The 103,041-nt window shown below is 42.6% G+C and overlaps 2 protein-coding genes across 5 annotated transcripts in view; both read left to right on the top strand.

The window, feature by feature from the left end:
- The window catches only part of LOC308093693 (B-cell receptor CD22-like), a gene marked incomplete at its 3' end in the record, with an annotated part of 8,147 nt that extends 7,545 nt beyond the window's left edge, over positions 1-602 (top strand). The window contains exons 4-6 of the mRNA XM_080440021.1: positions 1-75; positions 201-458; positions 553-602. The exon at positions 1-75 is cut by the window's left edge and continues 27 nt beyond it. Coding sequence (XP_080296147.1) covers positions 66-75; positions 201-458; positions 553-602 — 318 coding nt within the window. The 5' untranslated portion in view covers positions 1-65. The remainder of the gene's footprint in view (positions 76-200; positions 459-552) is intronic.
- Positions 603-6,728: 6,126 nt separating this feature from the next.
- smg7 (SMG7 nonsense mediated mRNA decay factor) lies at positions 6,729-64,175 on the top strand. Of its 4 annotated transcripts, XR_013933872.1 has the most exons (26): positions 6,729-6,857; positions 12,576-12,607; positions 15,170-15,287; positions 15,955-16,087; positions 17,211-17,382; positions 20,845-20,916; positions 21,339-21,489; positions 27,301-27,436; positions 29,385-29,547; positions 30,303-30,462; positions 31,516-31,580; positions 33,533-33,593; positions 34,636-34,755; positions 35,782-36,035; positions 37,005-37,222; positions 38,272-38,413; positions 38,870-39,273; positions 42,290-42,477; positions 43,364-43,520; positions 47,455-47,586; positions 53,314-53,400; positions 54,678-54,831; positions 56,576-56,746; positions 58,049-58,203; positions 61,449-62,983; positions 63,021-64,173. XR_013933872.1 is itself a non-coding variant. In XM_080439594.1 (25 exons), exons 1-25 carry the CDS (start codon positions 6,832-6,834, stop codon positions 61,560-61,562), a joined length of 3,579 nt encoding a protein of 1,192 aa, XP_080295720.1. In that variant the 5' UTR covers positions 6,729-6,831; the 3' UTR covers positions 61,563-64,175. The 4 variants fall into 4 exon arrangements, 3 of the variants coding, with proteins under 3 accessions (XP_080295720.1, XP_080295719.1, XP_080295721.1); XM_080439594.1 differs by having other exon boundaries at positions 58,055-58,203; positions 61,449-64,175; XM_080439593.1 differs by having other exon boundaries at positions 61,449-64,173.
- Positions 64,176-103,041: the final 38,866 nt, after the last annotated feature.

Below are 103,041 nucleotides of genomic sequence, written 5' to 3'. Positions count from 1 at the left end.
CTTGGGACAGTGGAGTTTACTGGTGTCAGTCCGAGTCGTAAGAACTCAGCAACATCATCAACTTTATGATCTCTGGTACAGTCAATATACGTAACAATACATTTCATCTAGTTTGTGGAGCCACCAACCACAACATGTTCATAACTCTATATGCTGGTGGTTCTGTAGATGTTCATAACTCATCCTGCTGTTGGTTCTAGATGGAGATGTGTTCCCGGAGAGCCCTGTTCTTCCTGTGATGGAGGGAAGTGATGTCACACTCCGCTGCTTTTACAAAGACAAGACAACTAATCCAACCTCCTACCTCCCAGCTGTTTTCTATAAAGACGGATCCCTCATCAGGACTGAGTCTACAGGACAGATGACCATCCACAATGTCAACAAATCTGATGAAGGATTCTACAAGTGTCACATCTCTGACCTTGGAGAATCAGCAGAGAGCTGGATGGAAGTGACAGGTGAGTCTTGAGCCTTTGTAGGATTATTTGACTGTTTTCACCATGAGAAGATAAACCAGTGTGTGGATACTGAAAACCGTTGTTCTCTTTGCAGATTCATCTTCCACCCCCCCTGCACCCCCCTCATGTCTCTGTCCAGACTGATCATTCATCTACTGGTGCTCAGTCCTTACGTGGTGTCAACCATCCTCTACATCTCCATACTGAGACACAGAGCTAGAGGTGAGACAAACATCTTATATAAACACTCACCTTAACCTGTGGCTTTCATACTGCTACTCGAGACAGGATTAGAGGTAAAGGCCACACTGATAAACCGTCCCTCTGTGTCCTAGGATCTAGATCCTCGATCCTAGGATTTAGCCTAGATCTAGAGAAAAGGTTGGGAACTGCTGTCCTAGATCCTAGGACCACCATCATTTATTGTGTATCTGCTGTACAACAGCCGTCCTCATGGCACTCTCTCCTTACTACTGCTGCTTCCTGTTGCACCAGAAGCTTGTTGTGTGCATGTAGGCTACTTAAGAAAACCATAGAGGCTACAGATATGCATACAGTATATCTCTGCCTATCTTTGTTTAGTTTTTTCATGTCAATTGTGAAGACCATTTCTGACTTGGTCAACTCTTCAGTATACAGTAGCTGTAAAAGAAACAGTGAAGTACTGCATTCTTGACTCTCACTTGTCAGTTTGAAAACGTACTGTACTACATCATTACATATTTTGATGGGTTTACTATTATTTAATTAACTGAATGCCAGATATATGTTGTTAGGTAGTAGCATGTTGTAAATAGTACCACTGTATTCCTCATCCTTGAAAATGTAGGATTAGTCACCAGAATCAAGATCCTAGGTGGTCTAGCACCTGAGTTATTGGTAAAATGACAGCAGGTGGTGGCCATTTTGGAAAATGGCTGCCATGGTTACCACAGGACAAATCTAAATAGTACCACTGTATTCCTCATCCTTGAAAATGTAGGATTAGTCACCAGAATCAAGATCCTAGGTGGTCTAGAACCTGAGTTATTGGTAAAATAACAGCAGATGGAGGCCATTTTGGAAAATGGCTGCCATGGTTACCACAGGACAAATCTGCGATGGCCCTATAGCCAAAAATGTTCCTTATGGCATGCCCTAACTGTGTGCCAAATTTCATGCTTTTATCGTAAAGTGCACGATTCCATCAAAATATGTCCCGAAACGCCTGGACTAATTGACTGAACATTATGTTGTAATGTAAACATTGCAGCCTACAAGCAGTAGAAGTGTAAAAGTTAACCAAATGAACCCAACTGTCTCTATTCTGGTGGTGAACATTCGGCAAAGGGATTTGGTTTAGACTAGAGGGAGAAAAGGAGTGGACCAAGTATAGAGTCCTTGGGAACCCTGGCAACGAAGTATACAGAATTTAAATGGTTAATTGAACTTATCGGTTCAATCTATTTTACATACATTTTATGTAAGTAAGTATGTATATATATATATATATATATATATATAAACACACAATGTCCTTTTTAGAAGCGGCTGGCACCGCTTAAAAATGTTGTTGACCAAGTTTGACTTAACATTCCCTAATAATATTCATTTATCAGTCTATATTATATTCACTTTCGTTTTTTGTTTCAAATGTTTAATTATTTTGAGAGTTACCTTTCATGGCCTTCATGCAGTTGTTTGCACACAGCATGTGTGAAATCGGACCCATACACTTCATGTCATGATATGAACAATGACCCTCCTTGTTTGCTATGGCGACCAGAAAATGGTCTTCCATGGAATGTTCTTGTCAGATTCCTTTTGACAAGATTCCTCTTCACTCTGTCCCTCCAGGCCAGCATCAAATAAGAACAGTTTGGGTTTGTTCTCCAGGACGGGACAGTTCTCTACATTAAAAGGTGTAGTTATGTCTTTAATGAAGAGGATCTCCTCATCAGTCCCCACAACACCACCCTCGTATCCGTAACTATAACAAAGGCATCTGTGTGCTGTAGAGGTTCCTCTACACGCAGGGCAGTGAAGTCTTTGTCTTTAACAGGCCATTCCTTTACATTTAACTTCTGTAGTTCACTGATGTTCTTCAAAGAAGAGATGCATTCCAGTGTCTTCTTCATTTGTATCTTGGTTTGGTCTTTACACATCAACACCCTGAACCCTAGCATGTCAAATAAACATCCCACTTGATCTGCAGGAGGAAAACAAACACCCTTCACATATTAATCATTTTCAACCTGGTGTCCCTGTTTTTTGTCATAGGATAAATAAAACTCACAAATTCAAAATATTCAAAACAATTAAAAAATTCAACGATTGTCAAATATACTGAAAATAGCAGATCTATAAGCACAACGTGCCGTGGTGCAAAGCTTTGTGAGCATAGCTATTTTCCCCATGCAACACTGAAGTACTAGGTACAAAATAGGGCTTTTAAGCTTGTGGTTAAGCTTCAAACAGCAAACAATCACTTACAGCATAGTGTTTAGTTTTCATGTCAAGTTGACACGCTTGTAGAGAGCAATTTGTGACAGAGATAGAGAGTGATCTTCAATTTATAGATTACACCTTTACAAACAAACAACAGTAAAGAGTATGAGGGTATTTGTAATTGTACCCACACAACATTCATACCAGCATCCTTGATCGCTCCAGCTCGTTTCTTTTCAGAATCCTTAAACTTCTCATTGACAATGATAAGACAGAGACCTCTAGGTTTGCTGTTCAGCTGGTACTGCTCCTTCTAAAAACATCAGAAACCCATTTTAGAGTTTGAAACAAATACACAATGATACACAACAATGTCTGCTGCACAACGAATCACAACACACTGAATGTTGCTTTACAAAATTATGTGAATAATACACTACTTATACTTACATGTACCTTCTTCAGTAGTTCTATATCGGGTGAAAAAAAGGCAAGAACAAAATTACATTCCAAAAGGTTTATTTGTAAAAAAAACAACATTAGTTTTATAGAATGGTTTGGAATAGTCTTTTTGTAGGCTGAAGGGCCGTTCACACCCAGCACTATAAGTATAATAATAACTACAGTATATGAGCATCCACACTGAATAAAGTCTGACATTTTTAGATCATTTGTTTGTCAGATGTAGGTTTATAGAGAGCTTTGAACACAAATTGGCTGAGCAGTCTTAATCAATGACCAGAACTATCCATTTATTAAAAAAAGTAATGAATAAAAGATGACTGAATACAGTCTTACAGTGTGCCAGAGGTCTTTACAGAGGTTCTTCAAGGTATTAAAGAGCGATGGAAACATTCATTACCTGGGATGTCATAGCGTGTACTCTCAACCGTGTGGTTGAAGAGTGGCAGGTGAATTGTGCAGGTCACCTGTCCTGTTCCTCTCACTGTCACATTGCTCTGGACAATGTAACAGTGTTGAGAAGGTCGGTCTGTCAGTGAGGATTCAGCAGAGAGGTTGTTTCCTTCACTGTCCAGCCAAGACACCTCAGGTTGTGGAAACCAGCACCCAGAATCACATGTCAAAGACAAAGATAAGCCTTCGTCTATTGATCCAATTACTGAGATCACTGGCTGAGACACAGCCCCTGCGAAAATAAATAAACATCATCATTATCTATCTATCTGTCTGTCTGTCTGTCTGTCTGTCTGTCTGTCTGTCTGTCTGTCTGTCTGTCTGTCTGTCTGTCTGTCTGTCTGTCTGTCTGTCTGTCTGTCTGTCTGTCTGTCTGTCTATCTGTCTGTCTGTCTGTCTGTCTGTCTGTCTGTCTGTTTGTCTGTACAATTTGAACCCTGGCTACTGTAGCAGTTCAACAGTTCAGGATTGGAATTTGAAAAATCTTGCTCAACAATCATTTTTTATTAATTCAAGTTATACTGTCCTGTTCTTTCCTTTGTTGTTGTTTTCCCATCCATGTATTGACCATAATCTTACCAACAAGTAGCTGGATCACTCTGCTGCTGCGCAGGTTCGTAACAAAACACTTGAACTTCCCCTCGTCTGAGAGCTGCACCCTGGACAGCTTCAGTGAGATGTTTCCATGAGGAAGCTCCTCGTGGAACAGAGACGTCCTCTTTTTGTACAGCAGGTTCAGAACATCAGAAATCACTTCTCCACGTTGGTGCATGTGCACATATTCTGGCTTCAGGTCAGGTCTGGTCTACTCCACTGTCCACTTGGCTGCGCTGACAAATGGCTCAATGTGACATGGAAGGATCACATCATTATTTCACTAGTTTGTTCATCTGTCATTGTGTGTGTGTGTGAGTGTGAGTGTGTGTGAGTGAGTGAGTGAGTGAGGTTGCAACCGCATGACATGCACTTTTCATTTATTGTAAATGTTTCATAGTATAAATTCTATACACTGCAGTCTATTATCATCTTCACAAGTATCGTATTTTTGTTTTTCATGGCAACATTTCATTTTATTATTTTATGTAATATCACTGAACAGTATGGGTGGGAGGGATTGCGGGTTCTCTTTTTTGTCTTTTATTTTCTCCTTTCCTTTTTCCCCCCTTTGGATTTTGTTGTATAGAAAAAAGAAAGTACATTGTGCAACTTACGTTACTTTTTGTAATCTACTCTAGTTCTTATTAAAACATATTTGACAAAAAAGAAATATGCATAATGTCTCATGTCTTTTCAAAATGTTTTGAAAATAGCCGATCTAAAAGCTCACAACGTCTCACAGTGTGAGTTTGTCGCCCCCCTAATACGCGAGGGGGCCGTGTTTTTTCAATTACTTTTTCATTTATTTTTTATATTTTTTTAGGAAAATGAAAAAAATTAAATGCAATAAAAAAATAAAATAAAATAAATGAAAACAAATATCTGAAAACCACGGCCCCCTCACGCATTAGGAGGGCAGGGTGAGTCACCAGGACGGGTGTTTTCGATGAATCTAACATGGTTAAAATGTAGTTTGAAGTTACAATGGGTTTGTATAGGAAGGGGGCGTGTCTGATAAAATGAATATCAAATATCTAAATACTGAATCAAGCAACTTCAAAACTGTCTGGGGGGCTCACAAAGGCCTGAGTACATGATAAAATGACCAAACGTTTTTTTGAAAGTGAAATTTCCCTTTAAGTAAAAGTATCAAGCAATGTAGAAATACTCTGTTAAAGTAAAAGTCCGGAATTCAAAATGTACTTGAGTAAAAGTACAAAAGTATTGGTATCAAAATGTAGGACTTAAAGTACCAAAAGTAGAAAGTACTCATTATGCAGAATGTCCCAAACCGGTTTTTAAGTTTTCAAATGAATAAAATGTATAAAAACTTTTGAAAATAGCAGATCTAAGATCACAATGCGTCACATTGCGATGCATTGTTGTAGATCTGCTATTTTCAAATGGCCGAAATGGCTGAAGTGGGTAACGTATGTTTGTAATAATAATCAAAATCTACAAAGTAACAAGTAACTACAGTTTTCAAATCATTGTAGTGGAGTAAAAGTACAATATTTGCCTCTGAGATGTAGTGGACTGTGGAATAGAAGTAAAAGTACTGAAAATTGGAAAATAAGAATAAGTTGTACAGTACTTGAGTAAATGTACTAAGTGACTTTCCACAACTGCTGCACAGTCAGTAGCCTAATACTACCTGTATATCATCAAACAACGCAGAAATGGTAGCAGACACTAGTCAAAGAGCGTCACTCGGCGTCACTTGGTGTCACTCGGCATCACTCGTTGACACTCGGCGTCACTCGGCATTTCTCGGCTTCCCTCTGGTTCAGGACTGGAGGCCCTGGCATAGAGTGCTTTTTTTGCCCCTGTTTATTATTACAAGGCAGCTCTTCCTGACACACTTTTATTAGAAAACATTTTCCACCAGATTCAGAATTAGTCGTTTTTGCCAGGTATGTTTGCACAGCTGTCCATGTTATAACCTCAATTATTTTTGCAACACACTTACATACTGCCTTGTAATATTTATTATTTATATTTTCTGTTTAGAAAATAAAACAAAATAAATAAAAAGGTATGTTTGCAGGAAGACAGAAACAACAACAATAATAATAATAATAATAATAATAATAATAATACTAACAATAATAATAATAATAATGATAATAACAATATCAATATCAATATCAATAACAATAACAATACTAATACTACTAATAATAATAATACAAAATAATAATATTAATAATAATAACAACAACAACAACAACAACAACAACAACATCAACATCAACATCAACAACAACAACAACAACAACAACAACAACAACAACAATATGTGTTCAAGGCATTAAAGTCCCCGCAGAGTGACAGACAGACAGAGAGAGGAAACAACATGGCGGCGGGGCTAGCATTAGCATTAGCATTAGCTGGCGGGTCGCTCGCCGTGTGAAACGCAACACCATCCGCCAGGATGAACCTCTGCGCCTCCTACTTACGGTACGTTACCTTTAAACACGCCAACCTCACCATGCGGCCCGTTTGAAGCCTTTCAGGGTCCGCATGTGTGTTAATTAACGGGTCGTGTTGTTGTGTTGGTCGTGGCCAGCTAGCAGAATGCTAGCCAGCTAGCTTAGCATCACGTAAACAACAAAGTCCCAGCGCTCGTATTCAGTGGTGGTAAAAGTACTCACGTGTTTATTACTTTAAGTATAAGTATCAATACTTGGAATGCAAGAGCTACTCTGTTATCAGTTAAAAGTCCCAGAATTCAAAATGTACTCGAGTAAACCAGTACAAAAGTATTGGTATCAAAATGTACTTAAAGTATCAAAAGTAGAAAGTACTCATTATGCAGAATGTACCATTGTACAAGTTTTCGAATGTGTAAAAATCTTTGGAAAATAGCAGATCTACAAGCTTACAATGCGGTGCCATGCGATGCATTGTGAGCTTGTAGATCTGCTAATTTTAAATGGCCGAAATGTCTATATATAAGCTGAAGTGATTAATGTATGTTTTGTAATAAAAATCAAAATCTACAAAGTAACTAGTAACTACATTTTTCAAATAATTGTAGTCGAATAAAATTATTTTCCTCTGAGATGTATTGGAGTAGAAGTAAAAGTACTGCCATTTGGAAATACTCCAGTCAAGTAAAACATACCTCAAAATTGTACTTATGTACAGTACTTGAGTAAATGTACTCAGTTACTTTACACCACTGCTCGTAATAATGATGAAAACATCATTAAATCATATCATTCAAATCATTTCTGATGGCAACGACGGGTGTGAGGTTCATTGTGTGTGTTTTTAATGTTGGATTCGGTGTTTATTTCATGTGTGTTTGTTGGATGTGTTGTTAGCTAACGTTAGCATGCTAATCATCTAGCTATCAGCATCTCTACGCAGATATAAAGTGTTTATCTACTGTTTATCATCAAGCAGTAGATTATTAATCTGACATTAATATGATCAACCCATTATTAATCTGATATAACATCAATCTGTTAAAAGTGGCTGTGTTTATTGATCTGAACCCGTGGATGATCTGATAAACAATGAATGTGATCATTAATGATCTGATAAACAATGAATGTGATCATTAATGATCTGATAAACAAAGAATGTGATCATTAATGATCTGATAAACAATGGATCTGTTTTTATTTAAATCTGATAAACAGTGGGTGTATTTATTAATCTGTTAAACAGTGGATTATTATTAATCTGATGTGTAGTGGCTAAATTATTCACCACCTCAATTAACCCTGTATTCTTATGGGTTTACACTGCACATCCCCGGCATTCCTCTCCAACAAAAGCTGATCTACAAAGCTTATAGATCTGCTTTTGATGTGTGTGTGTGTGTGTGTGTGTGTGTGTGTGTGTGTGTGTGTGGGGGGGGGGGTGTTCGTGGTACTGATGGTGATGATGATGGGGGCATCCTTGCAATTTCCTAAACAGTGCTTGTGTTAATCTGATAAGCAAGCAAGCAGTGACAGTCTATGGTGTGTTTATTAACGACAGTGGTTCTCAAACCTATCGTCATGTCAAGGACCCCCACATTAATATTTATTTGGCTGCGGACCCTCATCTTAAAAGATTTGGTGCCAGTTGGGGGTCCCTGGCACCAAATCCTTTTTGGATTTTTGAAAAGCTCACTTGTAGATCAGCCATTTTCAAATAACCCTATATACATCATATACGTAGGGATATATTGGTTAAACTGATTTGGATGCCATAGGGCCTAGGCTATTAATTAATTTTCCTGGACCCCCCCCCCCAATATACAACCACGGTTACACAACATTTGGGATGCTGCGTAAAAATGTAAATTAAAACAATGCAGTGATTTTCAAATGATTTTATACAGTACAAAACCAATATCTTTAACGTTGAAACTGATTTCTTATTGTTTTGTAAATACACTAATTACGAATTTGATGCCTGCAACAGAAAGTTTGTGAAGGACTGTAATGTTTTGTTTACCAGTGTGTTCATCACTGTGTCTTTGAACAACACTCAGTAAGCGTGTGGGAACTGAGGACATTAGTTGTTGTACTTTTTGAAGTGACATTCTTTCTCATTCTTATTTGATAATTGATCTATGACTTCAGTTGCTCTGAACAGTCCGTGGTCTGTCATATTTGTGTTTTCATAATGGGGCTGCTGTAACCATCAAGTATTATTGATTAGTATATCAGTATGATTCTGTCTATACTCTATTCTATTCTGTCGATTACTTTCGTTCGTACATCCGCAGGGGTTGACACTAACGGTTGCCCGACTGCCCGAAGTAAATAAAATGTTCGGGCAAATGGAGTTTGCCTTCAGGTTGACCGATGGGCAAGTGCATTCCGTCTTCATTAAATAATATTGGCTATTTATGAAGAACAATGCTACTTACTACTAAATGCTTTTATAATTAGCAGTTGCACTCATGCTGTTTTTCAAAGGGACTGTCGCCACTCAGCGTCGGGCAAGTGCCTCTGAGACCTTAGTGTCAACCCCTGATCCACTATTTTCACTATCCTAATATACAATAGAAAGTGGCGCGGCTGTGTGTGTGTTTGTGGGTCTGCGTGGATCATACGTGTCCTCATGCTCTCTCTCTCTCAATACAAACTGATGGTCACTCGCCCATGCTCTCTCCGTTCTCTTTCTCAATACAAACTGATGGTCACTCGACCATGCTTTCTCCGTCAAGAGTCAAGACAACGTTACGTTTCGCTTTCGCCTCCGCGCACCGCTGTTGCAATGAACGTCTACAGCCTACTAGACGAGAGCCCCGCGCCAGCGGCTAGACGGAAGGGTCGTGCAGCGACCCGCAACTCTAGTTTTATTACATTCTTTGAAACTTTTCGCCTATGACGTGCCCAAAATAGGAATAGACTATTAATCGATTACTTAATTGAATGACCGATTATGTCAATTATTTGTCATAATCATTTAAATCGATGAGTTTGATTAGTTAGTAGACTAATTGTTGCTCTCCTACTTCATAACACGCTGCACGTTATCAATGGTAGACGGGTGTGGATTGACTGCAGGCAGACCAGTCCAGCTGGTACTCACACTGTTCTACAGCTAATCCACACAGTTGTAACACATGCTGCTCAATGTGGCTTGACATCTGGCTGAAATAAGCACAGACTGTCTGGATGGCAGCATGCTGCTCCAAACACTGTGTGTAGCTTATTGTTACCGTGGCGTACATCTTACAGGTAGATTTGAGTCATACGTATTTTTTCGTTCTGGTTGCTCATGACATAGTTGCCGCATCAATACAAAATTAATAAATAAAATAATGCATATGATTATGCAACAACAAGGAAAATAAACAAAAAATGATTAATCAAGAAGGAGAATAGTTTGACTGTTCTTTTTCCTAGGTTATAAATATCTATTCTAAACATCTGTGCTCAAGGATCTCATTCCTACGTTATAAACAATTATTCTAAACATCTGGGTGAAATGTAAATGCCAGTGTCTTTGCCATTAGTTCAACACACAGACACTTTGTGCAAGATAGCCGTGATGCCATGCATGGGCCTGAATCTACCCCCTCAACCCCCCCACACCCCTCATACCCCGTCACAGATGCTGCCGTTTGAACTGCATTGACAATCTGGATGGTCCTTTTTTATGTAATTTGTTCAGGCTTTCTTCCCTGTATACATAGTATAGAGAGACAGGAAACGGGAGAGAGAGTAGGGGAGTGACATGCAGCAACTTCACCACCAGGCTCGGGAATTGAACCCGGCACTCTCTGTCTGGCATCAGAGCCTATGTGGTACGCACCTTAACCACTCTGCCTTCGGCGCCGGCCCCAAATCTGGATTGTCCTTCTAAAAACTATTATAAATGTTGACTGGTCAGTGGTCATGCAGCTGAATACTTGTCCTCTTTGTGTCAGTTTGAGTTTGCTCAGGCACAGACTCAGAGAAGTATACTGTGTTAGTGGATGTTGTTGATGTATTGATTTCACTTCGTAGCTTGATAGTCTGAAGTGGCATTTTAGATTCAGTGACAAACGGTGTTCCTTGTCCTGAGCCCATGTATTAATACCCATAATAGACAGAATGATGTGGGTTTTATCCACTACAGCTTCATTGTATGTGGAATAAAGAAAATGGCTGATCTACAAGCTCAACAATGTGCCACAGTGTGATGCGTTGTGAGCTTGTAGATCGGCTATTTTCGCTATCTTTGAACTTTTCTGAAAACCTTTGCCTTTTTAAGCACCAGGTTTTGAAAGTGTTGGTTATCACCCTTCTTGCCCCTTACAATTATGTGCAGAGATTTCTTCAGATTCTCTGAATCTTTTAATTATATTATGGACTGTAATCAAAATTTTGAAACCCCCAAATTCTTTGAAGTTGTGCGTTAAGAAACCTTCTCAAACCGTTGGAATACTTGCCCACACAGTTATTATCACACAGTGAATCTCACCGCATCCTTGCTTGTGAAGAATGACTGATCCTCCTTTTTAAAACACTCCTTTTACACTGAATCGTGATACTATAACCTGTTTCAATAGTTTACCTGTGGGATTTTACAAGCACCTGTTTTTGAGCATTCCACAGCTTTCACAGTCTTGTCTTGCCCCAGAATGTGGAACAGCATCAAATTCATTATAAGTGTATATTTACAAAAGATAGTTTATAAGGTAAAAAATATATTGTCTTTGTGATGTTTTCAGTTGAATATAGATAAAAAAAAAAAAAGCAAATAATTGTATTCTCATCAAAACTCATCTTTCTGGAGGCCAAAAGAGGAGCTAGTACCAGTTTCCCTGTAGACAGAAGACCCCCCCCCCCTTTTTTTGTTTATATCTTTTTATTTTTCATGCTTTTTTTGTACATAGTGGTATTTTTTCTCTGTATTTTTATGTTGATTTTTGAACTGTTTGGTTGCTACTATATATGTCTATGAAATTAATTCAAGGACCCCAACGGAAACAAGTCCGCAAGGACTTTTTTGGTCGGACCTTTTAGACAAAAGTATTATAAATGTGACTGTTGTTTTACATTCTTTTGCCTAATAAAAATGTCAATCAATCAATAAATTCTGTTTTATTTAGGTCTACATTTTACACTGTGAGTTCCAAGTCTTTCAAATGGGGGTTGTACATGATATTTTCCAAACTGTTAATGGTTACTCGGTTGTTGTTGTTGATGGTTAGAGCTGGTGTCATTGCATGATGCTCAGTGGCCTTGTGGTTAGAGTGCCTGAGACTAAGAGGTCAGGGCAGGGGCTCAGTTGGTTGAGTCATATAGAGCCAGACCGGTATTTCTGCTATTATGTGTAACAATTTTTAACCACTTTCAACCTGCTGTCCCAATTCTGGCCTTGTCATTATAGGTGAACATTTTCAAAATTTAATTTCAAACATAGCCGATCTACAAACTCACAAGCGTTCTGAAATGTCTTTCACCTATAAAGAGAAATGACATGCCAAAAACATGGATGCCGGGTTGAAAGTGGTTAAAAGGACACATCGGTCTGGTTTTAGTTACATCACTAGAAACCATATTAGTGAATCACACTTGTTGACAGTGAGAGCTGTGTGTGTCAGCTGGTTCTGATGGATTCTTCATAAAGAGAATACAGCTGATGACATTACCTCTTTTACACAGATTGATAAACCTGCAGTAGTTTGTTTCTGTGTGTACTAATCAGTCTCTCTCTTTCTATCTCTTGTGTTTACAGGCAGGCAGAGGCCCTGAAGGCAGACATGACAGGTATGTGTTCTATGACTATAATATCACTTTTGTATTGATTTCATTAGCATTTTGTTCCCTCTGTGAATGTGGTGACCCAGTACAAGTATGAACATTTCAAACCCGATGCTATGTTTATTCTAGCGGTATAGTTATTTGTATCCAACTCTTTATGAGTATTCTATTGGTACAGTGAGCTGTACCCAATTCTTTATTCTGTGGTGGTCTTTCTTTGTTGAAACTTCTGCTCAACATTTGCGTGTAGAACATCAAGGTCAGTGTCAGGTGTGGGTGTGAGGTCATTCCACAGCTTGGGAGAGAGGAGAGTCTAGGACCAGGTCAAGGTTGTCAAACTCATACTAGGTCGGGGGGCCAGACTGGGCAAATCGCAACTTTATACACGTTTGAACACATGTAGGCCTGTCACAATTATTGCATAATCGTCTAATTGAAATTATTTGAGATAACCGTTATTATTTTTGCATAATCGTTTCCATGTTGGAAAATGTTCACACATTTTCAAATATTAAAAAAAGCAGAAATAGCAGATCTACAAGCTTACAACACGTCACAAACTATTTCTGCTATTTTACATGACAAGATTATTAAATATATCAATACTTTCTTTGGATATTTAAGTTATTTGTCATATCTGCATAATTTGATTACGAAGCCTAAAAGGCAAACATAAATTGTATTTGTATTCATGTCCCAATGTTCAATGGCAAACACACAATTAAATCGTTAATCGCAATTATTTGAGTGACAATTAATCGTCAACTTAAATTAATGTAATCGTGACAGCCCTAAACATATGCTCACATGCATTTTTCTTTCCTATAGCTATAAAATGTTTCGCTTAACACTTTTTATTTTAATGAGATTACATGGCAAGCATTTTGGCCTACTCGCTCCCACTCGCTCTGTCTTGCTCTCTCTTTCACGTGCACGTGTCTGTCAGGGTTTTGTTCCATGAGAAAGTGGGTGAGACTCGAGTGGCAGCAACGGATTTAAAACAACACATACAGTACATCTTTTGAGTCAGTGTTTTGTGAAATAACAGCATAGGCTATCATTGTAAATGTCAGCTGTCAGCTCATTGTGCGCTAAGCTTTCACACTTAGCGAAGGAAAGACACACTGAATTATAGCTTGGAATCCCCATCAATGATGTCACTGGTAGGCAGGTCTCTGAACTGTCCACAACCCTCCGCTGAGACACAGTGGCCCCTTTTCCACTAAAATAACTGGTTTTAGAACGGGTTATGTTCTAGATTCTTGGAACCTTGGTACTTTCCACCCGTTTTAAGCAGAATCATTGTAAATGGGGGCGGCATAGCTGAATGGTTAGAGAGACAGCCTGTGGAGCAAGAGTCCGTAGTTGCCCCTGGTTCGATTCCAGGCTTGGCCAGCAATGTGTCGAACATGACCGGTCCTTTCACGGGGGAAATTTAATTGTCAATGACAGTTACAGTTTTTCTTTTCTTTTTGTTAATGATGATGATTTTTCACTTGCTTCTGCCATCACATCTGCATCTTCCAACCTGTAGAATAAGATACACACCCACTTAGGTTCACAGTTCAGGGCAGGAAAAAACTAGTATTTTTTGGTGCCAGTTCCGAATCAACTTTTAGGCTTCTGAACCAATTCATTGTCAGTGGAAACACTCTGAATTTCAACATTAGGCGGGAAAAAAGAAAGTAAACGTTTCAATCCTGGTGGAAAAGGCCTTTAGTGAAGGGGTGTTGTGCGCGTTAACTTGTATGTGTCCTGTTTGTTGCCCCGGCGGTGTTCCTGTCTTCTACAACCTTTCAGGAGTAGTGTTGTAGGGCTGAGGTGGGGCTGTGGTTTTGACCAGAGATGGTCTGATTGATTGGCCATGGATCGGATCGGCCCGATATGAGTGTAAGAATGTGATAGGGACATTACGATCACGGGTAAATTCACAAAAACACTGTCGTATGGAGAAGTATTATCTCTCGGTAAAACACTGTTGTATGGAGAAGTATACTCTATATGTAACACTGTGTCTGTCAGGCTGCAGCTCCTCCTTGGAGACCCTCTATGTCCCTCTCCCTCATGCTAAATTTAAATGACAACTTTATTTTCCATCCTGAATGATACGTCTAATATTATTATTGCATTGTGGCTATGTGCAATAACTGCAAGCCAATGTTCAGAGGCATTGTCAGTATTTGTCTTAATTTCTTTTTTTGGCAATAATTCAACTGTCAGCCAGTGTTTTGAGACATATTGTATTTTAATGCTACACAATAAATTATAAAAATAAATTCTACATGCATGAAATGCCCTCCCACATGATCGGGTCAGTGATCGGACTTAAGGTGATCGGTGATCGGCCCCAAAAAACCTGATCGGACCATCTCTAGTTTTGACCCGGCCTACTTACTCCACAATCTACAAAAAACTACAGTCAAACTGCCCTTGTGCAAGGCACATTGAGGCTGATCAGTGGCCAACTGTAGCTGACTGTTGTAAAGGGCAGCTCCTAACTGTTTGAATATGAAACTGCATCAATACAGACCTCCACACCTGGTGTGTGTGTGTGTGTGTGTGTGTTAGATTCTAAATTAGGGGCAGCAGAGGTGTGGACATCTCGACAGGCTCTGCAGGATCTCTACCAGAAGATGCTGGTCACTGATCTGGAGTATGCCCTGGACAAGAAAGTAGAACAAGACCTGTAAGTATCATACTACTTGTAATCAGTTACTGTAACGCAACTACTTTTGGCGGTAACTAGTAACATAACTAGTTAATTTTTACAAATCGGCAATGCCGATAGTTACTGCCATTAATTGATATTTGACGTTACTTGTAACTTTATGTGAAAATAGCAGACAACACCGGAGGATTAAAGGTTTATTTCGATCCAACTTCTACTCTCACACTAGACAGTCTGTAACCTCTCCCTCTGCTCGCTGAGGGGACGATCTCATTCCTACTTTTCTGTATCGTATCAAAAAAGGAAAGGTATTCCTGGTATGCTAGATGTCTGTAGTTCTGCAAAGGTTAATCAATGGCTTCAAACAACCTTTTAAACCAGGGTTTTAACCAGCCTGCCTGCAACATGGAGGCGTGCCCTCAGCAACATGCCCAAACCTCCCCTGGCTGTCTTATATATCAATTAAATAATACTTATTCAGCCGCCTGAACTCCTTCTGGGATTTAGTTCTCTCCCCTTCATTCTGCCGTCTCTGAAGTGATGCGGTTATCTCACTGTAGGTCTCACCATTCATGTGTGGATGTTTAATCCCAGGTGTAACCATGATAACGGTTATGTCTGTGGTTCTTTAACCCAGGTGGTACCATGCAGGATAACTGTAATAATTGTGGTTCTTTAATCCCAGGTGGAACCACGCCTTCAAGAACCAGATCACGACTCTACAGAGCCAAGCGAAGAACCGAGCCAACCCCAACCGCAGTGAGGTCCAAGCCAACCTGTCACTGTTCCTGGAGGCCGCCAGTGGATTCTACACACAGGTAGGACATACGATACCCAACCCTACTTATGTTATATTCTTTCTTTTCTTTCTTTTTCCTTTATTTATTCAGGGAAACCCATTGAGAGCAAGCTCTCTTTTTCAAGGACGCCCTGATAACAAACATTTGAATCACATTACAATGTCACAACTAATTTAACAATAAAGCAAAAAAGCAGAAGCATAAAACAACATTAAAATAATCGCAAAAGGCGGTGAATCAGACAATACAGTGAGGACATGGATAACAACAGAGATTTAAAAATCAGATGCAAATAAACAGTGTTACATGAAACAGGTACAGTCACTATGTAGTGTGTCCTCAAGAAGCACCCTGAATGTCTCTATTGAGAGTGAGACCAATCGCACCAGTTTCAGAGAGTCCTGAAGTTTGTTCCATTTGTGTGGAGCATAATACATGAATGCAGTTTTTCCATGTTCACTGCTCTTACGTGGACTGGTATATCTAATGTGTGTTTGTGAACGTGTTGAGTGACCAGTAACCTTTGGTTCCAAAAGTGAGGATAGGTATAAAGGAAGTTTACCACACAAGGCCTTATAGATAAATAAAATACAATGTTGCTCTCTACGAACTGCGAGAGATGGCCAACCCACTTTATCATATACGGTACAATACAGTGATGGGTGAGATAATCTTCACCAGTAATAAAACGTAAAGCACTGTGGTAGACTGCATCCAGTGGCTTCAGTGTGGAGAGTGAAGCATGCATATACAGTGTATCCCCATAATCGAATACAGACATTATTACAGATTGAACAATAGTCTTTCTGCTGGTAAAAGAAATATGGTATTATTTTACTTGGTCTTATGTATTCCTAGTTACTACAAGAGTTGTGTTTAGAGATTATGATATGTTGTGTGTTCCCAGTTATTACAGGAGTTATGCATGGTGTTACTGTATAATGTTATGTTATATAATGTTATGTTTTATAGTTATCACAGGAGTTATGCATGGTGTTATGTTAATAATAATAACAAGTTTTTCTAGTTTTACAGAACAAATAAAAACTACTTTATTTAGAAAGTAACTGGTTAAAAGGGTACAAAACTAAGCAAAACAAAATTGTTACGATGTTATGTAATGTAATGTTATGTATTTTAGTTATTACAGGAGTTATGCATGGTGTTCAACGTGGATCTACCGTGTCGAGTCAAGTCCTCTCAACTGGGGATCATCAGCAACAAACAGAACAACGGCTCTGCCATCGTTACCCCTCAACCCAGCTCCTGTTCCTACATCTGCCAGCACTGTCTGGTGCATCTAGGAGACATAGGTAAGATCTACTAGTACTGTCTGGTTCTTTTTTTTTTTAGTAGCCAATAATCTTTTACCCCTTTTTTCTCCCCAATTTAGTCGTTATGCAAATTGATTCCTCCCCACACACATTTCTGTGTTGTCACTGCTGTCATATCCTACTGACTCACCTCACTGCCAGTGAGGAGCCCCCACCTGGAGGATGTAGAGCCTTCGTGCTACTCCTCCCGCCCAACACTCCCCGCTGACAGGTGCCGCCCCAGGCTGGAGGAGTACGTGCAATGACATTTATCACCCTCCCCGCCCGGCTTCCCTCCCCCGAACACGGGCCAATTGTGTTTGTGTAGACGCTCGACAAAGCCGGATGCACCTCGGTGGATTCAAACCCACAACCTCCATGGTGGTGGGTAGGGACTTTACCACTGCGCCAGGAGTCATATTTAAGATCTATCATGAATCTGGTACATTTAGGACACTTTCAATTTCAAGGACCCCCAGTTTGATATGCATTAGGCTGCAGACCCCCATTTGATACAGATCTCTGTTAATTTAACTCTTGAGAGTGTCCGAATGGTCCATTTGGGTCCATTTGTACACTCTCAGAGTTACAGACCTGTATGGGTCTATTTGGACCGCTGGTGCTCCCCAGACCCCATCTTGAGAACCAGTGACCAAGGAGACATGCGTAGATAAGGACAACATAGGTTTGAACCCTGCTGCCAACCTCTTTTAATCACATAAACCCTATTCTTGGGGGGAAAATAGCTGATCTACAAGTAGTGCTGCACAATTATGGAGATCACGATTATTTATCACCAGAGCACGTGAGCAGAGCTGAGCGGGTGGAAATGCCGCTCGGCGCTCCAGGGGGCTGGTTTCACGCTCGCTATTCGCTCACGTTGACTCCCCCCGCGCTCTGCTCCCCGTCGCTCACGTTGATTTGCGCACCTCTCGCTCCATGCTCCGCTCAAACCGGGTCGCTCAACAGTAAAAAAAAGAAAATAAAGTAGAAATTCTAATGAAATCTCGGTGCGCTGTGCACTGCTGGATGTCTGTGTGTCTCTGAGTCCGTGCGACCGGGCATGCTCAAACATTCTGTGCGCGGCCCCCGTCGTGGCGGCTTGGAGCGGCAGGCGGTCCTCGCTCTGAGTAGCGCTCCAACCTTTTTATAAACCAGTTCCGCACTCACGTCAAAATCGCGTCGCTCCTCGCTCCGCTCCGCTCACATGCTCTGTTTATCACTATTATTCATTGAGTTGAACATATTCATTGAACATAATTTTGACTGCACCGTCACTTAACTCTCTCAGTGCCACGCCCCGAGATATCCCGAGTTTTTCCCGAGTACCCTCAGTGCCAGCACGAGAAATCCCGAGTTTTTACTTTTGACTGTAGTCGCGCTATTCTGTTTATTTTTCATGATCACTTTCGCTTCCTGACTCCTTCAGACTCACCCGGAGCCGGATGTAAAAAAAAAAAATTCATTTCCGGGTCACGTTGTTTTTCTCCGGTGATTTTCGGCCAGAATAGGGAAAGTCACGGTTTTTCACACGGTATAAAAAGCGAACGGAGAGGTCCACGTCTACTCTCTTTGGTCTGGGTGAAGATCAGTCATCGTAGTCGTGTATCGCATCGTAATTTAGACAATCAACGATTGTCGAAAATGTCAACATCCGGTTATGACCGGATATGACGTGAGCCTGTTTGGGAGGGGGTGAGTGAGCCAGCGAGGTCATCAATGTGTCGATTTGTTGCTCTCTACTGGTAGAACTGTATTATGGGTTTAAAAACCCAATCAGATCATTTATTTGAATGAAAAATTACAAAATTAAAAAAAAAAAAAAAACGCAAATTGCTGGCACTGGGGGAGTACTTTATGAAAATACTCTTGGCACTGAAAGAGTTAAACATAACATTGCTTTCACTTTCATTTTGTGCGACTGTACATTACTGCTAATTCATCCATGTAAATTATGTGCATTGCAGCAGTGTTAATTTTGTCTTAAAGACTAAGATTTTGATATTTAGTCGACTAAGGCTAGACTAAGACTAAACAATTTCAGAAGACTACAATAGGACTAAAACTAAATGGTATGTTATTCAAAAGACTAAGACTACATCAGAATTTGCTGTCAAAATTAACACTGCATCACAGATCAGAAAGAATACCAAGCCTTGACAATAAATGATATCAACAGAGCACTGATTTCAGTTTGTCATTGTGCTCCATTCCTGCTAATTGACACATCAATAAATGTCAATAATCAGACGATCATGTTCATTTAATTGTGGGAAGCCAAAATCATGATCATGATCAAAATTTGATTCATTCTGCAGCCCTATCTACAAGCTCTCATTGTTGTGAGCTTGTAGACCAGCTATTTCTGGTAAATGATAATTGGTGTTGAGGGGAAAAAAGGAGCAGACCTAGTACAGGACCCTGGGGGAGTCCGGTCAACTAAGTATGTAGGCTGTTAACAGCCTGTTAACTCTCATTTCAATTACATAAATAAAGGTGGGAGGCCATTAAACATGCAATGAAAACTTTTTTCTGTGAAGTGACATTATTTTTATCAGCTCAGTATGTTAATACAATACAATACTTCTCATACATAGACAGCTCCGCCTCCAACGTGGATGAGTGAGGCACATTTTTAGCTATTGATAAACGATTTCAGGACTTATGTTCAATATGATCGGGTGGTACGAATACATGGACCACAGGTCCATTTGGTTCTATCTCTGCCCTCGCGGAATTAAATTTAGATCGTGGGGGGTAGGGAGGGGGGTCGCCAAACAAAATCATAATATGGGGTCGTGGTATAAAATGGTTTGAGAACCCCTGAACTACAGTGATTTGTATTTGGTTTCCCAGCTCTTCTATTGAAATATTTACATCATGTGGTCTGGTAGGACACCTACTGGCTGAAAAGTAGTACTGCATGAACATCACAACACTGCACATCGAGCGTTCTGTCTCAACAGTATACATTTAGGTGCTTGTGTGGGTGGGACATTAAAGTTACAGATTGTATATTTAAATGCAGATTAGATTGTAACTTTAAAGCCAAATTGACTTTTTTTCTGTCGATTACTCACCCCATGGAGACTTGAATTCATGGATATGTTTTTGTTTTTGTTGCATTCCTAAGCCAATAATTTGATGACCAGCAGTGGTTCCAGTGGGAGACTCAAAGAGTCTCCTTGTGTCTCTTACCGCTATTGAGAAAAGTTATTTTTTGGGTGAACTACTCCTTTAAATGCTTCCAGCCTATTATGTATGTGTTTTGGTCTTTTGAGAGCCATTTTCTCACTGTATGTCAGTGGAACAATGATTTCAGTTCATGTTTGAAGTTTAGCTTGTCTTATTTTCTGTAAAGCTCAGCTTATAAAACATTACAAACTAATTATTGAATAATAGATACATTTTCTTAGAAATGGACTAGATAAATAATTGTAATGTTTTTGTGTGTCTTTGCAGCTCGGTATCGTAACCAGACCAGCCAGGCAGAGTCCTACTACAGACATGCTGCTCAGCTGGTTCCATCAAATGGTGAGTCTGTCATCATCTATTCTTATAGATTCCTCATCAATAATCTCTTACGGTCAATGCTTCTATATTCCTCATCAATCATCTTCATATTGTCATTATCTGAGTATCAAAGTTATTCATGTTGAAAGGGGTAGCTGGATAAAGATGGATATAATACTGGAGTAACTAGTGATAATCTTATCTAAATCTTATGAAGTAAAAGACAAATTGTTAGCATTATGTGGGGATGTCTGGCAGACCACATTTGAGGTTCTACACAATATAGTCATTTATCAGACACTCTTATCCAGAGTAATGATCATATAAATAGAGTGCAAATAAAAACTACTCGGAGACAATACACAAAATACACAATACCAGGTAATCTCAAGCCTTGAGTTTTCTGTGTGTGTGTGTGTGTGTGTGTGTGTGTGTGTTAACAGGACAACCATACAACCAGCTGGCCATCCTGGCGTCATCTAAAGGAGATCACCTGACCACTATCTTCTATTACTGTCGCAGCATCGCTGTCAAGTTCCCCTTCCCTGCTGCATCCACCAACCTGCAGAAAGCTCTATCTAAAGCTCTGGAGAGGTGCACACACACACACACACACACACACACACACACACAGGTCTAAAGGTGATAGGTTCTTGATCGTTATCTTAAACCCCCTTGCTGTTGATCACACACAGATAAAGAAGACACGTGACACACGAGATCTCTTTTACTCGTACGAGGATTGTAAACGACCATGTACCTCACTGGACACGATCCCAACTTACAATGGCGCATCCTCCCCTCTACCAAGCACTTTATTATCACAAGACAGGGGAGAGGAGGAGACAGTGGAGTGGAATTCTACTAGCTGATAAGGACTGTCAGACATATTACACATTGGTTTAATACATTGCAGGAATTCCATTAAATGAATACAAATCAAAGAAAGAACTTATATACACACATTATAATATATATCTCTGTACACAGATATTATAAACTGGTCCTAACATTCCCTCCTGTTGTTCATTTAATTAATACTTCTGAACATCACATTTCAAAATGAACATCATAACAGGATTTTTATTAATCAACCCAACAACTCAAACATTTGCCTCTTCGCTTCCAGTGGCCTTGGGACTAACTTTCTATGTCACTCTCAAATAGGGCTTGAAAGGAATACACACTCTCGTGTGGAGTGGAGCACTTGGGACAAATATCGTCATCAGTCTAAGACAACGCCGCATGTCTGCACGACCTTCTCATTGACCATACACTAATGGTCTTGCTTTGCGTCACTAACATTCTTGGAATTAATGTCATCTGAAATAAAAAAACACCACATGTCCTTTTTATCAGAAACGCAGACCCCTCCACTCGCAGCAGTCAAAAGGTCAAGAGTCCATCTATTCTGGACGGCCATTAACGACGCTGACTCAAACTCACGGTTTTGGGCCTCTGGTCATTGTAGCATTGAGGAACAGGCTACGTCTATAGTTAATTGTCTCTACACGTAACATAAGCTTTCCCACTCCAAGATGGGGAAAGAGAGACAAACCAACCTTATTGGCACGGGATTACCAGTGAGATTGTATTTTTCTTACAACCTCCAATTCTTAGTTGATCTAAACAAACACGGGGGAGTCAGCATTAATGTCTGTTGACAATTTTGTTCGTTGATCTGACCCTTCTTCACAGAGCCAGCGTGGACATAACAAAGGTTAGGCTTCCGAGTGACATACAGGCTTAACAGTGCTATTTAGGGCGTATTTCAACTGATGGTACGGTTTCATGGCAAATAGCTGCTGTTAGTTCAAAGTCATTTTCTCCCAAGGCTCACCAGCGATATTGGATTTCGAGGCATGTCACTTCTCATGACCAGTTGTGTGAAACAGATATATTTATATGTGTGCAACCATAAACATTCACATTTTAGTCTTAGCGATTTGATTAGCGTAAAAATATACCCAGCATTTAGATTTAGACGGTGAGAAACATTTTCGTCAACACTCCTCGATTTACGAGTAACTTTAATAATACAAATATATAATACACTCATAGAAATTATAAAACTCACAAAAATACCAGGGGTGCTATTCTAGGTGTAATAGGAATGGGGACGGGGATTATTTTAATGGGAGTCTTCTCCAGGTTTGGGTCTGACCGTAGCGCTATCAGCTCGGCCCCACCCGCTGCTGGCTTTAGCACTCCTATTACTTAAATGTCTGATAATGTTCGAACCAATTTACAGTGGCCTTTTGTGGATCCAAATAACACGTTTCACAGCAATTGTGTTGGTGACCAGGACTCGGAACGGACCCTCTCAGCGCAGAGTTGGTCCTGGTCCTTTGGCTTGATGATCTTTATCACGGCATGCAGATCACCAGTGCTTCAGTCCCTGTAGGGAGAGAGAAAAGACTAGACAGATAATTTGCACTTTGGACTTTATTCGCTTTTAAATAAAGTAAACCTCCAGTTTCCAGTCACTATTTTCATGTATGGCTCCACTAATGTGATGCATTATGGCTATGGCCGTTTTCACACATCTGTACTTCAATCTAGTTTTACAGTAACATCACTTTTCAAGAAGTGGAAATAATAGTCTTACATATGGCCTTTCGTTACCTTTTCATTGTCTAAAAACATGTACAAAACTGTTTAGCATAATTTTGAAAATTATAAGTGTGAAAATGCTGCTTAATTATATATTATATGTGTACCATCCCTCCTGTTTGAGATATGACCTATGGTCATGACTCAACTTCAGATCCTAAGTGTGAAATGGTCTGTGTCACTGGTGGCAGACATAACAAATAAAAACTCCCAATGTGAAGCGCGACTAGGTTCCTTTTTATCTTATCTACATAAGCGTTTCCCAGGCGTAAAAGTGCCTCTGCTAGTCTACTGTGCAGCAAAAAATAAACAAAGTAGAAAATGCATCTTGGCTATTATTGTAGAGTCAGACATTTAACATCGATGCCCTTAGCGGCCTTGGGGTTCAAAAATACCACAACGAACTTTAGTGAGATGAGGTTGAGTACATATCAAAAATTTACACAGGTTCCAGGTCTTAATGGGTTAAGAGACATTTGGAGTAAAAACCTAGAGGCCTTAATATCTTTCAGTTTGGACAAAGGACTTAGTATAATCAGGAAGGGCCAACACAGAGACCAAAATGTGTATCATCTGTCTTAACTTAACAAAAACGTCTTCTACCAACGCAATTCAAACTATATGGGGCATACTGCAGGGAGCTCTCTCTTATTCTTGGGTTTTGGTGCTTGTATCTAAGCTGCTCTTCTATCTGAATGTAAACAGTGGCCTGCTACTCTTCCCCCATACTTTCACATGTGGGAGATTCTACTACTAAATCAACACACGAGATAACGTGAGACGAAACCTGACAACGTGGCCTTAACATTTAGCTATTTCCCTTGAGAAACTGGCTGGACTATTCACAAACTCTTGCTGATACTTAAATGACTAGAAATACTTAAACAATGAGTACAGATACTTTAAAGTTCCCAAACTGAGTAAAAATACTTTAAATTTTCGTTTGGGTCAGTCCCTCCTTTTCTCTTTCTTGGCTGGACTTCACACGCACACTCACACACACACACACACGCACACGCACACAGAGCCAGGCTCACTGAATTGCTCTCACTCTCTTATTCTCTCTCTCTCTCTCTCACTCATGCATGCGAGCACACACACATACTCACACGCGCGCACACACTCACTCTCCAGTACTCAGTCTCTGTCTCTCTGTCTCTCTCTCTCTCACGCACACATGTGAACACACACACACATGCAGACAGTCAGACAGACACACCCACTCCTCTCACACACACAGTACCTGACACTCTCCAACGTAAGTGACGTCATTCCACATGCTTCAAACACACACAGTCTTTTCGGTACATGAACCTACACACATGCACGTATACAAGCACACACGCACGTCATAACCCATTTTTTCACACTACTGTTGCTACCCTACACACTTTACATATAGTACATATGTATTACACCCAAACACCACATTCACTCACATTCATGTGCACTAACGCCTGAACACACACGCACACTCTCTCTCCTTTCATGCAGGACATAATTTAATCATGTAGGTGGACTGTACTTCCATGTACTGTATTCTCATGTTCTTACTAAATAAAAGTACATTCCTCCACACACACCCATACACATACAAATTCACTCTTTCTTCCTCTTCTCTCTCACCCATTTAAACATCACTCCTTTACATGTCGTTGTGCACCACGACATGGAAATTTGAAATGTTTAAATGATTACTGCATCTATTTGGGGCATTCATACAGATCACAAAAAATGCACATTCCACTCTCTCATTTACACATCTTTTAGACAAAACAAAACATGTTCTTCTTACTACAATACTCTCTAGCTTTCGCTCTAATGCGCACAGCCTCCTAGCTTCTTCTCTTTCTCTCTTCTCTAATCATCCCAGCCTGACATATTGCATGACTCGCAAAGAGCCAGTCCGAAGAGAAGATGGCCCTTACGACCACATATACAACATGAGTTGGGGGCCCTTGTTTGGCCTTTCTCTTTCCTCGTATCATCCCATCCATGTACTGTTGTGCTTGATATACAATCAGCCACAAAATGGCCTAAACGACCACACCTAAAACATGAGTTGGGGGCCCTTGGCTGGCCTCTCTTCTTGCCCTGCTTTGGCTTATTTCCTTCGTTGGTAACATCGACTACAATCACTTGTTTCACAGGAGCACCTGTATCTTCTTTTTCCTTCTCCATATTAGCAGTCAATTACTATTATGTGGGTGAAAACTTAAATATGTGTGGTTATTATAATGTTCTGTTCAATGTGTAGAAATTATTTTAATCACTGTAAATATCTTGTTCTTATCCTAACTAAGTGTATTTCAACGTTTCTAGGCACTGCTGTATACTGGTCAAAAACTGTATCACACCCAAATATTCACCAGTTCACCACGTGTGGACTAGCCCAGGGGATCAGCTAACTTATCACATTCAAACCACACACCGTACACCCCTGAGAATGATATGGGGGTTATAAGATATATAGACTAAACATAGACAAAAGGATCTGCCCTGGAGGGTCCACTACGTGTCGACTTGCCCCAGAGGATAAATCACTAAATCCTCCGGAGGGAGCTATCAGACTCTTTATCTTTTAACTACCGTGACTCTCTCTTGAACTCACAAAACTCGTTCTCAGTATAACTCTTGCAGCTAATAAAATGCAGTGGCCCCCGCCACTACAACACAACTATAACTGTAGTTGCTTATCTATGCACAACTACAACACACTTGTCAATATTACACCTTAGTAATAACAACAATATGTCCACACAAGGACCACACTTACATGTTTCTTATAGGCGTGTGATCACGTTCAGATTTCGGCAGTCGTTCGTCGAAGAGAAGATTTCGGACTGGTGAACACCGGCCTGGTTTACACCCCAGGGCTTGCAGGACCCTCTTAGATCTCTGGCTATCGATAGACTTGCGATGCGTCCTCTTCTCCTCTTCCAAAAACGACGTAGAAATCCGACACGAAGGACCAGTGAAATGATAGGTTCTTGATCGTTATCTTAAACCCCCTTGCTGTTGATCACACACAGATAAAGAAGACACGTGACACACGAGATCTCTTTTACTCGTACGAGGATTGTAAACGACCATGTACCTCACTGGACACGATCCCAACTTACAATGGCGCATCCTCCCCTCTACCAAGCACTTTATTATCACAAGACAGGGGAGAGGAGGAGACAGTGGAGTGGAATTCTACTAGCTGATAAGGACTGTCAGACATATTACACATTGGTTTAATACATTGCAGGAATTCCATTAAATGAATACAAATCAAAGAAAGAACTTATATACACACATTATAATATATATCTCTGTACACAGATATTATAAACTGGTCCTAACAAAAGGCCTAATTATACTGGCCGCATCCACGTAGCTGCTTTGGTCCGCTAGCGCCATATGATGTGAATTTAGTCAGCAGCTCATGTCTGCTGGGACTTCCATGTGCATCCCATATTTTAACACTGCACGTCCTTTGTGCACAACAAGTACACTGACTGTACATGTGATAGAACAGAAACATGAGCCGAGGCTGTGTATTAATTGTAAGTAGGTGGGAGTGGCTTACTGTTGGTACGAGCCGAGAACGAGGGTGTCTATATCCCCTTTACAAAGCGCACGCACGCACACACACACACTCACACAGAAAACATACAGTACTCAAACATTCACAATGTTACTGTTAATGTTATAACATTTTGTTGTGTACTTACTTTCTATGAATCCATATCTGACTGTTTGTGTATGTGTGTGTGTGTGTGTGTGTGTGTGTGTGTGTGTGTTCAGTCGTGATGAGGTGAAGACTAAATGGAGTGTTTCAGATTTCATCAAGGCTTTCATTAAGTTCCACGGACACGTTTACCTGAGCAAGAGTCTGGACAAACTCAGCTTCCTGAGAGAGAAACTGGAGGAGCAGTTTCAGGTAAAAAAAAATCACACCCAGTGTGAAGTGGGCGGTGTGGTCATCACAGTGATGGAAGCTCACTTAAAAAAATAGTTTTTTTTTAAAGTGCATAGTCCTATTTATAGGTTATTAATTTCATCATGTGTCTCGCTAGCCAATCACAGTGCTGAATAGAGTCAACCAATAGAGTCAGCCAATCACAGTACAGCTAGGGGTGTACTAATGCTAGGGGTGTACTAATTATGAGCCAATCACAGTACAGCGAAGGGTGTACTAATGAGGTGTCCCAACCCCACTTATAGGGGCGGCTACACCGCCCAAAAACACTGTTTATATCCTACCAGGACCTCTTGTACTGCTGGTTTAATATCCTACTAGGACCTCTAGTACTGCTGGTTTTACATCCTACCAGGACCTCTAGTACTAAAATGCAATTTTGTCCAATCTGTATGGTTGGGCAATATGCCAAAATATTCCTATCGGCCATCGCCGGCCCAAAAATCGCCGATTGACGATATATTCGCTAGAAAAGCAATAATGCACAGCGGGTCGCGTATCAAAAATAGCAGATCTACAAGCTCACAACGCGTTGCGGACATGACGCATTGTGAGCTTGTAGATGTGCTATTTTCGGCGCAGGACCCCGTCGTACGACGGAGTATACATTCGGCTGTAACACGTGTCGGGTCAATGAAAAAACGAGATGAGATGGCATGACTGTATTTCTGCTGCCATGCCGTGCACCAATCTCACTCTCTCATTGACCAAACTTGTTTAGACAAACAAAGAATTGTAAATCACTTCCATAGGATATTCTTTTAGGACTAAGCTAAGATCACAGGCTAGGAGATGAAGTGAAGTTGAAGCAGAGAAGCCTACCTCAGTTTGCAGCAACGATGTGGCGAAACACACCCATCCAGGTTAACTTTTTTATATTCGGACAAATAATAAATCATGGATAAATCGCCGGTCTGGGCCGCCCTCCCCTGTAACTAAAGGGACTTGCAGTGCGCGTCGCGTCGCGAGTGAATTCACATTTCAAATCGCATTGATTGACTGGTGATATTAACGTAAGCTGACACAAGTTTTAATATCCAGACTTGATAGCAAAAGTTAAGAATTAAGTGCTTGATCTTGTGAGACCGGGGGAGTTACTGCGTCATCAAGCTTGCAAATGCACTGCGAGGATTTGCAGAAACTGGAGCTTTAGTTTCAACTTCATATAAAAATATATAGACAGCTATCATCAAACGTGCAGTAGCTGATAAACAGACAACTAGGAAAGCTAAACTATTCCCTCTTTCCTCTGCTCTCCACTCCGTTCAGTAGCCTACCTACTGGGGAGGGGACTGAGTTTTGTAGCCTAGACTCGTCAGAAATAAGCGCAACAAGAGCGTGCCTTCATCATCATCAATCATTATTTGAATGACCCAAATTGATTAACATTTCGTGCCCGCTTTGTATTGTGCTTTACATTTAATTTGGCTATATTTGAATAGTTTAATTCTCAAGGAGGCAGACCATTAGGATACATTTATTTTGCAAAATAAAATGTCAAATATCGTACGAAATTGCCTAATAAAAACATTCGACGATTGGACTCATCCAATCGCCGACTGCCGATATATTCGAATCCAATCGCCCAACCTTATAATACAATATAACTTTTGTCTCCCTGCTCTTCTGTGGAGACATTTAGACATTTAGAAGGTCATGTCTCACCTAGACACATGATCTGACAATTTTTTTTATCTTCAGGTCAAGATTAAATTTATCCTCTGAGCAAGCAGGCAGGCTCTATTGGCTCAATGGTAAAAATTTCAGCACTTGAGGAAAACGGGTTAATATCCAGGGTAGAAGAGGACAGTTACAGCTTTAAGGATGTATTGTGTGTTCTGTATTTCAGAGATTGGTGGTGCGTTCAGGAGCAGGTTAGTTAACTGCGGTGTTGCGTTTTGTATTTCAGAGGCTTGTGGTGCGCTCAGCATTCAGCTCGCAGCAGTTGGTTCACATCACCGTCATCAACCTGTTTGAACTGCATCACCTCAGAGACCTGAACACTGACGTAGAACACAACAACTACACTGTAGACCAGCAGACCTGCTGGAGCCAGCTACTGGGACTGTTCAGTAAGACATGCACGCATGCACACACATCTATACATTACCTCATTGGCCGCAGCGTTGTTTTTGAACGATGCTTCATCTAGGCTGCCATATTTTATAGGGAAAGGCGTGCCTCCTAATACATGTATGCATGTCTATTGAAGGAGGAAGTCTCTCAATTATTAAAATCATGATAACTCTGAATTTTCAACCGATTTTCACATGGCTTGGTTTGTTAAAAATGTCAGACATGCTGTGATAAGGGATAGGTGGTTAAATAAAAAGCGCAGGTTTTTATACCAAAACACCTCGTATTACATAGTAGCAGTAGTTCTAACACAGAAAACCTTTTAGTCTCCAGTAATTATACAACTCGGGCATATTTCTTGCAGAGCAATTATGGCAAGCCGCCCTACATAATACGAGGGTGGTGTTGAGTAACGTCTGACAAACATGGACATCTGACAGGAAGTGATGAAATGAAAGGCCGATTGAAGCCCCTCCCCCAGCAGACTGTTCACAGAGGGGAGGGGCGGTGACAAAAACTCGGTGAAGCGTTATTCTGATCCTGTTCACTAAAGATCCAATTAACACCCTGTGCTTGTTCTGACCCTAGAACATGACGTGTGTGACCTCTCCTTCAATAGCCCTTGGTTGGTTATTCTGACTGATCAGAGTTGGGGTACATGGAACCCCAATCCCAATGCAGGAAAACCACGCACGCACACACAGGCAATAAATGTGATTATTCACTGCTCGGTCTGTCTCTGTCTCTGCAGTGTCTTTCATGGGTGTGATGTGCAGTCGTGTCCTGCTCAACAAGCAGAGAGGAGAGGAGGTGATGGTAGAATGTCCTCTTCCAGCCATCAAGGTGTCTCTGGACTGGATCCGACTCAGACCCAGTGTCTTTCATGAGAGCGTGGTGGACAAACGCCAGTAGTGAGTGTCCCTCTCTGTCCCTTACCTGCTAAAGAACAATGCCTCTTTGTTAGAGGTTTGGGTTGTGTGGTCTGTCATGTAACTCATGGCTTGTCATGATGTAACTCCAAATATTGGTGAGATGTCTTTCGATAGTTGCTCTGTTGTTTAGAACATTGATATTCCAAAATATTCTCCGTAGTGACTTACACAGTGAAACAGCTCTCAAAGTTACTCTTTCAGCGCAAATGAAGCAGATTCTGCTTATGTATAACATTACAAACTTATGTAATAAAATCAAACCGAAGTTGACGTAAAAATAACAACCAAAACAAAGAACTGTTTCACTCAATCAATGAGTCAATGAGGAGAATATTCATGAATATCAATGTTCTAATAGGGTAACTACACAACCCAAACCTCTACCAAAATTTCATTTTGATTTAAACTGTTTTGTCCACTTGTAATGCATCCAGATTACATTAACCTGGTATTAAAGCTCCATTCCATAACTTTTTATGTGAATACATTTTTATTTTGACCAATCTGTATGGTAGATTATGTTACAATATCGCTAACGACTAGTAGTGGTTATAGTTGGTCTACCTGCTCCTCTATGGAGACATTTGTATCGTGTGGTCTGGTAGGACACCTACTGGTTGACAAGAGGTATTACATGAAATTGAAACACACAGTTTACCCTATCCAAACAGGCCTTATGTCTTAGCTCAACAGCAGAAATGTTGGCGCTCATGTGGAGGACCTGGGTTAAAATCCTGGTTAGGACATAAAAGTTACAGATTGCAGGTTTAACAGATGTTATGTTACATTTAATCCAGATGACATTTATACCTGCTATTAACTAAGCAATGTATCCCTCCCTGGTATAAACACTGAACTCCATTGAATGATAGTGGCCCATATCACCTCCAGCTTATATTGACATGGTCTCAGTTTAAATATGGTTAATATGTTTTTTTGCTGTTGGACTGTTGAGCTGTGTTTTATTACAACTGGATAAGCCATCAGGTCCACCGTGAATATTCTGATGTGTGTGTGTGTGTTTCTCTCCAGTATCTGGCCCTGGTTGGTGTCTGTATTGAACAGTTTCCAGCCTAAACACGATGGAAGCTCTTCAGGTAAGCATCTGCCAGTTCTCCTGAGGAGTTCTCATGCTGGTCCTCAACACCACATCTCATCTTATGTGTACGCACAGGGCTCAACTGTGACCTTGTGGAAAGAATTGAATGAAAGGTTTTCATCTGATTTGAAATAGAGGTGCTGCGATCAAGGTTTTTGCGTTCCGATTCCGATCAGGCAGCATCAAAACGGATCCGATTCCGATTAATTCCGATACGGCACATAACAGTCTCTATAATACTGTCTATCTCATGTTGACCCCCTCCGTACACCGCTCAGAAAAAAAGGGGAAAAAAGCATTTTGCTGCGTGTTTGAATCACTCTCTTTTATCCCAAATGCGTCCCCAATCAGTGTAAAGAGCCTCGATGGACAGCTAGGCCTACTATGTTGCAAAAGACACCATCTAAGTTTCCCTTTTATGTAGGCATTGTCTTTTTTAATAAGACGGACAATAATAAATCCTGTGGGTTAATGATTATCACCAGGTTCGAGAGAGCAGTGGTGGAAAGAATCGAATGGATTTTCGAATGGACGAAATGTATAGTGAAGGGGTTACTGTATGTACTTGGTTACTTTACACCACTGCGAGAGAGAGGCTCGCGTCGCAAAAGCGAGTGTTGATATTCAGCCAAAATCTGTCACTTTCAAAATCTGTCACGTTTCAAATCGTATTGTTTGATCGGCTGGTGATATAACTTAACAGTCACAAGGTATTTATAAACATACTTGTGTGGATGACGTTGACGGAGAATTTTAATGAAGTCTTTCAGGACGCGCTGCGCACTTCTGTGTTTTTTTCACTTTTGTCTTTTTATTACTGATGTTATGTTAAAACTAAATGTTAAAAAAGCATTGATCAAGTGATATTACTCAAACAGAGAACATAACCTCTCCAGAATCATAGTCAACAAAGTTTCACAGCATGCTGGGTAGAAATGCTGGAGGTGGAGTACTGGAATGGAGTGCTTTGATCGGAGAGTCTGATCGGTCATTTTCGCTGCGATCCGATTTTTTTTTTATAGCTGATATCGGGCCATCCTGTTCTGTTAATGGAATTGCGGCATCTCTAATTTGGATCAAATTTAGTAGATTAGTTGGAGGTCCTGATCTCGTGAATTTCTGTTTAAAATCCTGTCAAAACAGTCAAGGTCACAGCTCAAGGTTAACGTTGAGCCTTATGCGTTCATATAGCATGTGTCACTGGAGAAGGAGTCTCCTGTAATCGCTTTGACAGATAACTGTACATTATCATCTTAGTGATTTATTATAATCAAGAAACATGTTTTCTTTAGATATTTCGGTATTATTGGTCGATACATCAGCAAATCAACGCAAAACAATTACCGGTATAATAGTTTTTTTTTAATGTATAATCATCAACTACACCGCTTATTCTGCTTAACACATTGATTGCCAAGATATTAAACATAGTTTTCTATCCCCTTGCCAGCGTATAATTACCTCAATCCGATGATATTTGAAACGCTGTGGAACCGACATTGTGTCCCAAAAACACAAACAAAATAGTCCCGTGGGTTAGCGGAGGGATCTGTGTATCCATAGAAACGACAACGTTCCAACCGCGATCCGCCATTTTGGGGCTTCGGCCCGTTGAAAACTAGTGGTTTTCAATGCAAAAAAAAGAAACTGAGTTACAGCAGTTTTTCTGAAAATCCCAAACAGGAAGCGGATGGCTTCCTGTTTTTTTGGAACGACGTCACATCCACATTCTACTTCTCTGAAAGACGATCGATCATTCCAAAGCTGTGTTAGGTCGCCCCTTGTGGAATTTCCCCCAAAAAATTAAAGAACGCATCAATGCGATCTTGGCTATCAATGTGTTAATAAGCCCTATTTTATACTTTGTTGTTGTACATACCCTTAGTGTTACTGTTTAAACACTGTTTAAACACTGTTTAAACACTTTTCTGTGGTCCGTTTCTTTCCCAGTGACTCCACTGCCTGAAGAGTTTGAACTACAGGGTTTCCTGGCTCTCAGACCAGCTCTACGGTACACGCACACACACACACACACACACACACACACACACACACACACCTTATGTTGTGTCATGTTTTTGTATAACTTGTTGCACACTACATAGTGTTTTACACTATCGATAATCATGTCCAGAGCGCTTCTTACTATGTGCACGCACCGTTTATTGACGCCCGCAACGTTTGAACCGATCGACCGTTGCTGTACTCAAACGTAGTGTCATCTGTGTTGTTAAGACAAACATCCTAGCTGAACCAATGTAAACATGGACTTCTCATAGTTGTGGTAACGATTCAAAGTCAGGTGGTAAAGAACCGTGCTGTCACACACGGCCAGGAGGGTCAATGTCAACGTGACATTGATGAGCGGCGCTCCTCTCCAAAAGTTTAACTATTTTCAGCTTGAGTGCCCAGGGTGCTCTTGCAAAAAAACAACGGTGAACACCGAAAGTGTGAGACGTGGCGCTGGGAAGAGGAGCGCTTCAGTGTGTCTTTACCATAGAAATGCATGACAGGAAGGTGCTGAAAAAAAAGCTTTCTGTGGACACCAAGTTGTTTTCCAGGACTCTGGACTTCACTAAAGCAAGTGTTCCCAAACCTTTCAGGCCGTGACCCCCCCAAAATAATCATATTTGAACTGGGGACCCCCCACCCTGACAAGCACTTGGAATTGTAGGAATTACATTTAGTTTGACTCGGTTCCACAGATAAACAACGCGCTGCGAGGCGTTGTGAGCTTGTAGATCGGCTATTTTCACAAGGTTTGTCTCTTGCTTATGTAATATTTGACAATTTGGTATTAAAAAAGGTCTTAACAAGTCATAAATTTAGAAATTTTGCCACTTTAGAAATGTGCAGATATCCTGTATACACGTATACTGTATTGGTTTGTTTACTGTTGAGTGAGAAAACAATGTTGTACATTAAGCCAATCATTTGGGGACCCCCCTGGGGGTCCCGACCGCAAGTTTGGGAACCACTGCACTAAAGGACATCAGGACATCATGTTGTGTTGTGTTTTACATTGTGTTACATCGTGTTGTGTTGTGTTCTAGGACTCTGGACTTCACTAAAGGACATCAGGACATCATGGTGGACAGAGAGAAGGTTCCGGTTCACACCAGACACCAGAGACTCATCAGTCTGGGACGATGGGTGGCCGACACCCAGCCAGGGTGAGTAGTACTTACATACCTATACATACCTATCAATAATGAACTGACACCCATTCAGGGTGAGTATTGATTGATGCCGATCTATCATGACATTTCATGTATAATATATAGAAATTAATATTGTAATCCATGTGATAGTCTATGTGAACGAATAGCTCCTGTTAACCCATTGAGACCTGGAATGCATCTGTGTCACTTTTTCATTTGAGCTAAAAGGCATTTATTTTACACTTTGGCTATTTTAGATTTTTTTTTGAAAATGTGTGTAAATCTTTGAATATATATTCTTTTAAAGCAAACATTAACTCAAATCTTTGCTTCTGGGGGTCCCGGGAACAAAATACTTTGAGATGGGGGTCCGCGGCCAAATTCATATCATTTTGGGGGTCCTCGACATGAAAAAGTTTGAAACCTACTGATATAGAAACATACGTTTTTCAGGAAAACGTTGGGATTTAGAACACATTTTGCAGAGTCGGAACCTCAGGCCTCAATGGGTTAACGTGTAGCTCCTAGCTATCATCTGAACTCCCTTGAGAGCTATTCTCATGTCTCTTAACATTTCATTTAACTCATTCACTGCAAGGAATTAATTATTTCTACCGTCCCTTTGCCAGTGAAAACGGCGATTTTACTGTACCTTTGAAAAATCATGGAAGGTTCTCTGTGACCGCCGTCCTCACGGAGATCAGCTCATTACACGCACGGGGGTCCGGTAGAATTGGGGGTGGGGGTGGGGGGGGGGGAAGGCCCGCCACGAAAAAAAGAAATCCGAGATAATGTGACGTTTGTGAATCCTTTAACTTGAAAAGGAGGCGATCTTTTTTTGTTGTTGTGATCACATGATTTCTGGGTGTACTCTTGGGTGGTGCTTGGATCATTCACAGCCCCCCCCCCCCCCCCCCCCCCCACCACCACAAAAAAAAAACACGTCAATTGCGTCCTTGGCAGTGAATGAGTTAATTTAGGCAAGTACAGCCCAAATTCACTCACTCTGACTCTCTCTCTCTCTCTCTCTCTCTCCAGGTTGATCCAGTGTAAGTCCAGTGAGGATGGCGTCCTCCTCTTCCTCAGTGACATTCCAGAACAGGCCATCGAGGAGCCTCAGGAGAAAGACTCTCCTGTCCTCCAGGAGTCCAGCAACGGTGAGCAGACGGGCCATAATAACACCCATCACCTTGACAACAACACCAGCACCGCTCTCAAGTCGGTCCTGTCCGCTGGGAAGACCCAGAACACAGGCGTAGAGAGCGGAGAGAGACCTGTCGTCACATTTAAAGGTACAGGACACCAATACCCCTTTTCCCCACTCGTGTAAAACTTGACTTACACTGTACACATTCAAGCCCGATTCTAATCAGATTTTTGAGACTCGTGATTTCCGTTAAAGTCGTGTTGAATTTCAGCTCCATGGGGTTCCGTTTGTCGTGCAGTGTATCAGGGGTTTGCTAGGACCGATGTGATGAATCGCTCAGATGAATTTATGACATGGCGTTTGCCGGCCATCGTCAAGCTCACGCACAGTTGAAGCGGAGATGCGAGTCGATTCCCCGATATCGGTATCTTTTTTTCTCTCACTGCGCCTGCACGGAATGGCAAACAGATGTTTTGAGAACCAAGCCATGTCTAGATTGTCTACACACCCACAGAGAGATACAGTAAGAGCAAGAGGAAGCCAGGCTCATTGAGACAGCTTTCCTCATTGGGCTGAGCATGAGAAGTGACTGATAGTGAACTGAAGGACTGGGATCTTGTTCACTGAACAACCTACCATTACTGAACGATTTATATTTGAGGCAGTCTTTCCCTCAGTACTGTGTTTCTGTGCAAATGAATGAGAACAACTCTGAATGTAATCTGATCCCTGAGCCAGCATACAGGAACACACACAGAACAACTAATAGGCTTCTAATTAAAATAAAAACTGTTTATTCTATTGATTTGAACACTTAAGATTTGAAAATCTTATTATTAATGGAATAATCTGATTTAATTTCTTGTATCAGACGGGCTGACAGTATCGTTAGATGGGGAGGGGGGGATCCTCTCAGTAAACTGTGTAGTTTGGCCCATTCATCAATCAAATAATGATGTTAATGAAGCACATTTCCCTCTAGTCTATTCAAATTAATCTTTGACGATTGTCAACAGCCAAGAAGAACGTTAAAAGAAAACGCAATGAAATACAGAACGCGTGACATGATATTTGATGAATGAATCTGTAATGTTGAAAACATTGTATGTTACAGAGAACATCAAACCTCGTGAGCAGCAACAACAACCACAGCAGCAGCAGAGTCGAGGCAACAACAACGTTCAGCTGAACGAACGGGAACGCAGCAGCAGAGAGTACGAGAGGAAAGGAAACAACACGGCTGCAGTGAAAGGAGACATGAAGAGGGAAGGAAAGAGGAAGAGTGAAGTGAAGAAGACGGGACACGACAAAACCACTGAGGTGGGAAAACAGGTACAAAATTCAGTCAATCAGACTGTATTTATTTTGGCACTGTATAACCACATGAACCCCAGCATCCCTATGTCATAATAGGCGAATATTGGGCAAAAATAGGCGAACATTCGGTGAAAATAGTCAATCTACATGGCTATTTGATGTGCAATGAAGTATATATATGGTTTTTGTGGTTAATATTTTAACCATTGATACATTCATCATAGGGGTGTGCCGATATATCGCGATACGTTTTCGTAACGATATGTATCGTTTTGGAAAAAAAATATATCGTTTTCAATTTCTTTTTTCTTTTTTTTTTTTACAATAATAATAATCAGGCATGCAAACAGCCCCGAGGTGAAAAGGGTGACAACATGTTGTTTTTTTTTCGGGTCAGGTGTCACACTATTGCCCTATTTGGATTCAAAACGGCTATTGTAGCTGAAAAGCTACAAGTTCGCATATCTGAATAATGCAAAAACAGAATTATTTGTTTGCATTTCCTTTTTTTCTCCCCCATATATTTTTCATTATAAAAAAAGTGCGTATCGTATCGAAATCGTATCGAAGTTGTGAGCCAAATATCGTATCGTATCGTTTGGTGAAATTAGTGTATCGGCACAGCCCTAATTCATCATTATCTGTGCACTTAAGCACACATATCAAAATTAGCTAAATGATTAAATAGATAGAATAAGCAATCAGGGGATAAAATACAGAGACTAATTAACATGGTCTGAATATACCGGTAATTCTGTCCTTTTATAAGGTAGACTATAAAATAAATGATAAATTATTATAAAAGTCTGCCTTAATTAAACAAACCTATATTTGTAAAAGTTTACCTTAAACAAACATGAAGTGAACATTTACCACTTAATCCCTCTGTGTGTAATGTTTTGCAAAAATACAAGCTCACAATGTAGATCGGCTATTTTCGCTATTGAAAACCTTTTGACTTATTTTTGATGGGTTAAAAAATAATAGCCACATGGTCTACAGTATACAGTATGATCAATTGTGTGTGTGTGTGTGTGTGTGTGTGTGTGTGTGTGTGTGATCAGGTGAAAGCGCAGGTGGAGATGAGGAAGACTCCGGTGTCAGAGGCGAGGAAGACTCCAGTCAGTCAGAGTCAGACGACCTGCAACTCCCAGTTCATCCCCATACACCATACTGGAGCTTTTCCACCTTTACCCAGCAGACCTGGTACACATAGTTCTCTTCTCTCTCTAGGTTTCCCCCCTCCAGCCAAGGAAGGTAAATTAAGGAAGGGCCGCACTGGACGCCAGGCATGTCCAGTGACGCTCATGGGTGGCAAACGCGCACCGGAAGTTCGATGAAACGCATTTCAGTGAATGAGAGCCGACTGTACCAGCTTGTGAACGAACCCTATTTCTGAATGATTCAATCATTCAGGAATAGTGATTATTTATAAGCTGGTCCACCTGGCTCTCATTGACTGCAATGCATTCCATCGAACTCCCGGCTGCAGTTTGCCATCCAGTGCAACGAATCTGCCAGCTGTGGGATTGCTAGATAGAGAAAATGACGTCGGTGTCCCTTCCTTTATTTACCTTCCTTAACTCCATATGTACTAGAGTTCTCAACGGGCCTGAAAATTATTGCAGCATACCTCATTGTGATTTGTTCTCTTCTCTCTAGGTTTCCCTCCTCCAGCGTATGTGCTTCCTCCTCCCGTGGCGTTCCCCGGCCTGCAGGTAAACCCGGCTTTCACCTTCTCCCCGGGGGGCGTGGCCGGCTCCTTCCTGCAGCCTGGCCCCTCCCACAACCAGACCAGCGGCGCCAAGCAGTCGCACATCCCCTACAGCCAGCAGAGACCCTCGGGGCCGCCGGGCCCCGGGGCCTCGCAGGGGCCCAACGGCCAGGGGCCCCTCAACCAGCAGCAGCAGCAAGGGGGGCCGCAGCCCCCCCAGAGCCAGGCTCCGCCCTCGGCACCATCCCAGCAGGCTATGCAGCTACAGGTGCAAGGGGCGTCGCCCACTAAGCCCATGCAGCAGCAGGGTCCAATGAGGAAGAGCCCTCCTCATCACCCCGCCTTACAACAGGTCAGTTTCACGTGTCATTGGATTCCAAAATATAATATTTTTGGAGCGCGACACGCAAGTATAAATCAGGCCTAACCCTAACCCACTAGTTCTCAACCTGTGCTATGTTATTGCAAGTGGGCCCCCAAATAATTGGCAAAAGATTTAAGATTTTAATGATAATATGACATTAATTAAGAACTTAAAGTATACTACTTTGGTTCCATTGATCCAAGCCAGATCACCATCGATCAATTAATTTCAATAATTAAAATAGACATGTTCCGAAAATGCATGCGGCCCACCCATCTGACCACTTTTTATTTTATTTATTTAACCATTATTTAACCAGTAAAAAACACATTGAGACAAAAGTCTCTTTTATGAGTGTGAACTGGCCAAGAGGCATAAATATTAAACAGCTTTTCCAGTAATAACAAATACAGGATAATAACAATGACAGACATATAACACTGTAAAACACACCAACTACCTAGAAAGCTCTGGGAAATTTAATGAAAAAGATAATCTGCAAAGTGACCAATATAAAACTAAGAGAAAAGCAGAAGCAATGTCTGGGAAGTGTGTCCATGGCGCATATTTATCTCCAGTATAATCGAATCGATCCCCTGATGGGTGCTAATCACTGAGGGTTGCACTGTGCGGTTTCACAAATGTCAGCGAGGTCATCGCGACCTTGTTGACATTAATTGTCTGCCTTTGAAAATAACATGTCTGGGCCAAAAATACAAGCTCGCCCCAAAACACAGTCGCCCCGGGGAAAATCCGGCGGTATTACAGGCAAATCGGCAGTATATAGAATGGGGGGCGAGTGTGTTTTTTTTTATTTCGTCATTTGTTTTCCGAGGCAAACCGCCCAGCCCAATACTTATGGAATACTTTAATTGCCGTAAGCAAGGAAATACTTCGTTTTGTTGTTAGTTTTGGGTAAATGTATTTATGTATTTATTAAGTAGCCGTGTAATAAGAGGGATAATGGTGGTTAATCGCCCTGAAGGGCTTTAAATGTCAATAATGAGTACCTCCCCATGCATTATCCCTTGCATAGTTTTGCGAGCGAAGAGCGCAGATTTCAATGGCCGCCGCTTCGTGTTTCGGCTGTGGCCGTCGGCGTTCGGTTGTGCTGACGGTAAACGGTGCAAAAGTGTTTCCCCGTCCGGTGTGGTCGTAATGTGGTGAGTAGAATTAATTATGTTGCGAGGTGGAAAATGTGTAATGAGCAATGAGAAGTACCCTACGCCACCCGTAAATTCAGTGTGCACGTTGTGGCTGGTGTTGTGGTGAGATGTCAGATGTAGTTGTTGTGTTTAGTCGAAATCAATGCTGTGGGTATGGCGTCAGCAGGCGAGAGGTCCAAATGAATGGAATTGCTGTGGGCGTCAGCGGCGGAAGTAGCAATTCGCCCTTTATATAAGTAGATAAGTTGAACAAGAAGTGAATGGAGCAGCAAATCTTCAAATGATATCTTGGGTTCTGAATTTATTGCATTTTTTTCACGTCATTGGCACGTTGCGCTATTGCGGTAAAACACCTGAAACACGCCAATGGCACTCAATGAGTTAACAAGTGTTTAAGTGGTAAGATGGGTGGGCCGTGAACATTTTCAAGTTGTTCAAGGTGGGCCCTGATCCAGCAAAGGTTGAGAACCACTTCCCTCACCCATGTGGCTGATAAAGTCAAACCCTACAGTGATTATACATACCAAAGTTATTTTGAGTCACGCTGCCATTATGTAAAGGACCTTAATTCTAGTAATAAATGATGCTCCGTCCATCGTAGAGCATTTCACTAACATTTTGTACATGAATATGTAAACATAACTTAAGGTCATGTAATATATTTCTTGCAATATTTGTTATAGCTTTGTCTATTATTCTATACAAACAAATGTGTAGTCCTGGCTCTCTCCAGAAAGTACATGCAGGTGCAGGACCATAATGATAAAACAAATAATAATAATAATACCCTAGCCTTGACAACCTTGCAGGCTTATGCAAAAGTTAAAATGTAATTTTGATAGAATCTTATGTAGACAGATTCCAGGTTCATTTGTTGACCTGGCATCCTATAGTTTGTTTAGTTTCTATGTGCAGACTCTTACAATTTTATATTGTACTGTTTAGACTGAGGATAGTTTCTTGGTTTACTTATGATCCTGCATTACTATTTCTGTGCATTTGACGTATTACCTCGTGTTTACCTTGCTTACTGTAAATCACTCTGCATTAACCCATTGAAACCGAGAAAGTATTTGTAATTTTAGATTTTAGCGTTGGCTATTAGATCAAAATAGCAGATATACAAGCTCACAGCCGGTCACTTCGTGCGGGTCACTTCGAGCTTGTACATCTGCTACTTTTGAACATTTTTGAAAAGTCTTGAAAGGGTTTAAGGTCCATGTCACTAAAAAAATTGAGAACTACTGATTTAGAAGGCATTTGTAGAATCGGCCTCAGGTCTTAACACATTCCACGCCAGAGTTTAATCTCATAATGTACTACTTGCCAGCGTTTTATTGTTGTTTTTTGTTTTTTTCACGTCGCCACACACCTCGTTAAATTCCTTAAGATCGCGCGTTAAACTGTTTGTAAACACACAGGCGATCCGTCTGAGTCGGCCAGGGAAAACTATTTCGATAGGCGATCCGCAATCTTGTAGTTACAACGGTTTATGTTAAACAGCGATCATCGACGAGAAAAACTACAACCGAGAAAATGGCGTTTTAGTGTCCGCTTTAGAATGGAGGCGGATGGCAACGAAAATCTCCGGAGAAGAATAATTCCGCTTCCGGTGGTGCTACAATGAAATGTGTCGTGGCGAACGAGGCCTACAATGAAATGTGAACCTGAGAAAAAAGCGACTGGCACGCTGCGCAATTATTTAGGTTCGCGTAGATCTACGTGATTGGCAGTCAATGTGTTAATGGGTTAAGAGCGTCTGCTAATTGCCTACATTGTAATAGTGATAATAATGATGATGATAATAACACACGTGTTGTCCTGGTTTCCACCACTAGTACATGCAGGTGCAGGACCAGTCGGGTCAGATGTGGAACCAGAACCAGGCCGCTCTGCAGCAGAAGTTGCAGCTGTCCGTCAAGCAGCCCCAGAACCCCGCCTACTACATGGCCCCGCCCCCCCAGGACGCCCTCAAGCTGTACGAGCAGCACGCCCCCCAGTCCGCCCAGTCCAACCAGAACAGCATGTAAGCCTGTCACTAATAGTACATGATCGCCTGGTCGCACTTTTTTGCATAATCGTTTCCATGTTGAACATTTTTCATATATAAAAAAAAGTAAAACATAATGGCGGCAATAGAGCGCCGAAGTCTGACATCACTGCCGCTAGAGACCACTATCTCCCTGGGTCATGGAGTTATTTTTCTTTTGAAATTCTCCATAGAGAAATATTCAATTCAAAAATAAATAAATCAGCTGGGCGATTTTATGGCAACTGATGTTGGAAAAAGTACCAATTTATGTAAAAGAGTACTGATTTTTTTTTTACGGACGTTATCAAATGTAACTCAATATCATAACGACACAGAGTGCCGTGAGCTTGTAGATCTGTTATTCTTTTATGTATTTAAGTTTTTAAACATGTCAGTAATTAATTGTTATTCGTCATATCTACCTTGTGCAACTTTTGTTTTCAAACAGAACTTTCCGATGTTTTAATGCCAAAAACACAATTAACTCTTTACTGCCAGAGTATATACTACTAAACAAGGCCCAGACTGCCAGAGATTTTTCAATTTTCTTACCTTTTCAAGTAGTCACAGAATATTTATCTCCAGTATGATCGATCCCCTGATGGTTGCTAATCACAGAGGGTTTCACTGTGCTTCCGCAAAAAAGAAAAAGTCATCGCGACCTCCCGTTCGCTTGTTATGCGCCGTTAAAAATAGCATTTTTCGGCAAAAAAAACATCACAAAAAGAAAAAAAAAGAAAATAAATCTTGTGTTTCTCGTCGATGGCATAGCAGAATATGACGAGAAATCTCGTCCATGGCAGTCAATGAGTTAAGTCGCTAATCGCAATTATTTGTGTGGCAATGAAATGGTCAACTAAAATGTCCGTGATCATGACAGGTCCTCCAGCCTGGACAAGAAGATGAAGTATCCGGACGTCAACATGCAGGACTTCTACTGGGAGACCTCCTACCGCATGAACAAGAGACCACAGCCTCCTCCTGGAAGCTTCTGCAACGAACAGGACCCCGCCGCACCCAGGGGACCCCCTACTGAGGTGAGAGGGGGCGTGTGGAGACTGGGTGGGGGTTAGTGTAGAGTCCGTGGTTCTCAACCGTTGCAATTTCAAGGACCCCCAGTTTGATATGCATTTTCCCCATTTAATCCGGATCTGCTATTTTTGAAAAAACGTGAAAATGTGTGCAAATATTTGAATATATATATACCGGTGTGTATATATATTCTTTTTTTCAAAGCGACTTTTTTTTACTCAAATCTTTTCTTCTGGAGATTCTACAAATGTCTTTTACATCCTAATGTATTTTTTTTTATTTTTTTAAACTTATGTTATGGTTCTCAAACTTTTTCACGTCAAGGATCCCCCCAAAATAATATGTATTTACCCGTGGACCCCCATCTCAAAATATGTTGTTCCAGGGACCCCCCCCCAGAAGCGAAGATTTTAGTTACAAAGATCGCTTTAAAAATATATATTCAAAGATTTGCACAAACTTTCAAGATTTTTCAAAAAATAGCAGATCTACAAGCTCATAGCGCAGCGCTATATGAGCTTGTAGATCTGCTATTTTTGAATAGCCAAAGTATAGAATAATGGTTAAAATAAAAAAAGACACAGATGCTTTCCCGGTCTTAATGGGTTAATTAGTCCACGGACCCCCATTTGATACATGTTATTGTTTTTATCTCTGGGACCCTTTAGTTATAGACTGGTAAGGATCCATTTGGTTCCATTTGTACACTCTCAGTGTTACAGATTACAGTCCATTGGGAGACCCCTGGTGCTCCCAAGACCCCATGTTGAGAACCAGTGGCGTAGGGTGCTTTGTGGGAAATAAGTAACGTTGCGCCCTTCAGGACGTTGACAATCTAAGACATCCCCGTCAGCCGTGGGATTTCAGTTTCAATGTCTTCGCAGAATAAAACTGTGTTTTGCAATACAATTTGATCTGTATCACTAATTTGCATCGATCACAAATGGTGCCCTTTGATGGCTGAGGCAATTTATGTACTACATATGACAACATGCAGCGTGGCAGATCTAGAATAGTAGGTTTGTGACAGCAAACGTCTCCAGAATGCGTGTTTCCTACCGGCCAGAGTGACGGTAGCTCAGTCGGTAGAGCTCTCGCCTTTGGTCAAGGTCATGCGGTCGATCCCGGGTACCGCCAACTCGCCGTATGAGTAGCGCGGCTTGGATGTGCGGCAAGTCGTGCGGTAAGTACTGGGAGCTGATGGTAGGTGTTGCGCTCATTGAGTCACACTCTCTGACCACAATAGTTTGGGATCTGACTTTCTTCAGTGATACTTGTTTTGGTCAATAAAGTGTGTGTGTGTGTGTGTGTTTGAATCCCCACCCACTGAAAGTATGTCTCTCTAACCAGAAGTGAGCCCATAGAGCACGCTCATTAGTATCCACAAACTACCTCCATGAACGAGCCCATTGGTTGAACCATGAACTTGTTGGCCCAAGCTTGCAGTACCAAAGTTGTCACCTTGTCAACTTTTGCTGAACAAGCCCTCCTGGTCCTTGTGTGTGTCTTTGTCTGTGTGTGTGTGTGTGTGTGTGTGTGTGTGTGTGTGTGTGTGTGTGTGAGCGCACGCGCCTAGATTATGCCCATAGATTGAGATTTGCCGTCAGTGCAAATTGACAATGTTGGGTAACGGTTTCTGCTTTGTATGATGTCACAAGCCCTATTGCCCATAATTGGAGAGCCCCGATGACGGAGATGGAGGAAGAGAGTTTATTTCATAAGAGGCAGTACATCCACTTAAAGGCTGCATACTACACCAGAGCAACCGAAGTCAGTTTGGTTCGGGAACCGAAAAAAACAACCAATTGCATTTCACAATGCCAGCATCTCACAATGCCACAGAACAATTATGTGTTCTGGAAGTCAAACCCCTCCCACCAATGTTCGCAATATTGGTCGCTCTGACTGAAGTAGTGTACACTACAACCAGGCAGCACTGTTGGAATAATATATTATGAATATGTTCCAGCAGTATAAATTTAACCGCAACACTGCAGCAGTATTAAACACTATTTTTGAACCATTGCGACGTTTGTAAAATAATGAGTTATGGAACATAAAAGAAGACATACAACACACTGTTTCCTGCTGTCTTGTTTTAAGTATCTAAAGCGAGTACAGAGTACCGGTATATGTTTCTGACAGTCTGTCAGCCAATTCTCACGATGACAGTTCATGTAGCTCATACGCAGCTCAGAAATGCATAGTGTGCTCTTTAAATACTGCCATGTTCACATAATAAACAAGACGGCAGGTAACAATGTGTGATATATTTAAGAATGTTCCTGAACCGATTATCTAACAACGGTTGCTATCATAAAAAACAAAACTAAAAAACATTGTTTATTAATAAGCTTGTCCAGCTGGCTCTCATTGACATCAATGCAGTAGAACACTTCCTTTCCTTATTAACGACAGGCCCAGTTCCAATGTCCCCCCTAAACCCTCAGGCTCTGAACCCTCACAGACTTATGTGACGTCACCTGGTAAGTGCTTGAGGGTGAGAGAGGCTCCAAATGGTATAAAAGGAATGAAACAGCACTTTGATTCATGATCCTTTACATAACTTTCAAAACTCTTACTGTCCTTATTTTCAGTCAGTGCTTTAAAGGCTGTGATTGTTCGTTTTTATTATTCTATTTAGGTTATTCTGTTCGTTTTAATTTGTGTTTAGATTAGGGTTTGCGTATTCTAAATGTTATGGTATTTACATATCCTGTATATAGATTTGCTTTTCTCATTTCTTATCTCATGTTCCTTATTTTTACTAAATGCATCTCCTCCCATTGCGAGAAAGGTGAGAAAGCATTGCCGTTTGACATTCTAACCGCGATGCATGACTTATTTGCATACTTAACGTTACAACGCTATAAACTGTGGATAACTCGCTGGAAACTTACGGAAAGGGTTCATAAAGGGCTCTGCCGGAGCCCCTCGCTAACTTAACTACCATTTCAAATGGGACAGCCCTCAAGCACTCACAGACTTCACGTGAACGTGCATCTTAAGTCAGTGAATCGGTAGGGGTCCATTACAACTGGGCTAGTCTCGTGTGGTCAGACTGTTGCCTCCCATAATTTTCAAATGCTTCCGTCATTCAGTCTGGAGCACGGATGAAGCTGATGTGAAGCCTCCTCCCCGCTTCCGTTTCGGCCTGAGTCGCGCAAGTTTATCCGAATATAAATCAAAATCATCTAATCTAAGCATATCATTGCTGTCCGGCAGGAACCAGCTAACTCCATTTTCCCGCTTTTGCATTTTTTTCCATAAATCAGTGCTATTGAACACCCTTTACGTCTGTGTGTTGGTAAAAAAAATATTGAACCAATGAAAAGTATTAAAAAGTGCTTCTGACAAAACCAGCTAACTCCATTGGATCCTCAAACTTTCTGCTAAACCAGCGAACTCCAGCAAAGGGGGGTGGAGTTGGCTGGCTTTGCTGACTCCAGGCTCCACCCCCTTTTGACCTCCAACCTCATTGTGAGCTTTAAGGTCCATTCAGCTGTTCTTATCAATGATGAACAAAACCTCCTAACTCCATTTTCCCCCCCCAATTTTTTTTATTTCCTGTTAGCTGGTTCCTGCCGGACAGCAGAGATGTATAGCTTGCTGCTTAGCAGAAATGAAAATTAACAAATTCAATTTAAATATATTTTAAGATATATTTTTGTGAGCAGAAATGACAAGCTTCCTCTCTCGGAGTTCAGGAGGTGTAGTTCCAGACTCTATATAGAATTCGGAGATTGTGGAATAGTTGTCTGGCTACGCGAGACTAGAACTGGGCCATAGTCTTGCTTCTGATCTGTCCTCCCACTTGGCCTCGTCTTCCTGTCTGTGTGTGTGTGTTTTCTCTTCCCGTTTGTTGTTGCTGTTTTTCTTCTTCATGCCTGTGTGTTTCTCTTTCCTCTGTTTTTTTCTTCTTCTTCACGTGTCTCTCAGGACAACAAGAGCTCTCCTCTGCTCCCTCCTGACCTGTTCAAAACTCTAGCAGACTTTGAGGAAGAGGAGCAGCTTCTCTTTAAGCCTCCTGACTCCTTCTACCAGGCTCTGGCTCCTGGACACAACATCTTTGTATGTAGCCTGTATGACCTTTCACCCCATGAACCACACCACCCCCCCCCCCCCCCCAACTCCCCCCTTGTAGGGCTGCCCTGTGTTGACAAACCATCATATTTTTGATAAAAACTAAATTATTTGCAAATCTTTGAACATTTATGTTTTAAAGCAAACAAAACATTTTGAGATGGGGGTCCGCGGCCAAATACATATCATTTTTGGGTGGTCCTTGACATGAGAAAAGTTTGAGAACCACTGATATTATAGCAACATAAGTTTTTTCAAAAAGCTGTTTTAGAAGACATTTGTAGAATCCCCCAGAAGCAAAGATTTGAGTAAAAATGTTCGCTTTAAAAAACATATTCAAAGATTTGCAAAAAAAAAGAAAGAAAAAAAAAATGCAGATCTACAAGCTCGTAGCGCGGCTATGAGCTTGTAGATGTGCTAGTTTTTGAATAGCCAAAGAAATCTAAACATGACACCGATTCTTTCCCGGTCTAAAAGGGTTAAAAGAGCTTTTCTTTCGCCCATTTTTATTGTTAAATCCTCATGCACAAGATTCTAGAACCATTGCCTATTTTGGGCATGTCATTACAGTATATTTTCAAATAGTGAAAATGGCAGATCGACAAGCTCACAGTGTGAGCTTGTAGCTATTTTCACTATTCCTTTTACGGTGAAGTGTATATAAAGCTTACGTGGGTTAAAACGACAGCTCTCCTGTCTTATTATTATGCCTGCATTCGTAGCCTGAGAATCTTACAATGTAGACGTTGGAACAGATCTAAACAGAACAGATCTCTCCACTGTAGTGGTGGGGAAAAAAAGTTCATTTCAGTGATTGATTCGTTCAAATGATTCGTTCTCGTTCAGTAGCGCTATTTTCTAGCGTTCAAAATGTACTCGAGTAAAAGTACAAAAGTGTTGGCATCAAAATATGCTAGTACCAAAAGTAAGAGTGCTAACATATTTGAAAATAGCCGATCTACAAGCTCACAACACGTCGCGATGCGACACGTTGTGAGATTGTAGATCTGCTATTTTCAAATAGCCTAGGTATAAAATAGGGCTAAAGTGGTTAATGTATGTTTTATAATGTGTGTAAAACGCCATCGCAGGAGCGTTTTTTTAAACGTTGCACGTGAACGTAACGGTTTCAGAAAGTGAACGAGCTCGTTCACGTTCGCGGCAAATGAACTAGTTATTTTGAACGAATCGATCATGAACGACACATCACTACTCCACCGCTGTGACTCTTGAGGCCCTAGTATAAGCAAAAAGTGCTGTACACCGGATCTACGCATTGCTAAGCGAATCGTCTCTGTGCACAACTGTAGTCCCAGGCTTTCAGAACCCATACTCATTTCCCGTTCTGGTTCATTTTCCCATAGCTTTGTTTGATTATTTGGCTCTGCAGAAAACTATTAAATCAAATTAAAGGTAGGGTAAGTGAATTAAAGGTAGTGTAAGTGATATTTTTTGGTTAAAACTAAGTAATTTGTTAAAAGGTTAAAGCACTATATTCTGATAGTAATCATTGTTATAGAGTGTTTTTTTCTGTAACAGGAGTCTCCCCGTCACTCCAGCTCTTTAATAAACAAAAAATACATTTTCCGGTAGGTGTCAAAATCTCAGCCAATCAGGAGAAAGTACCCATTTTTAAGCTTCATTTTTATAGTGTTCCAGTTCCAATTTTGCCTGCTAATTTCTTAGTGTCATCACTTCCAATTTCACTTGTTTAATCTATATCCTGATTGAGTTCTCTATCCTGATTGGATCAAATTGGAAATTAAACTGAAACTGAAACGAAAATGCATTTTCTGTTTAATAAAGAGCTGGAGAGACAAGGAGACTCCTTTTACTGAACAAACACTCTATAGGGGTGCCCATTACGTCGATCGCGATCGACCAGTAGACCGCAGAGGCTGCGCAGGTAGACCACCTGCAATGCCCCTGAAAAAAAAAAAAAAAAAAAAACTTTTTTTTTTTTTTTTTTTTTTTTTTTTCAGGCTCTAGGTGGCGCTGTGGCAGAAAATGGTGGCGCGGCACTAAATGGGGGGGGGGTGCCAGGAAAAATATTGAAACAGTCCTAATGCCTTAAGGTCCTTACACACCGGGGCGATTTTTTTCATGCGAATTATACGTTTTTTTTTAAAACCTTATAAAGTCAATGCAAGCTTCCAAACCAGTTTCGCGGAGCGAAAAAAGCGTCTTTTAATTATTCGGAACGAGTCCGAATTTTGCGTAGGCCTATATTCGCATATTCGCCGGTGTGTAACCGCCTTTAATGTTGTTATTTAGCCCCCATAGGTAAATGTTTAAGTATTTTCATTAATGGGATAATAATTATTTGTTGGTTGGTAAATAAAATGAATGAATTACATTTTTTGTTATAATAAATCGGTAAAATCAGGCAAAAATAATAATTATATAACCTAATCCTGACCCTAACCCTAAAACCGAAATAAAGTAACCAAAAAACGGAAAAGAAACTGACAAAAACCAACCAAAAAACAGAAAAAATAAAAAAAAATCCACCCAAAACCACGCAAATTTCGCCCACCATGCCTACCACCATACCACTCATGCACGCGCGAGTGGTAGATCACCTTGAGCTGGCAATTTCAATAGTAGAACTCAAGTTAAAAAAGTGTGGGCACCCCTGCTCTAGCAATGAGTACTATCAGAATATAGAGCTATTTAACACTTATTATAACCAAAGAAAATCACTTACCCTACCTTTAATTTTTACTCCCACTGTGCAACGGTGTTGCTTGCATAAGGAGTGAACCTGCAGGACTTATTTTCTTTACCCCTTGGATTCAGTGAATAATATCCTGAATCCATGATCAGTGTTGCGTAAGTTTAATGTTGTACCGGGTGCTTGTTATGTGTTGCTGATATGATCAGTTAAATGCTACGTTTATAGTTTAGATGCTTTGCCCACCGTGTGTGAATTGACCTAGATATGGAGAGACTAACGGACATACAGAGACAACGAGAGGTCAGAGACGTGAGCCGTCAGACAGACACAAGCAAGCGAGTGATAAAAAGTCATTTAAAGACGTGTTTCAACCAGACTGTCCTGACGTACTGCGAGCGCAAGTGTGAGCTTGCATATCGGCTATTTTTGCCAAAGAGGTATAGGTGTAGAGGGGGAAAAAAGCAGACCAAGTTAAAAAAACAGTTTAATCTGAAACACAATATTATACAATATAGAGGGTCCCTGCTTCATCTCTCTCTCAGCTAGGGGGTCCTTGGCCTGAAAAACGTTGAAGACCCCTGGCATAGTGGATGGACAACACAGTAGCTTCTCTAGCTCACAATTAATTTATAAAAAATGTCTACTCGGGTGCAAAAGAGCACTCCAGACAGTTTTTAAGTTGCTTGATTCCGTATTTAGATATTTGATACTCATTTTATCAGACACGCCCCCTTCCTATACAAACCCATTGTAACTTCAAACTCCATTTTAACAATGTTAGATTCATTGAAAACACACGTCCTTGGTTCTGGTGACTGAAATTGTCCTTGTAAAACGTGAGGAGATGAATATCTAAATACTGAATCAAGCAACTTAAAAACTGTTTGGGAGTGCTCCTTTATGCCCGAGTAGAAGCTAAAATGACCCCAAACATGTTTGAAAGTGAAATATCCCTATTAATGTTTATATTTGAGGGTTGTTGACGGTACAGTGAGTGAGACCCTATTTGCTTCATATTTATATAACAGGATGGTTCAAACCGTAACGATATTGGTTGTTACTGAAGTGTGTGTGTGTGTGTGTGTGTGTGTGTGTGTGTGTGTGTGTGTGTTGCAACGGCATCCCCTCCATATCAGGACAGTATCTGGCCAGATATCATCGTTAGATTGCTCGCTCACTGGCAGTCATTTTTTGATTTGAGCTAAAAAGCATTATTTTACACTTTGGCTATTCAAAAATAGCAGATATACAAGCTTATAGCGCGGCACCGAGTGCCGCGCTATGAGCTTGTAGATCTGCTATTTTTGAAAAATCGTGAAAATGTGTGCAAACCTTTTTTAACTCTTTCATTGCCACACTTATTTCAGACTGTCGTCCCAGTGCCATAAAAAATTTGCATTTTTCCTCCGTTTATTTTTTAACGTTGAAGTGAATGGAGCAGCATTTTTTTGGATAGCGTCTAGTTCCTTTGAGAAACAAAACAAAACAAGACCAAAAAAATATAAATATATATATTTTTTTTAATCCTGTTTTTGGCAATACAAGAGTTAACATTTTTAACTCAAATCTTTGCTTCTGGGACCCCCTGGAACAAAATATTTTTAGATGGGGGGGTCTGCGGCCAAATACATATCATTTTTGGGGGTCCTTGACATGAAAAAGTTTGAGCACCACTGATATAGAAACATACGTTTTTTCAGAATACTGTTGGGATTTAGAAGGCATTTGTAGAATGGGCTTCAGGTCTTAATGGGTTCATAGTGTAAAGACAACCAGTACTGTAGGTAGAAATAGAAATGTAGTAGTATTGTATGCCTTTTAATGGTCATCTGCACTTGGACTGTGTAGAGCAGTACTTCTCAAAGTTGCATCCAGGCCCAGGGACCATCAGGGTTATTTGAGAGAAATTACCCTTACGGGTTCATTTGGTTCCATTTGTACACTTATCAGAGCTATGTGGGTCCTTGAAAAAGAAAGAAAGTTTGTGTAAAAGAAGACACATCTAAGGTCCTGAATCCAAGTGTCCAATACATAGTACAGTAACTTCTGTAATGAAAAGGTTGATCATTGGTTATTTACTAGAATAAGACGAAGAGAGAACTCTGGTGAATTATTTTCCCCTTGTTGACAGATCAGATAAAATGATACCATGATAAAATGTTTTTGATACCAGTATTTTATATTTCATGTTTATTTAATATTTGTCATAGGATAACCCGTTTAGAAAAACCTTCGCACACCTAGAATAAAAACTTTAAGAGCAGGTGCGTAGGAGGTGCGTAGGCAAACAAGAGCACATCAATAATACAAAGAATACGCCCGCACACTGCCAAACTGCACGGTACAGGAGCAGATTTATTTAACCCATTAAGACCTGAGGCGATTCTTAAAAATCCTAAATCTAAAAAAAAAAAAATCCTAACGTTTTTTTGAAAAAAATCCACAAAAAAAAATTCCACGATTTTTAAAAAATAGCAGATATACAAGCTCATAGCGCCGCGCTATGAGCTTGTATATCTGCTATTTTTGAATAGCCAAAGAAATCTAAAGTGACACAGATGCGTTCCAGGTCTTAAAGAAGAAGCAACGTTTCGGTCACTGATGACCTTTTCAGGCCTATTATTACCCAACATAGAGTTTGCGACCACTGGTCTAGCCGTGTCCAATCAGAACATTCACATCCAACTAAGCAGGAAGTTGAAGGAGAACGTGGCGTGTGATTGGGAGGCTGGCAATGAGCTAATCAGTTAGCATATTGATTACGTGCTGTTTCGTGGTTTTATTTGGATGTCTGGAAAAGCTTCTGGAGCATCAGAATGTCCTCCACATCTTTATTTATTTTGAATAAATGATGTGGAATAAGTTCCCTCACATAAGCATGTCTTTCCCAGATAGGATTAAATATCATCTGTTACATCAAAATCAATCTATTATTTTAAAATCACTTTCAATCATCCATCCGTCCGTCTGTTTAACTGTCTCTGTCTGTCTTGTCCATCAATCTGTCTCATAATGTCCTCATGTCTTGTCTCCTACAGCTGTCCAATCAGAGCAGGATGGAGGGCGGTCCTGAGGGCATTGGCCAATCATCATCTCTGCTGCCCTTATCTGGCTTCCCTATACAGGTTGGTACCCAAGACAAACAATAGAAAAGCAAGACAAGACATCTTGCTTATGATTCCTGTATCTGTGTGACTTAGGCCCCGTTAAGACGACAATGGTCTCTACAGAAAACGGCAAAATAAAGTATCAGATGTGCCGTCCGTTTACGCGGGAACAGTGTTTGCGGGGCTTGAATCCGCAACTAAGTGAAACCACCTTCCATGGTGAAAATCTTTGACAGCGCTCCGCGTCCCGTCTCCGTGTAAACAGAGGAACGGCAAAATGTGTGTTGTTGCCAGATGTTGTGAGATAAATAAGCAGCCAGTTCTATGAAAACAAGCCCTAAAGGGACGACTAGGCTACATTAGCACTTTAAACCTATACAGTACATTTGCTATTTGAAAATAGCCGGCTACAAGCTCACAGTGAGTTTGTAGATCTGCTATTTTCAAAAAGATCTTGAACATAAATAGTGAAATAATATTTGATATATATATTTATATTCCAAATATTATTTCACTATTTCTTTTCAAGATCTTTTTGAAAATAGCAGATCTACAAGCTCACTGTGAGCTTGTAGATCGGCTATTCTCACCATATATATTTATTAATTCAGATGGGGGTCTGCGAAGAAATACAATAATTTGACATGCACATGTTTGAGGACTGTTTAAACAATAATAACATCAAAAATAAAAAAAATTGCGACACTTTAAAAACAAGCCCAAAAAAACGCAACACGCAACAACCAGTATTTACAAGCAACTTTACAGGAAAAACAAGGCCAAAGTTGCTTATAATAAGCGTACATGGCAACCCACAGATCAGCTGCGCACACTACAGTGTTTTCAATCATTGGTGCGTCACTGTCTAAAGGCAAAATAAAAAGTGAGAGCGCAACGGCACTTCGATGTTTTCACCAGAGAGCGTTGTCGTCTAAACGTGGCCTTAGGTGGCTGTTCTTTTAGGTGACCAGAAGTAGGTGGTGAGCCTATTAAAGAACGTGAACACAGCTTCTGACCCATTCTTTATTATCATTATTATTAATTCCAATGGGAGAAGTGAACGTGAACACGGCTTCTGAACAATTCTTTAGCTCCATGGTTACTGAACTAAATATTGGACCTATTCGTCACAAGCCACACAATCTTACTTCTGACATTCTGACACTAAAATGGCTTTTTCAGACAGACAAATCAGAGGAAAATCTACTTTGTCGACCTCTCTCTGTCCCTATAGGCAAAGCATCTTTGTTAGTACTGTCCACTGACCACCCAATTAACTCTGCGTGTGTGTGTAGGAGAACTACCAGAACAACAGTATCTTCAGCCAGGCCTACGGCAAGAACCTGCCCCCCCCCTCCAAACCCGATGCTCCCATGATGCACCAGGAGCCCTCGCTCTACTCGCTGTTTGAAGGAACACCCTGGTCTCCTTCACTCCCTGCTTCCTCTGGTAAGTTACATCACGTCCTGTTAGCTCTGGTATGGATCCATGTTATTTTATTCTCAATTTTACATTCCAGCTAGACTTGGATCAGCTGGTTTTAAGTTTCCACGTACTGCCCACTTTGGAGCACCATGGGGCAAATTGACAGCTCAGGCATTAACACATCCACTGCCAAGGGCTAATCTCATAATGTACTCACCAGTGCCAAGGTGTTTTTGTTGTTTTTTTGTTTTTTTCATGTCGCCATAGATCTTGTTAAAATCCTTAAGATTGAGCGCTACACAGTCTGTTTACATCCGCGAGATCTCCCTGTATCTCCCAGTGAAAACCACGTGTCAAACGGGGCATCCATGTTTGAGTTAGAGCGGATTACGTTAAACAGTGAAATGCGAGGAGAAAAAACTACAGGAAGAGAATTGAGTTTCAGTTTCGTCTGTAGAATGGGAGCGGGCGTGATCGTGAAAACCGGATCCCAAATAATTCTATTTCCTGTCATCAAACCGGAAACGGAAGTGGATCAAAAAAATTCCGAAAGTGCACCCGGACCGCGCATGCGCGAAAAGACCGCAGCCCGTAGGGCTACGGTCTCGGCGCTTAACAGTTGGATTTAACGGCCCGTAGGACTACGGTCTTGGCAGTTAATGTGTTAAAGGGATAGTTTACCCCCAAAAAAATATTTTTTGAGTGGTGCCAACCAGTGTCTGTCCATATGTTTGCGGACAGCCTCAACATTTTTGTTTCTGGCCTCAACAGCTGCAGCTGATTGCAACACAAAGATGCAACCAGTTAACACTAATTAAACACAAACAGGAGTGCGCACATGTGCATAATGAACTCATCAAAGGCACCACTCACTTCACACTGGGTGTGATTTTTTTCCTATCGATTAATCACTGACCAGTGGACTGGTAGGCAGCGGTTCCGGTAGGAGACACAAAGGAGACTCTTTGTGTCTCCTACCGGAACCGCTGCCGGTCATCAAATTATTGGCTTAGGAATGCAACAAAAACAAAACAAATCCATGAATTCAAGTCTACATGGGGCGACTAATCGATAGAATTTTGGGGGTGAACTATCCCTTTAAGTTATAAAATGGAGCACCAACATTTTCGTTTCATTCAGTCCGGTCCAGTGTTAATTTCGTTGACTAAAACTATGACGAAAAATGTCCGTCAACTACCTTTTTTCACTGACTAAAAACTAAGCTATGCTGACTGAAACTAAGACTACATATATTGTCAATTTTGTCAACAAATAAAGCTAGACTAAAATGTTAGGGAGGGACTAGTGGAGAAGAGATCCAGTAGAAGTCTTTTTAGGTTTGGTTGTGTTCGGGTGTTGCTCTCTGAAAATAGCAAATCTACAAGCTCACAGCGCGTCGCGGCACATTGTGAGCTTCAGCATGCAACCAAGTGTAAAATCAGTAATTACGACGCCATCAAGGCCTGCCAAAATACATTTTTGTCGACAAAATCAACTGTAGATTTAGTTGGAATAAAATCTTATATTTTGTCGACTAAAACTAGACTAAAACTTTTCAGATGACTGAAATATGACATTTTATTCAAAAGACTGTGGCTAAACTAAATAAAAGAATCTTGCAAAAGTAACACTTGTCCGGTCCCGTCAGTTCTCGGTACCCAACCCTATTTTTAAACACTTCAAATTCTGTGTATGGGGCTGTATTGTTGTCATTTTAACCTAACCTCGTTAATGTGTGTGTGTGTGTGTGTGTGTGTGTGTGTGTCAGACCACTCCACCCCGGCCAGCCAATCACCTCACTCCTCCAACCCCAGCAGCCTGCCCTCGTCCCCGCCCACTCACAGCCACGCCTCCCTGCCCTTCTCCAACTTTGGTCCCATCGGCACGCCGGACAGCAGAGAGCGCCGCCTGCTGGACCGATGGAAGAACGACAAGACGGGTGAGTTACTTGGAGCCTTACTGAAATCCAGCTACGATACAAACACCTCTCATATCACCGTACATCAGGGGTTAAATCCAAGCCTCTGCTTTTGATATCCCCCGCTCTTTGGTCATTCCTTTTCATTGCCGGTGTAACGGCCTAAAACTGTGGTTCTCAACCTGTGGGTTGGGGCCCACTGGTGGGTCTTGAGGATACTGCAAGTGGGCCCCCGACTAGTTGGCAAAACACTACAATTGTAATGACAATATTAAATTAATATATAAAAAAAAAAATAATGTTAAGAAATCTCATGGTATTTTTTCTTTTCAATTTTGAAAAATTGGTTATCATTGTGATACCAGTAAATAGGAACTTAGTAGTGATGCGCGGGTCAGGTGTTTTCATAACCCGCCCCGCACGGGAGCCCAACCCGCCCCAACAATGAATATAAAGCAACGACCCAGCCCGTCCCGCAAGTCCATTCAATTGCTTTCCAGAGAGGGGGAGAGAGAGGGGGACAGAGGGAGGTAGAGAGAGAAGGTGTGTTTTGGTGGGGGGGTTTTCTTCCGCTTCGCCTCCCCCCCCCGCAATGATTGCGTCGTAATCTATAACCCGTCCACCCGTCCCGCGGTTCAACCCGCGGGACCTGCGGGCTACGGGTCGGCCCGCGCATCTCTAGAACTTAGTGTTAGTTCCATTAATGCAAGCCGGAACACAAATAAACATACTCTGTAAAATGCACGTGGCCCACCCATCTGACCACTTGGGCCGCGAAGTTCGAGATTTTCAAGTGAGCCCTGCTCCAGAAAATGTTGGGAACCTCCGGCCTAAAATATACCCACCATATGGGGGTGTACAAAATAGAGCTTTCTCTTTTTTTATAGATTATCATGGGACTATCTCTCCTGTCCAGATTATACCTCCTTGACATCCAAAAATAATAACCCTAACAGTTAACATTAGTTATGAAAAACACAACGGGTATCATTTGGAAATGATAAAACTACGGTGGGCATAATCTGGACTAGAAGGGGTATATTCAGGGCTAGCCTGTTTTATACCCTGGGGTATAAACTGGAGGAGCCCAGAATATACCCTGGGGTATAAAACAGGCTAGCCCACTTTAACCCTGGGTATAGTTTGACAGTGGGTATATTTTTTACGGGATTAGGTTAGGTTAGGATATGTTTTATCCCTGCTTCTAGTCAGTCTGAAACACATGCATTTCCTTTTGTGAAGTAGACTGACTGATATGCTTGATATTTGTGTGTGTGTGTGTGTGTGTGTGTGTGTGTGTGTGTGTGTGTGTGTGTGTGTTAGGAGCAGTGAGTGGTTTTGGGTTGGACTACCTGCCAGCGTCCTCAGCGACCTCTGAACCCAGCTGGCATCAGGCTGGCCCTGCCTCCTCCTCCTGGACCAATCAGGACACGCCGATGGACGACTCATCTTCTACTGTCCTATTGGACAGCCTGAAGGTAAGATACACAACACCACACACAGTGACGACACAACATAATACACACAACACACAATGAAGACACAATTAAGCAATATTACAGCATCACTGAAGTGCCAATAATCACAGTAAAGCCACCCTCGAGTGTAATATCGCGATTATACAAGAGTTACCATCAAAATAAAATTAGAAAAGTCTCAAAATAACAACCTTTCTGTGAGTGTTGTCTGTGTTATCGTGGAAATACATGGGGTCTGACAGAGACAGTCCCTGTTTACTCAGCCACGCTAGACAACTTCCCAAACTGACCACATAGAGAAACAAAACTTAACTGTTAGCTCAATCTCATTGTAATTAAGATATTTTAATTAGGTGTGCTGTCATGCTCGTTTAAAGCACGGGTAGAGAGAGCCTATTTCGGTTGAAATAGGCTTGGTCGGAACTACCTGTTGTATAATGTTTAATCGTTCATGGGTGGTGACTTCAGAGTTCATACACACATGGTTGTAGGTGTACAGTATAGTACATATCCCCTCAGTGTTTCCCCTAGGATGAAGTTGCCGGGCCGCCTCTTAATTTGTTCATTACATTTTTTTTCCCCCTCAAAATATTAAGTCAGGTGTCTGAGATTGACAGTGTCACTGTGGCTATTTGCAACCACGAACAGCAGCTAAAGTCCTTTGTTCCTCTTTATGTCTGTCTATCAGGCACTGTTTCAGTGGTGCGCGCCACTGGTACACACACAACACCACCAACCGCTTTTTTTCCCTCACAAATGAAGTCAGTGTGGGTCGGATTAGTTACTTCCCACTCCCGAATCATTGCTTCTCATTGTAGGCATACAGTAGCAGGTGATTCGGAGATAGTACAGCGTGGAATTCACTGCGCACTTAGCTACATTTTGGAAAGCTCTACCATACCAGCTACAACCAGCATGGATATATTTTATACACAAATGCCTGCTGCTTCGATGCAACAAGTGGGCTAATTAATAAGGCTCATTGAACAGCTGAGAAACCTGCACCACATAGAAAGGTAGCGCAAATGAACTACAAATATTTATGCTGAAGTTTGTGTCATCTGTCCTCTAAGGTTTTCTCTAGCTCAAGAACTCAGCTGTCAGAGCAGCAGGCATTTGTGTTGAAAATAGTGATGTGAATGAGGACTCGAGAGGGGCTTTTGTACTGGAACTAGAACTGGAAAAGCAGGGACGCAGTGTGGATAGCGCGACTGCGTGAGCTCTTGACAAAACGAACACATCTGTTGCAACTTGATTTAATATGCCGAGATGATGTACAGGCAAGCGCAAAGTTATTGATTTGACCCGGAATATGAATTGAAACGCCGTTCTGCAAATGCAAGCTTCAGCTTAAGTTGCTCACCGTCGATCCGTCCATGGCATACATGGGCAACTGGCGGCCCGGGGGCCACATGCCCCACCTTCACTTAATGCGCCCCGCAGGTTAACACATTAACCGCCAAGACCGTAGTCCTACGGGCCGTTAAATCCAACTGTTAAGCGCCGAGACCGTAGCCCTACGGGCTGTGGTGCTTTTTCCTTTTTTTCGATTTTTTTTTTTTTTCAATTTTCCAGGGGGACCATTTTCAGTGTAACACCACCCGAAATCGACCGGAAGTGCGATCACGTTTTTTGTTTCCCGTCTGCCTTCATTCTAAGTCGTACACAAAAAACCCCTGTAAAAGCTGTACAGGACATGTAGTTTTTCATCCTCGCATTTCCCATGTTAACATAAACGATCAGAACTCAAACATGGCGGCTCCGTTTGACACGCGGTCTCGACGAGTAGACACCAGGACATGTGCCCGTTGTTTACAAACATTGGATCGGGCAATCTAAAGGATTTTAACGGGGCCTATGGCGACCTGAAAAAAACAAAAAACAACAATAAAACCTTGGCACTGGTGAGTACATTATGAGATTAGCCCTTGGCGGTGGATGTGTTAATATCGGAATACTGATATATTATTGATTTCAGCTGTTACAATTCCAAACATGCAAACATGACCCACTTCAATTACTTCAGTCTATATTAGTAGCTTAAATGACTAGTATTAAAATTCTATTGTCTTTTTTATGTCCAACGTATTTGTATTTAACTCTTTCACTGCCAAGAGTATTTTCATAAAGTACTCCCCCAGTGCCATCGATTTGCGTGTTTTTTAATTGTTTAATTTTGTAATTTTTCATTCAAATAAATTGTCTGATTGCGGTTTTAAACACATACGACAGTTCTACCAGCAGAGAGCAGCAAATAGAAACATTGATCACCTCGCTGACTCGCTCGCCCCCCCCCCCAAACAGGCCCAAACAGTGCATACGTCATAAACCGGATGTGACGTGGTCGCAGATTCTCCGATCGGCCAAAAATACGATGTGATACACGACGGCGATGACTGTTCGTCACCCAGACTATAGATTATAGAAGTGGAGCTCTCCGTTAGTTTTTTATACCGTGTGAAAAACCCGTGTGTTTCCCTATTCTGGCCGAAAATGACCGCGGGAAAAAAATTAGAACCGGAAACGGAATCTGCGTCATGAAACCGGAACCCAGTGTCTGAAGGAATCAGAAAGTGAAAGTGATCATGAAAAATAAACAGAATGGCGCGACCACAGTAAAAAGTAAAAACTCTGGATTTCTCGTTCTGGCAGGGAGGGTATTCAGAGAAAACTCGGGATAACTCGGGGCTTGGCACTGAGAGAGTTAAGTTGAACATAACTAAATGCATTTGAAATTAAATAAAACATTTACTTTTCAGGATTCCAAATAAAAAATAACAAAAAAGAACTCTGGATTCCAATTCAAAAATGGCAAAAATAGCCGATCTACAAGCTCAAAACGCGTTTTGTTGCTATTTTTGCTACTTTTGTGTGACATAGAATGGCCCGACAGTATAATGCAATGTGGCCCTCTGTAGTGAGTGTGGAAATATAGTGGCCTTCTCCATCATCAAAGTTGCCCACCCCTGGTCCATGGCATGCATCCTACTAATGAACAACATCATCTGCGTTGAAATCATCTTAGAGAAGCTATACAAACATTAAACATAGCTGCAAAACAAAACACATTCCGCTCGAGCCTACGTTACTGAAATGTGACCCATAGAAAGCTGTTTCACAGGAGACCCATAGACTCAGGAGAGCATGAGAACACGGCCCAATTCATACTATTTTGTCGGTCCAGTTCCATGAATGCAGATAGTTGTGTATTTATCGTGTGTGTATTGTGTGTTTTATCTCTCCAGTCCATTTGGTCCAGTTCCATGATGCAGCCCGGTCCGTCCGCGCTGGAGCAGCTGCTGATGCAACAGAAACAGAAGCAGCAGCGAGGTCACGGCAACATGAACCCCCCCCACTGAGGAGGGGGAGGGCAGTCCATCGTCATGACTACCACAAACCCTACCCAACCAAGGTGACGGGCGGGAAGACAAACCAAACGTTTGACGACAGACCGGCTCCAACACGCGAGACAGCCGGGTAATGGAACCGCTGAGCTGAACGAAACGTGCGTACGTATACGTAACGTAACGTACGGTGGAGTTCCGGGTGAAGGCGAAGCAACCTTCTCCTTCCACCGTCTTCTCCAGACTCCTCTTCCTCTGTGGCGACGAGGAGATAACCGCTGACGCTCTGCCAGCTCCACCCCCACTGGGTGTCATTAGACACGCCCACTGGCTCCTATGGCCACGCCTCTTTACACACAGATACTCTATACGCCCTTATAAGTCCTCAATCTCTCTCTCTCTCTACCCCTCTCTCTCTCTCTCTCTCTCTCTCTCTCTCTCTCTCTCCCATATTGGAGGAACTTTTCGGGGGAACAGTTGGAGTCGTGACAAACTGCTCGTCGTGTTTTGAAGTGTTGTGGCGCTTTCGTTCGACCGCGAGGTCGTCCCGAAACGACGCCCGCGCGAACACACGAACACACACTGATCTTATCCGATGTTTGTTTTTATCTGGAGGTGTGTAGGACCACTCTGATTGGCAGATTGAAGGAAGAAAGGACGTAAGTTAAGGAGTTGTGTTTTTTCTTTTTCTTTTTTACGTGTGCCTATCCATTAGCCGTGCATGGGACGCGAGAGAAGAGCTGCTGTTACTTCCTGTTTGGCCGATCAGAGAGGAATCGACTAACTATTTGTCCGATCAGAGGGATATAACGACTTCCTATTGGTCCAAAACGGAGAGATAAATGACGACTTCCTATTGGTCCGATCAGAGGGACATAACAACTTCCTGTTGGTCGATCAGAGAGGAATCCTAACTTCCTATTGGTCGATCAGAGGGGCGCATCCCAGCAGCAAACTGGAGGAAGACCGGTTTGAACCGGTCGAGGGGCGGGGGGTTAGAAAACATAGAGGGGTAGTATTATCATTAATATTAATAATAAAAAACAAATACTGTATTTTGTGATTTGTTGGTAGCAGTTTTAGCTTGATAAAAGTAGGGCTTCTACTCTCATCCTTGACTTTGAGTAAAGGAGAAAAAAAAAGAAAAAAAATAAGCGTAAAAGTATCCCTGCTAGCTTAACCTGCAGTTACTGTTTGGTTCTGTTTAAAATGTCCTGCCTTTTTAAATAGTTTTAAACAGCTTCTCTCTCTCTCTCTCTCTCTCTCTCTCTCTCTCTCTCTCTCTCTCTCTCTCTCTCTCTGTGCTTGCTCAGTGTTTTATTAACAGTACTGTTACAGTACTCTCATGGTTGTCGTACAGTAGGAACCAGTACAACAGTAATCATAGTTAGACTGGTCCAGGAACTGCTGGTTCAGTGATATAAAACAAACAGTCAGTTAGACGGACAGACAGACAGTCGGACGGACAGACAGACATGTCTGACAGACAGACAGTCGGACGGACGGATGAACGGACAGAAAGACAGACGAATAGGACTGGTTTGGGTTGGCCTGGACTGAGCTGAACTGGTTTGGAATCAGTTCAGAGAATGTTTATTGATAACCACTAAAACTACAATTCCCTCAAGCCCACTCGTTGGTCCTCCTGTAAAACTACAGTTCCCACAAGCCCACACGTTAGTCCTCCTGTTAAAGTACAGTTCCCACACGCCCACACGTTGGTCCTCCTGTAAAACTACAGTTCCCACTTCCCACAAGCCCACACGTTAGTCCTCCTGTAAAACTACAGTTCCCCGCAAACACACATACGTTAGTCCCTCCCGTAAGCCGTTATTTTATTAATATTATTCTGTATAGACCCTCAATTAGCTCACTGTTTACTACTAACCTGCTAAACGAGAGGAGGGGGGAGGGGGGAGGGCATGGTAACCATGGTAACCGGTCTGCAGAGTGCTGGCCTACAACCAAGCAACAGAGGCTCATGGGTAGTGTAGTCTGATAAGCATTACAGCCCAGCAACAGAGACTCGATGGGTATTGTAGTCTGATAAGCGTACAACCCAACAACAAAGACTCATGGGTAATGTAGTGTGATAAGCAGGTTGCTCCATAGGAAGGATATTGTCCGTGTAAAGCTACGTAGCAGAGAAACGTTTAAACTCACGGTTCTTTGGGGGGGGGGGGGGGGGGGTCAAAAACGAGGATGTTTTTATTTTCCCGTAGAGAACATTTTATTAAAAGCCAACTTCAAACAATGACATGTCTGTATTTTCCGTGTGATTCTGTGCTTTTTCTCGTTGCATTTAGAACTGTCTTCTTTGAAAAATAAAAAAAGAATTGTACATCGTCATGCTGAATGTCGGGACAGGTGGACTGTTACTGTGAACAGAGTTCCTGTATCTGCTCACACTGGAAATAAAGATGGGATGTACACTAAGTGTGTGTGTGTGTGTGTAATATATCTGTGTGTGTAATAGAACTGTAATGTACACTGTGTGTGTGTGTGTGTGTGTGTGTAATATATCTGGAATATACTGTGTGTGTGTGTGTGTGTGTGTGTTCTCTCACACTGTTTCCCAATTTGTATGGGTCGTGATTAAATATCTAATTTTTTCCGTTTCCTACATTTAAAAATAAGTTAAAAAAAAATTACAAGTAAGTTGTGAAAATAGCAGACCTACAAGCTCACAATGCGTAGCTGTTTTTAATTTCAAGGACCCCCAGTTGGCATTAGACTACGGACCCCCAGTTAATGGCATTTCTATCTCTGGGACCCCAATTTATATTGTAAAATGTTAATTTAACTCGGAGTGTTCCATTTGTACACTCAGAGTTACAGACCCATAAGGGTCAATTTGGTTCCTAATAACTATCATTTAGCTGGCGACCCCCTGGAACTCCCTCAAGGACCCCTGGGGGTCCCCGGACCCCACTTTGAGAACCAATGCGCTAGACCAGTAGTTCTCAGAGTGAGGATATACACACATACCCACCCACAGGTGTGGATTTACTGTAGGCACAGTAAGGCTCAGGCCTTACCTGAGTGAATTTATGCCTTGCTTCACCCATGGCCATGACTTTTCCAGGCCTTCCCCACAAAGACATTCGGTCTCCGCCACTGCCCACCCACCGGGTATTTCATCTACAAGCTCACAGCGTGTCGCATCAGACCGGCTATTAAAAAAAAAAAATTAGCAAAGAATGTTAGAAGTATTTAATGTTTTTAAAAGGTTTTAGCAACACAAATCTTTTGTGATGGGGTCTGTGGCCAAAAACATAGTTGGGGGTCCTTGACATGAAAATGTTTGAGAACCACTGCGCTAGACAACATGGGAAATGGATGAGTCTGAAGTCTGGGCTTGCGTTGGCTATGTATTCTATGTTCCCAAGGTCCTATGTTGCCAGTTTTGCCACAGTTCAATATTCAATAAATCTTCTAACACTCTTAAGTTGTCAGGGACTAATTTTCATTTTGCTATATGTTCAGTAGTGTGGTAAGCATGGAGGTGGTAATGATGGGTGTAAGACACTCTTAAGTTGTCAGGGACTAATTTTCATTTTGCTATATGTTCAGTAGTGTGGTAAGCATGGAGGTGGTAATGATGGGTGTAAAAGTGACTCAGGAATAAAAGTGCGAGACATGACAGATAGGTGAGTTTAGATGTACTCAAAATTGTACTTAAGTACAGTACTTGAGTAAATGTACTTACTGTAGTTACTTTACACCACTGGTGGTGGATGTAGCTTCGCTACAACCGTGTTCAGTTTACCCAGACTGGCAGGTGTATTCATAACAGGCACCACTAGAGGGCACCCTTGTATTGCAAATGTATTCTATGTTCACGCTGCAACAGGAACTTAAGTGGGTTAGATTTGTTACTGCCTGAATTCACTGCTTTATAATGAGGTGATAATTAATACAAAATCCTGGATTAATAAGGTGCTTTATAGCCAAAATGTGTGCAGGACTGATATTATTAATATTATTATTGTTTAAATATGTTAATGTGTTGCGTTTTTCACAGGTTATCAGGGTTAATGATGTAGTTTTGAGGGTAACAGGATAGGTTGAACTGTGTTGAATTGGCTATTTTTTCCAAAATGATAAAAAATAAAATATTTGGAAAATGTTTTTAAGAAAAGTATATGATTCGAACATGCTTAAACATTCAACTATCTACAAGTGCTACAAAATGCTACAAACCCTGTATATCCAGTGATTTTGAAGACTACAGTCATAAAGAAGACATTGAAGGATAAAATTAAGTCTGATAATGACTTTTTCGCATAACTTATTCTATCGGGAAGTTATTAGCCATCAAAGTGACTTTGACAACCAGCCCCATCACGGGGTAGCTTGTCACAATATACAGGGTTGGTTGTCCCTATAGTTAATCAATGGGGTTTCAGTAGAAAAATGTGATTTAAAAGAAACATTTGTAACTTTTTTCTTTTTTAAGCTAGAGATACAAAATAAGTTTTAAATTGACCATAAACACGTACCACATCTAATACCCAAGGCCCTTTGTATTAGTTTGAAACCATTTAATGTAAACCATGATTGTTTGTTAATTATGCATTTACATTGTTGAAAAAGTCTAGGTTTTATTCAAACAATTATTCAACAATGTTTCAACAACAAAACATAAACAACAAAACTTAAAACATCCTTAAAAGTGGCCTCCTAAATGGAGTGTAGGCCTTATAGGCTTCATCATCTAATCTAAACCCGAAAGTTAGCATAGTGTAGTGGGTTGAGCTTTCTTAGTCATGTGACGCCCCCTAATCATATTCAGGACAGCTGAGACACCTGGCTATGGAAGGCTGCTTGCTGATTAAAATCAAGCCGCACCCGGCCATCAGTAGAGTAGCTGGCTGGCTTGTGTTTGACTGGTGGTGTGTTGGGTCATGGGTGCAGGAGAATCATGACGGTATGCACTTCACCCTTTTGTCCTTTCCTAAATTTGTCTAGGAAAAATCCCTGAGAGTCTTTTGATCTTGGAGGCATCTGGTGGGTTAGGTTGTCTTTCCCCCCACCTGTCGTATAGCCTCGTATGCAAGTCTGCATGCGTAGCTGCTGTATTTGGTTCCGGACAGGGGTCATTGCCATGCTGGCTTGTGGTGGACATTTTTGTCAAAATATATTTTTTTGCCACGGACGTACAAAATGAGTGGATAACAATATTACCGGAAACACAAAGAGATGGCCCTGAATGACCATTACAGGTCTGTAACTCTGAGAGTGTACACTCTGAGAGTGTACAAATGGAACCAAATGGACCCGTAATACACTCTCAGAGTTGAGGGGGTCCTTGCAAATACACCATTTGAGAACCACTATAATAGAGTTAAGATTTTGTGTGTGAGCTGACTTTGAATATGTACATTTTTTTATTCTTTTTGTAAGTCCACACAAGTGTTTTGATTTGTTGAAAACAAAGACCTAAAATAAATCATAAACCAAATAGTATCGTAGTAAATAAGTGCCATACATATTCTGAAGAAAACCTGGAGACTTGACATACAGTAATTGGGTCTTCAATCAAAATAAGATATCCCCTGGCCTATATGGTCGTGGTATAGCCTTTTAATGCCTAGTGTGGCTCTTTATTCCGAGGTAAGGCAGTAGGGCTGCCTATATTGTATTGTATCTTTGTTTTAAATTGTATTGATCAGTGTTCTTGGTCCTGGTGACTGATATTGTCCTAATGCGTGACCATGTTTTTTTTTTTTTTTTTTTTCTCCAAAGAATTATAGAAAATAAATGTAAAAAGTCATTGAAAAAACATGGTCTCCTCACGCATTATAGAAGGACAATATCAGTCACCAGCCAGGACCAAGAACGAGAGTTATGCATATAACTAAGGTTCTACGAATTCCGGATGACCGCCAGAGGCAGTGTTTTCAACACCTGGATATCCATCACGCGCTCGCGTATGGGTCGAATATTAATACCAACAAAGTCACTCGTGACCTGTGTGCACGCACGCCACCTATATAGGTGCGGTGCGCACAGCGTTCATCCTCATGAAATCTTTTCGTCGAGAACGAGATTCCGAGTGACAGTCAACTCTGGCGGTCATCCGGAATTCGTAGAACCTTAGTTATATGCATAACTCTCGTTCTACTTCATTCCTACTGACCGCCAGAGGCAGTGTTTTCAACACCTGGATGACTAATACCAACATAGTCACGAGGAACCTGCCCTTACCTGACCATCAGTTGCAGGTAGAAGAGGCCGACAGCACCGCCATCGCCATGGGATGAGGGGCGGCCACATTCACCCTGTAGAAGCGGGCAAACGTGCAGGAAGAGGCCCACGCTGCTGCCGCACATATGTCAGCCAGTGGGACACCCCTCAATGCAGCCCAGGAGGTGGACACGCTCCTGGTTGAATGACATCTCACAGGAGGAACAGGCAAACCCTTGCGTTCGTAGGCCTGCAGAATGGCATCAACAATCCAGTGAGAGAGTCGTTGTTTGGACAGAGCACACCCTTTCCTGTGCCCTCCATAACAGAGAAACAGTGCGTCAGACTTCCGAAACACAGAAGTCACATCCACATACTGCCTCAGGACCCGGATGGGGCACAGCAACCCACGATCAGGATGCGATCCCTCTGCCCCCGGCTGTGGGGCATAAGCCGTCAATCCGACAGGCTGGTTGATATGGAAGGCTGAAAGCCTCTTTGGGAGAAAGGAGGGGTTGGGCCACATAGTAACCCCAGACCCATCCGAAGTCCACCTCATACAGTCCCTGGCGACAGACAGGGCCTGGAGTTCCCCCACTCGCTTGGCAGATGTAATGGCAAGGAGGAAGGCGGTTTTAACAGACAGCCACCTGAGATCCGCCCGCTCCAGCGGCTCGAACGGTGGAGAACACAGGGCTTCCAAGACCGTAGGCAAGTCCCACGAGGGCACCCGAGTGACATGCGGGGGGCGCAATCTAAGAGCCCCCTTCAGAAAGCGACTCACAAAAGGATGAGATCCCACAGTACGACCGTCCACCGGCTCGTGCTGAGCCGAAATGGCGGCAATATACACCTTCATTGTAGAGGCTGAGAGCCCCTTAACCAACAATGTCTGTACATAGCGGAGCAGTATTGGTACCGAGCACCTGACTGGATCCACTTGTTGGCCCTCACACCAACTACGGAACAATTTCCATCTGTTAGAGTACAGCGCTCTAGTGGAGGGTGCACGAGCGTTCAGCAAGGTATGGACAACCGCCTGATCGCAGGAGTTCAGCAGTGAATCCGGCCCCTCAGGGGCCATACATGAAGCCGGAGGCAATCTGGCTGGGGATGCCAAATGCTGCCCCCTATTTGCGACAGGAGGTCCTGTCTCGACGGGAGAGGCCAAGGCGCTCCGTTGAGAAGCCGTCGGATCATGGGAAACCATATCCTCCCCGGCCAGTATGGAGCCACCAGCAGCACCGTGTGACCGCATGTGGCTATTCTGTGAAGCGTCAGCCCGAGCAGTGGAATTGGAGGGAATGCGTACAAGAGGCAGTCTAGGGGCCATGGGTGAGCTAATGCGTCCTGCCCCAATGGACTGGTTGGATCCGACAGGGAGAACCACAGTCGACAGTGTGTTGATGTGCTTGAAGCAAACAGATCCACTTCTGCTCTCCCGTACCTCTCCCAGATCTCCTGAATCACTGAGGGGTCCAACCTCCACTCGCCTGGAGGAGGACTCTGGCGAGAAAGCATATCTGCAGCCTGGTTGTGAACACCTGGCAGATGTACTGCCCTGAGACTGGCCAGGCGAGGAAAGGCCCACTGAAGGAGTCTCTGAGCCTCCTGCAGAGACTGCCTGGACCTGACACCTCCCTGATGGTTCACATGGTAGACCGTTGACGTATTGTCTGATCGGACAAGGACATGTTTCCCTTCCAAGGCGGGAAGGAAATGCTTGAGGGCTAAGTACACTGCACGGAGCTCCAGCGCATTTATATGTAGTAGCCCCTGCTGAGGGCCCCAGGTTCCTCTTATGGTCCTGTGATTCCACACAGCCCCCCAGCCTGAGAGAGATGCATCCGTCACCACTATCTCCCGGCGAGAGGGCAGTGAGCCCATGGCGACGCCCCGGCATAGACTCGCCCTCCTTCTCCAGGGTTCTAGCAGCCGACGGCACTGGCTGGAGTTCCTCACCAGTCTTTTCTGGTGCCTCTCGGGGTCGAGGCCCAAGCCGTTGACCAACCGCTGCAGGGGGCGCAACGAAAGGAGTCCTAGGGGCACAATTGCGGATGCCGCAATCAATGTGCCCAGCAGACGAAGGAGCAGGCCGTATGTCGGCCTTGTACTTCCCCGTACACGAGCGACAAGGGCCACAATGTCGTCCACTCTCCGTGGGGAGGGGCAGGCCCGCATTGAAACTGAATTGAGGGCGATGCCGATGAACACCACAGTTTGACTGGGAGCCAGAGAGCTCTTGGCGAGATTCACCGTGAGCCCCAGCCGTGCGGCATGGGCCAGAAGGGTGGACGTATCGCTGAGTGCCTGCTCTTGGTTCGAAGCACATACCAGCCAATCGTCTAAGTACGGGAGGATCCGCATGCCTCTGGCCTGCAGCGGAGCAAGCGCCGCCGCTACGCATCTGGTGAAGATCCGGGGGGCGAGAGAGAGCCCGAATGGGAGCACCCGGAACTGATAAGCCCGCCCCTTGAAAGCAAAGCGGAGAAACTGTCTGTGGTGTGGTGCTATTGGCACATGGAAATAAGCATCTTTCAGGTCGATGCTTGTGAACCAATCGTTCTCTGCCACAGTCTGGAGAACATCCACTGTGCGCAGCATTCGGAAACGAAAAACCTTCAGGTACTGATTCAACCGCCTGAGGTCGAGGATCGGCCGAAGGCCGCCGTCCTTCTTCGGAATAAGGAAATAAATGGAGTAGAACCCTCTTAGCTGAGCTGAACCAGGTACATACTCTATGGCTCTCTTCTCTAGGAGCTCTGAAATCTCCCGGCTGAGGGCTTGAGACCTCAGCGGGTCGTCGACCACCGTCATCCGTACCCCTGTGAAACTTGGGGGCCGACGATTGAATTGAATCCTGTAACCCTTGGACAGCGTTGCCACCACCCAAGGGTCTGAAGTCAAGGCTTCCCAGCGGCTGAGATGTTGTGGGGTGAACCGGCTGGGGCCCGGGTCGGGAGAGTCACCTCCGACTCCCCCGGTCCTGGACTGGTTTAGAGGATCGGCCGGCAGGGGCCCCACGCCTAGGAGCCCTGCCTGTGGGCGGCCGGAAAGAAGGCTCTTGGGGGCCCTGTTGGGGTTGGCCCTGCCGAGGAAAGGGACGTCTGGCTCCCGAGGAGCTCTGGCCCCCAGCTGCTGGGTAAGGAGTGCCCGTGCGTCTAGGCTGAGGTGACGGTGCTGGGCGTAAGTCCGCGTACTGGCGCCTGGACCTGTTCGCTTGAACACTACGCTCCAGGGCCTCTTGAGCTGCGGGCCCAAACATCTGGCCTGGAATGACAGGTAGTGTGCGGAGTGTCCTCCTGCACCCCTCCGACAACGGGGACTGGGCGAGCCACACCTGGCGACGAGCCAAAGTCAGAGTGGACATCAGTCTGCCAAGTTCCCTCGCCATATAAGCGAAAGCGTGGAGTGAGGCCTCACTCAGGCTCTGTGACGGGGCGTCACCCCCCGCCGTGCGGAGGGACTGGTCTAGGGCCAGTATAAGGTGGGAAAGAGAATTTCCGATACGAGCCGCCCGAGCTGCTATATCGTAGCTCCTGGTGAGGTAGTCGTCGGTGACCCTGCATTGTGCTCGTGGACAACGAGCATCCGGTCTGAGGGCCTCATCTGGGGACAGTATTAAGGATGCAATGGCAGGGTCTATAGCCGGCACGCGGTCTAACCCATACTCCCCCGCTTTGTCCATGGACGCCAAGGCCCTGCAGTCTTGTGACAGGTGGAGACTGGCCTTGGCCCTGGGATCTGACCAACATCGCTGAAGCTCCTTGATGAAGTCCTCAGACGGTGGCACACTGAAGGAGGACTGCTGAGCGTGCCTGAAGAAGGCATTAGGAGGGGGGGCCTCCCCCGGGGGGGCATCCAGTCCAAGCTGTGCCAAGGCCAGCTGAACGGCCTCCCTAGCTGCATGGAACCCAGGCCCATGAGCATCTGCTCCAGACCCCTGAGAGCCTGTCACTGAGCGGGTGGGGGACCCGCCCCCGCCCTCTTCCTCCAGGTCCTCATGCTTTTCCGTTCCGGACGCAAACTGGGAGTCCGAGGCTGCAATAGACATGGCATCGTCCTCATGTTGATCAGCAACATCGACAGTATCATGGCCATAGTTCCCATCTCTAACCTGGAGTGGAGGAGCTGGGGCCACAGCATCGGTGCGGGGAGCACCAGGCTGCAGGTTGAGGAGAAGGGCTTTAATTTCAGCAAACTCAGAGGTCAATGTGTCCACCTTGCGAGACAACGGATCATCCTCCTGACGTCTCCTCTTGGCGCCTGAGGTCCCAGTACCTAGGCGCTGGCGCTTAGACAGACCCCCTACAGGGCTCAAGACTGGCATTCCTGAGGAAGGCACCTCTTCGGTATCCTCCTCAGCCATAGCCAACCTCTCTTCCCTCTCAGCGAAAGACATGCTACTGCAATCAACGCAAGCGTCCTCCGTCAAGGCTAGTCTTAGATGCCCAATGCCAAGACAGTGTGGGCATAGGTCATGGCCATCCTCTGATCCCAGAGCAGCCGAGCACGTGTTACAGACGGCGTACATCGCCAGCATGGCAGCACCAGGCAGCAGTGGAGCGAGACACACTCCCAATGCTAATTGCTAACGGTACAATACAGTGGGCCACACCGTGGTTACGCTTTTTTTTTTTTTTTTTCCTCTCTTGTCCAGTGACCAGCAGCAGCGGAGCGAAACACACTCCCAATGCTTGCGGTATATTAAAGCGGTAGAGCGAAACACACTCTCAGCGCTAATCCTCCTTTCCTTCAGAAGTGGAGCGAAAGGCACTCCCAATGCTAGGCTAGCAGTCAAACATTCACTCACCGTCGCCGATGTACAGCTATGGCTCCATGCCTGGACTGCCTCGATGTTATTGTCGTTAGCCACGGATGCTAACAAGCAGCCGCTAACTCCATACACCGTCGCTGCAACTATATGCTTCCTCTCTTTTTTCCTTGTCCTTTTCTCTCCTTTTCGGTTCTTTCCCCTATGAACGGGGTAATCCAATATATAAACAGGCTACGCAGTCTCTGGAGGACGGACCGTAGTCCGTAGCTCCAACCGTGTCGGTTGCGAAACTTCACGCGCAGCTTGTAGTTGGTCGACCTACGCTTACGGAGGCGAAAAGATGAAAGAGGATGAACGCTGTGCGCACCGCACCTATATAGGTGGCGTGCGTGCACACAGGTCACGAGTGACTTTGTTGGTATTAATATTCGACCCATACGCGAGCGCGTGATGGATATCCAGGTGTTGAAAACACTGCCTCTGGCGGTCAGTAGGAATGAAGTAGAACCGTGTTTTCGATGAATCCATCATGGTTAAAATGGAGTTTGAAGTTACAATGAGTTTGTATAGGAAGGGGGCGTGTCTGATAAAATGAATATCAAATATCTAAATACTGAATTAGGAAACTTAAAAACTAAACTAAACTAAAACTAAACTTAAAAAAAATACATGTTTGAAAGTGAAATATCCCTTTAAGATTAGAAATGTAATATTTTGCCATCACATTTAAGAGTAAATTGAAAACGTTACATTTGAAAATGTTACATGTACATTAATTGTACTAGATGGACTGCTTGACTACAGATGCACAGAGGGGAACGAATGTGTCATGGACGACTACTTCACTAAGTGGTCAGAGGCCTATCCTCTTAAGAGCAAACAAGATCTTCCTATTGAAAGTCCTACTGCCTTTACACAAAGTGAAGAGATGTGGTTTCAAAGTGCATAATGGACTTTGTCTACAAGTTTGGGGCCCCGCAGAGGATCCTAACGGATCAGCGAACGGAATTCAGAAACCAGGTACAACACTCAAACATTACAAATTATACTGTAATGTTTCTTTTATTATTTTTGTTGTTGTTGGGGATGGGGCTCGTACTTGATTTGAATTGTCTTCATTTAATTGTTTTTATTATTGTTCACATAAAAAAAAATGCTTTTATACTATCCCTGAGAGTAGCACTTTGAGATTTGTGTCAAATTTGGGTTTCAAATGTATTATTATTGGAATGTAAGGGGAATTCCAGGCTCTGTGAAGCCCCCCACATCCAGAGGAGCTTTTCTGCCCCCTACTACCCACAGACGAATGGCCTGGTGTAAAAAAATTAATGGGACCATCCAGAGGTAAGTTGCATACTGTCAAATTGGCAGATACTGTAGACTACATTAAATGCATCTGAATGTCTGCTATTATGTAATGTGGACATTGTCAGGTCTCTGTCTGAAAGCCCTTTCTGCAGACCCCCCCCCCATCAGTCGGACAAGTATCTCCCAGCTGCCATGTTTGCGCTCCGCACAAAAAAGCACCTCACCACACAATAGTCCTTGTGGACTATGCCGTACTGTAAGTTCCAGGCTCCATTTGTTGGGGGGGGGGGGGGGCAGTAAATTAGTAGCATAGCACAAAATCAGTTTAACCCCCTTTATACATTGGCTATTTGAAAATGGCCAATCTACAGTCTCACAATGCATTGCGACACGGTGTGAGCTTGTAGATCTGTTATTTTCCAAAAATTATGCCAAATGCATATTGATTTGGGGGTCCTTGACATGAATAAATATGAGAACCACTACTGTCAATAACCCCACCTGGCGTTTTTGTACCCTTAGGTGACACCAGAAGAAATGGAGGGCTATGTAATGCGGGAGGATCGAGGTCTGTGAGGGGCTGAAAAAGCAGACCCAAGTGTATGAGGCTGTGCTGGGCAATGTCCAAAAACAACAGGACAAGGTCAGGAAGAGGAAACTGGAGCAGGGCTGGGATGATGAATTCACAGTTGGGGATGTGGTGTTGAAGAAAAACATCAGGGAAGATTGCACCGGAGATGCTGGGCCCTTATCAGTGGTGTAAATTTACTGAAGTACTGTACTTAAGTACACTTTCGAGGAATCTTTACTTGACTGGAGTATTTACCATTTTCAGTACTTTTACTTCTACTCCACTACATCTCAGAGGCAAATATTGTACTTTTACTCCACTACAATTATTTGAAAACTTTAGTTACTTTTCAGATATAAATTATGATATTATGAAACATGCATGAACCACTTTAGCCCTATTTTATACCTAGGCTATTTGAAAATAGCCGATCTACAAGCTCTACAAGCTCGCGTTGTGAGCTGTTTCGCTGTCTAGAAACTGAACCACACAGTACGCCAGCTGTGGGTGGTAGACACTAAAGGCGGCTTTCCATATGCATGGCCTCACCCTACCCCACACCACGCCGCCCACTTGTGCCTCGGTTTCCAATACAATGAAGTGGGTGTGTAAGTGGTACTAAACTGGTGCCTAAAAAGTACCCAGTCCTGGGTAGGTCTGAGCTAGGCCAAGCGGGGCCAAACACTGAATAATGACTGATCACTCACCAACTTTTTATTTAGAACAGGATATAGTTGTAAAACATTATAATACTTTATAGATTATTAAAATCAGTTATAATCTATTATAGTGCATTATAAGTATCATAGTTGTAAAACATTATACTACTTTATAGTGTATTATGATCACAGTTGTAATCTATTATAGTGTATTATAATTATCATAGTTGTAATACATTATAATTTATATTGTATTATCACAGTTATAAGGATCCAAGAGACTTCACTTTGTGTGAAGGCAGTAGGACTTTCAATAGGAAGATCTTGTGCTATTTTCAAACATTTCAGTACTTTTACTTTTGGTACTTTAGTACATTTTGATGCCAATACTTTTGTACTTTTACTCAAGTAAATTTTTAATTCTGGACTTTTACTTGTAATGGACTATTTCTATATTGCATTATTGGTACTTTTAGTTAAGTAAAGAATTTGAGTCCTTTTTCCACCACTGCCGACGTAAAGGGGAAAGTGGTGTACTTGGTTGGGACCAAAAAAGAGAAGCTAATTGCTCATTTGGACCAGCTGAAACGCTACATAGAGCCAGAGGACAGGATTCCAGCGACGCAGCTGGAACCTTTCCTTTGGCTCGCCCACCCCCCCCCCCCCCCCCCCCCACCACTTTCCCCTTTATCTCATCCTCCTGCTCTCCCCCCTCCCCAACTGTCACCCAGTCCCCCCAGCCCTCTTCTTGGCCTTGGCCCTGCACAGCCATCATTCAGCACCTCCACGCCTCCTTCTGCCCCCCACCATCCTCGGGGCCCCTCCACACCTCCTTCTGCCCCCCACCACCCACTATCCTCGGGGCCCCTCCACACCTCCTTCTGCCCCCCACCACCCACTATCCTCGGGGCCCCTCCACACCTCCTTCTGCCCCCCACCACCCACTATCCTCGGGGCCCCTCCACACCTCCTTCTGCCCCCCACCACCCACTATCCTCGGGGCCCCTCCACACCTCCTTCTGCCCTCCACCATCCTCGGGGCCCCTCCACACCTCCTTCTGCCCTCCACCATCCTCGGGGCCCCTCCTCTGGCTCCCCACCTGCCAGAGTGAGAGCGAGGTCAGCAGAGGACCATATCACTGGTAAATCCCATTCGCTAATGTGACATGAAGAATAATAATGCCATGTACAATTTTGAATGACACAAATGTTCAGAATTTCCACTTCTCCATGCTATATGGAAGGGGCAAACAGGGCAGATACTGTGGGCCAAATTTTTCCCTTTAAAATCTTGACCCTCGATGTCCAGAGGCTGGCACCAGGGGAGACATTGACCAGTGTCTCGTTTTGTGAGCAAGTGTTCTCATTGATATTAAAGTGATTTTTTAATTGTATTTATTTTTTTGTGTAGATTGTCAATGCCTACCTCATGTGTGTCGCCCAAAAGGAGGGTTAAGGTATTGCCAGTGGAGGAGATGAGGAGAATTTGGGACGCTTCGACCAGGGGGGTTCAAAAAGTAAGGATAATAGTTACTTTTAAAAGTGTTGGTTACAGTCGCACCGTGTTAACAAATTAAATGATCACTTCACAGATTGATGTCCATTAGTAGTAAGTGAACTTTAATCAATGCAATTTATGCAACTATATTTACAACTAAGCTTTAAAGTATCCTATCTGCTGAAGGTTATGTATCCACATGAACTACGGTGTGTATTTGTGGACCCGCTTGCTGCTTCCCCAAACCAATTGGACCATTGTCGCAATACAACAAGGTAAGTAAATCCAAGATTTATTGTACTTCATTGCAAGTATGTTCAATGGTTTCTGATGAATGGTTTCTCATCTGTTTATGAAAGTAGGAAGCTGATATATTGCACTTTTACTTTAGCGCTAGGTATACTCTTAGTTGCTTGTTTTAGAAGAGAATGCACTTAATACTTCTGGTGATTAGTAGTTTTGTTCCCTACCTACTGTACGCATGTAACCAACGGTTTTGTTTTTTTCTTCAGAGTTTACAGTATATGCGGAGGATGAGGGGCACGATCTCGCGCTGGAACTGTGAGACGGTCTCTCATCCCCGCCAAATGGATGCGACATCCTGTGGGGTGTTTGTGTGCAAAGTGAGAGTGAGTTATATAGCCTAGAATATCTATCCTAGTAACAATTTAATACATTCTAAAAGAGCACTGCTAACACTAACCTGTATTTTAAGCTTGCAGAATTGCTGGCGTTAGGCACTGCTGGGGTCGAGCAGGGTCTGCTGGGCGACATTAATGTCATAAGGACATAAAAACATTGACCTACAACTCATGGAGGATTCTGGTTGGCTTCAATCAAATGTTTATCAGCCTCACCAAGACCAATAAATTGGGACTTCACTCAACTAAAATATGTTTTCATAGATAGATGACCTGACACATCTGTGTCGCTTCTGTGGGGAGGTCAGCACTGGGAAGTCAGAAAGGTCAGCATCCGTGGATGATTGGGTACGAAACCTTTAAAGTTCTTTTCAAGGAGATCACATTCTTTCTTCAACTAAATAAATAACAATGTATCCATCTTCTTTCAGATTGAATGCTCGTTGTGTGCATTGTGGTTCCACTAGGGGTGTGTGTAGGTAAGCCTAACACCAGTGAGGACTTCTTGTGCCCAGCCTGCACATAACCCAGTGGAATCACAATGCACACGGATCTCCACTCCTGAACCCTAGGTGTGATGCCAGGGTCTTCAGCACTATTTTTTTTTTAAGTTTTTGGCTTCATTGATAGTATACAGTGAAGATGGACGGGGAAAGACGCGCAGCAAATGTCGTCGAGTTGAAACCCTCAACGTGCGGTCAGGCGGCATTAGAACCTATGGTCTGGGCCTGGACCACTCGGCCAGCTGGCGCCCCGTATCGGAACTCTTTATGATTTTGTTTTGGAATCGTGTGTGTGTGTATATTAGGCCCAAATAAGATGACTTGTCTTGTTGCTTGTCAAGGGTTGGTTTGGGGCAAGTCCCTGCTACATACTAGCGTCATATATCCAGGGGGTGTACGTTACGCTACGGAAACAGGAGTTGGGCTCCTAGCCCTATGGGCCTCAGGGCTATGCAAGCCTTACTTAACTGTCCTGAGGACGGTGATCAGGAGCAATCTGACATCATACAATTTGCCAGTTTGTGCCCTTTTGTGACTATTTGTTGTTACACTAGAAGAGACTATAAAGCCAAGAATTTCCCTCTGGTCTATGCGATGTGACAAATAAAAAAACTTGACTTTAAAATCCTGTGGTTGGCTGATTTACTATGCCTCTTTCTTTGCTCTTTGTGTAAATGGTATGGGGGTGTTTCCCCTTGAGGGTGGCATGTTGTACAGACTGAGTATCTGAGAGAGATTTTAGGGCTGTCCTGAATATTAACTTGACTGCAAGTCTCTGTAAAATTGACTGGTCAATAATCACGTCAGTGTAATGTGGGTTTTCAGACACTTTTGGCCATATTTGTCTATGAGGTCATGTTATAAACAAACTGTATCTAACCTATCATGCGTATCATTTGCTATTTCTAAGTAGCCTGTAACATAATGAATAATAGATTATGATGGTGAGAGATTTTATAAACAAATCCGTGTTGGAAATCGGTGTGGTTAATGAGGTCTCAAGTTAATCTAGTGACCATGTCTGTTTTGTGTTTTAATGGCTGGTTTTATAGTCTATGATTTGTTTATGGTTATGAGTCAGTGTGGGTAGACTGGCGCACCAGTATTCTCCAGACGGTTGTATTTATGCTGACATTGGGAGGAGTTTGAATCCCATTAGAGGCTAACATTTATCATTTATTTATTTTGACGCTTTAAATGGGCTGAATAGTTAATGTACGTGACACATGTTTACTCAGACTCCAATGGTGAATAGTTGCATTTATAAAATGTATTGTTAGAGACTTTCACAGGAAGGAGTGCTTGTCTTATAATGAACTGTTATCTAACCTATCATGCATCATATTTACTATTTCTAAGTAGCCTATAACATAATGAATAATAGATGATGATGGTGAGAGATTTTAGAAACAAATCTGTATTAAACAGCCGTGTTAGAGACCAGTAAAATAAAATCAGTGTGGTGACTGAGGTCTCAAGTTAATCTAGTGACCATGTCTGTTTTGTGTTATAATGGCTGGTTTTAGAGGCTATGATTTGTTTATGGTTATGGTGAGAATGGCGCACCAGTATTCTCCAGACGGTTGTATTTATGCTGACATTGGGAGGAGTTTGAATCCTGTGAGAGGCTAACATTTATTTATTCATTCATTGATGCGTTTATTTTGAAGCTTTAAATGGCGTCTGAATTGTTCATGTTTACTCAGACTCCAATGGTGAATTGTTGCATTTATAAAACGTATACAATTTGTTGTTAAGAGACTGTCACAGGAAGGAGTGGGTGTCTTCCTGTTTCTCAGCAACAACAAAACCAACGGAGAACCAACGTCCATAACACAACGTATGTGTCCTTCTGTCCAAGGTTTCTTCATCCAAACAAGAATCGGATCGGCGTATTTTGGCATTGCTCTATGAAAAAAATAAACAGGCATTGACGAGGACAGCTACCCGTTTTTTCGCCGTGGACAACATCTGCAGTAACTAGGACAACAGCAGACGCGGTCTCAAGTTGATCTGGTCTCATTACAATCGGATACACAGGCCATTCCAGTAGTACGGGTGGTCATAGTTGTATTCCCAACAGGTGGGTGGTCACGGGTTGTAGACTGTATTGGGGTTTGTTTTAGCTCTAGTGCATGATACTCTGCTTGCATGCTTATTCGTGTTGTGAAGAAACTCAGTGTTGTGTGTATTTAACATTATTTCTTGTGTCTTACGTCTTGTCTTACAAAATGTACTTAAAGTACCAAAAGTAAAAGTACTAAAGTGTTTGAAAATAGCAGATCTACAAGCTCACAACGTAAGCAATGTAAGCTTGTAGATCGGCTATTTTCAAATAGCCTATGTATAAAATAGGACTATAGTGGTTAATGTATGTTTCCTAAAATCATAATTTATATCTTAAAAGTAACTAGTAAATAAAGTTTTCAAATAATTGTAGTGGAGTAAAAGTACAATATTTGCCTCTGAGATGTAGTAGAAGTAAAAGTACAGAAAATGGGAAATACTCTAGTAAAGTAAAATTCCTCAATTTGCCAGCCAAGCAACAAACAAACAAACAAAACAAACATCACTACACCTCGAAAAGGGACAGGTACTGGCTGGCTCGGCTAAACATTTATTGATTCGTTCATGTTTGCACAACTCTGGTTCCTGACAGTGATGTCACTGTTGCATTAGCTCAGGAGTTAGAGCAGTGGTTCTCAAACTGTGGGTCGGGACCCCAGGGGGGTCCATCAGATGATAAGCTTAACGTGCAACATTGTTTTCTCACTCAACAGTAAACCCACCAACATACAGTATAAGTGTATATACCGGGTATCTGCACATTTATAAAGTGACTTTTAAGAGCTTTTTAATAAAACATTACTGCATCAAAAGAAATCTATGCTATAAAAAATACTCCAACATTGGCCAATCCTGTCCTACATTAAGCCCTGGAGAGGCATTTGGTGCCCACAAATAATCCAATGAAACAATAGCTCACCAAAACGAATATTACTAATAATGCCAAATAATAATAATCATAATAATAAAAACAAAAGTGACATGGCTTCTTCACTGAGTCTTTTAGGGAAGTTAATACTATCAAATCTTCTCTGTCGGGTGGAAACCTCATATGTCCAAAATTTGATTTCATTAATAGCAAAAGTAACAGATCTATAAGTTCAAAACGCGTCGATTTGCGCCACGCTTTGAGCTTTTAGATCTGCTACTTTTGATGCTTTTGTGTGACGCTGTAGTGTGTATCAAGCAAGACAAACAAAATTATGGAGAGAAGAGGTTTCTGCCCGACAGCATTGATATCCTTTAAATCACTTCTGAAAACATTATGTTCAGAAAAGCCTTCTTCTGTCCATGTTAGACGTACAAAACCTCTCTTTCTCTTATAGCCTAATCTGCTGCTTTCATGTTTAATTATTTTTGTTTACCCATTTAATGTTATTGTTGCTCTTTATGTCTTTATCTTTGTCTGTAGGAGTCTGTAGCAAGACATGTGTTTTGCAAACATTGCCCGTAGTCTAAACAGTATAATATCAAAACATGTATAATCTGTACATTGAAACTATACAAACTATAGGATGCCAGGTCAACAAATGATCACATGAACCTGGCATCAGTATTTATATGTTTTTTATGTTTTAAAGTTATCTTTCTATTAGCATCTTTTGTGTGATTTGGTCAACGTATGATTTATTTATCTTATTCAAAGTCAATCATTATTGATCAGTTGGTGTGTGTGTGTGTGTGTGTGTGTGTGTGTGTGTGTGTGTGTGTGTGTGTGTGTGTGTGTGTGTGTGTGTGTGTGTGTGTGTGTGTGTGTGTGTGTGTGTGTGTGTGTGTGTGTGTTTTTAGGAAGGCTATGGAGGGGGCACATCAGGACACAGTGTCATAGTACAGTGGCTGACGGTATCTGCAGACCGACACAGAGCAGACAGGGAGTGAAGGTATCTGCAGAGCGTCAGACACAGAGCAGACAGGGAGTGAAAGTATCTTCAGGGACCAGACAGCAGGATGAAGATGGTTCTTTGGCTGATTGTGACCTCTCTGCTCCTTCATGGTGAGTAGATCTAATCCTCCTCCTGATACCATGTGAGTGATGATGGTCATCACGATACCATGTGACACTGGATGACGTCACTATGACGACGACATCACCATGTGACACTGACTGGATGATGTCATATATAGTAATCATTGCTAGTGTTTGTTCAGTAACAATGTTAAACAGCTCTATATTGTGAACACGCTGGGCAAGACCTAGCCGGTTGAGTGTCTAAACACAAGTACCGCTCAAGGAAATGACGTTGACGCTTTACAAATCTGTTTACATTCTCTGTGAATAAAACGAGTGTTGTGATTGGTCGAAACATATTCTTGCCGGGGGAAATGCGTGCGACGGAAGTCCCGCCCCTATAGACACACTCTGCTTTCGGTCGTGACCAGGCTTTTCTCTTTGCAGATCAGTAAGGATGGAAACGAGGCTATATTGTGATATATGAGTACTTTTACTTTTGATACTTTAAGTAGTTTTACTCAAGTACATTTTTTTACACTTTTTGAATACCTGACTTTTACTTGTAACATAGTATTTCTACATTGTGGTATCTACTTTTACTACAGAGTATTTCTACATCGTGGTATTGATACTTTTTACTACAGAGTATCTCTACACTGTGGTAGCCTATTGATACTTTTACTAAAGTACTTCTTCCACCACTGGTTACGCTCAAACTCATTCATTTGATATTTTTTCTCTTCAGCTCTCCAGGCTCTCCACACAACAGGTAAACAAACATCAATATACAAATAAATATTATAGATTGTAACCTAGAAGTTTTTCTTCTAATCAAAGTAAAACTTTCTGTAACTGTTTATTCTATTGTCTGTGTACAGAGTCTGGTGATGTCAGGTTGGTGGGAGGAGCCAGACACTGTGCTGGTAGAGTGGAGGTGAAATACCAGGAAGAATGGAGACCAGTGGGTACTTATGTCTGGAATCATAAGTCATCATCTGTCGTGTGTAGACTGCTGCACTGTGGCTCTGCTGTTTCTACAGAAGAGAGACATAGTTTTACAGATCGACCTGCATGGTCGATGGAAACCTGTGTTGGATCTGAATCTTCACTGAGGGAGTGTGGAGCAATTTCGTCTACTACTTCCTACAAGAGTCTGGAGCTGATATGTTCAGGTAACAAACAATGACTTCAACAATGAAACTAATCTATACTGTCTGTCTCTGTCTCTTGCTCTGTGTCTCTCTCTTTCTCTCTTTGTCTGTATGTCTGTTTCAAATAATTGTAGTGGAGTAAAAGTATAATATTTGCCTCTCAGACGTAGTGGAGTAGAAGTAAAAGTACAGAAAATTGGAAATACTCGAGTAAATTAAAGTACCTCAAAATTGTATTTAAGTACAGCACTTGAGTTACTTAGTTATTTTACACCACTGCTCTTTTTAATGCGGCTCCAGAATTGAATAGATTTTTTTTTGTACATTTAGAAATAAAGGATATTGGCCTAATTCAGCCCTGCATGCAGAGTTTGGGCCTTTCTTTGAACCCGGATCATAGTTTTTCATAACTCTGCATGCAGGATCTCAACTGAAAGTAATGCTATGAGTTTCAAGAAAAAGTTTAAATTGTGTTTGTTCACAAAAGAAGTGATGTAAAAAAAGAAAAGAAGATATGAGCTATACATCCAACTATAATTGACATTTAAGGTTGAGTAAGAGATTCATCAATATGTTGAGAATTACATTGTAATAGAGCTATCGTAGGGGTGGGCGATATGGTGATAAATATCGTTGAGACGGCAATGTCTCCACGATATGCCTTTTCAGAGAAATCATGTATCGTGATACAGACAAGGCTCTGGATACAGCGAGTGCACATTCTATGAGTCGCAGTTCTATACCTTAATTTATACTTCTGTAGTACAGCGGTGTCATTCGCAAAAAAGACCAGATCTACAAGCTAACATGTCACGGCTCGATGCATCGTTAACTTGAAGAACTATTCCCCTTGCTTCCACTGCCCCATTTACTTGAGTACAAGTACAAAATTATTGGCATCAAAATGTACTTATAGTACCAAAAGTAAAAGTACTCATTATGCAGAATGTCCCATTTCCCAAGTGTTCAAAATGTATACAAATATTTTGAAAAAAGCAGATCTACAAGCTCACAACGGGTCACAAAGTGACCCGTTGTGAGCTTGTAGATCGTCTATTTTCAAATAGCCGAAGTATATAGGGATATATATATATATATATATATATATATATATTAGAGATGGTCCGATCAGGTTTTTGGAAACCGATCACCGATCCGATCATTTTCAAATCTGATCATCCGATACCGATCCGATCATGTTGCGCAATATTATTCTTTATATTTTTTAACTTTGTATTTTATTGAACTTTTTTTTTTATTAATTCATTCACTCATGCATGTATTCATTAATTTATATATTTACCTTGTAGAATTATTTACTAGTATTACTATTTATTTATTTATTGCATATAGCTGTAACTTTAACTATTCCTTGATTTCCTTCACAGCAGCACCGTGGAAAACAATACACCAAAATGACCTCTAGTGGGCAGTGGGCACTCAAGAACTGGCAAGAGCTGGAGGTTCAAAGTTCAGTCATTTATTAACAGACTGAAAAGATAGCCATTTAATAAACAGAAAATGGCTTGCTGCAGCAGTGCAGTTGCATTATTGCAAAGTTTGCAAACATAAGAAAAATGAATTTAAATAATTAAAATATTGACTGAGCCTATTTAATAGGCTACACAGTGTAATAAAATGCCTCTGAACATTGGCATCATAGTTGCATTATTGCACATTGAACTGGCATATTATTAGAGCACACATTGTTAAATCTCTAACATTTCTAAGGCATTAAGGATGTTAACAAAAGGAGCCTCTATTGTGGTTTAAACAGGGTAAAAAAGACCTGAAAATAAAGATGGCATACAGGCAAAGGCAACTGACAATAAAATGCTGCTTCTGAACATTTGCCATAGTGGTATTATTGCACACTGAACTGGCATTATTGCACATTATTGCAGCAATGCAAACTCAATAACATGTCACTCTTAGGCCTAGGATCATGTAATCTTAAGTAGCCTCTATTGTGGCTTAAACAGGGTCTGAAAGACCTGGGGGGGGAAAGCACAAAGGCACAATAAAAGACAAGTGCATCATTTTTTGCTTGAAAAAAAAAAAGAAACTGGAAAAACTAACTAAGCTAGTAAGTTGCAGTATTGTTTAGGCGGAAGGCCTACGCCTTCTAATCATTGTTGGCAGATTCTTTTTAACAAAGAGCAGCTTCTCAGTCTTTTCGGCAGAGAGTCTGTTCCTGCGCTCATTCAGGATGTTGGCGGCAGCACTGAACAAGCGCTCACTATCCACACTCGTGCTGGGTGCAGAGAGGTAAGATCTTGCGACAGTGACCAGGGCAGGAAAGCGATCCTTGCATGTGCTCCAGTACTCCAGAGGCTTTGCACTACGAGGGATGGGTGGGTCTGAGAGGTAGAGATTCAGCTGTGATGTCGCACTGATGTCGTTATGGGCCTGTGGGGTTTCTTCCATGATTTCACCAAACATTGATGACAAGGAACCAGGTCGTGGCACCTTCTCAGCTGGCTCACCTGTGTCGTTGGCACTGGGTCCTTGGTCTGGGCCTGCCTGTCTGCTCAGCAGATCCAAAAGCAGTCCCCGTGTTTTTGTCTTCAGCTCTGCAGAATAACATCTGTCCTTGTACCTTTTATTTGGGAAAAAAAAAAAAAATCACACCCAGTGTGAAGTGGGCGGTGTGGTCACAGTGGTCATCACAGTGATGGAAGTTCACTTAAAGAAAAGTAATATTGTGGACCAACCATTGTACACCCCTGACTTAAAAAAAAACATAAATGTGTTTTTTTTAAGTGCATAGTCCTATTTATAGGGCTATGCACATGTGTCATGTTTCACTAGCCAATCACAGTCCTGAATAGACTGTGATTGGCCAATCAGGGTGCAGGGTTAGGGGGGTACACTGGTGGCCAATCACAGCGCAGGGTTGGGGGGGTGCAAAATCCAAACCTCACATATAGGGGCGGTTTCACCGCCCAAAAAGTGATAAAATATCACATTAATTTTATTTAGCATTGCCATTTGTTGTTTTAGACATGGACTGTACAGTATGTGCACCATAAGGCTGAAAGGGTCCATTTGGTTCCATTTGTATACTCTTGAGTTAAGTCAACACTGACTATTTTACTGTGTGTAATAATAGACCCAAGCTAAATAGAAGCTAAAAATAACATGTTTTCTATGCTAAATTGTGGTGTTAGGATAATCTAAATATCTTTTATAATGTTAATTCATATTAATAATTATATTTTACTTATAATATTCTAGGCTAAATGTGTTTTTTCCTCACCTTGGGTCCATTATAGTTGCCAACGTGTAGAGGGGCTCATTTTCGATGTTGGCAAATCTTTTGGTCACAGCTTCCAGCAGGGATGATTTAGTCGTCTTCACACCATGATCCGTTTCCACTTCTTGGGCCAGGTAACGTTTTAAAGCCATCACCGATGGTATGACGTCGGCGGTAGATGCAGAGGATGCGCTTATTTCATTCGTTAGCTCTTCAAAGGGTCGCAGAAGAGTCAGCATGTTCTCGATCAGTCCCCACTGGTTAGCAGTGAACGTAGCCGGTAGCTCGAAGTCAGCTGCATAAGCACCCAGTACAGAGCGCGTTTCTGCTCGAGAAGGCTTTGCAGCATGTAATAGGTGCTGTTCCACCGTGTTGAAACATCTTGCTGTAGCCTTTTGGTGGTCTGCCCGGCCCCGAGTTCTCCCTGCACATCCTTCAGCCTAGAGTAGGCTAAAGGTGAGTGCTTGAAGTGACCCACGATCCGTCTTCCTATAGCGAGGATGTCTTTAATGCTGCGCTGTGATAGGACTGCATCATGGATAGCTAGCTGAAGAGTGTGGGCCATGCATGGCAGACTTGGTAATTCTGCGTCCTCCATGGCTTTCGCCATGTTTCGGGCATTATCTCGTAGTATGACATGAACCCTCTCTTTTGATATCTTCCACGTCTGGAGCATGTTCTCAAATGCTGTTGCAAGGTTTGCAGCCGTATGGGAGCCGGGGCACTCTTGTGTATGTAGGACCGCTTTATGCAGCTCAAAGTCTGCATCTATCCACTGCGCTGTCAAACTCAGAAATGACATGGGACTGACGTCCGAACTCCAGATATCGCTAGTGAAGCTTATTGATGAAACGTTTTCTTCTTTCAATAGGCTTTCGAGATGTGCATACACCTCCTTGTGTAGCTCAGGGAGGGCGACGTCTGCAAAGTACTGGCGCCCAGGGAGAACGTGCCGGGGCTCAACCTGAGCCATTAGTCGCTGAAATCCAATATCTTCCACCACACTGAATGGCTGGTCGTCCAGGCCTATGAATTCCATTATCTTTCTCGTGATCCCCTGAGCCTTCTCACCGTGAGGGTTATAGCACTGGGTGCTCTCTATAGTTCTTTGCACCAGCAGCGCCCGTGTCGGCGTTTTTTCTGCCTTTTTTTTCTCGCTTTCCGCGGTCTGTTTAAGGTACTCGCCATGCTTCTCTTTGTGATCCTTATGCAAGTGCCGAATTAAATTAGTCGTGTTGAAACTATTTGGCTTCTTTCCCCCACGAGGTACTTTACCGTCGCATGTGTTGCAGATAGCCTGTGTCACATCGGTCTCACAAACTTTAAAGAATTTCCACACCGCGGACATTTTCAAACCAGCGTGCCTGCAGCAGAGCAGTGCTGCGACATCATAACAAACAAACACGTTTTCCTTTTTTTTTAAGGCGGATGGTTTTCAGCCAGCGTTTCACCGCCACCTTCGGATCCGGAGTGGTATCAAACCCTTGATATATATATATATATATATATATATATATATATATATATATATATATATATATATATACGTCATGATCGGATCGGTTAATTTACCTTTTTATCGGTATGACCGATTAAATTAATTTCATTGATATCGGCCCGTTCCGATCTATGGCCGATTGATCGGACCATCTCTAATATATATATATATATATATATATATATATATATATATATATATATATATATATATATAGTGGTTAATGCATGTTTTGTAATAATAATAAAAATCTACAGAGCAGTTTGCAAAAAAGAGCACAGGAAAGTACAGTTCAATACAAGGTAAACGGGTAAATAGAGGATTAAACCCAAGAAAGCACTATTGCTTGTTTCCATTGGGGTCCTTTGTACTCATAGCACGAATTTGACCCCTTGTTTGAGCCAAATCTGGGTTGGTTGTGACTTGTCGAGCTCCCTCTGGTGTTGTGATTGTGGACGTCTTGGACGTTTTTTAAGTAGTTTGACAGCGTCATGGCTGGCTCTTGCCACGACAAATAATGGGGGAGGGAGACCAATGGAAAAGTGTAACAAAGTATGTTTATTAAATAAACTAACAAAAAGGCAACTAAGGTAAAGTAACATCATAGAACCGGATAAACTTAAGGATCCAATGGGTGTGGAAACAGTAAATCAGTAGTGTAAGTGTACATGAGTGGAGCATAGTGTAGTGCAGGGTGTGTGGATGGAAAGTAAAGTCAAACATAATATAACCGGGCATGGAGAACAGGAGGCACCAGGCCCAGGTGCTCTCCAATGAGCCATGAACCCAGATTGCAGGAGGCTCTCTCTATCTCTCTCTCTCTTGGGGCGGCAGTGGCTCAGGGGTAGAGTGGTTGGTACATCGGCCGGATGGAGAACCGTTAGGTTCCCAGTTCGATCCCGGGCTCCCCCAGAGTTAGTGTCGAAGTGTCCTTGAGCAAGACGCTAAACCCCTAATTGCTCCCGATCAGCAGGTTGGTGCCTTGCATGGTTTCCTCCGCCATCGGTGTATGAATGTGTGTGTGAATGGGTGAATGTAATGCACAATCTATGTAAAGCCCTTGGATAAGTGCTATATAAATGCACCATTTACAGTAAATGTTTTATTGTCTCCGCCAGGCCGAAAGGCATGGCGAGAGAGTATGTTTTACCCTCCGTCCGTCCGTGTGTGTGTGTGTGTGTCCTGTCCGTGTGTTAGCAGCTTATCTCCGGCACCGTTGGCCTGGTCGCTGCGGAACTGTGCACACACACTCCCTGGATGCCAATTCAGAACCTCTGCCTAAAATTTTTCACATGGGCCTGTTATAGCGGCACCTAGAGGCCGATTTGTGCAAAACCCATTTTTTTAATATTACTCCTACAGATTGTATCCAAAAGTCATGCAAATCGGTACACAGTATCTCTATAGTCATGTGATCAACACGGACCTGTCCGATTTTCCATAATCCATCCTCATTGGCTAAGGTTGGCTTCCAAAATGTGCAGGATTGGTCCGTTTAAAATAAAATGCCTCAAATCATGAACGCAGCTTGAAATTTCACAAACACATTCCCACTAGGCTAAGGAAGAAATGCCACCCTTTTCCACATTGGCCTGTTATAGCGCCACCAGCAGGTCTAATTTAGCAAAACACATTTTTGGAACAAAATGCTTCAAATCATGAATGCAGTGTCCGATTGCCTTGAACGACCTAAGAACAAATGGCACCCTTTTCACATTGGCCTATTATAGCGCCACCAGGAGGCCACAATAACGTACCTGACCTGGCGGAGACCTGTGCTCCGAGGAGCACTTTTTCTAGTTTGCACATGCATTCCATACATGCCATAGGGCTGAGCCACAGATGGACAAATTACATCATCAATTGGCGACGGGCATTGTCCCCCTTGAGTAAAAGATGAACTGTTTCTAAAATAAATACAATATTTTATTTGTTTTTAATTTTTAATTTTAGCAATTATTATACCTTAAGGCAGCGCTACTCAACCCGCGGCCCGCGGGCCGCATGCGGCCCGATCGCAGCGTCTTGGCGGCCCCCTCATGGTCAATTAAGCACAGGATAAAAATATACATTTCCGTTCAAATATATGGGTTGCTAAAACATTTTTCAAAAACAAACAGACAGACATACATACAGGTGCGTCAATTGTTACAGGTATAATGCATAGTTTTCTATGCATTTCGGGTTTTTGGGGGGGTTTGACCCCCAAATTTTTCCGGCCGCGCGGCTTTGCCGCGCGCCCAGGATAGGTGTCTGCCACTGGACATACACACAACACAAAATAAACTGGTACAGTGAAAAGAATATGATGTCAAAATGTACATTTTCTTGTGCGTTACAAAATCGAAAAATCCAAAATAGGACCGTCATTTTTATGGCGGCCCCTTGGACTTTTGGTATTTTGCTGAGTGGCCCCTGAGCCATCTTAAGTTGAGTAGCCCTGCCTTAAGGCATATAAGGCTTATTAGCCAGGGATCCTTTTAAATGACCAAACCTGCTTGTTTTTTTTCTCTACCTCTCCTTACCTCTCTCGCTCTCTCTCTCTCTCTCCAGAGTCTGTGAGGTTGGTGAATGGGACCAGTGTGTGTTCAGGCAGAGTGGAGGTGAAGTCTGATCAGTCGTGGGTCTCAGTGTGTGAAGGTGACTTTGACCAGCAGGATGCAGAGGTGGTCTGTAGGGAGCTTGGCTGTGGGGCTCCTTCACTCCTCCAGGGGGCGCTCTATGGAGAAGTGAAGTCTCCGATGTGGACCAAAGAGTTCCAGTGTGAAGGCAACGAGTCTGTTCTCCTGGACTGTAGAACCTCAGACTCAACTAGAAACACTTGCTCACCTGACAAGACTGTTGGACTCACCTGCTCAGGTAAAAGACAAACTACATTTTAGCTTTGATTATTAGTTTACAGTAGAAGTAATATGACCTTTTTAACCACTTAAAACCTATATTTAGTTCACTGTATTCCTAAGAGCTCTATACTAGGCCCACTCTCGTTTTCACTCTAAAATAGCAGATCTACAAGCTTGTATTGTGACGAGTTATGAGCTAACAGATCATCTATTTTTGCCAACAGTTAACACAAGAATAGGGACACTGCAGTTCTTAATGCTTATTCTATTGTCTGTGTACAGAGCCTAATGATGTCAGGTTGGTGGGAACCAGTCACTGTGTTGGTAGACTGGAGGTGAAACACCAGGGAGAATGGAGAGTAGTGGAGCCTTATCGCTGGTACCAAGAGTCATCATCTGTAGTGTGTAGACTGCTGCACTGTGGAACTGCTGTTGAGGCAGAAAGGAGACATAGTTTTACAGAACGACCTGTATGGTTTATTAACTCTAACTGTGTTGGAGATGAATCGTCACTGAGGGAGTGTGGACCAATGAGGTCTAGTACATACTCCTGGACACTGGAGATGACCTGTTCAGGTAACAAACAATGACTTCAACAATGACACTAATCTATTCTGTCTGTCTGTCTGTCTGTCTGTCTGTCTCTGTTTGTCTGTCTGTCTCTGTTTGTCTGTCTGTCTGTCTGTCTGTCTGTCTGTCACAATGCGTCGTCGGCTTGTAGATCGGCTATTTTCAAATGGCTGAAATGTATATAGGGCTGAAATGGGTAATGTATGCTAAAAATCTACAAAGTAACTAGTAACTCAAGTTTTCAAATAATTGTAGTGGAGTAAAAGTACAATATTTACATCTGAGCTGTAGTGGAGTAGAAGTTTGTAGCGATCGGCTATCGCACACACACCCCACGCACACACCACTACGTTTATCCACGCCCACGAGCCATATGCAGACGGTAACGTTCAGTCCCAGAGACATGCCCCCGACGCACCCACGTTACTCACGTTTTTATGAATGGACTAGCCAAGATGGCGCGGCCCGGTGTCAGTCGCTGTGTGACAGTGAAGCAGCGCAGACGTCCATGAAAACCACCCGCGACCGCGTGTAAAAGTCTGTGTTGTGCCGTTGTTACAAACCATCGGCTCCTTGTGGTGGACACAAACCCCAAGCGTCAATCCTCGGGAGTTTGCCTTGCCGTGTGGGTTGTTTGCTAGCAGCGGAGCAGCCAACTGGGCTGACTGGAAAGTGCGGAGTGGATTCCTGGATCTGCCCCCCCCCCCTCTCACACACAAACACGGTACACTGGGAGCCAGAGGCCCTGGTGTCCCAGGTACGATTCCAGGCCAGGGCAGCAATGTGTCGATGTGTGTCCCTGAGCAAGACTTTTAACCCCTAATTGCTCCCCGAGCACCACATATGGCTGCTCACTGCTCCTAGTTGTTATAGGATGGGTAAAATGCAGAGGAAAAATTTCACGTATGTGCAAATGTACTGTGACAAGTAAATCCCCAAGGCGTGGGGACAATATTACTTACTTACTGGTTGCCCCATTCATTATTTTGTTCACCACGGTAAAGGCCGTGAGGCATTTTTATTTGTGTTTTTATTTTATTTTGGTTAAACCAAGGTATCCATTGTGAATAACCTGTTTTGGAGGAACAGTGGGTTGTGAATAGTGACTGTCTGTGAACTGACGCTAAACTGTGGTATTGGACAAACTGTGGACTGGATTTTGGGTGTGGGCTGGGCATTATTTTACAATACAAAGTCAAACTGAGGTTTTCTGTGTCTGTGTGTTTCATTCTATTGTTTAATAATTGAGTTGAAGGTGTTCTTTTGTTGGTAATCAATCCCTCGTTACAGGTTTTAAGGTTCATTTGGTTATACTATGTGCATTTAAATCCTGTGTAAGGTTGGCTTTTTTTAAAAGTGTTTTTTGTCCAAACTGGACTAAATTCGTGTTAGGCTTGGCCTAACTGGCACCCCAAACAGTAAATTCAAAGCTAAGCTGTTACAAGTTAAAGTACAGAAAATTGGAAATGGTCCAGTAAAGTAAAAGCACCTCAACATTGTTCTTAAGTACAGTACTTGAGTAAATGTACTTAGTTACTTTACACCACTGCTCCTTTTAACCCATTAACTCATTCACTGCCCGACTTATTTCTGGCTGCGTTTGCCCACTGCCAGTGATTTTCAACTGGTCACAGAAAATGTATTTCCATTATGATCGTTTGTCCGATCCTCTGTAAACACAAACGGTATTGGTGTGCGTCGCCCAGAGAAAAAACATCCAACCGTGACCGCCCCTTGCCTTGTAACAGCATGTAAATATACCATCTCTCGCCAAAAATGCACGTTTTCAACTGGTCACAGATCATTTTAATCCATTATGATCGCTTGTCCGGCCGTTTGTAAACACAAAGATCACTGTTTGTCGTGCAGAGAAAAATATATATAACCGTCCCTCCCTTTGTTAGACCACGTTGAAAATAATCGCCAAATGCAGGGCAAAAAAATTAAACTCAAGATATAGCTGTTTCCAGGTAACAGCTAAACAGTAAGTGGACGGAGGCGGACATCTTCGGATGACGTTATTTCCGGATCCGTATGAGTAGAACGTGCACAATCTTTTATTAAACCATTAAAAAACTAAAAAGTCGTCATAAGTCGCCCTTGGCAGTGTGGGCTTTTGGACGATGTCTCGTCATAAGTCGTCCTTGAATGAGTGGATGAGTTAAGACCTGAGGCCGATTCTACAAAAGCCTTCAAAATCCTAACAGTTTTCAGAAAAACCTATGTTTCTCTATTAGTGGTGCTCAAACTTTTTCATGCCGTCCCCATCTCTAAAGATGTTGTTCCAGGGATCACAAGAAGCAAAGCTTTGAGTTAAAAATGTTCGCTTTAAAAATATATAGATATTCAAAGATTTGCATTCACACATTTTCAAGATTTTTCAAAAATAGCAGATATACAAGCTCATAGCATGGCACGAAGTGACGCGCTATGAGCTTGTAGATCTGCTATTATTTATTTATTTTAAATTAGACCTGCTGGTGGCGCTATAACAGGCCAATGTGAAAAGGGTGGCATTTCTTCCTCGGCCTAGTGGGAATGTGCGTGCAAAATTTCACGGATATCGCACACTGCGTTCATGATTTGAGGAATTTTGTTCAAAAGGGACATTATCCTGAAAACTTTGGATGTTAGCCAAGTAGGATGGAATATGAAATATCGGACACATCCATCTTGATCACATGACTATAGAGATACTGTGTACCAATTTGCGTGATTTTTGGACAGAATCTGAAGGAGTAAGAGCAAAAAAATGGTTTTACAAAACTCAGCCTCCTGGTGGCGCTCTAAAAGGTATGTGTGACAAATGCAGGACGGACGGACGGACGGACGGCAAAACATACTCTCTCGCCATGCCTTTGTTGATAAATTGTAATAGAGCTATGGTATGTATTAGACAGGTTATGAGTTAGTGTCTTTGTGTTGTACTGTATGTTGTACGTTGAATTTAGAATGCTGCCAAATAACGTCCCCATGTTACTACTTACACAGATGCCTCTGTAGTTGTTGAAAATGGATGTGATCAGCCTTTCACTCCAGCTTTCAGGGAAATAAATGACCCACACTTAGTACCAAGTTGAATATCTTTAGGATGGCCAAGTTGCATTTTCTGTTGGTATATTTTAACATCTCATTTAAGATGCCATCTGGCAATTCAATTAATTTCTATTCAATTTTATTAACGCGTCAAATCACAACAAGTTGTCTCAAGACACTTTACATGTAGAGCAGAGACCCGACATTGTCCCACCCTGAGCAAGCAATTTTGAGACAGTGGCAACGACAAACTACCCCTGACACCCCATCTGCACTGGCAACGAGCGAGCGGTCTGACGCCGATATCGTGCGAAAAACTGTCCTGATATGGAGCTTCGGCCATGGCGTTGCAACATAGCCTGAACGAATCAGATTAACTATTCAATTAATACATAATAGCAGCGGAATTGTGGAAAGGAATAAGTTACAGTGCTGCACGCACGCAAGCGCACACACACACACACACACACACACACACACACACACACACACACACACACACACACACACACTTTTTTTTGGGCAATGATAATAATGCAAAAACAGTTAAAACAAGTATTTGTTTGCATTTGCCCCCCCCCCCCCCCCCATATATTTTCAGAATAAAAAAGTGCCATATAGCGTATCGTATCGATCGAGTGTATCGGCACACCCCTACTTTTTATTGTATTTTATTGTATTGAAGCCAAGATTTTTCAAAAATAGTAGATGTAGAAGCTCGCAGCGTGGCATGAAGTGATGCGCTGTGAGCTTGTATATCTGCTATTTTTGAACGGGTTAATGCAACATGAATTATCATTTCATAATCAGCAGAACATAATTGAAATGTCTAACATATTACATTATAAATGCTTGTTCAATAGAAATAATAAAACAAAATAGCCATGTGCTAAATCAAACATGGCCTAAAACACTTAGAATAAAATAATAGACAATAATAGTAAAAAGGTAAACAAAGGAGGCAGCACAACATGTAAGCATTGTTTATATTAGTCTGTCCACTCATTCTTCTGTGTGTGTAACCATGGTAACCTCACATCACCTGCCACAATCATCTCTCATCAAAACCACAGAATCACCTGCCCAGAGACATTCTATGTGCTGTGAATGGCTGCGTTTGATTGGTCTTCAGTGGGTTGAATTGATTTCAAACTGCAGTAATGGAGTGTTTTAAAATACTGTGTGTGTGTGTGTGTGTGTGTGTGTGTGTGTGTGTGTGTGTGTGTGTGTGTGTGTGTGTGTGTGTGTGTGTGTGTGTGTGTGTGTGTGTGTGTGTGTGTGTGTGTGTGTGTGTGTGTGTGTGTGTGTGTGTGTGTGTGTGTGTGACTGACTATGTAGGTTATTCAGGCTGTGGTGTTCCTGCCATCAAACCAGTGGTCAGCGGATGTCCCCGTGATGGATTAGGTATCATCAACGGTGAGAATGCTAAACCTCACTCCTGGCCCTGGCAGGTGTCCCTGCAGGTAAATATATACAACAACATCACTCTCTGTGTCATCATCCACACACCTGTCTATCTACTGTGTTCATTTTATTTATTCAATAAGGAAGTGGGAAACGCCTATGGTATATTTTCTTTACTATGACACATGTTCAACTGTAATGGGAAACATACTTCCACTCAGGGTGAAGTATAGACTTTTTATTGAGGAAGATCAGAGCATAAAAACTAGCAAGGAGCAGCATGGCGTCTTAAGCCTCCTGGCCTATAGCTTAATTAGTCAATCACAAGTTAGATCAATCTTACTGTTGCTAATAAAAAACAATGTGAATTCAGAACAGCACCGGTTTTCATTTCTGTGGTGGAGCACTGATCAAGGAGAACTGGGTTGTGACTGCTGCCCACTGCGATGTCAGGTACAGTAGTCAATAATGTTTAATGTCTCTCTCTGCACTGAATATAGTATAATCTATCATACATACAGTAGGCTATATAGCAGGACAGTGAAAACCATTTTAGGTCAGGGGCCAGGACTCTGTGAAAGATGTGACTTCATCCGGGCCATAACAAATGTGCACACACACACACACACACACACACACACACACACACACACACACACACACACACACACACACACACACACACACACACACACGCACGCACGACAAACATGTACATCTTTACTCCTCCTTTTTTGATTAAATCTAAACTTAACTGAGCCTGTGTGACCCAATCAGATCTCAGTTATCTCTGTTATAATAGGCCTACTTTATTTATAAATCAGGTATTACTCTTTCTCACCTCTGTGTGCAGCCCCAACCACCTTTTAAAAAATATATATGTATTTGTAAACCTTTTCAGTGAATCTGAACATGAAGTAGTCCTGGGCCTGCACGACTGCACAGACAGAAACACAAACAACTTCCATGTCAGGAGAATTGGAGAGGTAGGTGCTCTGTTTTGTAATGTATAATAGGGATGCAACATCATTTTGTCACATGTGTTATCAGGGTGCTTTTTCCTATTTTTTGTTGGGACATTTCCTGACTCCAGATTGAAAAATGTGGTTAAAGGCAGGCATTCAATCAACAAGCTAAATGTTTTTTTTCTTTAAAAACATCTCCTAACAGTTAAAATGTCACTGATAGGTCTTCAAGCACCCCAAATACAACCCCAACACCCATGACTATGACATCACACTGATCAAGCTGCAAAGCCCTGCCCAGATGAGTAGTCATGTGTCCCCTGTGTGTCTGGCTGACACTGACAACTTCCCTCCTGGCACGGAGTGTGTGACCACTGGCTGGGGCTGGGGCTGGACCCGTGAGTGAATGACAGGAAACACACTCTTCCCATTCATCAGCCACAGTGACTGGACTATTTCACCAGTCACTTCAATGATTTCGAATAGAGTAGGATGTCAGTAGGCTAACGCTGAGCAAACTAATATTGCACACAAACAACATTCACAGTAGGATCAATCAACAATTGTCAATCATTATTATCAGTTTGAAACATCTTGTTCAGAATATAACTGTCAAACTGCAAAGCTTCCAGACGATTTAATACAAAAATAACAATGTTAGGGCTACTAGGCTACATATTTTTGGTCATCACCTTGAGTTTTTCTAACAAACATCAAATGCCCTCTTCTCAAAAAGGACAATGACGTGACAGCCACTAACTATGTAAAGACAATGTGTCATTCTCAGTGGCACATTTAGTCCATGAGCCAGAGCCCCAAAATTGAGCAATGATTATCGAAAGAGTGGGCAAAACCAAACCTATATTAAATTGTTCATAGGGTCAATACGAGTAAATAAATATATGATAACCTCTCCACAGGAGCAGCTTTTTCATAGTTATCACACATTTTGTTATTTTCCCCATACGTACATGACAGGTGAAAAAATGACAAAATTTAAAAAAATAGCTATCATAATGAATGTTCCCCAGTTGATTACTTACATGAGGACAATGATTTATCGTATTACAAGTGTTCTGAAATTGTATATTTAAATATGCAAATTAAGCATTTAGTCCATGAGCCAGAGCCCAAAAATTGAGCCAGATATTGAATATTCCCTCGTTAAAAACCTTTGACTCCAACATCTTAACAAAATTAAATAAGAATGTCGACTCTGGCTTTGTCCAATGTTCCAATGTTGATTCTGGAAAGTTATGCAAATTCGGGCATACTTTCCTAATGCCCAATTTGCATATTTAAATATACAATTTCAGAAAACTTGTAATACGATAAATCATTGTCTTCATGTAAGTAATCAACTCAGGAAGTTTCATTATGATAACTCTTTTTTAAATTTTGTCATTTTTTCACCTGTCATGTACGTATGGGGAAAAAGATGTGTGATAACTATGAAAAAGCTGCTCCTGTGGAGAGGTTATCATATATTTATTTACTCGTATTGACCATATGAACAATTTAATATAGGTTTGGTTTTGCCCACTCTTTCGATAATGAAATCTTGTCTGGCTCATGGACTAATTGGTGTCTATAGCCTAACGTTTGACTGCTGTGTATTTTTCCAGCTAATGAGAAACCTGACAGACTCCAGCAGGCTTGTCTGCCCCTCCTCACCAACGACGACTGCCAGAGATGCTTCCTCAGCCAATTCAACATCACCAGTCAGATGATCTGTGCTGGAGCCTCTGGAGCTGAAACCTGCAAGGTGAGTGACACACACTTAAACATAAAAGAGAGCAAAACATCAAGATGACATTTAAACATGAAACACACATTAAAACACATCCGATTGTTGTTTCAGGGTGACTCTGGAGGCCCCCTGGTGTGTAAGAAAGGAACAGAACCCTGGACCCTGGTTGGTGTGACCTCCTGGGACGTGAAAGGCGTTCACAGCAAGCCTGCTGGGTTGGCCCGCATCACTGCACTGCGTACCTGGATGGACCGGACCATGGCTGACAAGTAAACTGTGAGCAGCTGTTACTCTAACTGTCATCTTCACCATCAATCAATAATAATCAATCAATGCAAATGCCTGGGTCCTTGATGTGGAAACTGTTTGCAGTGATGAAATGCAATACATTTTAGAACATCTACACTATGATCACATGCCCACAATAGGGATGCCAGGTTGAAAGTGTTTAAATTCACAAGATGTTATCTAATCAAGAACATAACATAACAAACCAACCAGGATCGTAAGAGTCAAAGTAGTCAAAGTCTCTATACTAATAAAAACCTATTTTATTGAATTTTATTTTGATAAACACAATATAACTTAAAGGTAAGGTAAGTGATATTTTTTGGTTAAAACAAAAAGTATTTTGTTAAAAGGTTAAAAGCACTATATTCTGATAGTAATCATTGCTATAGAGTGTTTGTTCAGTAACAGGAATCTCCCCGTCTCTCCAGCTCTTTAATAAACAGAAAAATGTCCGGTAGGTGTCAAAATCTCAGCCAATCAGGAGAAAGTATCATTTTTATGCTTCATTTGTATAGTGTTCCAGTTCCAATTTTGTCTGCTCATTTCTTAGTGTCATCACTTCCAATTGCACTTGTTTAATCTGTATGCTGATTGGGTTCTCTATCCTGATTGGATAAAATTGGAAATGAAACTGAAACTGAAACGAAAATGCATTTTCTGTTTAATAAAGAGGTGGAGAGAAGGAGACTCCTTTTACTGAACAAACACTCTATAGCAATGAGTACTATCAGAATATAGAGCTATTTAACACTTATTTTAACCAAAGCAAATCACTTACCCTACCTTTAAACCCAGGATATACACAAATGTAATAAAACAACAAATAGTCAAATAAATTACATAGCACCAATACATCACATAGCACTGCATTCATAGAATGTCTACTATAGGAACCATTAGATGGTGTTTCTCTACATCAATCCACGTTTTTTTTTCAGTAATATAGGCAAATAATTCCAGAATGCTCTGCAATACTGTAATCCGTAATTCCACATACACCTTAGTAGGTTGGATTGATTTCAAACAGCAGTAATGAAGTGTTTTACCATAATGTATTGAAGTAATGAAGTGTTTTACCATAATGTATTGAACTAATGAAGTGTTTTACCATAATGTATTGAAGTAATGAAGTGTTTTACCATAATGTATTGTCTCTCTGTGTGTCCCTTCAGGCTGTGACCCTCCAGCATCACCATCATACCTGGTGTGTCGCAGTGAGACGCGTTGCGAGCTTGTAGATCGGCTATTTTCACCATTTAAAAATGTTTTTAAAACAATGATGAAAAGGAACGGTTTTGTACATGCAGCAAAGCAAAAGAAAACAAACATTTTCCAATGGACCATCTGTAATTATGCAATGGACCATCATCGATCAATAATACGATCAATATAAATGTCTGGGTGTATTTGTCCTTGAGGTGCACATTGTTTACTGATAAATGCATATCGCTTATTGCTTGAATGAATACATTTTTGAATTGCAGTTGTGTACCAGTGGTTCTTCTTCGTTTTTGGAGTGGGACACTCCCTATGGGAAACAGCGCCATCTGGCGATGAGTACAGAGCTACACAATATGCTCCCGGGGCCCATTCATTGGGCTAGAGGGTATGTCACGTGACCGGTCAAGTCCTCCCCTCCAGCAGAGGGCATAAGAGGCACCGGCCGTGACATTGACTTCCTCTTTCAGTTCCTCTGTTCGCAGATGATAACAAGGCTACACGCTAGTTAAAACACTGAAAATCAACTCTATCTTCAAAATCTTCAAAACTTCTACTTCAAGGACCCAATCTGAGAAACCAGCTTTAACCCTTAAAGCGGAGGCTAGGATCAGTCACCCACAGGTTTTCTCATTCCACAAAGACTAAGTAAACTACCTTTTTCCACCTCGTGGTGAGCCGGCGTTAGCCGTTCGCTGTTTGTGCTAGCTTTTAGCCGCTAGCTGTACTAGCTTAGCTTCTGTTGCTACCTCCACAGCGCTACCGCCTCTTGTTTTGCTCTGCTAACCCCCGAATAGAGCTGTTAGCCTAGCTTTTTTGAGCAATTGTTAGCTGTTAGCTGTTCCCTAGCCTAGTCGCTAGCTGTACTAGCTTAGCTGCTCGGCTACTTCCACAGCGCTAACCCCCCCCTTCCCGCTTAGCTAACTCCCCGCATAGAGCTGTTAGCCTAGCCTGGTTGCTCTCCCCCATTGTTTGTCCCACGATGGCGAAGGCTCCGTCGAAAACCCCCAGAGGCACCCCGTACACACTGGGCCCTCTGCCGACTAGACAGTGCGGCCTACCCGACTGCTCTATTGAGATCGACGGAGACGACACACGACGTGTGTGTGGGATGTCTCGGTGTCGCGCATGCCTTTTTCGCGCTCTCTGACCCCGAGTTTTTCTGTGAAGCATGCGCCCGGTACTCGGTGCGGCTGCTCCGATACAGATACGGCCAGGCCTCGGTAGCACTGGAGACGCTGGCGCTAGTCGCTCAGCTCCCCAGAAGCCCTCCCGCATCCCGAGACCGCACTCGGCTGCCGCTGCCCCGCTCGCAGCACGCAGCAGAGTCCACGGTTCTCCCGCAACCCACACTAGGCCCCGTAGCAGGCAGCACTGGCCTCCTACGGGGCCACGGTGGTCACACATCGGCTGCCGCCGCCTTTGGGGCTGGAACTCAGCTCCCACAGCACCGGGCTAGCCCACCTCTTCCCCCCAACCCCCCTTCGACTCAGCCACCTCCACCCAGCGGCCAACTCCAGCTGGAGTCCGGGGAGCAGTCCATGGACGAGGACTTCTCCGCCGCCGAGGAGGACGATGGCGAGTACGAGGACGGCGAATACGAGGAAGAGGACGAGTTCGGCGAGGTGGACCTTCCCAGCGCTCAGGGACCCCCCGACGTCCCCATGACGAGCCCGGGGAGGGACCCCGAAGGACAAGCCGTGCCCTCCGGCACTTCCACCCCTCACCCCTCTGCTCCAACAGGTCAGGCATCTCCCCAGCCCGTGGCCCTACCTGACGGGGCCCCACAGCGCCCAAAGCTCTCTGTCTCCTCAGTGTTCGAGAGAGCAGTGGGGAACTGTGGCCAAAAGCTCCAGGCGGAGGAGCCCCAGGCCTCCACCTCCTCTACAGCACCCTTCCCAGGCATGGCTGCCCAGGAGCCTCGCCGCCCCCGCTTCAGGAAGCTTCCAGTGGCCAGCGGTTTCAGAGAGGCACTCCAGTCATCCTGGGAGAGCTACAGCAATCCCTCAAGGCTACCCTTCGACATCAGCGTGGCAGGAGCGGAAGGACTGGGCCTCGAGGTTCCCCCCATGGACTCGGTCCTAGCCACCAGCCTGGCCAACATGAGCCTAGACCGAGTCTCCCTCTCTTCCAAGCCCACCTTCGCTCAGAAGAGAGACAAGGATGCGTCCGCGGCCACGGGGAGAGCCTACTTCGCTTCTTGCCAGGTGGCAAAGTCTCTCAATGCCAGCACCTTCCTACAGGGCTCTCTCAGCACGCTGCTCAAGGGCATGCTACCAGCACTGGGCGAGCAGGCCGAGGAGGTGGAAATACTGATGCAGCTGATCATCCAGCTGAACCAGTTTGCCACCAACTGGACCGGACGGTCCCTGGACCTCGCCGCCCTGCAGGAGCGGACCCGATGGCTGGACCTCGTCCACTTCCCAGGCGAGCAGGGCCAGGAGGCCAGAAAACAACTGCTGGCCCTCGCTCTGGTCCCAGAAAATCTGTTCAAAGACGGGGCCAAGTACCTGAAGTCTTTCACAGACGAGAGGAGAGCGACTCAGGAGGCGGCGTCTGATGTTTTCCAGCCGCTCGCCTCCACCTCCACCAGCACCAGAGGCCGAGGAAGGAGACCGGTTAGCAGGGGAGGACGCTCCTCCTCTCGCCAGTCCAGGCCAAGGCGCGCTCATGAGGCAACCCCATCGAGCAGCTCCAGAGAGAGGTCTCACGAAACGGCCGGTCCTCGGCCCCGTCCCTCTCGCCCTGTCTCCACTACCAGGGCTCCTCGTCGAGGCACCCCCCGCACTCGTAAAAGCGGGAAGGAGTTTTGACATTTTGTCCCTTGTTCCTCCCGATGCGAGGCAGACACTGGAGGACATGCAGCTTTGCCAACCGCTCCCCCCAGAGCTGCTCGGTCAGCCTGGACAGTCGCGGACCCCCCCTTTTCTGTTGGGGAAGAGACAGGGAAAATGTTTATTTCTAGAGGACAGAGTCATGGACCACTCCTCCACAGCCAAACTGAGCAAAATGTCGTCAGGTCTGTGAAGAAATACCCTGTAATTGTGGCAATAAATGCATTGAAAGGTACAAAACCGTGTCTTATTACAACTCTGCCTATGTACCAGGGAGAACGAGGACCGCCTACATGGCGGCCCCCGGTTCTCGAGGGTCCCCCCATGAGTCCACAGCATTCGGCAAATCCGGTTTTCGGTTTTCCGAATGCGTGTGGGACAAAAATGCTGAATGTATTAAATTCTCTGAAGGTAATAAAATCAAGTGTAAAACCAGTACCATCCCTGTCCGCCAGAGGGCGCCTTTGCCCCTCTGCACAGGGGCCACGCTCGTTTTACCAGCCGATTCTCCCGG

The sequence above is a fragment of the Gymnoscopelus braueri genome (genome assembly GCF_963280865.1).
Source record: "Gymnoscopelus braueri genome assembly, chromosome: 10".
Lineage (NCBI taxonomy): Eukaryota > Metazoa > Chordata > Actinopteri > Myctophiformes > Myctophidae > Gymnoscopelus > Gymnoscopelus braueri.
Note: the sequence above shows the minus strand (reverse complement) of the source record. Positions and strands in the feature narration are given on the sequence as shown.

Bases quoted from the DNA above. Each gene is read 5' to 3' on its own strand.
- smg7 (XM_080439593.1), top strand. From the start codon at position 6,832: ATGAACCTCTGCGCCTCCTACTTACG. The intron at 27,437-29,384 runs GTAAAAAAAAAT...TTTGTATTTCAG, and splicing joins AACTGGAGGAGCAGTTTCAG to AGGCTTGTGGTGCGCTCAGC. The intron at 58,204-61,448 runs GTAAGATACACA...TTATCTCTCCAG, and splicing joins TCCTATTGGACAGCCTGAAG to TCCATTTGGTCCAGTTCCAT.